General features: G+C 38.9%; 1 protein-coding gene and 2 pseudogenes across 1 annotated transcript; 1 reads left to right on the top strand and 2 right to left on the bottom strand.

Annotated features, from left to right (window-relative positions):
- The first annotated feature begins 35,433 nt into the window (after nucleotides 1-35,433).
- Nucleotides 35,434-35,930, top strand: LOC148010286 (peptidyl-prolyl cis-trans isomerase-like; annotated as a pseudogene).
- A 3,087-nt stretch (nucleotides 35,931-39,017) lies between these two features.
- On the bottom strand, nucleotides 39,018-41,320 carry LOC148010285 (non-specific phospholipase C1-like). The gene is made up of 3 exons (XM_087672666.1): nucleotides 39,837-41,320; nucleotides 39,550-39,726; nucleotides 39,018-39,465 (listed from the first exon to the last, which is right to left on the bottom strand). Exons 1-3 carry the CDS (start codon nucleotides 40,969-40,971, stop codon nucleotides 39,206-39,208), a joined length of 1,572 nt encoding a protein of 523 aa, XP_087528792.1. The 5' UTR covers nucleotides 40,972-41,320; the 3' UTR covers nucleotides 39,018-39,205.
- A 7,381-nt stretch (nucleotides 41,321-48,701) lies between these two features.
- Nucleotides 48,702-128,597, bottom strand: LOC148010284 (uncharacterized; annotated as a pseudogene).
- Nucleotides 128,598-144,179: the final 15,582 nt, after the last annotated feature.

The raw sequence follows: 144,179 nt of genomic DNA, 5'->3' as shown, positions 1-144,179 counted from the left end.
TGTGTGTGTGTGTGTGTGTGTGTGTGTGTGTGTGTGTGTGTGTGTGTGTGTGTGTGTGTGTGTGTGTGTGTGTGTGTGTGTGTGTGTGTGTGTGTGTGTAAATGACTCAATTGAGAGCACCTTTCATTGGAGTGGGCACTGATTTTCCATGTATCCTACCTATATTAATGGATTATCTCAAGAAGTAGATTAATGTTGGGAGGGTGAAATGTATCCATTGCACCTAGCTACTATTTGATTGGTTGTGCCACAATCAAGAATCACTAGAAGATAGAGGAAAAATGGTTGGGAAACCCTAAAGCAATTCCTAAAATGAGGATGACGTGCATAAGATCAGGAGTTCTTCTCCTTCCTATTTATGTAGATGACTCAATTGAGAACACCTTTCATCGGAGTAGGCACTGATATGGGGTTCCCAATTTGAAAGTGAAACTTGGGAGATTCCCAAATTCTCTAATATGGTATTTGTATCCTATCTATATTGATGGATTATCTCAAGAAGCAGATTAATGTTGGGAGGGAAACATGTCATTGGTGTAAGAAAATTGGCTTATCTACTAGTAACATTTGGTACTGTTATAATTGCACTATTTATACAGGTTGAAGGAGAGCATATATGTAGGACTATAGCATGTGCTTTACACGAGGGTCATTGGACAAGATCAAGCACTGAAATTGTTTGCACAGTAGAAGGATGTTATTGAGTATAGTGTATGTTTAAGATATCAAGCTTCTGAGAGATTTGGATAAGTAAAAGTTTCGTATTTCAAAATCCATATCACCAAGTCATCATGCCTACATTTGAAGTTGATATTGTATTTGGGATTGGTCAGTTTAAACTACTGGATGATGAAATGAACCTACTTGGCCTATTGGATGAATTTCTTCTTTAGGAATGCATACTGAATTTACTACAAAATAGAGCAAAAATTTATTGGTTATTGTTGGAGCTATCTAAGCTCTAAACTAGACAAGTTCAAGTGGTCAGATGTGTGTATGTCTCATACACATACTTGAGGACAAAGCACATGTATTGGCTGAGAATGCAATTGTTTATGTAGAGTTTATATTGTTGAAAATTTTAGGCTATTGTCTCTCAATAATGTTGTAGCATACCTACCTATTCTTTATGCAAAAAATGAGACCTACTTGGCAAGAAACTATATGTGGTTGCATATGTCTGGAGATATTTGTGGTGTTTTTGACGTGAGAAACCACTGGTTTTTGTAGTCAATTTACTATTATAGACTTTTTGGACTAAATTTTTCATGTATATATAGTGGCCAACAGACATTGGTCTATGCAAGGTGTATTTGGTTTGTAGGGAGTTAGGCACTGTCTATGTTAAGATTGCAATGTATACATAAAGTTGCAAAGATAGCAAATGTTGATAGGACTAATAACATCACTCAAATAGTGGGTAAGAAGTTGGATAACAACAATTATGCTATCTAGAAATTTCCCATGAAGAACTTTCTCATCTATTGGGAACTTGTGACAGATGATGAAGTTGAACCTAAGCTTCAAGATAGAAATCCAATTCCTGAACAACAGAAGGCATATTGTGCTTGGCTTGAACATGCTCATCATATAGTCTTGCACTAGCTCTCATTGTGCATTATGAATGCAATGATCATGTAGATAATGAACTGCAACTCTCCTAAAGACACTTGGAAAATCTTGATGAGATATTATGGTACTACCATTAATGCCAGAAAATTATAGTTGAAGCAGAAGTTTAACACGATAGAGAGGAAAGGACCGTCCATTTAGGACTATGTGACTAAGATAAAGACTATTGCAAATTAGCTAGTATCCATTGGGACTAAGGTAGATGATGAGGATTTGGTGGCTAAATATTCTAGGGCCTGAATATAAGCCTTTTGATACATCAATTTCAATTAGGTCTAAAATGATTAACTTTAATGAATTAATATCCTTGATTATCCATGAAGAAGTGAAATTAGGTTTGATTACAAGCTTGAGTAGCTCTAAGAATAGAGATGAAAATTTTTACTTTGATCAATAAGGCCATGGCCATCATGTGTTCTAGCCATGGTAGGGGAACCTAGCAACATGCATCTCAACATGGGTAGAGTTAGCGACAGGGATTTGTTGGTAGAGGTGGTGGATACTCTTGTGCAAGGGGGAGATCTCAGTCTAGGGATAGAGGATCATGGAACACTTAGACTACTCATGAAAATGCAAACAAGGATAAAGACTGCCATTATTGTGGCAAGCATGGCCACATTGCAAAAGAGTGCTAGAAAATGAAAGTTGATTGAAAGTGCGGATAGTAGGGTCACTATGCATCATCTAGTCATGCAAAGCCTAAGACTAGTGAGAGATTGTTTGCTACAACTTATGTGTAGAACAAGGGCAAGTAGCAAGAAAAGTTTGATTATATCTGGTATATAGATTTTGGTGCCTCAAACCACATGATGCCACATGGCGAGTGGTTTGATGAGCTTTAAAAAAGTGCTATGTGCTATGTACTCACTCAAGATGATCCTTAGCATGACATAGCACACACAATGATTTTTCCTTTGGTTATGCATGATGGCAAGAAAAAGAATTCACATGATGTCTTGCATGTTCTGTCAATCACCAAGAATATGTTATTTGTTGATCAAATGGTTGAGCAGAACCTGCAAGTATGATTTAATAGAGATGGCTGCTACTTCATAGAGGAGTATGACAAAGGATGTAAGTTGGTTGCTAAAGGCCAGAGACATGGTAGGATGTTTACAATGGATGCAAACATCCCTCAGTTGAATGTTGCTATATTTTCTCATGATAGGGGAAGTATCTGAGACGTTGATATTTGGCATAAACGGATTGGACATATTTTCAAAGAGTACACGGAATAACAATAGGTTGTTATAGCTTGTGTACTTAGATGTTCGAGGACCCGCTCATAATGTATCAATTGGTGGGTCTAGATACTATGTGACCTTTGTGGATGAGTATAGCAAGTATAGATGGGTATATATCCTAAATCATAAGGATGAACTTTTGGATAGCTTTATGGATTTTAAAACTCATGCAAAAAAATGAGCTTAACTGTTATGTCTCATGCTTACGGTCTGATAGTGGTGGAGAGTACATATCAAAGGAGTTTGAAATATACTTAGCAAAGCATGGGATCAAGAGGTAGTTGACTTGTAGCTATACTCCTTGAAAGAATGGAGTGACTAAAAGAAAGAATAGGGTGATTATGGAGGCATCTAGGGCCATGTTGAACGAGAAGGACATACATTTTCCTTATTGGGCTGAAAAGCAACACTTATGGCTATCAATGTCATGAATCGAATACCTATAGTAGGAATATATACAAAGACACCTTATGAGTAGCTCTATGGCTACAAGTGTGACATTTGACATTTGAAAGTATTTGGTGGTATGGCCTATGTTCATGTTCCAGATGACAAACAGAAGAAACTTGACCCTAAAGTAGTGAAGTGTGTTTTCATTGGGTACTCATAGGAAAGGATGGAATGCAAGTACTAAGTTCCGAATACACATGAGATATTGCTTAGTCATGATATAGTATTTGATGAGTTAGCATCTTGATATGCTGCTAAGAAGGTTACAATACATGATGACTCTTCACAGGGACCATATGATGAAAATGGGCAGCAAGACACTATTTCTACTAATGGACCTACTCAAGATACATCCAGCACTGTAAATCCTTGGATAGGAAGGCTATGGAGCCATGAGTCTCCATCCCACTGACATGGATATCTTAGTGAGGGGGAGAGATAAAGAGAAAGAGAAGGTTTTTGATGATGTTATAGGTTCATTGACTTCAGGATATGACTCGATTGAGAGTCTAGATAAAGAGTTTGGCATACCTACAGTGGTTATACCTGGAGTTAAGCAAAGATATATAATGCCTCATGAGAGAGAAAAATCTAGTTCACCTTTGTTGTGGAGATCACATAGAGAAAGAAAGCTTGTGGATAGAAAGGATTACCTGTAGTGGATACTCAGTGAGACATTATGCATACATGACAAAAGTACAGAAATACAAAGAGCCTACATCTTTTGTAGAAGCATCTAAGGATGATGATTGGTGCAAGGCTATGGATGATGAATATGAGGCTTTGCTGAAAAGTAAAACTTGGGATTTGGTTGAGTTTTTGGAGGGAAAAATACCTATTGGATGCAAGCTTAGTCTATAAGGTAAAATGTAAGTCTCATGGCTCACTAGAGAGATACAAAGCATTGGTAGTGAAAGGACATGCCTAGCAATATGGGATGGATTATGAGGAAACCTTTAGTCCATTTGCTAAGATGGCAACTAAACAAATTGTTATTGCATTGGACGCATCCAAAGGCTAGAATATTTATCAGATGTATGTTAAAAATGCACTCTCAAATGGTGATTTGGTGGAAGAGGTTTGTATGAATTAGCTAGAGGGCTATGTGCATCCCGACTATCCGTCATATGTATGTAGATTGAAGAAAGATTTGTATGGCTTGAAGAAAGGCCCATGGGCATGGAATGTAAGGATCAATTTCTACTTGGCAAAAACTTGGATTTTAGATGGGAAAAGTTGATCACAATTTATTTACCAAGAAAATAGAGATAGAATATGTGATTTTGGTGATCTATGTAGATGATTTGGTGATCGTAGGTGATGACATACAGAGCATTGATGACATATAAGCCATGTTGCAGAAAGAATTTTAGATTACAAACTTGGAGAGAGATAAAATTTTTCTTAGGGATTAAAGTGATGCATGCATCTCATGGGATTTGCATGCTACAAAAATAGTTTGCATAGAATATGTTGGAGAAGTATGACATGCTTGAATGCAAACCCATGGGCACACCACTAGAGCAAAAATGTAAACCTAGCTATTGATACAAGAAATGTGATAGAGAACGTAACTATGTATAGATAGATGGTTGACAGTCTGATCTTTCTTACTATCACTAGACCAGACTTGGCTTGATCAACTAGTTTATGCAATAGCCAAGGAAACCTCACCTGGATGTTGTGAGAAGGATCTTGAGATATGTGAAGGATAAATTGCCTTATGGGGTGTTCTATGAGCATGGTAAGCCTATTGAGCTTGCAAGTTATAGTGATGTAGATTGGGCTGGTTGTGTGTATGACAGAAGATTAACCAATGGATATGCATTTGATCTTGGAAGTAGCCTCAAAGTAGCATGGTCACAATCTACTATGGCTCTCTCAAGTACAGAAGCAGAATACAAGGGTGCAACATTAGTTGCATGTGAGGCTACTTGGTTTGACTTGGGGATTTATGTGGATAAACCAATCAAGATGTATTTTGATAATGTGAGTAGTGTGCTCTTGGCAAGCAATCTAGTTTATCATATCAGGACAAAGCACATAGAGGTATGCTATCATTTCATCATGAAAATGGTGCTTGGAGGTAGGATAGATCTCATTCATGTAAAGATAAGTTCACTCATTTTAGATCATTGCTTGGGATATAGGAAGTGACTTGAGCTTGAGGGGGAATGTTGACAACTATGCAAGCTCTGAGTTGGGTTACAGGCTAACTCTAGTTAGAACGCATAGTCACTCTAGACCTAGTTGGGTTGTACTTTGACTTTGTGTGTGTGTGTGTGATGAATAATGAAGATAAGGAAAGAATTCCATTAGGCCAAGAGGGCCATGTATCTATTTGGTGATGGCAGTTTTTTATTTTAATGCTACACTAGATAGGTTTGAAGGAGCACCTGGAGGGAGCCAATTGCTGTGTGGAAGCTTTTTGCAGAGCTAGTCTAGGTAATATCTTTCCTTTCCAAGTTTGTTTCTCCAAACTAAATGTGTTATGTATATTTTGGAAATTTCTCTTTCTTTTATTGGGGACCAACAATGAAGGAATGAAGTCATAGGATTAGGTTAGGTATGTTTGGGAAGGTTTGAGCCGTTGTCTACCTCTTGGGAAGACATTATTGGGCATATAAAGCTTTGTCTTGGAGGGAAGTCCTAGTAACCCTATCTTACTAGCCTACTAGAGAGATGGTTCTAGGAATCTCTATTAGTTGTGAGGCGGTTAGGGAAGACTGATAAATAAAAGAGAAAATGATAAATATGTCAAAAATATATACAATACGAAGATGTGTAAAAGAGGATTCTAACCCCCTAAAATAAGAAAATAAAGAGAATGAAAAAAATAAAAAGAGTGGATGTTCATCACCTTGCGAAGGCCTAGTAGTTTATCGGGGACGAGTCAAATGCTTTGCTCTTCTTTCTTGGGGATGCGTCAACCTGGGGCCAATGCCTTGATATTCTTGGGAGTGGTATTTAGCCAAAAGAAAATAAGGATGGTTGGAGAGAAAATAAACGTGAGTGGGAATAAAAAGAAAAATTTCGTGTTGCCTCGTGAGAGCTTTCAAGTTCTTGGGTACCAAAACTCAATCTAAGGCTGATGCCCTATTCTCCTTGGGTGATAATATGCTCACCTCCCTCATTTTTACAAATTGAAGTAGAAAATAATGAAGAATAGAGATTGAACCAAAATGAAAAATTATATGAATGAGATAGGCTATTGGAGTATTTGCCCAATAGGAGTCTAGTTGTACTAGGTTAGGTAGGCAAGTTAGACCACCACTTAGGATATCTTCTTTGATAGCTCTTACAGCTGGTCTATATTAGAGCAGTTGGTTAACAACTAGCTCTTAAATTCTTTGTCAGATTATGCTTGGCCTATCCCTCCTAGAACTCATCCCTTGATTTGTGAGAGATGTGTTTTGCTATGTTGTGTATTTTTATTTGAAGTAGCTTGATGCTTTTTATGGTTTATGTGTGTGTCGATCAATTAATGGGTTTGACGGGCTGAGTCGCCTTACCTTGTGGTCACCAATGAGAGTGGGATTTTGGGCTAAATAAAAAGTCAAAGTGTGCCAAATTTTATTATTTCGAAAAGTGAAAATGTGATCCCACTGAACGCAGCATATGAAAATCCACAAATATAGATCATACCATTTTAACTGGCCATGAAAGACGAGTTTCAAAAGCACTTTTGAAGATAGACCTTGTAGCACTTGTAGATTTTTGGAAAAAATTTTAAGTGCAAGAATTGACCAAAAAAAATGTTAGCTAGTGTAGGAGTCCTAGACAAACAGACAAAAATTTATGGCTTGCAAAATAGACATCGGATGCACGAAATATGGGTGCCTAAGTGGAGGAGAAAAAAAGAGTGTAAAGTGGCTTTGATTTGGGGGGCATGACCCTTGGGGCCTCCCTTGTCCCCCAAAAACTAATACAACTGGTGGCAAGGGGTCCTTTTTTCTAAGAGGGGGTGCAACAATGAACTTATGAAATGGAGGGGAGCGGGGCCACTTGGATCCTATATACATCCCATATCATGGATGACACAAAGAGATTCCTCAAATTTCTCACTTTCAATCACCACTCTCAGCTGTGGAAAAGGTGGCTAGCATGAAGAGCAAAAAAATCAATCTTTCTCTCTCCTCCTATAGAGTGTTCATATGGTGATTTGCAAGAGAGAAGTGGGATGGAAAGCAATTGTCTAGCTTGAAATGGATGGAGATGGGACAATGTCAAAGTTGTATGGCAATGACCAACATTGTTAGATTGTTTGTAGGCCCTCTACTACATACAATTTTAAAAACCCAAAACATAGAAAATCATTATAAGCTTCATTCTTTTTTATGTTTAATTATGTAACTGATGTTCATGTGTTATAAAAAATGGTATGAGGGTATAATATGATGTGCTTAAGAATTGTGATAAAGAAAATGCAAAATATACTTTTGTAATCATGAGATATAAATTAATAAAAATCCAAAGAATATGCAAAATAAGCCATTTTTGTAATAAATGAGAGAAATGATAGCAATAAATGTTGTTTGTGGATGGAATATTCTATGTTGCCATGATTGGTATTTGCTATTGTGTGATAAGAAAATGCAAAATAATTACTATTCATAATAGGAATAATTAAGAAAAATTAGAGAAAAATAGCAAAAAATCATGGAAATGTTTTTCTAGCTCCAAAAAGGGGGGGAAAAATAGTATAGAATGTTTGGATGTATTGTGGATTGTAGAGCATGAGGTTAGCCTCAGCCTACATCCATTTTTGTGTTAAAATATCTGGTTTAGGGGGCATTTATGTGGGGGGATTGCATATAGCATAGAGAACACTCCACATAATGAATAAGTGTCAAATGAGGATTGAAATGTCAAGTTTTTGCATAAAGAAGAATGAATGATTGTGCATAGAGGTGCATTGTATAAGTTTCATTGAATATATATAGAAATGGAGATACAAGATAGCCCAATTCCGTTTCCTAATCGTGGCATTGCATTAGAGAAAAGCATGAAAATAATGTCTTCACACAACACATGGCTAGTTGTTATTTGAAAATTTTGTGAGCATGCTAGGACATTGCACACTGCATGTGCATTAAATATGGTATTAATGATCAACTCCTAGGTGCATAGCACCTATCTTCTACATTTTAAACCATGATTATTAAGCTAAAGAGGTTTCCCTTGATGTAGAGTAAATTGGATATCTAGGGGACAATTGTGTGAGAAAATATCGTGCAATATCAAAAGGGTGGACTATGTTTCATTGTTTCTTATGTATGAGACAATGTCGTAATCCCTGGGGTGTAGGAGAGCCATAGGGGTTAGAGCATTTAGCTAGGAGGTGCTTTCTGTATGTGCGAATTGAGGCGAAGTAGTCACCTATGTATGGGAAACTCCTTGTGTTTGGAGTTGGGATGGGCAAATCATTGATACTCATATCTACAAATGCAATATTTACATAGATCAATTTGTATTATCTAGACTCTCCTAGCTGTGAGGCCGTGAGGGTTGTTTGGTGTGTGTAGGAGACCAACTAGAGCCTTAAAGCTAGTGTCAGGTCCATTTTTGGTCCCAATGTAAATTGATATTCAACATTGAATTTCAGAGTATCCCACTCCTCTTCAATGTTCTCTCAAACTCCGAAGGGAGTGGCACTCATATTTTTTTGCAATGAACATTCTTTCCTAACCATATGCAATGTTAAATATATTGATAAGTGCATATATCTACAATAGGCAAATACATGCATAATCCATAGTTTTAGTTCCAAAGAGTTGCAATCTAAGCCTACTTTGACTACCTCTATGTCAATCCAACCCAACACTTAAAACCACAATGGTCTTGACCTAGCTATTAAATGACACCTGATTCTTTAATTTTTCTAAGAAAGATAAAGTTGCATAATTTAAAATTTTTAAAATTACAAATAGCTCATTATAAATTCTTTTTTACTTGCAAATTGCATCCATAAAGGTATTGTTCCTTTCAACCACAACACAACCCATGCCAATTAGGGATGTATTAAGTGAAGACAAACTAGTTTTCTTTGCCCAATGGAGACAAGAGTTAAAATTGGAGATAGGCATGTGGGGAGTTGGCCACCTCAGTTTTCGAGCCCCCACCAACCTAGAGAATATGGTTGAAAAGTAGTAGGTGTTTGGGAAACTCATAGACAACTTTGGTGTGGAAGGCTACATCACAGCTACTTCCACTTCCATCCACTTCTTGACTTTATGACCCAACAACTAAATCTAGTGGATTGTCAATAGCATAAGGCAAGCAGCAACAAGGAAATGGTGCATTGCATTTCTTTGAGCCTATTTTCCATGGAAATGATCAAAGGATAAAGACAACATTCACAATCCTGCATACACCAACACTTCCATGCAAAGTAATGTTGGGGGAGTAAGTATTATAGGCTCTACAACAATGAATGGATAGGTCATCGAAAGAACAATCCTACAAAAGAAGAAACAGAGTTTAACTCAAGCTTAAGAGTGAAGGACTCACATCACCACCAAAAATAGTTGCCACCTCTAATTCAAAAAGAGCTACAACAACACCATAAATTTCTAAGGAAACCATTGCCAAAGACTAGGTATATCCTATCCTAGTTTAGCAACTAACTACAATTGACAAAGTCAAGGGTGGGTAAAGGTGACTCAAGAGGAGTTATAGATAGGGAAAATCAATGCGATCTTGAGCCTTCCAAGCATGTGCCATGCACCTCTATAAGAGAAGCCCTAACAACTTGATGAAATCACAATCGAGCCTCTAGTTGAATCACAACCCATAGAACAATAGCCTTTTCTTGTTCCTATGCAAGTAGGCCACATTATGTCTAGGAGACCATCAAACCAACCATTATTCTAGCTCCATCCACTAAAGCTACCATTCCTCTTGGAACTCTACTCAAAGGTAACTCTCTAATTTAGCAAGGATTAAAACATTGGGTTGAAGGAATGCAACCTACCAAGTGACACCATATGCTCTAAGGATTAATAGATTCTAGAAAGGAGATGAGGGATGCACTATTCTTCTTGCGGAAACCCTTGGAGATACTGTTTGCCATGGAATCATAGACAATTTAAGATGTACTCCAAGCCTATGAAAATTTGCTTGTTGAATTGGTACATTTTAATGTAGCTATTGTCAATGGATCTAAATTTAGACTGATGGGAGTTTTTAGAGATTGGCCAAGGTTACTTTTATTATTATGAAAAGCATGGACTATAATGTGTTGCTTGGTGAACCATGGACATAAAATGTACATCTCATCGAGGATTGGAGTGATAGTATAGTCTTTATAGGGAAAAGAAAGGAGGGCAATTTACATCAAGATGGAATCTTGGAGAAACTCACCAGTTAAATTGGATGTCATCTTAACACTCTTATGTGGATATTTTAATAGTCCTCCAATCTCATGAGCATTGGCTAAAGACATTCCCTCTCTTGTGGTTGAATGAGAAAGATTAGATTGCCACCTTGGAATTGTGATTCACACTCTTGAGTTAGAAAGAGGCATGAGATACTTTGATTCTAATGATAGATCCTCATGAAGAAAAAATAGCATCACCACTCTTTATGATGACCCTTGACTCAATAGAAAATAGCATCACCACTCTTTATGATGACCCTTGACTCAATAGCCATGAACTTGTAGGCACGAGATACTTTGATTCTCATGATAGGACCTAATGAAGAAAAAATCTCATCACCACTCTTCATGATGACTCTTGAATCAATAGACATGACATTCTAAGCTATCCTATCTTGATGGATAAGCTTGCATTGTGCAAGATCCTATCAGATACAATATAAAAACGAATGAGGACTATGATGAGTGATGGCCAACTTCAAACTCACCCTAAAGCTTGTGGAAGAGGCATTGGGTATTAGAAGAACATCAAGGATCGTTTGTGTATTCATATCACTAATGTGGTTGGTACCTACATTGGCATATCATTCTTGTGATACTTTATAGCTAGACATCAATTAGTCCACCTAGCTAAGTTACGAGATACCTATCTAGTCATCGTTCTATGTAGCATGTTCACACTATGACCACCTATGTACTATGTATATTATACTCTCTCTCATTATAGTAAAGAAGAAGGTGAAATACTAGGGTTTCAACTTTTTATCTTGTGTGCATTCTCTTTGTGCGTTTTATGTCTTGTAAGAGCTCAAGCTTCCTCTCTCTCACCCCATCTTTTGAAGGTATCAAAGTGTCTTTCAAGTAAGAGGCTATGAGTCATAAGTACAAGAGTCTACAAGGAAACCCTATTGTGGAGTACACCTGTGGAAATATCTCTCATACAATCTTTGATTGATGAGCCACCTTCATGAGCTTGAACTGCTCAAAGGAATGTTCTAGACCTCTAGGTTGATCGGAAACTATGTTGTCAGATTCCCATTCCACACACATTTTGGCTCTTGTTTGGGATTTTGAGGCTATTCATATGTGAATTTGGTAAGATTCACAAATACTACAAAGCTTGTCATTTCACAAAGAGATTGCATATATTGGGTATGGTAGATAGTATTTGGATACTATCAGACATTATAGGTGTTGCTCAGGATATGCTTATATACTAAGTTCAATAGGTGTGATAGTTTATCTGAACTAGCATTTTATTGATAAAAGTAGCTTTCTAGGTTTTCTTGCACAATGTCTAAGAGATTTAATCAAATTCAATGACAAGCTTGACAAGCACAACTTCCATGCTTGGAATTTTAGATTGACCAAATTCCTTATGGGTAAAGGTTATTGAGAATGTATTAAATGAGATAATTTTAAGGCTATAGAGTTCTCAAAGGAAAATGCCATGCTTGAGCAAGCTAGGAATGGAGATAGGGTGTTTAAAAAGTTATATATTAGATTTTCATCAATGTTTTAGATAATATGATTGTGTATATATAGGATGCAGATAGTCCTAAAAAATCATGGAATAACATGGGGTCAAACTCTTGGTACAAATACCAAAGCTAGAAAGTTGCAATTGAAGTTTACATTAAATAATGTGAAGTGTAGCAATCTGTCTATTAATGACTATGCATTCAAGATTAAGAGTATTGTTGAAGCTCTTGGATCTATTAAAGTGCAAGTTGATGATGAGGATATAGTGGTTACATGTTTGGATAATTTGGGTGAGTACAAGTAGTTCTGAACCTCCATCAACACAAGAGACACCATTCCTAATTTTGCAAGTCTAATATCTATGTTGATATTAAAAGAGAAAAATTTGGGTCTTTTGCTTATTCATCACAAAAAAAGAACAATACAGAATAGGTGCTCTACTCTAACAAAAGTAGAGGCAGAGATTGCAGTGGTAGAGGCTACGATGGTAGCCATTATGGGTAAAATCAAGGGCACTCTCATGACTCATGTGAGCAGTCACATATAGGTGGTAGAGACTAGTCTTGAGGTAGAGGTAGCCATAGAGGTCCTACCATAGAGAATGTAAGTTATGATAATAGAGAATGCTATAATTATGGTCAAAAAGTTCATATTCCAAATGAGTGTCCAGAAAAGAGAAGAGATGTAAATAACAGAAATGGGAGAAGATAGCATAACAATTATGCATCTACTAGTAATCAAGTTGATAATGAGGAGTTGTTTGCTATGCAATACATGACGAATATAGTATATGTAGAGGTATCAACAATAATGACTAATGATATATGGTGTGTAGACTCAGGTGCCTCTAACCATGTGATGTCTCATAGACAATGATTTAGAGAAATAAAAAATCTTGAAATGCTGCTTGATATGTTGCATGTGATTAACATCACAAAAAACTTTGTTTCTTCGGTGGTGCCATGTCATGAAGGGGTGAGGTGACGTGCGATTGTCATTTATGTTGATGATTTGATTATGACAGGTGACAGTGATGAAGATATCCTTCATGTGAAAATGCTATTGAAGCAGAAATTTGAGATGAAGGATTTGGGAGAGCTGCGTTATTTCTTGGGCATTGAGGTGATTAGATCACCAAGTGGGATACAGCTCTTGCAGAGGCAGTATGGATTGGACATGCTGTCCAAATATGGGATGACAGGCTGTAAGCCTATTTCAGTTCCTTTGGAGCAGAATGTGAAGCTGAGCGCAGATGCAGGTGAGCTTCTGGAAGACCCTACTATGTACAGACGCATAGTAGGAAGCTTGATTTATATGACTATTACCAGGCCAAATTTGAGCTATGCTGTTGGATTGGTAAGTCAGTTTATGCAGGCTCCAAGGAAATCGCATTTGGATGCGGCTAGACGTATACTCAGGTATGTGAAGTCCACATTGCAGTATGGACTATTTTATGAGACTGGGGTTCAGATATAGTTGCATGGATACACTGATGCTGATTGGGCTGGTAGCATTTCTGATAGACGATCTACCAGTGGATATGTGTTCTCTTTTGGGAGTACTGCAGTCACTTGGAGCAGCAAGAGACAGCCTACAGTTGCCTTGTCGAGCACAGAGGCTGAGTACAGGGGTGCAGCAATGGCTGCATGTGAGGTAGCTTGGTTGCATAAGCTACTTTATGATATGCATCAGTCTACAGATGGGCCAGTTGTCATTTATTGTGACAACATGAGTAGTATACGCTTGGCAAATAACCCAGTCTATCATGCTAGAACAAAGCACATTGAGGTGCATTATCACTATGTGCGGGAGAGGGTTTTACTAGGTCTTATTGATCTAGTTTATGTCAGCACAGAGGATCAGGTAGCTGACATATTCACGAAGGCATTGGGCGCAGAGAAGCTGCGCAAGTTCAGAGACCTGCTTGGTGTGTAGGAATTGGGATTGAGCTCGAGGGGGAGTGTTGAGATATCGAGCTCCACTCGCGATACGCCAGGGTGACCGTTGTGTATTTATGTCACCGACTTGTCAGTTGTAGATGCGGTTGGTACACCGCCCATGAATAATAGCTAGATGACAGCTATCCTTATCTACTCTAGTTCGTGGCTCAGTTAGTATGCCACCTTAGTTAGTTGAGTTTGGTTTGAGACCCATATTTAGGGTTCTTCTATCTCTTTGTACTTGAGTTCTTTTTGGCTTACACAACTAAGAAGAGGAAAACTGTTTTCAGCCTCCACCCTTGTGTGTATTCCCCCATTGTGCAAGCAAGAAAGCTACAAGTGAGACTCCTTCCTTCTCTCCCACAATCTTGACAGAATCCAATGAGGGGTCCATTAGAGAATATATCTACCAAGTGACTTTGAATGAGCCAATAGAGGCTCAAGAGAGGATGAGGGATGTAGATGTAATTAAGCTTGACCTTGGTACGATGAATGATTCACGGCTAATTAAATTAGGATCCATGCTCAGTTCAAAAGAAAGGAAGGTCTATGTGTCCTTAATTCAAGAATTGTGTGATATTTTTGCTTAGAGTTATGATGAGCTGAGAGGCATTCCTCTGATCCTGGCTATTCATACAATTCCTTTGAAGCAAGGTAGTTGCCTTATGTGATAGAAAGTAAGACATATACCTTTTGAATTAAGGGATGGGCTATTCGAAGAATTTAAAAGCTATAAAAGGTTGGCCTGATATTTTTGGTTCAACACACGGAATGGTGTTCATGGTTGTTATCAAGAAAAATAATAATAATCAAATTCAGCTTTGCGTAGATTTCAGAGAGCTTGATAAGCAAATGGTTAAGGATTACTACCCATTTCCATTCATTGATCAGATTTTGGATCAGTTAGTGGGTAGGGAAATCTACTCATTCATGGATTTCTTTGTCGGATATAACCAGATGGCCATTGTGGAGAAAGATAAATTGAAAATGGCATTTATGACTATCTTCGGTACCTTTGCGTATCATGTGATAGCCTTTGGTCTATGCAATGCACCTGGATCTTGGTAACGAATAGCTGATAAGACCGTTGGTGATATCTCCCTAGAGGAGTTAAAAGCCTTTATTGATGATCTAGGGCAGCTACCACAAGGAAGCAATAATTGATTATTCTTAGGAAATGTTTTGAGCATAGTAGATAGATTTGCATTGCTCTTAACCCTAGAAAGTGCGTATTTGGAGTGCCCTATGGGTTGTTACTCGGCCATGTGGTTAGTTCAGCTGGTATTGTGATTGAACCTGAAAAGATAAGGGTTATCGTCTCTATGAGCCCATTGAGTACTCCAAAAGAGGTGCATAACTTTCTGTCACATCAGTGGGATATTATCAAAGATTTATCAATGCATTGGCAGAAAGAGCGTTGCCATTGACAAACCTTCTATCTTTTAACTATCTCTTTGAGTGGAATGAGGCTTGTTAAGTATCCTTTGAGGATGTAAAGCAAGAATTAGCAAAAGCACCAATCTTAAAAGCACCCAGAAGAGGTGAAGCTTTCTATGTATTTTCAACAGCTACAATGCATAGTATCAGCTACTGTTTAGCTCAAATTTGGGAGGAGAAATGGTATCATCCAATTGCCTTTGCTAGTAGAAAATTGGGGATATCGAAAGTTAACTATACATACATGGAGAAATTGTGCCTTGGAATGGTCTTTGCAACAAATAAATTTAGGCATTATATTCTGTATGTGAAGGTGGTATTCTTTACGAAGGCGGAATGACTCAAATTGCTGTTGAACAAGTTGCAGCTACTTGATCATTTAGCAAAGTGGTTAATCACTTTGAAGGAGTTTGATTATGAGATTAGGAGCAAGCCGTCAAAGCTGTAGGGTATTGTAGAATGTCTTGTGGATTTCGGGGAGCCAAAGGGAATTTCAACTGAGGGAAGTGATATTGAAGATCTATTTAAAATCGATATAGCTTACATCCCTTCCTGGTATGCGGTGATAACACATTATTTATCTACAAGAGGATTTGGGGCTAAGTTATCGAAGTTTGAAAAGAGAAAAATCAAGCAGCAAGCATTACGCTTTTCAATTATATTGGGTGTCTTGTATCGAAGAGGAGTAGATGATATCTATCATCATTATGTAGTACCCAATGAGGTACCATTCGTTCTTGAGGAGTGCCATGATTCAATGTATGGGCGATATTTTTTTGGCCAGCTTACCGTCCAAGAAGCTCTTCACACTGGATATTGGTGGCCATCAGTTTTGTAAGATGCTTTTAGTTATGTTAAGCATTGTGATGTCTATCAAAGGCATGATGCAAGAGAAAATCGTAGGCGACCTCTAAATCCCTTTTTGGTTACCTTTTGAAAAATGGGATATCGATTTTGTGGGACCAATATACTCTTCATCAATTATCCGAAAGCGGTATATTATTGTAGCAACTAACTACTTTACAAAGTGGTATGAAGCTCGAGCAACGATGAAGGACAATGCTAAGGAGACATCCAATTTTTATTATGGAGCAAATTGTTTGCTGCTTTGGTCCACTGAAGGAGATTGTGTTGTCTGATCATCGAAGGGCACACTTCTTAAACAAGGTTATAGTGGCCCTAATTGAAGCTTTGAAGATTAAGCACAACAAGACTACCCTGTATAATCTTCAAGCGAATGGTCAGGTTAAGAGTACAAATAAACAACTAGTAGGAATCTTATCTAAGATCGTATCAGAAAACAAGCACGATTAAGATAAGAAATTATATGTGGTAGTGTGGGCTTACAACACGGCGTTCAAGAGAGCCACATGACACACCCCATTCAAGCTAGTGTATGGGGAGGAGTGTGTTTTGTAATTAGAAATAGAGCTCCCCACTGTGCGTTTTACCCTCCATCATTCATTGGGAGAGGAAGAAGCATTACAGAAATGCTATACTTCTTTGGCACATCTTGATGAGATTCGATTACAGGATTTATTACATTAAGAAGTAGGGAAAAGGAGAATGAAAGCCCTTCCTGATCTTGGAGCTAAGAAGTACAAATTTGCAAAAGGTCATCTAGTGCTGTAATATGATACTCGAAGGGAGCTCTTTCCAAGAAAATTAGAACCCAAATGGGATGGACCATACAAGATTATATGTTTAGAAAAGAATGGCTCTATGGCTCTTCTAGCATATTTGCAGGGGGTAGAGTTTAAAACTAAAGTTAACTTTAATAACTTGAAGGCTTACTATGTGTAAGGGTTGACGTTAGGCTTAGTGCCTATGTAGGTCATTTAGGATTCAACTTTAACATGTAGTAGGTACCAAGATGAGCGAATGGGACGCATCATCCCCTATCCGGAGCATCCGTACCTTGAGAAACATTACCATCAAGGTCGAATGATCTGGTGCAGCAAAGGATATTAGGTTACTGAGTGGCTAAATGGATCTTTTACATGGAAAATTAAGGTCTATTTCCACCATTGTCACCAAATTTTAACTAGCATTCCTATTGCGTTTAGCAAGGAAGGAGGGATTGTGCCTGTTATACATCCCCTCTCTCGGCTTGATTTTGATTATCATAAGTACGAGTGAGCTGATTGTTATGGCATGGCTTATCAATGAAGCTTGGGTTTATACTCTGCATTTTGATGGAGCTTCTAGGGGGACCCACTAAACACATGAGCATTGGTGTGGTTATTAAAAATATCCGATGTAGGGTTCTCATGAAGATGGGAGTCTATTTAGGACCCTCTTTTACTAATAATATGGCAAAATACAAGGCCTTGATCATGGAACTGAATATAGCCCGATGTGATGGTGTCTACCGATTATTGGTTAAAGGAAACTCATAGTTGGTAATCAATTAGCTAAATGGGACCTATTGTGTGTGGATCCCATTTTACCGATGTATTGTCATGCAGTCTTGGATATGTTGCATATCTTTGAGACGGTGACTTGTTAGTTAGTTCATCGACAATGGAATCACTTTGTGGATTCTTTGGCTAACTACACTTTTGTGAAAGATGTCTTTTTCAATTGTGGTCCAAGGGAGCCATTACAATTACCTCCTAAAATTAGCCCTGGACTACTTTGGGGTATTCTTGTTGACATGTCATATTTCGGCCGCCGATGGTTAGTTTGGGTTATGAGTCAGGTAGCAAGTGAGCACCTTCCTACTCCGTCATGGACGTACACGATTGTGTATCATCATATTCGTCAGACACCCCTTGCTATTTATGCAAGGGGGTTAGCTAATAACCTGATGCACTTAGTGTAGGGCTTAAGAGGCCTTATCCTTGGTTGGTTTTGTGCTTTATTAGAGTAACATTAGGACCAAGGAATTGTTTCAACAATACATGATGTTGAATTGGATTAAAAATTTTTATTTCATAAGGCCAAGAGGGTTTTTTTTGTCGAGTTTTAATGTTATATTTCATAAGGCCAAGAGGGCCATCTCTGTGGAGTTCTAGTGTTTTATTTCCTAAGGCCAAAAGGGTCGATTCTATTGGTTGTGTGAAATGTTATATTTCTTTAGGCCAAGAGGGCCATACGTCTATTTCGTGTAGGTACATTTAATGGTTTTCTGTTTTAGTGATTGCATCGCACAGGTTGGACGAAGTGCTTGGAGGGAGCCTTTGCTAGGAAGGAGCTTCTTATGACCATTCAAGGTGGTATCATCCCCTTTTTGAGTTTTTCCCTTAAGAAGATAATGTTATATGTGTATTTGTGGGTTATTTTCTTTTTGTTTGTGGGGACCAACAATCAAGGCATGAAGTCCTAGGGTTTGATTAGGTATATCTGAGGGAGATTTGAGTAGCAATCTGCCTCTTATTAGAACATTGTCAAGCATTAAAGACATGTGATAAAGGGTAGTCCTTGTGACCTTGTCTTTCCTGCTCGCTAGGTAGCTGTCCTAGGAGTCCTTGCTTGTGTGAGGCAATTAGAGAAGCGTGCCAAAATATCAAAGAAGAGCAAATTCTGAATATATTTAAACATAAAAATTATAGAGGTGTGTAAAAAGGGGTTCTACCTCCTGAATAAGGGGAAAAAAAGGAAAGAAAATTCATAGAAGTAGTGAATTATCCCTTTGCAGAGGTCTAGTAGGTTCCTGGGACTTGGGGCCAATGCCTTGTCTTCCTAGGGTAATAGCTAGTCGAAAAGAAAAGAAATGAAGGTTGGAGCAAAAAAAAAAGTGAGCAATAAAAAGGATTAAGTATCGCTTCACGAGTGCTTGGTAGGTTCTTGGGTACCAAGTCAAGACTTGAGACCAATGCCTTGTTCTCCTTGGGTCACTCTATGCTCAGCTCCCTCCTTTTTACACGCTCGAGTATAAAACCTTGAGAGAAAAATATACTATAACAAGAAAAATATGGTGACTAGGCTATAAGAGTCCTCACTTGGTAGGAGGTCCTAGTCCACAGTTGTCCTAAGTTAGGTAGGTAGTTCAGACCACCACTAGGATGACTTCTTTGATAGAGTTTTTATCCACTCCATGTTTGAGTAGTTGGTTAGCAACTTGCTCTCGATTTCTATCAGATTGTGTTAGGCCTATCCCTTGTGGATTTTCATGCCTTGATTCTATCATCAGGAGGTAGGGTGAGAGTTGTTCTTATGCTTTGATGAGTATATTTTTTGTATCAGCTTGATGCTCTTTATGGTTATGTTTATGTAGATCAGTTTGTGGTATTCGACGGGCTAAGTCGCCCTATCTCGTGGTTACCAATGAGAGCGATTTCAAAGACCCTTTTTGAAGCGGAAAAGAGCCTGGGAGGCCGTAAAAGACCAAATTTTATGCAAAATGAAACGGTTGTGGATCGATGAGCTGGAGTTTTCCTAGGTGGAGTTTGATGCCAGGAACCCAACGCAAGTCTCAGTTTGTCAATCGAAGTCCATTTGACCCCCCATTTAATCCCCGTAAGGTTTCGCATTAATGAAGCAGCTACATGATTCAAAAGTCAAAAAGTGCATGGCAGGTCCCACATTTATAGATTTTGACGTCACAAAGTTATTTGGCTAGTCGGATCACAATTTCGAGTTCAATTGCCCCTTTGAACGGGCCAAAACCACTTGGTTTGCAATGTGAACATGGAGGTCTTGAGCTAGATAATTTATAAATGAAATGAAACTCAAATGAAACTTTGAAAAAACATGCAAAATTCATGTCGAGTAGGTGGGGGGTGTTTTTTTATTTGCACCCCAAAATTTGGGGATTTTTGTGCCTTTTCATGCCTCAACAATCATGAGCGATGATGATGTATCTCTGATTTATAGAAGAAGGGCAAGATTTTGGTTGTAATCTTATGAAATATGATGAAGGTAATGAAATTCTAAAAATGTAGTCTTTCTTTCTCCTCTCTCCTCTCTCTCCTTGTTGTTCCTTCATATGGATCAATTCATGAGAGAAGGGGGTGGGGTGTGATGAAGGATGCTGATCAAATGACAATGTTAGAGCAATAGAGATCATAGATCGGGCTAAGAGAGTGCATCAGTGGCCAAGAAAGAGTTTTTGACCTGAGCTTGGGCTTTGCACTCTTGTGAGCATACACCTACTAGTGTTAGGTCTTGCCAGTGTTATGTATACTTTGCCCTACTGTCCAAGGGGTATGCCTACTCACACTGGAGGATGCTTTGGTGACCTTGGGTGTTTGCTCAGGGTCTTGATGGCTGTTTGGTGCTGATTTATGCCCGTTTATGGCTGGTCATGTCTTGGCTGTCATTTATTAACTTGGTGCAGTGATTTGGTCAGCAATTGACTCTCACAATACCCTGCTATCATTTATTACAGCAAGCATATAATTGCGGACTGACATGGATTTTTCATGCTGAAATATTCTGAAATGATGTACTTTCACTAGTACTTGGTGGGCAGCAGCTTTGGTTACACTTTTCTCGCTATTTTCTCTCGATTTTGGTGATTTGTTTGTCATTTTCTGCAGTAAACAGCAAGCAGTTTTGAACTGTTTGCAGTCTTTTAACGTGCATTATGGCGAGTTTGTCCACTGATCATGCTATTTTAAACATCACTAAGATTGATGGTATGAATTACTCGTATTGGAAGAGCCAGATTTGGCAGGTGTTGGTGCAGAAATCGCAAATCAAACCATTAAGGTTCAGTGGGCAGCCGCTTGCAACTATGCCAGATGAGGAATGGTTTGAGATTGATGAGTTATGCAAGTCCACTATTATATTATCTCTCATAGAACAGGTTCATTACAATGTATTTGAGGAAGAACAGACTGCACCACTGTTTCCACCAAAGTCTCGCTTCGCCATTAAGCTTAAGTTTGGCGAGCATGGCTTGGTTAGCAAGTACAGTTCCTGCTGCCTCAAAATAGTCCTCCATGGACTCAATCCAGATCTCGGCATCAGCTTGAACAGTCTTTCCCTTGCCATCAAACTCGGGTGGCTTAATTTATTTGAGAAGGAACTTCTTCTCTTGAACCACAACTGGACTTAGTGCAGGAGTTGGATTTGGAACCTACGCTTGGGGTTGCGTCTGAACAATAAGATTCTTTACGTTAACATCTTATCATATGTCCCCTATTACATTAATATGACTAGCATAGCTTTTTAGCTAGGTGATTTAATCAAGAAAAGTCCAGCGAGTCAGATGTATTGGCTGAACCAGCGTATGGATCTGCGCATGAAGGAGAATGTGACTATGTCTGCTCACTTGAGCTAGTCCCATGCTATACTCAAGAACTTGACTTTGCAGGACATCACTTTTGCAGAGGATGTCACTTCTCTTTTCTTGCTTGGTACTCTTAATGAGTCATGGGATGTATTCCGCACTGCTTTATGTACCTCTGCTGCTACCTTAAAATTATCTGATGTTGAGAGTGCTCTTCTGCAGGAAGAGGTTAACCGTAAGAATTTGGATGCCTCTCATATGTCGCATGCTATGACAGTTAGAGGCATGAATGATGGATATGGAAAGCATGGTAATGGCAATGGCCGTGGACGGGATTCTCAAAAATCTCAGTCCAAGTCTCGGGGGAAGTCACACAGCAAATCCCGTGGCAGGAATACAGATGTTACTTGTCACCATTGTGGAGAAAAGGGCCATATTAGGCCGCAATGCCATGAACTGCACAATGAAAGGCGCAAAGATAAGGGGAAAGACAAAGTGCAGGATAAGTCTTCTAATCGCAGCATAGTGCCTACAAAGTCCAGTGTTAAAATTGAAGAGATCAATATTATGCAGCCTGAGGATGTTGATGATGATTATATCCTTGCAGCTTCTTCTAGTGCTTCACAAATGACAGAGATACACTCTATGTATGCACAATGTTGGCTCTTGGACTTAGGTGCATCCTTTCATGTGACACCTTGTTGAGAGTGGTTTCATTCATACCATACTGTTTCGGGTTCTGTGCGCTTGGGTGATGACAACTCTCTTGATATTGTGGGCATTGGTGATGTTAGGCTATAGTTTCCTTCTGGCAGTAGTTTTATTACGCAAGATGTACGTCATGTACCTGCTTTGGCACACAGTCTCATGTCAGCTGGACAGCTTGATGACGCAGGTTATCATATATCTTTTGGAGACTCTGCATGGAAGATCACTCGTGGCAGAATTGTGATTGCGAATGGTGCCAAGGCTGGCAGCCTCTATCCCTTGATTGTATCCACTTCTTCCCTTGATCATGTTTTGTCTGTGGGTTCTATCCCACATGTATCTCTTTGGCATGCCCGTTTGGGCCATATGTCTTTGAAGGAAATGAAAATGCTTTCTGGTTTGCAGTACTTACCACCCCTTGATTATGCATGTTTTGATTCATGTGAGCATTGTCTTTATGGCTGGCAGACTAGGTCTACGCATAAGAAGTCTGGTAGGCCACGCATGAGTGAGCCCTTGGCATTGGTACATTCGGATGTCTGTGGGCCCATGCCTTCTCAGTCTATGGGTGGTGTAAAGTATTTTGTTATTTTCATAGATGATTTTTCATGGAAATTTTGGGCTTATCCCATTAAGCTGAAATGCGATATCTTGGTTGTCTTTCAGAGATGTCTTGTATTGGTTGAGAACCAATCTGGGTATAGGTTAAAATGCCTAAGGACAGATAATGGGGGTGAGTATGTCTCACGTGCTTTTGAGCAATTATGTGATGAGAGGGGTATTAAGCGTCAGTTGACCGCCCTCTATACCCCCCAGAATGGTTTGACTAAGCAGATGAATAGAACCATCCATGAGCGTGTACGCAGTATGCTTAGCCATGCAGGCCTACCACAGAGCTTTTGGGCTGAGATAGTTAGTATAGCTGTGAATATCATAAACAGATCTCCTTCTAGTGGTTTGGATTTCTAGGTTGCAAAGGAGGTATGGACTGGCAAACCTCCCTCTTATGCGCATCTCTGTGTCTTTGGATGTGAGGCATTTTTCCATGTGCCCAGGGACAAAAGAAGTAAGCTAGATCCTAAGAGTGTCAAATGCATTTTCCTTGGTTATGGGGATGCAGGCGAGATGGGTTATTGTCTCTGGGATCTGCAAGCAGGAAAAGTTATCCGCAGTCATGATGTAGTTTTTGCGCCTATGCAGTCTGAGATAGACTCCTTGCATAAGAATGAGACTTGGGATTTGGTTTCCTTGCGTGAGGGCAAGAAGGCTTTGCCATGCAAGTGGGTGCACAAGCTGAAAAGTACCCCTGGACACCCCAAGCCGTCATACAAGGCTAGATTGGTAGCAAAGGGTTTTAAGCAGGAGCATGGTGTGGACTTTGATGAGGTATTTTCTCCTGTCGTTAAGATGACCACCCTCTGCGTTGTCTTGGCTTTGGTTACTCAGCTTGAATTGGATTTATACCAGATGGATATCAAGACGGCTTTCTTACATGGGACTTGCATGATGAGATTTATATGGAGCAGCCTAAGGGCTTTGTAGAACCTGGTAGGGAACACCTAGTGTGAAAATTGAAGAAAAGTCTTTATGGCTTGAAGTAGGCACCTAGGGAGTGGTATCATAATTTTGATACCTTTATGCAGTCACAGGGCTACAGCAGGAGTGCTATGGATCCGTGTCTTTACATGAAGAAAGTCCGTGATGGTTCTTTATTGATTTTGGTACTCTATGTGGATGATATGCTGATAACAGGGAAAGCTCATGATGAGCTAGATGCTCTTAAGGCTCAGCTCAAGAAGAGCTTTGAGATGAAAGATCTGGGACAGGCCGCTCACATACTTGGCATGCGCATTAGACGTGACAGGCATCAGGGACTCCTCTACTTGTCACAAAGGGAGTACATTCATAAATTCCTTGAGCGCTTCCGTATGCAAGACGTAAAGCCTATTGGCTGCCCATTGCCTTCTTATGTGAAGGTATCATAGGCTGATTGTCCGCAGACAGATGGCCAAGATTCTCTATGCATCCGCAGTGGGCAGTCTTATGTATGCCATGATAGCCATTCGTCCAGATATTGCCTTTGCAGTTGGTGTTGTGGAATGCTATATGGCTACACGTGGCAAGAAGCATTGGGATACCGTGAAGGGTATCATGAGGTACCTGAAGGGCACTGCAGATATGTGCCTATTCTATGGCAGCTAGGATACAGGAGTCATGGGGTATACTAACTCTGATTATGCAGGACATGTAGATAGTAGGAAGTCCACTTCCGGCTATGTATTCACCTATGCTAGAGGTGTTGTTTCTTGGATGTCCATGGTGCAGAAATGCACGGCCCTTTCTACTATAGAGGACAAGTATGTTGCAGCCACTGAGGCTTGCAAGGAGGCTATTTGATGCTATCCCTACACTGCATTCGGATTCTATGAGTGCTATTCAGTTAGCCAAGAATCCGGTCTTCCATGCGAAGATGAAACACATTGAGGTGAGGTATCACTTCATACGTGGAATCATTGAGGACAAGTCTGTTGACCATGTCAAGATCTCGACTTACTAGAATCCTGCAGATCTGCTCACGAAAAGCCTCTCTATAGAGCGCTTTGCCTTCCTCAGGAGGTTGATAGGCATGGGATGAGATGACGTCTTTCCTCATCCTGTTGTACTGTCTTTTTTATTTTTTCTTTTCACTCCTCACTAGGGCAGATTTGCCTTTAAGTGGGAGGTTGTTGGAGGTAAAGGCTCCTCTGCCTAGCCGCTCGTGTATTACTACACTAATAGTCACCGCCACTGCACATTGCAGGTGTGGCAGGCGTCCGTCACCATCACTTTATTCTTTATTCTTTTAGTGACAGTTTGAATAAAGGAAGGCCCGGTCACACATTGTGACTATTGGAGTTCCCATTTCTTGTCTCTCTCTTTTTTGCTCTTGCTCTCTCGCCATAGCTCTCGAGTGCAAGCTTCGATCCTTCTCACCTTTCACTATGTCTCCTATTTCTTTCAACCCCTTCTCTTTTGTCTACTCCTCTCCGTGAATCTCCCTTCACCCTGATGTCTCTTGCCCCTGCAGTAGACTTTCAACCCCAAATGCCCCAACAACAGTATGAGGGAAGAGGGGATTTGATAATGATTAATTGCTAAAAACATTGGAAATTTTAATCTATTTATTTGTGCATACCATATAGCACGTTTATAAATTAAGTTAAAAGGGGTTTAAGCCACACAAGAAGGCTTGGGGTTGACCTTAGCAATGAAGCATGACGTGTAGATTGAAATCATGGAAAGACATGTTTGTTGCACCACACAATGTTGATTTATAAATCATAAATTGTTTGAGCACTATGGCATTCACAATTGCATTGCGCATATCACATGGTAACTCCTAGATGCATTGCAATTGGTTTTCAATATATATGGCCCATGCTAAGTTGTGAGGCACCTAAGCTATAAGTTTAGGCATTGGGTTCTTGGGAAAATTTTCAAGTGAGGAAATTTATATGTCCTAGATCGTTTAAAACAAAAGTGGAGCTTGCTATGTCTGTGTTATTTGTGTTAGCGGCGCACTGAGGGGCCAATCCTCTCGGTGTAAGAGAGCTGTAGTGGGTCCACAGCATTCAGCCCGAGGGTGCCTCCTTTCATTGTATCACGTTGGTGTACTACACCAAGATGTGTGGGATCTCCCTCTGAGGAGTAGGAAAGGGAAATCATTGGACTACGTTCCACTACAAATGCAATATCTACATAAGCAATTAGGGTAGTGTGTCCCTTGGATGCTCCTAGCTATGAGGCCGTGTAGGGTTGTCTTATGAGTGTTAGAGGCTCGACTAGTACCTATAGCCAGTGTGTCGGGCCCGTTTTAGCTCGTGACAGTAAGCCAATCTCAATACTATTTGACCAGAATTTCAAACTAAGTATTGATGTGGGTGAGATATTGGAGGATCCCATAATGTACATGAAGATGGTGGAATGTTTGACCTTCACTACTATAACCAGGCTAGATTGTAACCACACAGATGTCTTAGAGAGCCTGTTTATGAAGATGCCTCATAAGCCTCATTTGGACAATGTGAGACATACCTTACGATATCTTAAGGCCACATTGAATTATTGTATCTTTTATGAGGCTAAGTCATTGATGCAATTATTTTGTTATACTAATGCAGATTGGATAGGGAGTGTTTCTGACAAAAATTCCACCAATGGCTACATATTTTTCTTCAAGAGTGCTTCTATGACTTGGAGTGGTAAGAAATAACCCATTATTATATTATTGAGCATAGAGGTAGTGTACAAGGGTATTGCTATTACAACGTGTGAGGTAGCTTGGATGGATATCTACTTGATGATTTGGGGATACATATAGACATGAGACTTATTATTTATTATGACAACATGAGCCATATATAGTTGTCTAAGAACCAACTGTTTCGTGCATGCATGAAACACAATGAAGTTCATTATCATTTCATTAGAGAGAGGGTATTGGAAGATGATATTGATCTTATATATATGAGCATACAGGAGTAGATTACATATATTTTCACCAAGGCCCTAGGAGCAAAAAAGCTTCGCTGTTTTTGAAGCTTACTTGGAGTACATGTCATGGAGTTGATGATCTTGAGAGGGAATGTTGAGATATCAAGCTCAACATAAGTTGACATTCACTTATCTATATTATAGTTTTCATATTCATATCATTGATGTGGTTGGTACTTGCATTAACATATCATTATAGTGATACTTTATAGCTGGACATCAATTAATCTACCCACTTGAGTTATCAGATATTTATCTAGGTATCTTTCTACTTAGTGTGTTCACATTATACACGTTTTGTATATTATGTATGTTGTACTCTGTCTTATTCTTAGTAGACTCATATAGTGAAGAAGAGGAAGAAGAAGAAGAAGGAAGACTAGGGTTTCAGCTTTCAATCTTATGTGTATTCTCTTTGTGTGTTTTGTATCTTGCAAGAGCTCAAGCTCCCTTTCTCTCCCTCCATTTGATCACTAAGTACCTCTTAGAAGACATACTGATAGGAAATCCGATTAAGCAATAATCGAATGCTTTGTGACTCAAGCATGTCACATAATCCCTAGACAAGGGGCAAAGGGTGGATCCAAATAATCCGAAGGTAAAGCTTAACCATAGGGAGGCTATGTACATCATCATTAACCATGGTAGCTCGCTTACGCGCATCATCACTATTGCAGTGAGAGTACCCCTTCAAGAGATCTTGAGGTTATGTATAAAGCCACCACATTGTCCAAGGATTCATTTGAGGAAACCAGTGAAAGAGATAAGAGGCAAATAGATAAAGGAGGAAAACCCAACCACAGTAAGGACACAAGCAAGAAGAAGAAGAAGAAGAAGAATAGAGCTCATCTTTGGAAGACATTGACGAAGGGGACAAGAAGAAGAGATGATGATCATTTCTGCTACTAAAAGGAGATCAAGTAATAGAAAAATTTGGAAGGTAAAATGAGGCAATCACAAGAAGACTATGAAAGAGCTATTAGTGTTAATAGAAGAGTCCATGTGCAACAAGGACCAATCCATCCCATAGTAGATGGCCAACCTTATAGCATGGAAAGGAGAAACTAGTTCTAGTGAGGAAAATGAGAAGGTGACAAACCTGGTTCTATAACTCTACATAAGGTAATGGCTTAAGTTGGTACCATACAAGCACATATCAATGAGTTGGACCCTTAGTTAAAGTCACTACTACTAATCCAGAAGAGAGCTTTCACCTAATAAATACCACAAAGAACATACAAGACACTTCCAAAGGCACAACATGCAACAAGAAGGATAGGATCCCTAAGTGAATAATTAGAGACCTCAAAGAAAACAAGGCTAGTGCACTCAATGCCAATGAGGAGCTCTAGTAAAGATTGGAGAGTTCATCAAAAGAGTACTAGAGCTTCTTGATAGAGTCAAAAAATCAATTATCTTACCAAGGGATCCCAAGCAATCACCCATAAAGGCCAAGGCATCGGAACAAGGGTGCTCCTCTATTGTTCCAACACTAGCTCTACTACTAAAGGAGTGTGACTTGGTGATCACGGATCTCCAAAACCTACTAAAGGAGTGTGACACTACGCTCAAAGACCTCCAAGAGAAATAGGTATAAGAGCTTCAGAATTAGTTAAAAAAGCACAATACAGTGCTTAAAAAGCTTCATGATTAGCTTAAGGAATAAGAGAGCCCCATGAGTGAGCTTCAAGATAGACTTAAGGGATAAGCCCAACCACTCCCACACTACAAAATCAAAATGACTAATGTAAGCATAGAGATAATAGTAATCATCCACTAGCTTAGTAGTGTTAAGATCAAAGTAGTGCAAGAGAAAGAAAGGATAGGTCTATATGAGAGATGTTATCATGAGCATAAGCAAATAGAGGTTCAATAGAGTGCCTCATATACAAACTTATAGGAGACTACGTCTAGTACCTTGTTAAGGGCTATGAGCATGGTATACCATGACACACATAGTCTTTATGAGATCACCTTAATGAAGCTCACCAATGACTTAGAAGTAGCCCTATATATTGAAAGCTTGGGAAGTCCACCGTATAGAACATGTAAGATACCATGTGAGTTCAAATGAAATTGTATTTTATTTAGGAAAAAATTATAATATTATATTTACAAAAGGTGGTTTTTAATTATAATTTGAAAAAAACCCGTAAGTTTGGTGAAGAACCACATTACTTGAAGGTGAAAGTTTATCTAGATACTATATAAGCAATCCTCCCAAGTCTCACTCTCAAATATGGGGTTAAGATTTAGCCACTTAGTCAAATCTTTACTTCTTATTTGAAAGTGGAACTTGGGAGATTCCCAAATTCTCTAATATGGTATTGAAGTAAAAGATATCATTTTATGGCCTTATATTATCTAATGAAAATGTATTTGTTAGTACCCTTTGAATGTACATTATATAGATGATTTTTATAGATGCACCCCCTGGGAGTGAAAGCTAGCATAGAGCCTAGTTAAAATCCTACAAAATGGTCATGGTGAAGTAAAATGAGCTATTCAGGGGAGCTATAATAACAACCTATATGCCTCAATCTGAAAATCTAGAAGAATTCAAGGCCCATTTGATTTTATTCTCCAGCACCTTGGAAATCATGGAGAAATTTCAAGGAATCAATTTGATAATGTAAGGGCTAAAAAAGAAGACTTTATTTGACAAATAAAGCAAAAGCATTATAAATAGCACAAATTCAAAATAACAAGATTGATAAAAACTTAGCAGCCCTAGATGACCTTTCCCATTGTTGCAAGCCCATTGACAATCATGAAATCCCCCATGAATCTACCTAACTTATCAAAATTGACACAAGAAAGTTAGAGGATGAGTCATGAAGAGGAAGATCCAAAGTAAAAGGAGACCTATACGACCATGATCCAAACCCTATGAGTTTAGCCACAACGAGTGATTGTGTATCCCATCCCCCTTGAGCTCTTATCATAGTAGGAAGATGAAGAAGACCATGAGAAGACAATATATAAATATCACAAGAAGCAAGAGGCCAACCCTATTGTGAAATTTAACTTCACGGTAAATGAGGAGAGTAGATTCAGGAATAGGATTTAGGAAAGCATGGTGGAGGTACTTGAAATTGAAGCCCACAAAAGTATGACTAGGACTACCAAAATGGCAATACCACCTCCTAGAAAGCAATAAGATGGCTTGAGAAGCCTTCATTTATTTCCCAAAAGAAGGAGCAAGTAGATCCACTTTTCTATTGCTATCCAAGCAGGCATGGCCAAGATTATCAAGAAAAGGAACATGGTAGATACAATTTCCCAAAGATCTCTAATATTAGAGTGACCCATGTCAATAGAATTTACTTATTTTAGCCTATTGACCTAATCCCTCCTTTGCATATTTCATGAGAGGAATCACTAACTTCCCTAATCCCTCCTTTATGACCACCTACAACTATCTCCACCTCCTCTCATGAGGCTACTCCATAAACCATTAACCCATTATGAAGATGGGCTACCCCCACTCTTCTTTGATATCGATACTAGAATTGATCAAGTAGCAATAGTCCATGTCTGCACCTCTATACCCTATTATTGCAAATGTATTTAGTTTCATGTTACTTGAGGACATGCTAGATAGCAAGTTCACCATGTGTTCACACCTATTTTTTCTAAAGACATCATTGTAGATGAGGGCATGTCAAGGAGTATATTTTCAACAAGGGTTGTCTCAAGTGCACACTTAAATCCATACCTCAATGATCTATTCCTCTTTGGTACCTTGTCAATTGATTCTATATTTATTTATTAAAAAATATTTATAAAAAATTTGTGTGTGTGTGCGTGCATATTTACTATACTTAAGGCAAAAAACCCCTAGCCCCTTCCCCATGTCACAACCTCAAGGCACATCAAGGACCAGATATTCAAGGCTTGCTTGGATGAACTATCACCCTGAGAAAAACACCATACCACACTCTTCACCAATAGGATTCTCAAGTTTGGAATAACATTTCTAAGTTTATTTGGTATTCGAAGCAATTCCTAGTTTCACATACATGATCATGCACCCACTACATGAGTAGGTAGAAATACCCCCTAAGAAATCACAATTGACAAAGAGGTACTACAAAGCTCCTAAAAAACCAACAATATTGATGGCCTACACCAATCATGACACCTTTGTCATCGGCTATCATCTATTCCTTCTTCAAGCTAACTCCAATGTTCTCAATTCCTTTTACAACAACATCCACATCTCTTTTGCAATTCTCATTAGACGTTTTAGAATATCTCACCAATGATGATCACATCATCTAGTTGGCAAAAGTGACATGAGATTGGCACCCATCTAGGGGGAGGATAAATGTGAATAGAAATAGAGCAAGGAGAAACATAAGAGAATTGAACAAGACAAAGACAAAGAAAAAATGGGATGTATAAATTTTGATGTAAATTTTGAAAGATTTTGATGATTTTTCTATGAAATTTGAAATAATTCAATTAATTTTTTTGATACTTGCTGCCATTATTTTATTAGAGCCAGGCTCCCTCCCAATCTCCCTCACATGCAAATTGTAACTAATAGCTAATGTTCTATGTACAGCTTATTCTTTAAAAAATGTTAGACCTTACTTGCATATAAACAAGGCCACAAAAACACAAAAAGTAGTGAGCCACTTGACTTATTGCATAGCAATATGTATGGGACTAAGTCTACAAAATCTATGGGGGTATCCTATTTTATCATGTTTATTGAAGATGCAACTAGGACAATGTGGGCTTTCACTATGGATAGGAAAGAGGAGGCTTTTTCTTATTTTCAAAAGTTTCTTGCACTTGTAGAAAATCAATTTGGCAAGAGAGATAAGTTTCTTGCACTTGTAGAAAATCAATTTGGCAAGAGAGATAAGTTTCTCAAATTAAAATGGTGAAGAATATGCCTCTCATGAAATCAAAAACCATTGTAAAGCATATGGAATAAAAAGAGAACTCACTACACCTCTTAATACTACCCAAAGTTGTATTTCTAAGTATATGAATAGGTTGATAAAGGAAAGAATATTGTTTATGCTATCTAATATTGATCTTTATCAAGGATTTTGGATTGATGCTATGTAATTGCTATATATTTGATAAATAGGTAACCCAATGCTCCTTTACATAGTGGCATTTTTATGAAGAGGCATGGTCAGACAAGAAGTCCTCTTATGATCACTCAATAGTATTCAATTGTGTCTTATATGCATGTTTTAAATTAAAGGTGTAGCAAGTTAGAACCAAATTGCACTAGATCCATATACACATACACATCCATTCTTCTTTAGCTCCATCAAAGGAGGATGCATGACTTAAACATTGCAAGCTCTCTCTAAATTGTAAAATTTACATTTCATTTACAATTTTTTTTAAAAAGAAAGAGAGTAAAAAGCTCCAATTCGGTTAGGTACACATGCCATCAATTATACTTAATGGTCAATATAATTAGAGATACCTAGTGGCTTAATCAACTAGCTCCATCTCTAACCGCCTAAGCCTTCTTTAATATGGTTATTCCTTAATATTGGTAGCTATGTGTTCCTTTGATTTAAAGATGGAGCATGCTTATTCCTTAATATTGGTAGCTATGTGTTCCTTGTGAAAGAAACCATCCATTGCGTTTTCCTTTCATCCTTGAGGTTCCATACATTCTCTAGATTGAGACTTCATGAAGAACATCACCTCAAACCAAAGGAACATACCATGGGCCTGGCACTCTACTAGTAAGGGGGGTAAATGTTAATCCTCACAAGAGAAAGATTGCTGAATAGGATTTGTAAGAGAAGCAAGTATAAATGAGAAATATACAAGGATCCCAAAATCTGAATTTTTTTCATATCATGATTAAACTCGGGATATCTTAATGTGTTAATCTAGGTACCACACCTCCACAAGGTGCTCCTATAGTATTTGCAATCGTTACTTATGAATGAAAATATATTCTCAATCATACATATATAGTGAGATCCATACTCATTCCCTTGCAAATTGTAATATCCTAGTGCTGGATTTTGAATACCTATAAATGAATGAGAATGTTAGTTGAAATATCTATTCACTTTTACCTAAATTGTATCCACAAAATCCAAAGTGCATGTAAAGGAAAGAGGATAGGCTATAGCCTTACATTAAAAGAAGGTGAGGGCAAGCAACTTATGTGAGAAATTCAAAACCAAACCCCAATGTAATAATGTATAAATGTGAATATAGAGTTCATTCTTATGTGTGCAACTTGGGAACTTCCAATATCCTTCCTTTGTGTGTATCTTCTTGTGCATCATTACTTGAGAGTAAGATAGAGAAAGTATGTGAGTGGCGAGAGTGAGAGCTTGATTGATGAACTTGGGAGAGAGAAACTCGTATTCTTATCTTGCTTCCCTTCCCTTCTTCTTGTCTTTCTTCCATAGCTTGAAGCGTAAGAAGTAGAGTGAGAGGTTGAGAGTGATGAAGAGTGTGAGATAGAGAGTGAGGTACCATTTGGAGAAGTTCTTATCCATCCCTCTTTTTCCCTTTTTTTTTCTCTATCTTTTCTTTTAATCCTTGTGGCCATGTAGATTAGACTATATTAAAGGGGGCAAACGGATTGGATTGAAGCATATCACATGGATCATAAGGACCCGATCAAACCTTCAAATGCATTCAAGCCATAGCGTGGTGAGGGTAAGTAGGTGAGTCTACTACTATTTCTCAAGCTATATGCTTTTCTTGCTTGTATAGAAAAGTGTGGTAAAAGAGCTAAATAACTTGGAGCTAGAGTACAAGTCAACTAGGTGAGAAATAGTTAAATTGAGGAAGTGAGTTGAACCCTTGAAGAAATAAAAGCCCTCATCCAACATATGATTGTCAAGCTCTTGATGAGGCCAACATGAAGAGGAATTGAACTCTATAAAGTAATTAAATTAGTATTACTTACATGTTTATGCTCAATAGACACAAAATTCTGATTAGAAAAAAGAGTAGGGTTATCTTAGATGCTAACTTTAAGTAATATTAAGTAGAATTGCTAGCTATTTCCACTTTTTTAGAGTTGTCTCCAAACACTTTACCAAGTGTTAAGAGGAGTTTTGGCATTTCCCACTTGTCTCTCTTTCCTAAATGTACATATTTTGCAAATATTATCTCAATTCCACATGTACAAGAATATGAAACGTTATTCTAACTAAATATTAGGCATCAACTATTAAAGCTCATTCATAACTTTTCACATTAGATTATGTTTTATACCATTTACTTTGGCATAGCAAATAGAGACTTGCACCATAAGATAGATGTGTGTCTATACATGTACATATGCATGTGTGCTGGTGCATGTATGTTTGAGTATCCTAAATAGTAATAGTCCATTAGAAATATATGTACTCTTATTCAGATCTAAATTGTCGATATTTACATACATATTATATGTAATCAGACATATAAGCATTAAGAAGGAGAGACAACTATGTGCGTGTGCACATGCACGTGCCATATGGTTCACCATTGTTGAGAATAGCAAATGATGCTTGATATATGTGCCCAAAAGAGGTTGGAAGATAGGCACATGATGTATGCTCTAGGAAGAGATGATAAAATCCCATATGCACAGTGAGGACAGTGGTACTATTCAAAAGGCTATAAAGGCATGTACTTGACACTCATTTCAATGCAATGGAACTATCAATTTCAGTCACTCAAGACTGTTTTTATGAGCCCAAGCTAATCTATCTTGGAGCCTAATTCACTTGAGTTACAATCCCTCGTTTTGATAATGTATTGTGTGTTTGACTTGCATCCATCATAGCTAGCTAGGTCTAGATCCGTGTTTCTCAACATGGTATTAGAGCCATGGCTAAGCTAGACAGCTAGTGGGTATAATTTCCTAACATTTCCTTCTTTCTTGCATATTCTAAATCATCTCATTCTTCTCCTTGTACAAGCCTACTTCCCATCTCAATATCTCAAGCTTCAAAAATTCTTAGAGGCCTTCCCTTCAGCACTCTTCTTTGTCTCACCAGGGTGCGCCCCCACCTCAAGAAGAAGATTGGAATCAACCGCTATTGTTTGAGGTGGTTTTTTGGTATGTTTTTCCCAAAATGATGACTCTGGTCTGAGGTCTGAGGCTGAACTATAAGCTAACAGGAAGAGATAGAGAAGAAGTAATAAAGCTTGAAGCTCTAAAGCTTGGCGATGATTCGAGCCTTGCTTCTCTGAAAATAATTGAAGAAGTGCCTGAACATGGTAAGAGGGAGATCGGTGAGGCAAGAGGATGGAGTGTGGCTGGATCAGCAGAAACATGTGAGCTCATCAGGCAGAGGGGCGGTAGCCGAGCTGTCAACTAGGGGAGCACGGTCGAGAAGATGCCTGCAAGTAGAGTGGCCAACTGCTGTTGATGCTAGTTTGAGACATCAGATGCTTTTGTTGCCTTCTGCGCCATCGTCTACATCCACCTGCCTGACCTGCGTGTCTAGGATGAGTAACCCAAGGGTTTTCTTCGACATCAGTATTGGTAGGGAGCTTGAGGGCCATATTGAGATGGACCTCTTTACTAACATCACTCACAAGACGGCTGAGAATTTCTGTGCTCTCTACATAGGAGAGAAGGGGATGGGGAAGTCAGGCAATCTAAGTTTCATAGGGTGATCCCCAACTTCATGTGCCAGGGGGGTGATTTCACTAGGGGTGATGAGACAAGTGGAGAGTCAATCTATGGAACCAAGTTTGCTGATGAGAACTTCTCAAGAAAGCACATTGGCCCTGGTGTTCTGTCCATGGCCAATGCAGGCCCTAATACCAATGGGTCACAGTTCTTTTTGTGCACAATGCCAACTCCATGGCTTAATGGAAAGCATGTTGTCTTTGGCAAGGTGGTTCAAGGCATGGATGTTGTGCAGAAGATTGAAGGTGTCGGGTCCCTAAATGGAAGGACCAGCCGGCATGTGGTTGTTGAAGATTGTGGCCAGTTGTAGCTTGTCTTTTATGTCCATTGTTTAGCAATAAGGTCGGTATTGGGTATTGCCTGGTATTCTGAGCCCTATTTAGGACTTTACTCTTAGTAAACCGAGGCAGCTGCACAGAGGGAGCTGCACTCTTTACGGAAACTTAATGATTTGTCTGCACCATGTGCAAATATTCAATGCCCATAAAATCCTATGTATTACAAGATCTATGTAATGACAACCTATAGCAATATATCTATTTGTATCCATCTCAAACTCACTGAGAAAAAGAACCTCACAAAGAAGACTAGAACACAAGTTAAAGATGAAGAGCATGAAGAAAACAAGACCAAGAAGATTATGAAGAACAAGAAGATTGAAGACATCATCGAAGGGTGCCAAAGAAGCACAAAGAAGATGAAGAAGATACTTTCCACTGCTACAAACCAACAAAATGTTTTTGCAAAATTTTTTCTCAAATTCCATGAGTGGATTTGTTTCCCATAGTGGATGTAAAAACCCTACCAAGCTATAAAGTTGCAAGCCTTAACTTGACTAGGTTGCCAAAGAGCTAGTCTCCTGGTCCATGTTCACATGCAGGGGGGGCAAAAGCCAACAAGGGTAGAGACTCATCATTTGAGGGGGGGTGTTGAGAATAGAAAATGATGCTTGATATATGTACCCAAAAGAGGTTGGAACATAGACACATGATGTATGCTCTAGGAAGAGATGACAGAATCCCATATGCATAGTGAGGAGAGTGATACTATTCAAAAGGCTATAAAGACATGTACTTGATACTCATTTCAATGCAATGGAACTATCAGTTTGAGTCACTCAAGACTGTTCTTATGAGTCCAAGCTAATCTATCTTAGAACCTAATTCACTTGAGTTACAATCCCTCGTTCTGATAATGTATTGTGTGTTTGACTTGCGTCCACCATAGCTAGCTAGCTCTAGATCCGTGTTTCTCAATAACCATAAAATGCATAAATGTAGAATGTGAGTTCATTAAGGGGAATCTTTCAATCTAAAGATTAATGTATGAAATCTTATATTGAAAATACAATTTTAAAATTAAAATTTTGAAAAATCTAGGTTTATTATGAAAAAATATCATTTTACTTATGAAGGTCTTTAAATAGGACATTGAAATCCACTTTGAATGCACTTGATACAAATGATTTTGTACAGTGAATCCCTAGAGTTGCATGTATGTATACATGTGTGTATGTGTGTTACAAAATGAGTACAAAGATATTTAAAAATGCATATTATAAAATATTTATTGAGGTATTAAACGAGTTATAAAAGGTTTGTCTAGGTGAAAGCTCAAAATTGTACAAAGACATGACTCAAGTATTAAATTTAATCTAGTAATTGTTTAAATGAGAAGCAAATGTATGAATTGTAAGAATGATACAAGCTAAGCAAAAACAAAGCTCTTATGTAAAGTGAATTGTAAATTTTTTAGAAAACCCTTTAAGATTTAAAGAAGAAGGCTTAAAACCTTTAGCTTTACAAAATATTTAGCATAAGAGGGACAAATATATATAAGTTGATTGAAGAATTCCTCCCAAATTTAAAGTTGAAGATTTATCTACTCAATACCCAAAATGTTTTCCATTAACATTGGATCCATTACACTCATAGTTCAAATTGACCTACACAAGTGAACATAGTCTAGGTGGGCAATGTGAAGATGGGCGAACACTTCAATGGTACCAAAAATCAATGGGACTTGTATTGGCCTTCAACATGCTCTAAAAAATAAAGGTACTTTGCAAACTTCATTAAGTTCCTAAACATAGGAGCTTGACATATATTGATCTTCTACTTTTCAATTTAGTGTTTCCCCTCTACTCCTTGAGTATTGATGGCAATTGAATCCACCTCTTCTAGACTTGCATGTGGTTGGAAACCTCGAGCATTGATAGTTTGCCTGGATCTAGTCTCTAAGCTCACATGTGTCATCACTATAATGAGCATTTGTGAAAATACTAAAAATCGAGGATTGAGAGAGAAAGTGAGTATTAATAAGAAAACCACAAAGAGAACAATTTTACAAGGTTCTCATTATGTAACCTTCTCTCACATTTCTCAACGCTTCAAACCTAAAGAAACATTCTAATCAAGTTTTTTTGACTTTATGTTAAGAAAAATTCAGACACCAAAAAACAATCCATGGCCTTTGCCAATGCCATGCCAAATCATGTACATTTGAGATAAGTGTGCTCACATAAGAGGAAAATAAAAATGAGGAAAAAACTTCCAAAACATGTTTAGAGCAGTTGATAAACAAAAGGGGCGCATGCTAGCATCAAATGGAATCCAAGGTGAAAAGTGATTAATAAGACCTCTAGATACGTGTAAGAGGAGAAAACAAAGCTGAGGGTAAAGGTAAGGGCTTAGTAGGTATAACATGGTATTGCCTATAGATGCATCTATATAAGGAGTTGTAGTCACTCAAACTCTACTTTGTATGTGCTTCTACATGTGATTCCTTAAGCTCAGGTGAACCCTCACATGTGCGATGTTGTGAGGGTGTAGTCCTAAGATTTGCCTTAATGTTATATCTCTTTATCATGAATACAAAGGATATCTCATTGATATAACTTATGTATGTCTTTCTATGCCTCATGACAAACTATGACTCAAAATCCCATGAAGGTCCATAATGCGAGAGAGAGAGAGAGAGAGAGAGAGGGGGGAGGGGGGTGAGTGTAAGGGCTTTGTAGCTATACCATGCCGTTATCACCGGAAACACCTATATAGAGAGTAATAGTGACTCAAAGCCTTGCCTTGTTTCCACTCTACGTGTGATTCCTTATATCCAATTGTGAATCCTCTTATGTGTGGCATCACGAGGGTGTAATCCTGAGATGTGTCTATGTTGTCCCGATTCTTTGATTGAATAATGCAAAAGTATACATTGACCTCATATATCGTGTTACCTTTCTGTGCCGTGTTGAGTGCGTAACGAGTGCAAGTGCATCACAAGGGGGAAAGAAAAGGAAACTTGAAAAACCTATTGTATAATTGGATGGGATTAATATTAAATGAAGCCATATGCTACCTCCAGGTTGTAGTCGTGAGATTGATAATAAGGGAAAAAGAAAACTTGAAACTTATTATATAATTGGATTGGATTAATATTAAATAAAGCCATATGGTAGCTGTACATTGTACAGTGTAGGCTGACGTCCTGCCATTAAGAATAATGCCATATGGTACCTGTAGTCCTTCTACTAAGAGCGATGAATACAAGAGGAGTTAATGAGATGGATAGGACGCCGTGCGCACACTATACAGGGTTGATAATCGTTTCTTCATCGAGGCCGGCCTCGGCAGCGGCCTTTCCAGCGTCCATAAAGCGGGCGACCGCGTCTTCTACAAACTCATTGGCCTCTTTAACGTTCATAGGGGGCAGTTCATCCGCGTCCGTAGTGAAGCGGCCTCTAATGGCGGCAGCCAGCTGCACAAGCTCTTGCTGGAACTCGGAGGTGGTTCTAGACTCATCCGGCGGTGAGTGGCGGAGGGACCACGGCGGGTTGGGCAGCACCTCTGAACATTTTCAAATACGTACTAAGTTTATGCATTGCTTTGCTCGAGAATTCTTGATGCGGAAAGGAAGAAATAGTTATGTACCTGGGCAATCCGTCCTGGGTGTGCTGCGCTGATAAACGAGGCTTTCGAAGGTGCCAGCCCATGCATCTCTTCGCGTGAGGAAGGAGGAGGGCAGGTTGAAGAGCTTCTTGACTGTGGCGGGCAGGGAGGAATGCTCGAATTGGGAAGAGGAGGAGGGGCCATTGGGGCCATGAAGGACTGATCATTGCCAGGAAGTTAGATGCTCATGATCGATATACGGGAGGGACACTAAGGACTACTGATTGCCACTACGGTAGATGAAAATGAATGAATCGATGAGACGGTACCTGTTCCTTTGTTGATCCAGGGCGAGATGAGGAAGGCGGGCACCCTCACCCCGAGCCGGTCGAAGGTGAAATTGAACGGCGACGGGCCCACGATACCGTCCGGGCTGGGGACGCCACGGACAGGTGTCGGCACGTGGTCGTAGAAGCCCCCATGCTCGTCGTAGGTGACCACCAGCAGCGTCTGGTGCCACTGCGGGCTGGCACGCAGCGTCTCGTAGACCTCCTTCACCAGCTGCTGCCCCTGCGCCACGTCGTGCGAGGGGTGGTCGTCGTTGGCCGGGCGGCCGGCCACGTCGAAGTAGCGCGGCTCGATGACGACGTAGTTGGGGAGGGTGCCGGCGCGGGCGTGCTGCCGGAAGGAGGGGGCGTAAGGGATGAGCTGCGTGACGTATTTGAGCTGGCGGAGGCTGCGGTAGAAGAGGACGGTGGGGAGGTTCTGGTAGTAGACAGCGAAAGAGAGGCCGGCGTCGTGGATGGAGTCGAAAATGGTGCGCTGGGGGTAGCCGGCGGCGAGCTGGGAGGCGACGTTGCTTGTGGCGCCGTGCGAGGTCCCGGAGTGCACGAAGAGGCGGTTGGGCTGGGTCGACGACGGCACGGCCGCGAACCAGCGGTCGCATACCGCGAACTCCATGGCCAGAGCCGCATACACAGGCAGGACCTCCGGCCGGAACCCCGCCATCACCCGCGCCGACAGGTTCCTCTGGATGCTCTCCGCCTGGGCGGCGAACCCGTCCATCGGCGGGGGGTCCGCTCGCGTATCGACCGCCGGCCCGAACACCTGCTCCCTTATCGCCTGGAACGAGTGGCCCGGGTCCGGGTCCACGAACTCCGCCCTGTCCGTGAAATACACCAGCGGCGAATTAGGGTCGCTCGGGTTCACCCGATTGCTCTCCTTACCCGTCACCCCATCCAGGTCCGGCTGCAGCGTCTTCATCCACCCCAGAATGTGGTCGAATGATCGATTCTCCATCACCAGCACCACGATCGTCTTTATCGGCCCCTGTATCTGCATTGCCTTCCTGTGTGGCCGGCCCAACACCATCGCCGGCCCTCTCTCGTAAAGCAGTAGCAGCAGCAGGTACTGCCATGATAGCCTAATCATTAGTCGCAGCACACGAGACCGTCTTCTCTCCATTTTTGAATATCTCGCCCCTCTTCAGGCAGGCAGCGGCAGTTGTTTATGCGGTAATGATCAACTCCCCCTCTGACTTTTGTTAATCACACATATATACATCTAGCAGAAGGTGAGGTACTGAGCATGAGGAAATTAGGAGAATATCTGATGCCTTAGTGGAAATAATTAAGTAGGAGAAGAGATTCCTTATAAAAATAATCTAGATAGGTCTAAGAAAACGTCAGATTATTATCGCTCATATTGATAAAATGTATCTTCAGAGGCAGGCGCACAGCAGGTTTGGATTGTCAGTGCGTTCTGATTGTATCACGCAGATGGTATCCAATACATGGGCCTGAAGCTGATAGGTAGAGGCTCCGCATTCGTGTAAGCAGCTAAAAGATCTCCCTCATGAATATGGGCCCGAGCCTTTTTTGACTTGCTGTCAAAGGACAGTAGCGTCGTGTCCGAAACCAAACCCAACCAACTTGCCTTTCCGTACCCTTACAGGCGATTCACGAGACATGCAGTCCTCGCTTTCACACCTGCAACTAGCATGTGCAAAGTGCATGAACCTTGAGCATGCAACTTCAACTTGTTAGAGCCGGATCATATGAGCTGTCAGCAGTGGGCATGCACATATGGCAACTCTCACTCCATTGTCGCCATGTTTCATGGCATAAAAATGAGATAGTGGGGATTTCTTTACCTTTATCAACAACCCAGAGACTCTTATTGAAAAGGATGTGCTAGTGAAGAGCTAGGAGTGTCAGCAAACCCTCGATGCGACCCCAATGAATATTTCCCATCATTAGTTCCCTAGAGAACCTCCTAATGCTTGTGCAACAAGGGCTCTTGAAAGATTTAAGAGAAACGCAAACGCAAAGAACTTCAATTACTAATACGTAGAACCTTGGTTTTTGTGAACTATCCAAGTCTCCTTCAAATACATGGCTCTCACAAAAAATCAAAGGGACAAGGAAGTCCCACAATTGCTAATATGTAAGTCACAAAGCATTAATATTTGTCACACGGCTAACCAAGTTAACAAGTGCAAAAAGGAGAGACATACGTGCACATATGTAAGTCACAAAGCATTAATATTTGTCACACTGCTAACCAAGTGTAGGATACATTTATAACAAGTGCAAAAAGGAGAAACATACATGCACATATGTTGGAATACATAAATGGTCCAAGGGATCATTGAAAGATATGGGTTCAATAGAATGTGTCTTCCTCTTTTCACATGTACTTTACACACAAATGGGTTCCATTTAAATTGACCATTCATTAAATGAAAAATGAGTACTTTATTCATGAAAATCTAAACTCTAATGGTGTTTTCTAATAGATTCTTAAGGTAGATTATATAGATGGGTGATGGGTGACATAGCTTTACTTGATTGGTTAATTTGGATAGAGAGAGAAGTGCATGATGTTCAAAATGGGTCCAAAATTATAGCATGATGTCTTCACATAACTAATCCATAAGAAGCTAATAGCTACTCCTTGCAACAAGGTTGGGATGGAGGATTATGGGTCCTACTTCTAGTTGGAGAAGGCAAAAATCATTACTCCAAATGCAACAAACAATTTTCATAACAAGCCAAGATGTTGAAATATGCAAGTTCACACCATCCCTATTTGCATAGCGACAAACGTTGAATATAATGTAAGAAAGCAAAGTTTGCACACACATGGAGAGCTTCTTTCATTAGTCCTCATCTCTTTAATATGTGAATTCTAGGGTTAGGCTTTTCCTATCCCTCTTGGGCATCCAACCCCCTTTCTGTGACCTCATTATCAGGCTCAACTCCTATTTCATGCACCTAGACCTTAGTCTTGATAAAAAATTTGGCTAATATAAGTTGCCATGCCTCTTGAACCAATTGAATTTTACAACAATTCATTTTCCAAAAACTATGGGCTTTTTTCTCTTTACAATTAACATTTTCTAGTGCAAGTTTATGGCAATTCAATACCAAAATCTAGAAAGATAGTAACTAAATCCATCCATCATATATTCATTTATTTTCTAATCACATTTATTAGTTGTTTTGAATACCATTTACAACATTGTAATCTTAAGGGATACACCCATAAGTAACCCTTTATAACACATGCATTCAAGGGAATATTTAAAGACTCTCTTTACTTGAATATGCTATGAGGCAATACAATGACCTCATTAGATCTCTTTTCCATAAATTTTATTAAATTATATATCCCTCACAAAGAACTCACACAATACAGTTCCATTCATTTATGTTCATTGCAATAGACAAAATCATTGCACATTTTCACATGAACCCTATACAACCATAATAGCACTTTGTTTAACTTATTCAATTGCACTTTGTGCTAACCATACAAAAAATTGTCATCTAGATTTTTGCCCATTATAATTTTTGAATCAAATGGTACAATGAAGAAAGCTAGTACCCATAAAGTTATGTTTTAATTAGTTATTTAATAAACAATGTGAAGTATCACAAATGGACTCACAATTTCACCTAAACAATAACTAAGTTACATTGGTTAAAAATATCAAAAGTTGTACCTTTTCTTGTAGCCATCTCATTACCATAAAGTGAGTTTGTAGAGTGTGTGTTGAATAAAGATGAAAAAGAAATTGCATCATCCTTGCCTATTTCTTTTGCAATAACTTATAGCCATTTGTGGAAACTTATGCATTCACATTGTTATACAGAAGAAGAAAGCCTTGACATCAATATACATTCAACGTGGAAGATTTATAAATGTATAGCATGATTGTCAAGAAAAACATGGGCTATTTAGAGAAAGCCTAAGTTAAAGCATATCTCACAAAATAGATGAGCTTGCCACATGAAAAGCTGTGTGTGTAAGTATGTTGTCCAACTTGTGGATTCTTACATAGTGGATAGTGAAATCCTCACTCATTCACCAATCATATCTTAGGAGTTGAAAGAGGAATGAAGAAGCTGTAAGGAATGCTTTCTTTTTGTCACTTTTGAAAAGCTAGCGCAATAAAGTTTATGAAGTGACTTTGTGCTACTTACAGATCAAAAGATGTAGAGAGCCACCCTAAAGGCAAGCACCCATTAAGAACTCTAAACTTCTAAATCTACTAGAAACCATCCTCACACCTCAAAGTAAGATGACAACGAAACTAAGTGACTCCTCACAGGACATATATACACATAATCATAGCCTCTTGGAGCTCAAAATAGGGCACAACATTATAAAATTTAAGGCCTCATCTAGTAGAACATGGTGCGCAAGGATGTTGTCCACGACACAACTTAGTCTTCAATGAACTTGATGTCAACCACTTGGAAAGGAAAACTCCTTACCAAAGTCTTCTCTTTTAAAACAATGAATATAAAGCAACTTTTCACATTGGGCATAATAGTACCTTTGTACCCATAGTCTTTGTTGAAGAAGACTAAGCTCTTAATCCAAGGCTCACATACCAAGAGGGTCAACACCACAATCCTCTACAACTCCAAGCAAAGTGGGCAAGTAGAAATCCTTACACCACTTTTAGAGAGATCTCAACTTCAAGATACTTTCGACCATGATTACTTGCATCTTGAAGTATGAGCTCCTTCCTTTGAACCCCAATACTACATGATTACTTGCATGGCTTCAAACTATCTTCACTTCCACCACAATCCTCAACCCTTCACGAGTAGTTTCCATGTTTGTTATCTCCCACCACAAAGAAATAGAGTTTTAGGTCAACAACAAACAATGTATTTTGTGAACTAGAAAAAATGCTATGGGTGTACTTGCATTTATATTCTCATCAAGAGGCAAGTCTTATATAAATTTAAATGTGACTTTAGATGTAATTATAGACATAGTCTCATCTAAAATTTTCACATTATTGCATAATGTGTATTTAAAAATATTTATAGATGTAGTCTTTCTTGGCAAAATCTAGGCAGCTACTTGTTGTTGCCGAATTGATACTACAAGGGAGTGGAACTACAACACACACACACACACACACAAAAGAAAAGCACAAAGGGGAATGTTATATATAGAAGATCTTCAGGGTAGTGAATATTCATCTTCAAGCCTCAAGGAAGGCCTTTTCTCATTCTCTCCCTCTTTCATTTGCACATTGTTGTTTATGTGTGGAGAGAGAGAGAGAGAGAGAGAGAGAGAGAGAGAGAGGGAGGGAAGGATTTTTTTTTCACATTGTGGTTTATGTGGAGAGAGAGAGAGAGAGAGAGAGAGAGAGATGGCAAGAGGGAGGAGGGAGATTAAAATGTTATCAATCCCAATGTAGCATAAAGAACACAATATTAGAGAATTTGGGGATCTCCCAAATCCCACTTTCAAATAAGGGGTAAAGATTTGGCCACATGGCTAAATCTTAACCCATGCTTCAAAGTGGGACTTGGAAAAACAACCTATATAGTAATTAGGGTAAACTCCACTTTCAAGTAGGGGGACAAGATTTGATCATATGGCCAAATATTAACTACATTGGGAATTCCCAAATTATATGAGAATTGCCAAATTCCTTAATGGGGCAACAAAGGGTAGAAGCATAGTTAAGTGGTATTATTTCCACTATTTTAGCACTTTTAATCAAACCACTTTTTGAATATTCTTAGGATAGTATATGCTCCAAAGCATATGCTTAGAAGTGTCAGAATTGCTTGTAGTATTTGATATCATGGAAAAGTACTTTAGTTTACTTATAGCATTGAGTCAACTAGCCTATTTCATGAATAAATTTTCTAAGACCTAGAAAAGTACTATCAATGACACTACTTTTGGTACCACCTTACAATGCTTTTACCCTAAACCATGGTGGATAATGATAGGAGAGGATAAACACATTGTACCCTCAACATTGATAATTTATATTCCACACACACAATGCTAGCATACAAGGCTTCTTTAATAGATAGCATTTTTTCTTTCAATCATACAAGTGGCCAACTTAGGTGTCATTCTTTTCTTGCTTTCTCCATAGTCAATACTTATTTGCTCACCTCACAAGTGTCCCAAAAGGATATCTAGTGGTGGCTATGCAACTAGATACCCAACCTCAAATGATCAAATCAGCCTCCAACTAAGAAAATTGTACAGAAAAAGCTAGAATGATAGTATAGATAACTTTCCACAAAGAGCTCCATTCACAGCTCCCCAAACCATGTCAATATAGTATATGCATGGAAAAATAGTCAATATTCATTAGGCAACCACCATTTTCAACTGCAAAACCTATTGAACACTAAGGTTGTTGTCCTTGAGAACTCTAATATTTGTAGGTTTTGACCCTTCTTTAGCTGTGAATTAGAATAATAGTAAAAAAACCTACAATTCACTTATTTGTAATTCCCTTTGAGCACAAAAAAATTCAAGAACATTGATTGGTCATTTAAAATGCATAGTCGATTCCTACCTAACAAATAGTGGTACTACTTTTGTAAAATTTCAAAAAAAATTATGAATTACAAAGAAAGTCCCTAATCTAATCAATCTTTTCCAAAATTCTACTCTACTTAAAGAAACACAACTAGATTGATCCCCTCCAACCCATCTTCCTTCTCTATGACATGTGAGGTTTTCACATTGAGCTCGTCATTGCTAGAAAACCCATGTCACTCGAGCTTGGCATCTTCCACCCATGGTCTATGGTCTGAGAATTTACCAAAGAGATTATGTCAGGTCCCAATATTGGAGCCAAAATTTGGATCGGTATCTACAACTTACTCGACTTAGATAAAAATATACATATTAGTCATGCACTCTCCTTGATTGATTTTCTCATAGCCCCTCACACTATGGGATCTCCTTCCATAGATGATTCCCACTCACTCATGTTATTGCAAGAAAAGTCTGCAACTTTTCAAAGTAAGCAAAAAGATTCTAAATAGTAGACGAAGTAAGAGAAAACTCACCAAATTGTGGTCTAGAATTTATTGATGAGCTCTCAAGCTCTATTGATTCTACCAAGCTTGCAATCTCTACGCTTTTCCAATCTTGATCCCATGAGTTTGTGCAAGAGTGTACTACCTAGCTCAAACTTCTAGCCCATGCTAGCGCACTTCTCTCCCTCCCCCCCCCCCCTCTCTCTCTCTCTCTCTCTCTCTCTCTCTCTCTCTCTCTCTCCCCTTATCACTCAACCTCTTAGGTCCTATTTCTCTATTAAAAGAGTCTCAACCTCTCTAGCTCCTCTCAAACTTGAGCTATGCTCAAGAAGGTGAGGAGATGAGGAGAAATTGCTTGTGATAGAGAGAAGGAATTGTTGGGGATAAAGGTGCATGTGCCTAGCTGCCTATATATTAGTTACACTAACAATACTCACATATCCACACACTTGTACACTACATGTGGTGGGCACCCATCACTATCGCTTCACTCTTTATTCTTTTAGTGACATTTGAATAAAGGAAAGGTCTGTCACACATTATGAGCATTGGAGTTCTCACATTATGTGTCTCTCTCTCTCTAGCTCTTGGTCCTTCCACCATAGCTCTTGCTTCAGCTCCATGCTTTTGCTTCAAGGCGGCTCACCTTCCGTCAATTGTTATCAAATCCATCTTCCCTGAGAACTGGACTGATCCAAAATTGCTTCAGCTGGTCGAGAAAAGCTTGAGTTCATAGCTTCTATGGTAGCCATGGATTCTTCACCCAATGTATGATTTGGTGCTCTTCTTCTTCCCAGTGATAACAGATGTGTTGAGGCTTGCTTCAAGCCTTCCCCTATCCCTATTCATAATTTCTTTGAGCCCTAATGTGGGCACCAAAAGTAGCAACAATAGTAGCAACATGAGCGATTTGTGCTTGGTTGCTACTGCCTACTCCCTAATAGTTTCAGCTCCATTCTCCAGCTCCTAGTACTCCTCCTAGATCTTGGGGATCTTTGGAATATTTTCCAACATCCTTGGCATGAATTTGGAAATTTGTTGGTGTTGAAAACTGCGAGAAAGATGAGAGAAAAAAGAAAGAGAGAGAAGAGAGATATGAGACACCGGAAGTGAAACCCCTGAAGTGTGTCAACTGAGCACACATGATAAGAATATATAGAGGGGACCTGGGACGCTATATATAGACAGACTATATATAGCTAACACCCCCGCTCAAATAAAGGTCCCTTACTATGGATGAAAAAACCCTTGGGGGCTTAAGGGAAAAACCCACAGCTCTATATAGACCTATCGTTATATTAATATTCAAAATATAAAATTACAAAGTTGAACTTACAAGAGCCTATTCATAGGCATCAAAGGAGCTACATCACTCGTGTTGTAAATACATCATTCAGGAGCTACATCAATCCTGAATTACAACAGCCTATTCAAAGGCATCAAAAGAGCTTTATCACTCCTTAATATACAACATGTAAAATAAGGATAAGCGACATCACTGCAAAAGATAAAATCTCCAAGAAATTCCTTCAACTGAACTTGGGATGTAAGCAGTATATCTGTCACATCAAAACTTAAAGAAAAACGTGACATTAGAACAACACAAGGTCTATAGAGACGGTTTGCGACGCCGCTCTATAGACAACATAACACATGTGGGGCCCCATGAACAGAATATAAATAAAACAATTTGTCATCAATTGGAATATAAACGCTCATCAGCTAGAATAACGAACGAGGACGATCATCATGAAGCATGTCAATACATTAGCTGGAATATAGACGCTCATCAGCTGGAATAACGAACGAGGACAATCATCATGAAGCATGTCAATATCAACATCCAAAAGTAATGTTGATGTTGAAATGTAGAGAGAGAGAGAGAGAGAGAGAGAGAGGAAGCTTATCTGCTAAGTGGCTCTCGTAAGCTACCAGGTTTCTAAACAACCTCTTTGTATCATCTCCCACTCTTATTTTGGGCAAATACAGAATGGCCTTCTTAGCATCGAAACTGACTGAGTTCATGTAACCTGGTGCTACAGGTTGGAATTTGATACCACAATTGTGAAGATCAACTGCTGCAGATGGGAAGTGGGTTGGCTTCTCCACAAGCTTTTGAGTTTGGGAGCCTATGCAAAAAGTAAGCTCTGCACCATAGTATTAACTATGCAAGACCTTCAGATAATCAACTGTACCATAATAAGGGGCATGCTAACTCCTTTTAAACATCTAGTCCAAAGTCAGAATTTGTCTTATCACAGGAATTCTCCGTTTCCTTGATAGGACATCTTTCATTTGAATCAATTGAAACATAAGCTGAGATATCTTCTTGTCTTTTGCATGAAGCTCCTGCTCTAGAATGCAGTTTTGAGCTTGCAGACATTGCCACCCTCGCCCCAACATGAGAAGCCCTAACACTGCTGCAGCTACAGCAACTGACCAGAGAATCTTTGCATGACCGCCAATGTAAACCTTCCACCGGATCAATTGTTTGTGTAACCAGGCTAGAGAGAATATGGACTTGAATGACCCATCGTTCATGGAGGGCTGTCTAAATGATCATTCTCAGATATTGTGACCGCAGATGCCGAGTCCAGTGCAAGAAACTCTTGAAGGGCAAAGGTATGCTCTATGCCCTCACTACTCATAGCCACCTCCTCTTCTCGATCCCTACTGTCTCCAGACTGCACAACCGAGGAGGAGCTCTCTTCAAAACCAACCGATTGAACTTCCTCTGTGCCTCTGATGTCTTCTGCAATCCCCTGTGCATGTATAGCATCATACACAACTTCAGGGGTTACCACAGCATCTGCATGGGTTAAAACGACATGAGAAGAAGTCCCAGGGATGTTCTTGAGTGATTCAGCCTGATATGCCCGTTCTCCTTCTAAACCCTCCAACCTCATGATCCCTCCCACCTCCTGAAACAATAAAGAAATCGCATCAATCTCGTCCGGGGTTTTCACCGGTGCAACTCCAAAATCTGAGCCCTCAGAACCGATGAACTCATCCTCGAAACCATCACCATTTGAGTCAGAGTTCTGGTTCTACAGACTGGGGCTACCTGTGAGGCCGTAATCCTCATAGCTGGATTGAGGCAAACGTTTTTGTAGTGCTTTGGACCAGTCTGCCATATGACAACCTCTCAAGATGCTGGTTCAACATTTGAATAACCATTCCACTCACAGCTTCATTTATGCTTTGTGCCCCTGAAGATCCTCCCACAACCAAAACCACTTGGGGTACAATGAGTTTTTGAGTACTGGGATCCTTGAGGACTGGACCTTCACCATCACCATCGTTGTTATCACAGTGATAGTTCTTCCCATCACTTTTGTAATCAGGAAAAAAGTGCCTGAATGCTTCTGACTTGGGAACAGAATGCTGTAAAGATGATCTGACAGGGTTTCTAGAAAGCACGCATTTACGAATTGGAAAGTACGGAATGGCTGCTGCAAATGCAATAAAGACGGTGGTAGAGAATCGTGATAGCACTCTGTTGGTAATGCCAGGGTATGCATTCTGCTCCTGGATGATGAAAGGGCACCGAAACAGTGCCGCCGTAATGTAGAGCGGACCAGAGATGTAGCCACCTGTACCGACCACAAGGTGGGGGCAAAACTTGGCGATCAAGTACAGATAGACGCACAATGATATGATAAGCTTGAAGGGGAGGAGAACATTCACCAGCGAGAAGACCGACCGACGGCGATTGCCGCAGGGATGGGGTGCGTCTATCTGTACTTGGCGATTAAGTACAGACAGACGCACAATGATATGATAAGCTTGAAGGGGAGGAGAACATTCACCGGCGAGAAGACTGGCCGACGAAGGGCGACTGCTGCAGGGATGGGGTGAAACGGGTAGCCAACAAGCGGGACAACAGATGCCTCAATGCGATGCTTTGTGCCTGCAAACTGGATGATGGAGCCATGAAGATGGAGGGGCGCTCTAATACCATGTTGAAAACTGGGAGGAAGATGAGAGACAAAAGAAAGAGAGGAGAGAAGAGAGATATGAGACACCGGAAGTGGAACTCCCGAAGTGTGTCAATTGAGCACACATGATAGGAATATATAAAGGGGATCTGGGGCGCTATATACAGATAGACTATATGATAACAATGATGGTGATGGTGAAGGTCCAGTCCTCAAGGATCCCAGAAGCGTGTCAACTGAGCACACATGATAGGAATATATAGAGGGGACCTGGGGCGCTATATATAGACAGACTATATATAGCTAACAGTTGGAGCTGTTAGGATTAGCCATTGATTCATAATTTGTGATAGTTTACTGTCATATAGTTTAGGACATCACTTCATTCATTGTCCTTCTCGGGATGTCTATTGATGTTGAATAATCTAGGGATGTTATGCCAATGTATTGGAATGCTATGAGACTTATTTAAGCACTCTTTCACTCAATTTATAGAGGTTTTTTAATTTCTGTAATAACTAGGATTAAAGCACATTTAATCAATGAAATACATGCCTATTGCTCTCGGGTGCTTGCTGACTACTTAGATCGATGTACTTATGCTTATAGTTCATGTTACATGCTTGATTATGCTCTCAGATTTCTTTTGAGCTAAGATTGGAGCTTTGAATCTTGGCATTGGTTGTCGTTCACTATTTAGTATACCTATTTGATACTCTAGTATAAGCTTTGCAAGTTACTTAGATCAGATGCTCTCGGATATATATGCTACTTGGATCTTGGATGTATGGATGCCTTCCACATGATGTATTGAGATTTGTTTGCTCATCTGAGATTCAACTTTTGTTTCAGTGGGAGCCACTTCTTGACATTTTGGATATTACATTGAGGATTTGGTTATGTAGTTGAGCTTGAGGGTCTTGTAGTGAGACCATGGGACTTAGTGACGTGTACATGCTCTGTCATGCTTAATGTACATAGTTGATGCTTAGTGGGCTAAGTTGACATTACTTCTAGGCCACCATCTATCTCTATCATGATGTTGTTAGTGATGTATGCACCTTGGTTGGCTTTATACCGAACTTCTATTACATTGCTCAGTCTGTTGTGCCTCTAGTTGGTCTCTTCTGTTATCAATGAGACCCACTCTATGCATGATGGGTATGCCTATGGAACATAATATTAGTGAGTTTGGGAATCTCTCAATTCTCATTTTTTGAACATTAAAAATGTGGCACTTGGATAACATGCCCATAAGTTTCTCAAAACCATATGATGTGACCTATCATTAGACAACGCTTGAAAAATGGAATCTATTGAGCTATAGAGCGTTCAATTTGGAGTTATAGTGTTCAAGTTATGAAAAATCCAAAGATTTGACCATGTGTCCCAAACTTATGGGAAATTCCCATATTCCCCAATATGGTGTTATGGAATCTATCTCAGTCTGACACACTAATTCTTTGACAATTCTTTATGCCAGTCACATCTTCACTTATCACTGCTAGTTAGAGTTATTCCTTGGTAGTTAGAGTTTGTCTTATATAATTGATTGCTCCTCTTTGACATCAATTTTTTACTGATGTACTTCATCTTTAGTATGTTGTGATTGTATTTTTTTCCATTGTTTATGCAAGCAGTCACCTTCATTTGATAGTTCTTGGCATTGAGTTTGTGGATAGTTCATTACTTGGTTAGTACCCCTTATTTTTAGCCTGATTTAGCAGTGGTTTTAGGGTTGTTTGCAGTAATTATAATAGTCTGTCTTTGACAATTTGTGCACTTTTTTGCCTTCATTATGATTGGTGGCTCGAGTGATAGTGCTATCTTTAATATTCACAAATTGGATGGGACCAACTAGAGCTACTCCTATTGGAAGGTCCAAATTTGGAAGTTTCAGTACAAAAAATGTAGGTTAGGCCCTTGAAACATAAGGGTATCAAGCTTAACTTATTGATACAGATGATTGGGTTGAATTAGATTAGGTATGTAAGTCCACCATCATATTATCCCTCTCTGAGCATGTGTGCTATAATGTTGTCTTTGATAGGTAGTCCACATGGGAATTATGGGAAAAGATTTACAATGTCTATGACAAGCAAAGCCTTGCTTCTCAAATGTACTGGTGGCTAAAGAAACTCATGGACTTTTGCATGAAGGAGGGTACTTCTATGTCAGCTTACTTAAAGGAGTTTCATTCCATTATTAATCATTTATCTTCACAAGGAATTGAATTCAAGGACACTCTTCTTCTCTTATTTCTCTTAGTTACTCCACCTGAATCATGGGATACATTTTGTACTGCTATGTGTGCCAACATACCTACTAATGGGTTATAGTTTCATGATGTAGAGAGTGCACTCTTGATTAGAGATGTTAACAAAAAGAATATCGATGCTTCATGTACCTCTTATGCTTTGACAATTAGAGGCAATAATAGTAGGAGCAGTAATGACTGTCGCAAGAGAGACTCTCAACAATCTCACTCTCAGTCCCATGGACAGTTTCCCAATAACACCCTGACCATAAGTCCTCATTGACTTGTCATTATTGTGGGAAAGTAGGGCATATTCAGCCACAGTGCCATAAGATGGGTTAGGACAAGTGCAAAGAAAAGCGCAAGGATAAAGTATAGGACAAAAATAATTATTGTAGCATTGTCCCTAGCAAGTCGAGTGTTAAGATTGAAGAGATTAATGTTGTGCAGACTGATTCTAATGATGATCTCATACTTGAGCTTCTTCTCTTGATACTTCACAATTCATTGATGTTTTATTAGGGTATACTCAGTGTTGGCTGATAGATTTTAGGGGCTTCTTTTCATGTGAGCCCTCATAGAGAGTGATTTCACTCCTATTGCAATATGACTGAATTTGTCTGTTTGGGTAATAACTTGGCATTGGAGATAGTTGGCATTGTTTATGTCCAACTGTACTTTGGTTTAGGTTGCATGCTTACTCTTCATAATATACGTCATATACTAGCTCTCACACAAAGAGCCTTATCTCTACTAATACTTTGGATGATACATGTTATGTAGTTTCTTTTGGTGATTCCTCATGGAAGATTATGCATGGAAATCTTATCATTGCACATGGTGCTAAGTCCAACACTCTCTATCCCTTGCTTATATCCAGTTGAGTTGACCATATTTTGGTAGTGGATATTGTTCCATATGTACCTCTTTGGTATGGTCGCCTTGGGCATATGTCCTTGAAAGGAATGAAAATGCTTACTCGTTTGCAATATATTTTGCTTCTTGACTATAAGTGCTTTGGGTCTTGTAACCATTTTTTATATGGTAGACATACATGTAATATGCATAAAAAGTTTGGTATGACATGCATGGGTAAGCCATTGGCTCTTTTTCATTTGGATGTATGTGGTCCCATGCTTGGCAAGTCGTTAGGTAGAGTGAAGTATTTCGTTACTTTCATCGATGACTATACACATAAGATCTAGAAATTTCCTATTAGGTAGAAAGCGAAAGTCTTGGCTACATTTCAATGTTGGCTTGCTTTGGTTAAGAACCAGTCTGGATATAGGCTGAAATACCTAAGGTCAGATAATGGGGATGAGTATGTCTTTAAAGCCTTTGAGCAATTTTGTGATGGGAGGGGTGTTACACGTTAGTTGATTGCCTCGTATATCCCACCCTAGAATGGTATGGTCGAGTGTATGAATAGAATAATTTAGGAGCGAGTTAGCCGGTAGGCTTACCACAATATTTGTGGACTAAGGTAGTTACTACTGTCGTACACTTGATAAATCGGTTCCCATGTACTACTCTTGACTATTAGGTTGCAAGGATAAGGTATGGTCTAGAAAGCCTCCCTCATATGCTCATTCAAGAGGAAGCAAGACAACTATGCCAGACGTGTCTTTGGTTGTGAGGCTTTCTACCATGTATCCAAGGACAAGCGCAATAAGCTAGATCCTAACTCTAAGAAATGCATTTTTCTTGGTTATGGGGATGTAGATGAGATGGGCTATTGCCTATGGGATCTACAGGCTTGGAAGGTTATCCACAGTCATGATGCTATTTTCCATGAGGAGAAAATGCACAAGTAGCCTAAGCATGTTGTTGAGGTACATGGGGTGATATTTCAGGAGGTGCCTCTTGTTATTATGTAGCTAGTTAGACAGATTACATAATAGCAGACACTGATGCCCTAGTGCCCAAGATCCCTAATGCTCCACAAGATGTGTAGGCCCCTTAGCTAGTTTTGAGATGGTCTACTCGAGATAGACGGCAACCTATGTGATTTGAGACCTATATGGATTATGATATGGTGAAAAATGCATGCATGGAGAAGACACTCATCCATGCATCAGGGGAGATTGTGTTGGGGGTAAAGGCAATTGTGCCTAGCCGCCCGTGTATTCATTACATTGACAATACCCGCACACATGTACACTGTAATATCTTCAATTTTGATGCTGGACTTGCTAGGGACAATGCTGTGATCATCATTCTTTTCTTGCACTTTACCCTTTTCGTGTTTCTTGTGCTTGTCATTACACATTTTATGGCCTTAAGGCCAAATATGACCATGTTTTCCATAATAATGACAAGTCAATGTAGACTTATGGTCATGTGACTTATTGTATCAAGTCAAGATACAATGCCAAATTGGTTGCTAAGGACTTCAAGCAAGAACACAATATGGACTTTGATGAAGTCTTCTCTCCTATTGTGAAAATGACTATCCTACACTTGGTACTGGCTTTGGTTGCTCAACTTTACTTGGATCTTTATTAGATGGATGTCAAGATGGCTTTTTTTCATGGGGAGTTGCATGATGAGATTTACATTGAGTAGCCTAAGGACTTTGTAGAACATGGTACGGAACACGTAGTATGCAGATTGAGGAAGAGACTTTTTGGCCTTAAGGAGGTATCTAGGGAATGGTACCACAAGCTTGATGCTTTTATGCATTCATATGGATATTTGCATAGTGATATGGATTCGTCTTTATACATTAAGAAGGGTTGTGATGGTAGCCTTATGATTTTGATCCTCTATGTGGATGATGTGTTGATTGCTAAGAGTACTCTGGTGAGCTGGATGCCTTGAAAGGTTAGGTCAAGAAGAGTTTTGAGATGAAGGACATGGGATGGGCCTCACGTATTCTTGGTATGTGCATTATACATGATTGTTCTAAGGGGCTCCTCATTAGGGCCAAAAACGCTTCAAAAAGGGCACTTGTAAGAAAATGATTAAGTTGCTAATTAATTGAGATTTTGGAAGAATGAAAACGCAAAATTTGGTTGCTCAGATGTGATTAATGAGAGAATATTGAATTCATCAAAGAGCTGAGCCATTAATTGTCCCTCAAATTTAATTTATGTCAGTGTCACCTTTTCGACTGTTTTTTGTCTTGGAACTTGGGAGAATTTGTATTTTCGAGAAATGTCGACCTATAACGCGATTTGTCTACTCCCGCATCGTCTTTTCACACACTCTTTCTCCATTCTCTTTTGCCATTCTCTTCTTTGTGCTCACTTTCTTATCACTGCTATCCTTGAGCTACTAAAATGTTTAGCAACACCTCTGCAAGTGATACAAATGCGAGCACATGCAAATACAAACTTACCATCCAACTAGATCCAATTTATTCATCTTGGAGAAGTATACATCGTCGAGTACTAACAGATGAGATGGAGGCCAACAGATTGCGAACTCAAGGAAAGAAACATATAGATTTGTGGGTAGATGGAAATATTTATCCAAAGGATCCTTCAACAGGTAAACCTCCTAATTTTTTTAATATTCATGACTACGTGAGATATGTTGGGGAAGGTTATAATGGGATGCTTGGGTATTGTAAAAGCTTATACTCTGCATCTTACACATACATGGCTCAGATGAATGAAATGAGAAAAGCATTATTTATTGCACAGACAAGCATTTCGGAGCTTACAAATAAGATTGACGTTTTGGAAAATGCTAATAATTCATTACAAGATAAGTTAGCACATTTAAAGAAAACTCCAATAGGATTAAGAGAGAGAAAGAGACCATTAAAAATATAACTAACTTGTGTGAGAGAGCAAAGAAAAGAAGATTGAATCTTGCAAAAAATTATGTCTCCAACATGTCGGGTATAAATATTCGAGAGAGTGAGGAGAGAATCAATTTTTTAAAAGAGACCATGAATAATAATGATATTTTGAGGATTCTTAGGTCACCTCAAAATATGGATTTGAGAGGCCGAACTCTCAAATAATTAGTGAAGGACTTAAAGGACACAGTAAAACCAAATGAAATTGTAGAGACATGTGATACTGTGGGCATTAGTCGAAAAGGTTATTGGGCTATCTCAAGATTATGGTTTAAAAATCTAAAATGTAATAGAATAACTACATTTGGGTTACCTCGAGCCCTAGGAGTATCAGTTGCAAGGACTGCCATGAATTGTAAGATTCCACAAGTTTTCGGGGAATACATTCATATTGAAGAAGCTATGCCATATGAAAAGACAAAAAGAAAATCTAGTTTTGAATACAATGTATTTAACAATATATGGGTTGATCTAAGAAGAGTACAGATTGCAATGGTTCACATGTATAGACTCACGTTAGAGGAATGTCACGGTGTTTTAAAGTTTGTCTTGAAGTTAGATGAAGCACAGATTCAAAAAGGACAAAAGATGGAAAGAGTCAACATTTGCATCATGAACAGGGCATTGGAATACAGCAATGGTGGGGATCAAGCACCAGTGCATAAGTTCCAATCTGAGATGGAGATTTGGTGGGTTGGTGCAGCTCAGGTACCAATTGAGAATCATGAAACACTGAAATGGTTGTTTACTCATACAGGTATTCCAAACATTATTAAGTCTCAAAGTGAAGGAGAAATGTTGGTTGTTGATGGGATTGGTAATTTTAATGTGGAATGGCACATGAGTGCTAACTTGAAAACTATCAAATGTATGCTTGGAATATGTAATGGGACAAATGCAAAATATCCTTGTATTTATTGCATGGAAAGTGTTGGGTCTAAAAATTGGAGCAACTTGCGCCCTGTAAGAAGAGCCCCAACTAGAGACTCTATAGATCTAATTTTTTTTAAAAAAGGAAGATATATGGGATCCAATTCTTTCAATTTCTCTTACTAATGTTCATATATGTACTTTGCATGCAGAGATTAGAATTATTGATAAACTTCTCAGGTTGCATCTTGACTATGCATACTCAATTAAGCCTTTATCTTTATCGAATGAGTGTATTGACAAATGTGAGGCATTACTCTCCAAAATGGGTTTTCATGGAGGTTAAGTTCATTTAAGAAAAGATCCAACGCTTTTAGGGAAAACAAGAGATGTCTTGGCTGATGTCTCAACGGGAGGCTCAAAAGCTAGAAGTTTTTTAGGTAACCATGTAGGAAAATATGTGAGCATTACTTGGGAGCATTGGAGAGAGCTGTGTGGGATAACGACAAACGTTGCAACCACACCACGACTTGCATTTCTAAGGATGGAGGTTTCGAGACATGTTGATGTCTTCCTAAAGCTCCTCAAGCAATAAACGAAAATGTACACGTATCTAGAAGAGTTCAAATGTTTGATTACAAATCTTGTTCAGGAAATAAAGGAGGCATGGGGAGAAAAAGATATCACTTTTTATTTGGTAAGAGAGAATATTTAATCCAAGCTTTCTTCAATAAAATTTCCATTGGCAGAAACTGATTGTTACTCTTATGAATTTGCAGCATATCCTTCATATCCATGGGCCTTACTTTGTGGAGGAGCAAGGCCCCCTCGCAACTTATAGTGGCCAAGGCATGGAAAAATCTCACTATCAAGCATGTACAAGTTTTTTTTGAAGCACAAGACATGGAGGTGGAGTTACAAAAAGCAATGCTCTTGAGGAGCTATTCAATTGGTTTTTTCGACGACAGCTTCAAAGAATGAATACTTCAACTTAAGAATTCATAGTATTTTTTGACGACAACTTCAAAGAATAAATACTTCAACTTGAGAATTCAAGAAAGGAAAGTACAAAGCTAGCTCTCAGGAGCCTTTACATCATCCTCCCTTTTCGGGATATTTCCTCTATAATGCAGAAATTTTTTTCTCTTGTAGCCAACTATTGATTTTATATCAGTTCGATTTGCTGCCAAAGCATAAGATGAGAGGGCCAGAAAGTATCCTGCTCTAGAAGCAGAGAAACCAGGACCATAACCAAAAATCCTAATTGCCGCAGTCTTCTCCAAAAGCATCACCTTGTGTGCATTGTATTGTAACCTAGAGAAACCAAGTAGCCTTGTAAGTGCCTTAATACATAGTATAGGTCATGTTGCTTCCTCTGAGAAGATGTTATGAAAAACCAAGAAAACATGCGGATCAATCCTTGCTAAGTAATGGCCAAGTGCAACATCTTTATGTGAACTAATACCAACTCTTGTCCCTTTATCCTGTCCCAAGAAGTTATCAATTAAATCTTCAATCTCCAACTGTAAAAAAAGATAAATGTCAAATGAATGTTGAAATCAAACATATTAATGTATATACATCTTACAAAATTTGAGATAATAGTACCAATTGATTTTCATCATTTTCTAGCTTAGTTGGATTCCATATGTTAATTGATGATTGTGCCTCATTGGTATCTTCCAATTCTTTAACATATTGCGACTCTTCTCTTCCAAAATGGGAAATTCCAAGTCGGTCTTGAAGACTGTGGAATTCCTCTTCAGTAATCCCATACTCTTCCTCAGCATTCTTTGCCTTACGAAAACAAAGAGAAAGGGCATCCCCTACTTCAATAAACTTGCCGTCCGTAATTTCAGTGTCAAGTTTAAGTAACTCTTCCTTCAATTCATTTTCGACGTCAACAATGCCATTTGCAACATCAAAAGACTCTGCAATGATGGCTAAATAATAATCCTCCCTAAGATTGAAGAGCCTTTGAATGTCTGTTGCATTCTTTGTCCTTGATAGGGAAAGTTGGAAGTGAAGCAACAGTATAAAAAGAAGAGTCACAAACAAGATCTGCATTTGCATGGTTTTCTTCAATAATGGTCTTAGCTTTGAATTGGGCAACATCTAGTTTGCCAGCAATATTTGCTTCTTGCTCAAGGTCCAAACATTCCTCTGCATCCTTATCATTTGCTACCTCGTTCAAAAGGCGAAAGCTGGAACATTTTGGACCTTCTAATTGTTTCTCATCAAATTTCACAGGATATTTAACAAGAGAAAATGTAATGAATGCAGCTGTTTTGGACATAAGCCTACATTTCCTAGAATGAGCAGAACAAAATAAATCTGAGGTACAAAACCGGTGTCGTAGATTTCGTGTAAGGGCTGCTGAACACGGAGTTTAAGTTGCAACAAGGAAAGAGACTAACAAGAAGAAATTGAAATTTTGATGCCAAATTTCACTATATTCCTTGTCAAGTGAGTTACATGAGGTCCATGTTTAGAAAAAGCTGTAGTAACTCATATCCAACTTTACATTCAGATGTTCGAGTTCAGTTTTGCCATTGGCACATAGACTTGTTAAATTCTGCTGGGTAATAATTCCTGTGAACAAAATTTCAGGATTCCATACAAAGTCAAAACAAAGGAGTTCTGTAGGCAGCAACCCCTATGTACATAAAACAATAGAGTTCTGTGGGCAGCAAAAGATGTGGGCCTTGCCAAGCACAAATGAGGAACAATTTGTCAGCCAAGCACAAATGAGGAACAATTTGTCAGCCAAGCACAAATGAGGAACAATTTGTCAGCCAAGCACAAATGAGGAATAATTTGTTTGTATCGTGCAAGAGCCTGTTCAAACCCTTGACAAGGTTGCTGGTCTGGGTAAAAACTGGAAATGTTGCGATCATGTGTTGTCACATCTCCAAAGCCAAAGCAAGGTATTAAATTGTCTTCATCAAAAGGTGAGAGTGTTCTGCCAATAATAGATAACGCTTGCTCATAAGGATTCTGAATATTGGGAACCATAGCATGTAGGCTTCTTCCATTGAAAGACTTTTTTCCCGTCCATTCATTGCTTTTGGTAAAATCAACACCTACAATCAGATTTGATGATTCAAGGCCAGTTGCTCTCAGAGCATGTGTCACCTGTTCAAGACTGTTGTACTTATCATCAATGTGTGAAAACTGTCTATTAAAACTTTTTGTAACTTGTGGAGAGTCTCAATGAGTCCATTCCTGGGATGAAAATGAAACTGAGCGAGAAATTCTGGAGCCTTCAACAGAAAAATCTAAAAGGAGGTAGTCCACATGTCGGATGACCTGGAGCGATGTTCGGGAGGAGATTCACTTGTCATGTCTGAGAAGACTTGTGTTCTGGGTGCATCATGGCGATAAGGAAAATCTCAGAACCTTCTTGTACGGATAGAAGCATCAGGACATGGTGGAGATACCCGTCCTGAGGGCCATTACTTGAAGCCATGGAAGCAAACACATTAATGTCCAAGATATTAAAATACAGGAATTCAGAGCCTAATTCTTAGAGGCAAGTTGCTCCAAAGGTGTTGGCAGCAGGACATTCCATGGGCTCTCATAATGCCCGAGGTTTTGTTGCTCCATTAATAGAAAATCCTGCAATTTATGGGGTCTGATGGGCGTGAACCTGTTAACCTCTCAAGCAATCAGCCAAGTTGGCTATTTGGGAATCGCATCCGACATCATCGGCTCCTGGGCTGATGTTATGAGTCGTATCACATGGGACGGGTGAGAAAAACCTCGAGTCTTCTGACCATGGGCTTTCACTCTCTCAATCGGGAATCTTGTGGGAAGAAGAAGAATCCTTCAGTAAGCTTCGATGTAGTAAGGCCTCACACCGTTGTGTCAAGCAGGAAGGCTGCGACAGTTTGAAGCAGCGCTAACAAAAAGACTGCGTTTCTAGCTTCAAATTTGATGACAGGAACGACGCCACGATCTCCTCTTCTTCAATCTGGACTAATGAATTGTTGCACGTGCTTGAACTTGTTATGATCCTCCTAAGCTTCTTCTGCTGGTTCTTTTTCTTCTTTAGGTTCGATCTGCATCCCTTCCTTCTGCTTCATCTTTAGAGTTCCTCCTCCTAGTCCGCTATCATCCGTTACCCTCAGAGTCAGCAGCGTCTTTTGCCTCGGAGTTTTTCTGCCATCAATGTCCTTTACGATGATGAAAACACAATCTCTGAGCTCCATTCTCCAAAGTTGCAGTCATGTTCTCTAAGCTTTTATCAAACTTCGTTATCCTCCTCATCTCCTCTCTATCGCTATTAGGACGCCACAGAATAGTCCCTCTTGATAGACGTCCAGTCGGAATTAGTCTCCCCTTCTCCTCTTTTAGCTGAGCAAAAAAAAAACTCCTATTTGACAAGAATAACTCTAGTTTCTTTACACCAACAGGAGATCTATGCACAAACTTTGATTTTGGCCTTGAGGACTGGGTGGCAAAATGCTCTCTTGGTGCTTTACTAGTGCTGTCAATAGCCCCATTGAAGGATTCCTGAGAGTCCTTGAGAGATGGTTCAGAACTTGCTTATTGATGACTGAAGAAGCCGCTGAGCCTGAGTTTTCGCATCCTTTTAGAATGATATCACTAATATGTATCTTACTCGCTTAAGCAGCTTTTGAGAGACTTCCTTCAACTCTATTTCATGGGAACTATTGAATTTAGATGATCGGCTTCCACAAAGCTTCCTTTGATTCCACAATTCCCTGCACTTTTCTTAGAGATCATCATTGAAATTATCAGCTTGATAATGTCCTTTGGCATCAGTTTTTCATATTTTTCTAACACACACACATCATGTATACAAATAGAAACACACACACACACTAGCGGAATCTATACATTGGATGCGGGTACTGAAAGGATGGATTATCGTAATGCATCAATCACACACAATGAATCACACGCGGAAAAATAACACAAATGCACAACAAAAAAAATGGAGGTGTATACGGCTCTGATGCGCAGCAGCATGACATCCACCCCCTCTAAACCTGCGCATCCTCCAGATGAGCCAACTATCCAGGATCATTCAAGTCCACAAACAGGTTGAGTCCTTCATCAGTTTCTAGTAGACTTGTTTCTCCATCAGCTTCATCATCCATATTCTCTGCTTCTTCCGCTTGACTTTCTTCTACCTGCTCTTCTTCTGCCAATGCTTCAAGTGAATATTCTTCATCTTCTCTTCTCTTGAAAATCTTGACCCGTTTTCTAGCAATGGGCACCCTCAATACTATTCCATCTAATTCAGCCAACTCATAGGTACCATTGTCAAAAACCTGTTTCACCTCATACGGTCCAAACCATCTTTGAACCATTTTTCTCATGCTACTATGCTGATTCTCTAGACTACTGTCGTAGACTAGAACCCAATCTCCTTCTTTTATGGCTCTAGGCCTTAAGCGATGCCTCAAATCAAACTTGTCCTTATTTCTGAGTTGGGTTGCCTTCAAACGATCAACTGCTAGCTGCACATCTTCTGTTCTTGTCTCTAGTTGATGAATTCGAAGAGCTAGAAGCTCCTCCCTTGATAATTTCTCTTGCCATGGAAGAGCACTCCACGTGAAGCACAGATTTCTGTAGGCATGACAGGCTTTTGCCCATACATCAACTCTGCAGGCATATATCCAGTAGTCACGCTATGTGTAGAGCGGTCTGCCCACAATGCAAAAGGTAGTAATCTCGGCCAATCTCCAATCCGACCTCTACAAGCTTTTGCCAATGCTTTAACTATCGGCGGATGTCCTCTTTCGCTCTTGCCATTTTCCTCTGGATTATAGGCAGTAGTAAGAGTCAACTTAATCCCAAGCCGTGAGAAAAATTCTCTAGCTTCATCTGCATCTAGCTCTCCATGATCAGCTGTAATCTTGCCTATACATCCATACCTGCAAAATATTTCTTCCAACAAGAATTTACATACTGTAGTGGTGGTCTTTGTCCGCAAAGATCTGCCTTCAACATAGTTTGTAAGATCCTCCCTAGCCAAGACAAGATATCTCATCTGCCAAAGTCCCACTGGCAAAGTAACCAAGTCTACCACCCTTTTATAATGCATACATAGTGGATAGGTCGGATGCAACTCATCACGATACCACACTAAAGAGTAAAGCTGGCAGTCCTTGCAAGTCTCCACAAAGTGGGAAACATCTTTATACATCCCTTTCCACCAGTATCTTTCTTTGATTTTCTCATAGGTAGCCCACACACCTCTATGACCAGCCCATGAACTCTCATGAAATTCTCGCATAATCTGTATCTGCATCGCTACTTCACAAACTACTCTCAAGGGTAAGCCGCCTCTCTTCTTTGGATGCTTCCAAAGAAAACCATCTTTCAAGAAATACCCATAAGCCTTCCTTTTGATTTTCTTGAATTCATCATCTGTCCAATCAGCTCTTCGAGTCAATGAACTTAGATACTGTCCAATTTGCAGCCACTCATCAACATAGAATTCTTCAATAAAGGCTTCAACAGTAGATGCATGACAATCATGAACAAGGACAGAAGCTGCAAACTCTGTCTCATCATCTTTTGCAAGCATTGACTCCTCATCCTCATATCTCGCTCTAGATAGCATGTCAGCAACTGGATTATCTTTCCCTGCTATGTGTCGAAATTCTGGATTCAATGATTTGATGTAGGTAATCCACCGAAGCATCGCTATATCTGGAGTCGAACAGCTAGTAATCATGCCAAGAAAAGGCAAACAATCTGTTTCCACAACAACTGAAGCTCCAATAAAATACCCTTTATCACACTTCAGTGCAGTGACTACTCCCCACAATTCTCTTTTAATCTGCGGATATCTCCTCTGTTGCTCATTAAGAACTTTAGCTCCAAAGCGGATTGCATATCTATTTCCATCAACATCATCCTGTCCCACTGCCCAACCTATGCCAATAGGGCTAGTATCAACTGTCAACATGATTGGCCGTCCACATGCTGCCAACACCTTTGGAGCAACTTGCCTCTAAGAATTAGGCTCTGAATTCCTGTATTTTAATATCTTGGACATTAATGTGTTTGCTTCCATGGCTTCAAATAATGGCCCTCAGGATGGGTATCTCCACCATGTCCTGATGCTTCTATCTGTACAAGAAGGTTCTGAGATTTTACTTATCGCCACGATGCACCCAGAACACAAGCCTTCTCAGACATGACAAGTGAATCTCCTCCCGAACATCGCTCCAGGTCATCCAACATGTGGACTACCTCCTTTTAGATTTTTCTGTTGAAGGCTCCAGAATTTCTCGCTCAGGTTCATTTTCATCCCAAGAATGGACTCATTGAGACTCTCCACAAGTTACAAAAAGTTTTAATAGGCAGTTTTCACGCATTGATGATGAGTACAACAGTCTTGAACAGGTGACACATGCTCTGAGAGCAACTTGCCTTGAATCATCAAATCTAACACTCCATGGGCTCTCATAATGCCCGAGGTTTTGTTGCTCCATTAATAGAAAATCCTGCAATTTATGGGGTCTGATGGGCCTGAACCTGTTAACCTCTCAAGCAATCAGCCAAGTTGGCTATTTGGGAATCGCATTCGACATCATCGGCTCCTGGGCTGATGTTCTGAGTCGTATCACATGGGACGGGTGAGAAAAACCTCGAGTCTTCTGACCATGGGCTTTCACTCTCTCAATTGTGAAGCTTGTGGGAAGAAGAAGAATCCTTCAGTAAGCTTTGATGTAGTAAGGCCTCACACCGTTGTGTCAAGCAGGAAGGCTACGACAGTTTGAAGCAGCGCTAACAAAAAGACTGCGTTACTAGCTTCAAATTTGATGACAGGAATGATGCCACGATCTCCTCTTCTTCAATCTGGACTAATGAATTGTTGCCCGTGCTTGAACTTGTTATGATCCTCCTAAGCTTCTTCTGCTGGTTCTTTTTCTTCTTTAGGTTTGATCTGCATCCCTTCCTTCTGCTTCGTCTTTAGAGTTCCTCCTCCTAGTCCGCTATCATTCGTTACCCTCAGAGTCAGCAGCGTCTTTTGCCTCGGAGTTTTTCTGCCATCAATGTCCTTTACGATGACGAAAACACAATCTCTGAGCTCCATCCTCCGAAGTTGCAGTCATGTTCTCTGAGCTTTTATCAAACTTCGTTATCCTCCTCATCTCCTCTCTATCGCTATTAGGATGCCATAGAATAGTCCCTCTTGATAGACGTCCAGTCGGAATTAGTCTCCCCTTCTCCTCTTTTAGCTGAGCAAAAAAAAAAAACTCCTATTTGACAAGAATAACTCTAGTTTCTTTACACCAACAGGAGATCTACGCACAAACTTTGATTTTGGCCTTGAGGACTGGGTGGCAAAATGCTCTCTCGGTGCTTCACTAGTGCTGTCAATAGCCCCATTGAAGGATTCCTGAGAGTCCTTGAGAGATGGTTCAGACCTTGCTTATTGATGACTGAAGAAGCTGCTGAGCCTGAGTTTTCGCATCCTTTTAGAATGATATCACTAATATGTACCTTACTCGCTTAAGCAGCTTTTGAGAGACTTCCTTCAACTCTATTTCATGGGAACTATTGAACTTAGATGATCGGCTTCCACAAAGCTTCCTTTGATTCCACAATTCCCTACACTTTTCTTAGAGATCATCATTGAAATTATCAGCTTGATAATGTCCTTTGGCATTAGTTTTTCATATTTTTCTAACACACACACATCATGTATACAAATAGAAACACACACACACACTAGCGGAATATATACATTGGATGCGGGTACTGAAAGGACGGATTATCATAATGCATCAATCACACACAATGAATCACAGCGGAAAAATAACACAAATGCACAACAAAAAAAATGGAGGTGTATACGGCTCGGATGCGCAACAGCATGACACCGGTCAAGAGAATGAGATGTACACTTTCTTGAAAACGAAGCCTTCTCTGAAGGTGAGCTCTCAATAGGTATGTGAACATATTCCTTTGCATCCTTTTCAACCATTGGAAATGCAAGACTTTCAAACTCAGCAAACTCCTCCAAGAAAAACTTCTTACATGAGTTCAATACATCGTCAATATCCCAGTCAGGGTTGAAAATATCCTTTGCAGTTCCGTAATAAGATAACTCCATGTCATTCTGAAGAAGAAAGTCTAGGAGCCTTTCAGATGGAGAAACCTCTATGATCTAAGACAATCCAGAAACCCTCAATGGTGACTTGCCTTTGATTGGAGACTTCTTAGGCATTCCCACACTTGTTGCTGAACAAGGGAAGGAAGTTGTGGGAAATTCAAGGGAGAAGGCAGCACAACCAAAAGCTCTTGTTGACCCTGATGACAATCTTCTTCTTTTTTTAGAAGGGGTTACCTGCTCTTGGGAGCCTACAACATCCTTAGGCTCAGACATGAGTGAAAGTACGATACTGTGCAAAAGTGTGCAACCACTTCACGAGCGATGACTTCTTGCTTCGTATTTGCTAATTGACGATACGACGCGAATTTGGCCAAGCGACCTCAAGAACAATATCTCCTCGCTTCGTATTAAGGGGTAAACAAAATCGTGCAAATTCACATAAGAAACACTGAAAGTGGACCTCAACTCTAAACAAGCTTGTAAATTTGTAAAAAATTTCATAAATTCCTGACAACCGTGTTTATATAGAGTGAAAAATATTTGCCACGTGCGATGCCATGTAGACAGCCATGTGGATAGCCCGTGCAAAACCTAGCCAATTAAACATTGCCAAGTGTCATGGACCCCGCAGTTATAAAAGATCGATTGTAGCTTACATCGCTCACTTTTCAAATCCAGAGCGCGAATACACAGCCACATCGAGATCAACTTCGCCCTATATCGGTCACCGCAATTACGGCGCGAGGAGTTGTTTTTTAAACCTGCACTTAAACATAGTCACACCGTATCAGTCACCGCAAATACGGCATGAGTAGGTGCTTTTTAAACATGCGCTTCATTGTTTTCGCGCCGTATCGTTCACCACAAATATGGTGCGAGAGGTTTCTTTTTAAAACTTCGTTTTGATGCATTCGCGTCGTATTAGTTAAACCATGCTTTAGCCTATTGCAAATACGACGCGAAGATTAGAATTTTTGACCCACTGTTTATCGCTATCGCGCCGTATTGGTCATCCACAAATACGGCGCGAGGAGCTTCACTTCAAACCCGGGCTTTTTTGCCTATCGCACTGTATTTGTTATTTCTCTTTGGGTTACTTATGGTTTTTTAATATTCTAACTAGTCTCGTTTTTTACTCATAGTTTTTAAATGTTCTAACAAGTCTCATTTTTCTGTAGGTTCATGGCTAGGACAAAGCAGACTGCAAGGGAGGTGTATTTAGACAGCAAAGAGAGTGATGAGGAGACAAGACTTTCAGCTTCTCAATCTTTCCATCCTGAGATCCCACCTACCCCTGGTTTCCCTCAAATCTCACCTACTCCTGGTTGCCCTCAGTCTCTTGCCATGGAATCTAAACAATCTAGTGCAGAGACAATGTCTTCTCTTGCCCAAAGTAAGCTTCATCATGTAGAGTCCTACCCTACAACAACTGCTAAGTTTTCAACCTCCCTTGGAGCCCCTATTCAACAGACAGAGCAACCTGGACCCTCTTATTCCCATGGAGAAGAAGACCCTTCCAAGCCGAAGAGAAAGAGAAAGCCTAGATTTTTTTATGTTCAGAAATGTTTAAGTGAGATAAGGAAGGCATAAAGAGCTACATAGCATGTGATTCCAAAGACAACATTTATTAGGGTTGTCAAAGATATTTATTTTAGATTATCAAGGGTGTCCACTGAAGTTGGCATGCAAAAAAAATGGTAGCTTGCAGTCATTCTTTGCCTTCAGAAGGCTGCTGAAGACTTCGTTATTGATTTTATGAATGATGGTTACATTGCTGCTGCTCACACTCATAGAATGACTTTGATGAACAAAGACTTTAGTATGGTTAGCAGAATCAGGTATAGGTTCGACAAGGTATTGAGGCCCTTGCCCACTACTGATAAAAAAGCATTTGAGATCCTTAACGTTCCTCCAAAATTGTCTAGGAGAGCGAAATGACCAGTGATTGAGGACGTGACACATTTACACCATGCAAAGACCACCTCTGAACAAGTGTCTACCTATCAAGAACCTAAAGAAGTTGCCCATAAAAAACGACCACAAGAGACTATCGAGTCAGAGGATGAAGTTTGCAAGAGAAAAATTGATGTCCTTGGTCCTGTCAATCTGAAGAGAATGGATGAGGTATATAGGCAAATGGTATTGAATGTCTCTTGCACTTCTTCAGAAGACTATCTTAGTATTTCCCCTGAGGACAAAGGAATGTTTGTTCAGAAAGATATTCATTTGTCAGATTCAGTAGTCTTTTGTTGCATAAGGTAAGGATTTTTTGCTCAAATTTTTTTAATTGAATGATAGTGTTATTTTGTTCATTGCAATTGACATTCATTTGGTTTTGCTTTTGGTTTTAGGGTGTTGATTTCTTCTCTTAGCCAAGAAATCTCTAAAACTATATTTATCGTTGATCCACTGTTATCAGTGGAATTGTTTTCAAAATCTCCTTCAAACATAGAAATATTTTTCAGATCGTTTGATCCAATTACAAACTACCATTTTTTTTTTCCTTACGTTGAAAGGTATGCAATTTTGCAAAGGGTTTAATGTATACTTCTTTATGTATACTTCTTTATAGTATGCATTTCTTACTAACATTTTACTTTGCAGAGGACATTGGAGCTTAATATATATTGATATTTTCACTCGAGAAATTATCCTTATGAACTCTCTTAGGGGTATCCATGGTCAAGCAAAAATGTGCGTTGAATACAAATCCTCACTTTTTGGTTTATTGTTTATTTTATTTATTGTCCTTTTTTTATAACATGTTTCCATTGATAGTGCTGGGAGGTTGGTGGTAACCTTTTTGGATACTACATATGAGGATATTGCTGATCCTCAAAAACCATATAGTTTTCTCTTACAAGAAGTACCCTTACAAAATGATGCGTATTCTTGTGGATGGAGAGTAATTTCGAATGTTTGTAGGATAATAGATTCAAAGATTCTCAAGATAGATGGGGTTAATGTAAGCATCTTTCACATTCTGTTTTGAGCAACGTTATTAGATTTTAAGCAACAACATTATTATCAAATTTTATAATCATTCTATTTCTTTGTTTTTACTCCCTACAAGTACGAACTATCACTCACCTTACAACTTATTACAATTTTCCTTGCAATGCAAAGATTACCCCGATTCATACACATGGTGGATAAGAGAGAGATGTATTGAGGATAGGGCAATTATGCCAGTAGACCCCGACTCTCCTCCACATAAATCCTTAACTAAGAGTAAGGAAAAAGGCAAGTCATCTGGAAAGACAAGTAAGGCAAGCTCCACAAAGATAGAAATGCCAACACTTTCTCATCCATCTTCTCATCTACCCCCTTAAGAGAAGAGGGCCCCTGTCCAAGTTAAATTCTTCAACCAACAAAAAAAAAAAGCCACTGCAACTGCAAGATCTATCTTTTCAAAAAGTGACGAAGAAGTTACAATGATGAAAGAAGACAAATAGATACAAATGGCAAGATCTTTGTATATCTACAATTCTGTAACTCTTCATTCAATGAAAAGCTTTTTATCCAATGTAATGTTTTCAATTTTATGGCTCGAAGCTTACAATTGAAGGAGGCAAGCAACTCATACAAGAGAAAAAGCGTTCACTCTTTTTCCTACTACTTTGCCGTTTACTTTGAACTTATATTCTAGGGATGTATAGTTTAGCATCTCCAAGGTATCCCTTACATCTTTAAGATTTCAATTGGAAGTGATATTTATTTCCTTGTCTATAACTTGCACCTTAAGATTGAAGGGCATGCAATCTGTATATCTGAATCCAAGGGAATCCACGTGCCTAGTTTAAGTTTGCATCTCCTATAATCAAAACCTAAAGCAAGAGTTTGCCGTGCTATATTATAACATAGAGACAAGGATTGGGGGCATACAATACACCTCATGGTGTCGCCCTTATGGTCAACATCTCTAGATTTCGAAAGCTTCCCTATAATGTTATCTAGTTCTGTGCTTGCAAAATTTCTACTTAGCCAAGATACTTTTGTTCTCTGTAAGTTTGCTATTTTGAAGCAACCCACAAAGATATGTAAGGGGATAAACCATGACAGGTGTATTCTTCTGAGATCCTTCCAGCTGTCATGGACTTTTGAATATCTTGACATATTTTGAATTTAAAACTATGCATGGTTGCCTTATCAGGAACCTCCCAAATAAGAGAGGAGAGACTTGGCAATGGCAAATCCTCGATATGTCCATATGTACCCTCTTTAGATGGAACCACATATTGTGCATAATATATAAAAATTCTTCTCTCATTGAAAGAACCGACAGTCTCATCAGCATATATAATGTCTATAAACGCCTTATGAATCACATTCAAAGTTCCACTCAAACTCTCCACAGGTTTCCATGTAAACATGTTGCACTTTAACTAACCACCCTTCATGCGTAATTTTGAAAGCAATGATACGCCCTTTCCAGTGATGTTTTATATCCTCTCTTTTTCTTCTTTTGACCTTGTGCGAGCCTTTGAAAGAGGGCAACATGGTCACCCAATCGTTTATGCAAAAGGTTTTGGGCTCCCATTTTCCCTCTACTCCTTAGCCATAGACAGTGCAGGAGTTTACTAAACGAGACATGCGCCTTTTGGATGCCATACTTAGATTGAAATCGCAGAGAAAAGCGCTCATTGAGAAAGGCAAATGAGCAAAGAAAGAAGCTCACCGAGAAAGACGAATGAACAAAGAAGAAATAGTGAAAAGACTAATGAAAATATAGTCGAGGCGCCAAAAGCTCCCGACTTTCAAAAAAGTTAGTATTAACTTCACAACATCATTATCATAACCGATTTTGTCAGATTTTACAATTAAATAAGGACTTCGGGACCATCAAAACATGTCAGAGTTTGGAGATTTTGGCTAAAAGAGAGAAGAGAACCACGGAGTCAACTCTACTATCTCCAAAAAGGAGGAGACAAGAATACCATATTCTTGCACATGTGGCAAAATCTATTTGGCCCTTTCCTTAATCCTGTGATTAACAAAAGTGCATTTTTTGAAGTGCTTTTGGCCCTAATGTCTACTTGTCATCATAGAATGAGTACATCCAAAAGGTCTTTGGGCAGTTTCATTTGTAGAATATCAAGCCTATTGGATGCTCTTTATCTTCTCACATAAAGGTTAGTCAAGCCGATTGTTTGCAGTATGATGAGCAGAAGGCAAAGATTGCCAAGATCCCTTATGCATCTATGGTGGGAAATTTGATATATGCTCTAATAGCCACTTTTCCTGACATAGCATTTACAGTGGGAGATGCAGCACGCTATATGGCTACACCTGGTAGATGGCATTAGGATGCCATCAAGGTAATATGAGGTACTTGAAGGGAACAACAATTATGTGTATTTGTTATGGTGGCCAGGATACACGAGTCATGGGATACACTGACTCTAATTATGTAGGACATGTAGATAGTAGGAAGTTAAGCTTGTAGATTTGCTCAAAAAACACTATCTCCAATGGTGCATCCTGAGGAGCCAACTCGAAGTCAGTTGCACAAGTCTGCACAATGTCCCTCTCATAAAAAATGACATCCCTCCATATGATTACCTTGTTTGTCCAAGCATTTTTTTACAAATGCATAGGGCCTAATTTTTGAAAGTGCTAGTGACTTGGAACTCTATGCATGCAAGTCCTTAGGGGCCATTACACCTTCTCTTTAGAATTCTTGACTCACTCCTTTTGCCCGCTTTTAAGTGTGCATTAAATTGAATTACAATTTGTGCAAGAGTGAGTCTAGTGCTTAAATATATTTTAAACAGTTACAAAATTTTGACCACTTGTATTTACAATTCAACGTTTTTCTAGGATCTGTGCTATCTTTAACCTTCTTCAATGTTTTTTGGTAGCTCCCACATCTTTCCTTTCCTAGACTTTAAATTTTATGAAAAATTCCATCTTTGATCTTACTTTCTTGATTAGCTTCCTTAAATTTGTTTTTAATTTTTCTATAGGTCCTTGACCACCCATTACAATAAGAACTTCCCAAGGACAATGATTGTTTCCTCACAAGTTACAATAGAATAACTTGAGGAAAAACAAGAATCTATTTCTTTATTACAAAAGAATAAAGTATAACAATATATTTATTGATTCAAGATGAAAACTCAATATAAGACTAGATCAAAGACATGATAAGACAAGATAAGAACTAGAGATGCATGGCTTGAACTAGAAATAGAGAGGACTTACTTTTTGGCGAAGCCTCAAAACTGGTGTTGGCAAGACTAAAGGGCTTATGGCCCACCCCTATTTATACTAGAGGAGAGGAAGTTAAGGAGAAGATTCTAGATTATGACATCATCATTGGCATAATTTTTTTTGATATAAGTGATAATGTTGTAAGTACTAATGCAAGCAATCTTCTAGAACCTTATAAGAAATTCTAAGAAATCTTCTAGAACATTCTTAGAATCTTCTAGAACAGATCTTATAGAGGTGACTAGGTTTCTTAGTATCCATGAGATTACCCATTCCTTGAATAATGAGTCCCACGAGAAGCAGTGGGGTTTCTTGGTAATGCTCTTGGCTTTAATATGGATGTTGTTGATGAAACTCCTTTATTTTAGCAAGTGCTTGGGGGAGATGGGAGGTTGGTTTTGATGTTCACTCACTAGCATCATAACCCTTCCAATGACAAAGATATATCCACATAAATGAATACAAATATAATGAAAACCCATGCTTTCCTAGTTACAACTTCAACAAACATGATAAAATAGAATACCTTCCATTGACTTTGTAGACTTTGTTCCACACATATCACTCTACATAAAGTCAAGTGGATCACTACTTTTTGTGTTTTTGTGGCTTTCTTTAGTTGTAAGTGAGGTATAGCCTTGGTGAAAGAATAAACTGAAGTTAGAACTTTAGCCGCTAGTTATAATTTGCACGGGAGGGAGCTTGGACCTCATAAAATAATAGCACCAAGTGTTACAAAAAATAATTGACTTATTTCAAAATTTGTAGAAAAATAATCAAAGTCTTCCAATATTTATATCAAAATTTATCATGCCTATTTATTCTTTGATTTTTTTTTGTTCAATTCTCTTGACTTTCTCCTTGTATTTCTATTAACATTTACCCTCCCCTCCCTCCAGTCCCCCTCGATGGGTACCAATCCCATGACACTTTTGCTAACCAGATGATGTGGCTATTGGTGAGAGCCTCTAGAATGGCTGATGAGAAAAATGGTAGGGGTGGATAGAGTGATGTGGTAGAATACTTGTATATGGCACATTAAAAGGAATTGAGAGCACTAGAATTGGCTTGAAGGAGGAAGTGGTGATAGCCAGATGATGAAGGTGTCATGATTGGTGCGGGCCACTGATGTTGTTGGTTTTTAAGGAGCTTGGCAGTCCCCCTGTTTATCACTTGTGCTCTCCTTAAGGGGGTGTCTAACTACTCGTGTAGTGGGTGCATGCTTGTGCATGTGCAACTAAAAGCTGGGTCAAATTCCAAGTAAATTAGAATGTTGTCCCACACTTGAGAATACAATTGTGAAGGGTATGGTATGGTGCTTTCCTCAGGGTGAAAAGTTGTCCAAGAAAGCCTTGAATGTCTTCCCCTTGATATGCCCTAAGGTTGTGATGTGGGGATGGGGCTAGGGGGTTAACCTATGTGTGATGAATATGCATGTACTATTTTTTAAATAAATAAATACACAATCAATTGACAAGGTACCAAAAAGAAATACATCACTTAAATATGGATCTAAGTGTGTGCTCAATGCAATTCTTACTGAGAAGATACTTCTTAACATGCTCTCATCTGCAGTGATGTCTCTAGAAAAAATAGGTCAGAGCACATGGTGAACATGCTATCCAACATGTGCTCTAGTAATAACAACTAAATACAATAGGTTGACAATAATAGGGTGCAAAGGTGTAGAGATGGACCATTGCTACTCGATCAATTGAAGTATTAATATCAAAGAAGAGTGGGGGTAGCTCACCTTCATAAGGGGTTACTAGTTGATGGAGAAACCTGATGAGGAGGTGAAGGTAGTTGTAGGTGGTTATGAAGGAGGGATCAAGGCAGTTTTAGCAAACTCTCTCTTGAAATATACAAAGGAGGAGATTAGGTCATTAAGCTAGATTAGGTAAGTTCTATCGACATGGGTTGCTATAATATTGATAATCATTGAAAATTTATACCTACCATACTCATTTTCTTGATAATCTTGGCCATAGTTTCTTGGATAGTGACAAAAAAGTGAATCTACCAACTCCTTATTTTGAGAATAGATGAAGGCTTATCATGCCATCTTATTGCGTTTTTCAAGAGAGGATATAACCATTTAAGGAGTCATGGCCATACTTCACTAGGCTTCAATTTCATGTACCTTCCCCATTCTTCCTTGAATCTTGTAAGGATTTTTATAAGCTTTCACAAGTAGGGGGCCAAGCAACTTTGTAATAATATTTTTGGCTATTTGTATGAGCAGTCATACAATGTGTAAGGGGATTAGATTCTTGAATTTTCCGTCATAATTTACCTTCAAATTAAAATTAATAGTAGAGTTGGCCTCTTACTTCTCCAAAGATTTCTATATTGTCTTCTTAGGGTGTTCTTCCTCTTCATATGGTAAGAACTCAAGGGGAATGGGATACTTTATCACTCTTTGGCTGACCTTTCAAGGTTAGGGTCATGGTCATGTAAGTCTCCTACTTTGGGTCTTCCTCTTCAACTATTGATAGCTCCTCTAACCTCCCAGTGTCAAAATTTGGTAAGTCAAGTAGATCTACGAGGGGTGCCATGATTGTGGGTGGGCCTAGGGCAATGCGAGAGGTCAGCTAGGGTTGCTAAGGTTGTATCAATCTTGTTGTTTTGAATCCATACTCTTTATAACCATTTTTCTTTAAATGTTGATTAGGTCTTCTTGGTTTTGTCCTTCCATAATCAAATTGATTCCTTGAGTTTTCTCTCCATGTTTTCAAGATTTTGGAGAGAAAACCCAATCAAGCCTTGAGTTCTTCTAGATTTTTAGATTGAGGCATACAGACTGTCATTATTGCTTTCATGAATAGCTCCTTTTGCTTCACCTTGTGAAAATATGCGGGATCTCGAGCATGGCAGATGCGGAAGCTATGGAGGTTGGAAGAGAAAGAGTGAGTTTATGAAGACACTAACATGACTAACTGTTACACAAGTGAATTAGGTTCCAAGATTGAGACTTGGACTCATAAACACAATCTTCTGTATAAGACTAACAATGAAACATAGACTTTATTAAAGGACAAAAGTACTATGACATTGCATTAGAAAAGAGAGCACGTAGAATGCTTTATAGGAAACTAGATGGTAGCACTTCTCCTACTATGCATATGGGATTCTAGTCTTGATCCCTTACTACTCCTTACAAAGAGAATAAAGTAGGTGTGATTGCAAACATCTCAACACCCCTCCTCAATCACAACCAAAAGTACAAAGCATATAGAAGCTTTAGTGAAAGCAACACTTGCAAAGTGTGGGTACACCATAAGCATGGCAAAACACTAGAGGGTGTCGCAGCAAAGGCTAAGTGTGGGTACCACAAATGTGATGGTCATCCAGAGGCTGTAACAGGGGCTTCACAAAGTGTACAGTAGCTGTAGTACAAGGCTACATGAAGAGTTTACAAGTTTATGTCCGAAGCATTAGGGCTAGGCAATACAAGGCTAAAGAGTCTATTTGAATAGAAGGACTGATGAGGTTTGTCCTTCTCCTGGTGGTCTTCTTCTTCTTCTTCTTCTTCTTCTTCTTTTGCTCCATGTTCTTCTTCTTCTTTAACAACAACTAGATAGGCCTTTTGGGGCCTCTTTTTGGCATGGCAGAACTTCTTGGTGTGTTCGGTCCTTTTGTAAAAGTCACAGAAAAGCTTATCCTTCTTGCCTTTGTACCTATTGCCAACATATAATGCTTGTTCATCTCTATAGGTGCTTGGTTCTTCCTTAGTTTTTAGCTTCTTTTCCTCCTCTAACAATGATGCTTGTGTTGAAAAACATGGACCTAGAACTAGATTGGCTATGGTGGACACAAATCAAACACACGATACATTATCAGAATAAGGAATTGCAACTCAAGTGAATAAGGTTCCAGGATAGATTAGCTTGGACTCATAAACACAATCTTGAGTGACTCAAACTAAAAAGGTACCATATATTGAAATGAGTGTCAAGTACATGCTTATATAGCTTTATGGATAGTACCTCTTTTCTTCTCTGTGCTTAGGGGATTTTGGACATCTCTTCCTAGAGCTTCTAGAGCATACATCTTTGACATATCTCTCATACAAAGCCACTTATGGGCAATCATCATTTGCTATTCTCAACACCCCCCCTCAAATGATGAGTCTCTACCCTTGCTAGCTTTTTGCCCCCCCTGCATGCAAACATGGACTAGGAGACTAGCTCTTTGGCAGCCTAGTCAAGTTAAGGCTTGAAACTTTACATATTGGAAGGGTTTTACATCCACTATGGGAAGTAGATCCGCTTAGGGAATTCAAGATCCTCTATGGGAAATTTTTGCAAAAAAATTTGTTGGTTTGTAGCAACGGAAAATATTTTCTTCATATTTTTGTTGCTTCTTTGGCAACCTTTGATCTTTTGCTCCAATCTTTGATCTTCTTTGTCTTCTTGGACTTCTTTACCTTCATGCTTTTTGGATTTTGTTGTGCTCCTTATCCCTTTTGTCGATGGGTGGTATGTGATTTTTACTCCAGTCTTCTTGACACATTCTTTCTGCTTAAGAACTTGAGATGGATACACATGAATACATTGTTTTGGCTTAACACATTCTCTCTGGCATACATGGCTTGGTGATTCATTACATTGGCCTTGGGATACATGCATTTTGGGATTTTATGAATAGTGAAATGGTTTGGGCATACAAGATGGATACATATTTTTTTTGGATTTACATGCCCTTTATTGTTAAGGGAATCAAACCACGAGAGAAATATATGGCATAACCCTTCTTTTCAACAACACATTTTACTCTATTAGGATTCATAGCATCTTCTGGCTGTAACCCTTTTTTTAATAAAAATATTTTTGCATTCATAGAAACAACCAAAATGACAAAATAGACAAAATTGTTGCACAAATATGTACTGTCCCACAAAAAAAATTCCAACTGGAGTACACACATAGCACTCTCTTAGAGAGCCCCTTCTTTGCTAGATGTTGGAAGAATAGGGCTAGAGAATAGATGGGAGAGAGGAGTTATCACCAGAGGTAGTGGAGGATCTTCCATCAATTCTTCTGCCTTCCTTTTGCTCACAAATTTTGTAGGAAAGCTTACACATAGCTCTAATCATTTTGTAGTGCTCTGCATCATCAAAGTATGCTTGTGTATTGCTTTCAAACCATAGGTCTTTCCGTTCAGAGAGAGCTTCAAAATCTTTAATGACCTTAGTGAAATCTCCCATTGCCTTGGTCATAAACACAAAATTGCATTCTTGTTTGCATATGCAACACCGTTTGTCGCCAAGAATAAAGCGCAGCCTAGCAATACAAATAGAACACACATCCCGGTGCCCACATGATACATATCCAACCCATTCAAGTGGTTCAGCATAGACAATGTAGCAATCCTCCATCTTTGAGAGAGCAAAAGGACTGAGAGAGGACTGAGGTGTGTTGGAATCGTTCAGGGCCTGTAGATGAGGAGGAGAAGACAGTCACACTGTAAGGAAGAATGGCGAAGGGATGGAATGGGAAATCGATGACAATGCAAGGAATTTTCAATGTATTTTTGTGTTGCTTTCAATGACTTTGTCGGCATCAAACTTAACTTTCCATGCCTTGTCTCTGTAATCCGTAGCCAAGTCTTCATCCTCAGTCAACAATATGTTATCGAACAAAATACCACTCTGCATAGTCCAGATCTCAATGGCTAGTAGAAATAGGTTCCAGATTAGGTTTGTCCAAGTGGAAGTATTCAGAGTTGGGGATCTCACATGGCTTCCAGATGCCTTTGAAGATAGGGTAGTTGATCATAGGAGCGAAGAAAACACACCCTAGCTCAGTCATGGCTCTGATACCATGTTGAAAAACATGGACCAAGAACTAGATTGGCTATGGTGGACACAAATCAAACACACGATACATTATCAGAATAAGGAATTGTAATTCAAGTGAATTAGGTTCCAAGATAGATTAGCTTGGACTCATAAACACAATCTTGAGTGACTCAAACTAAAAAGGTACCATATATTGAAATGATTGTCAAGTACATGCTTATATAGCTTTATGGATAGTACCTCTTTTCTTCTCTGTGCTTATGGGATTTTGGACATCTCTTCCTAGAGCTTCTACAGCATACATCTTTGTCATATCTCTCATAAAAGTCACTTATGGGCAAGCATCATTTGCTATTCTCAACAGCTTGGATATCAACAAGCTCAAGGTTTGGCATATTGATTAGAGTTGTTGATACACTATTATATTCAGGAGGTAAACTTTTAAGTAGAACACCAATGTAAACGTCATTTTCCATTTTAATGTTGATTCCTGCAAGCTGGGTTAGAAGTCCTTCCATGTAATTTAGATGTGTGGCAAGTGATGTGCTAGAATTCATTTCAAGCTTGAAAATTTCAATCAAGATACCATACTTTGATGACTTAGACTGTGCACCAAACAAAGTGTTAAGTCTCTTCCATTTATCATGTGAAGTATCACAGTTATCCACATGGTGGATATAGCTGTCATCTAGCTCCAGTTTGATAATGGCCTAAGTCTTATCATCATTCTTTTTCCAAGTGATTGCAAGGTTTGCATCATGAGGCTTCTTTTCTTTTCTAGTGGTAATGGTCCAGAGGCCCTTCTTCATCAGGATGAGTTTGATGCAGGTTTGCCAGGTGTGAAACCTGGATCCTTTGAAGCAAGATATTGGAGAGCCTTTTCCCATGTTGGATTTGGAAGGAAAACAAAAAATCAACTCCATAATTCTTAGATTTTATCAGTGGAAAAGCATATTATAGTGTGTCAAGAGACACAAGTAATGACAGTGTGAAAACACACTATGTAAAGACTATGTTTGAGTTGATGTCAAACTTGAATCTTCTTAGTTCGGGTGTCGATCCTTCCTTCTTCAATCTTTCCAAGACCTTCCCCTTCTTGATTTGATGTTGGGACAGTAGATCAGATTGGCAATGGGTTGCTCTAGGTGGTAGGAGAGAGAAAATGATGAGATTTTTAAGCTTAGGTGAAAATGGCTATGGAGTCACAGCTTGATTTTTCTAACATTGCAGGAGCTATACTTAATCATTTTGAAAAAAAAATAAATGGAAATGAAGCTTGAATGATGGCCTATCAATGCCCTATGGTGGTCGTCAACATCGTGAACTATAGTGAGGCAGCAATACGAACGACAGCAGGCACATTTTGGGCACAATGACCACGAATTTTGGCAATGTTGAGCTTTGGAGTGGCCAATGTCAAGGTGTTATGTGATAGGAAGCTTTTCCCTGAGCAAAGGCACAAATCTCTAGAAGGAAGCTTCCAAAGATATGACCTCTATGATGAGATATGAAAGCTCCAAGTTTGACTGAAGATGAAGTTGAAAAAATGAAGTTCTGAGCTAAATGTGAGCTAGGTAGAGATGATCAGAGGCGAGAAGAGACTGGAGAGGCAGTGCCATGATCAGTTGAGCTCTGATACCATGTGAAAATACATGGGATCTAGAGCATGGTAGATGCGGAAGCTATGGAGGTTGGAAGAGAAAGAGTGAGTTCATGAAGACACTGACATGACTGACTATTACACAACTGAATTAGGTTCCAAGATTGAGACCTGGACTCATAAACACAATATTGTGTATAAGACTAACAATGACACAGAGACTTTACTGAAGGACAAAAGTACTATGACATCGCATTAGAAAAGAGAGCAAGTACAATGCTTTATAGGAAACCAGATGGTAGCACTTCTCCTACTATGTATATGGGATTCTAGTCCTCAGCCCTCAATGCTCCTTACAAATAGACTGAAGTAGGTGTGATTTCAAACATCTCACACACCATAATCATTTTGGAGACCTTCAACTAGGCTCTGTACCGTCTTTCACTACATAGGGCTACTTCTAAGTCATTGGTGAGCTACATCAGGGTGGTCTCATAGAGTTTGTATCTGTCATATTCTACCATGCATATGGCCGCTAATAAGCTAGTAGAGATGGTCTCCTGCAAGCTTGTATATGAGGCAATCCATTGTCCCTCTATTCGCTAATGCTCTTGATGTCCTCTCTCATGTAGTTCTATATTTTCTTTCTTTTGGGATACTTTGAACTTAGCATCAATAATTGGCACAATTGATTATCATTATCACGCTTAGCTCAATCATTTTGATTTTGTAGTCTGTGAGTGGTTATTCTTACCCCTTGAGCCTATCTTGAAGCTCACTCATGGGGCTCTCTTGTTCCTTAAGTTGATCCTAAAGATTTTTAAGAACTATGGTGTGCTTCTTTAGCTAATTTTGAAGCTCTTATACATATTCCTCTTGGAGGCCTTTGAGCGTAGTGTTACACTCCTTTAGCTAGTTTTGGAGATCCACAAGTATAAAGTGATGTTCCTTTAGTAGCCAATGTTGGAACTCTTGCTCTTGCTTTTCTTGAATCTCCTTCAATGACTTATAACAAACCTACAATTGAGCTTGGAGCTCCTCAATCAAGAAGCTCTTGTATTCTTCTCATGTCCTCTCCAATCTATCCTTGAGTTCCTTGTTGGCCTTGAGTGCATTGGCCTTATCTCTTTTGAGCTCTCCAATTATTTGCTCAAGGGATCCTATCCTTCCTACTACACTCTACCCCTTAGAAGTGTCTTGTATGTTCTACTAGGAGAGAGATCTCTTTTGGATTGGTTGTCATGACTTTAGGTAAGGATCATGCTTTTGATATCATTGAATTGAGCTTGCATGCTACCAACTTAGAAGTGTCTTGTATGTTTCACTAGGCGAGAGCTCTCTTCTAGATTGGCTACTGTGAATTTAGGTAAGGGTTGTTCCTTTGCTATCATTGATCCATGCTTGCATGCTACCAACTTAAGCCATTAGCTCACATAGAGTTGCAAAATCAACATCGGCTCTTTTGCTCCTTAGAAGTATCTTGTATGTTCTAGGCGCGATGAGAGTTCTCTTCTAGATTGGTTATCATGACTTTAGGTAAGGGTCATGCTTTTGTTATCATTGATCTATGCTTGCATGGTACCAACTTAAGCCATTAGCTCACATAGAGTTGCAAAATCAACATTAGCTCCTTTGTCACCTTCTCATTTCCCTTACTAGAGCTCATTTCTCCTTTTTGGCTCTAAGGTTTGCACCTTTTGTGTGGTGGATTGGTCTTTGTTGTACATGGACTCTTCTACTAATGCTCTACTAATACTCTTCTCTCTTTCATTAGTGTCCTTAGATAAATCCTTGGATAATATGGGTGGCTCTATATGTAACTACAAGATCTCCTAGAGAGGTATTCCCACTACAACAACCTTGTACTGGGTAAGCAAGCTGCCATAGTTAATGATTGTGTGCATGGCCTCCTTGTGGTTAAGCTATACCTTTGGATTATTTGGAGTGACCCTTTGAACCTTGCCTAGGGATTCTATATGTTGTGAGTCACAAGATTCCCTATCATTATGTCTTCTAGGAGGCACTTAGGTATCCTCATCAAGCTAGTCGAGTTTTTGTTGTGGGTGAAGAGGTGATGGAAGAGCCCTCAATTTTTCTTTTGGTATCACTCTTAAGAGGACCTTCATTGGTTACTACTTTCATTGCAGTTCCATCAAGTCTGACCACAAAACCTTCATCCCATCTTTGAGAGACTTAGGGGATCTTTTGTCTTTTAGCATACTTTCTTGATCCTCTTTTGATATCCAATGTCTCTTTCACTAGCTTTAGGGTGAGTTCAAAGTTGGCCACCCCCTCATCATAGTTCTCATTGGTTTTTACATTGTATTTGAGAGTATTTTATGCATCAGAGTAGGATAGCCCTAGAAGGTCATGGCTATCAATTTAAGGCTCATCATAAAGGGAGGTACTGAGATTGTTTCTTCATGAGGATATATCATGAGAATCAAAGTATCTTGTGCCTCTTTTTGAATCAAGAATGAATAGCCTAATTAATATTCTAGATCTTTTTGTGTACGACAGTTTGAATATGGCAAGAATGTGCATCCAATCCTGCCCATCAGACCACAAGAGAGAGGGAATGTATTTGACCAATGTTCAAAAGGTTGGATGGCTATTAGAGTATCCACATAAGAGTGCAGAGATAACATCCAAGTTGTCTAGTGAGGTTCTCCAAGATTCCATCTCAATGTAAGTTGCCTCCTTTCTTTTCCGTATGAAGACTAGACTATTGCCCTAGTCGTCCATGAGACATGTATTGCGCATCCATGGTTGGCCAAGAAACATATCTTACTCTATGCATTTAACAATAAAGTTAACCTTGAATTATATTCCAACAATCTTCATTGGCCAATCTCTTAAAAATCCCATAAGTATAACTTTAAAATCCATCAACAATAGCCAGATTAATGTATAACTCAACTTCTTTCCCTAATATGTTAATCCCTAAAGCATGGTGTAATTTGGCATGTTTCATTCTTTTGACCCAATATATTAATCCTTGCCAAATCAGTGGGATGCCTTTGAGAAAATTTCAAAGTAGAATGGTAGCTTTAGTGGATGAAGAGTTGAAATAATAGTTGATTCAATGGTCTTACAGACATAATGCAACCTGCTTGCATCAGGAATAAGAGAAGTATCTTATTCTATGGGTTGTGATTTAGACATGGGCTCAACTGTGATTTGGACAAGAACTCATTTGTGATTTGTCAAGTTATCAGGACTTCTCTTGTCAATTTTCCGTAAGGGGAGTTTAGAGGTCTCGAAAATTCCTTGTAAGCGATCCTAGAGAGTGAAAATATTTTAGAAAATAAAATTATTTTTTATATTTTTTAAGTAAATATATGAAAAATTGTTAATAAGTCATTATTGGTAATATTCTCGTGGTAGTCACATCAGGCCTAGACATCTAGGCCGCCATAAAGGTGGCAAAGATTGTGATAATGAAGATCTTACTCATCCTCATTAAAGTGAAAACTAATATTCAATTTGAATTTTGTTTGATATTTGATAACTTCCCTCCATTCTCACTCTCTTCTTTCTTTCCCATCCTTACTAGTTTCTTTTTCATTTTCCTTCTTGTTTCTAATTCTCCTAGTTTTTCAATCTAATCTTCTAATCACATTCTTAGCTATGGATCAGTCATCCAATGATCTCTGTAGCTTTAGTAAAAGACCTCTATATCATCTTCATCTTGAGTTGGATAGTGAGTATGAACCAATAAGAAAGAGAATAAAACTCATTACTATTACAAAGTCTACAAAACATATATTTAGGTTTGAAGGAAAGAAGAATCTTGATCTTTGGTTACATGGCAGGCTATATCCCAAAGATCCTAGCAAAAATAGCACTTTGTCTTTCTATAATATCTCTTCATTATTGACATTCATTGGTGATGGCTATAATGGGTTTCTAGGTTATACACTTAACTTGGTTGCAGAAAAGGATGTCCTCAAATTGGAGAACCATATTTTATCAAAACATAACAATGAGTTACTGCAAAATCTAGAGGGCTATCAATAGAGGATTCATTCCTTGGAGAAACACATCAAATATTTTCAACAAAAGCAAACTATTTTAGGCCTTCAAAATTGATAAAAGGCTCTTAGAAATATTGAGAGTCTCAGATGAGGAGGAGGTGGTTGTAATGAAAGAATCCAAGCAGCAATGTACTTTTTTTTCACTTTAAAAATATGAAATTATGACTTTCTTTATAATTAATTGTATTGATTTGTGATGTTGATTTTATTTATGTCTCTTCTTCAATTGAATGTAAGTGAAAAAGAATCTTTAAAAGCATCTCAATTTTACTATCATCTTCTTTCTTCAGTAGTTTCAAAAGATATTTTGGAGAAGAAGAAATTTAAAAAGGCAAAGAAACAATCCTTGGAGTCATTTATAAAGGATCATTCTTTGGATATTGAGTTAGTGCAGAAGACACTAGATAATATTGGTATTAGTCGAGATGCTTATATACAACTTTTTCAACTTTTATAGTCAAATATGAAGCAAGGACAAGTATGTAATTGCGTACTTCCAAGGCCATCTATGGTTAGAACAATTAGACAGAGAGAGAATAACAAAGTGATGGAGATTTTGGGTGAGCCTTTCCATATCAAGGCTAGCTTCAAGGACAAGAAAAAGGAAGTTGTATTCAATGAATTTAACAATATTTTCCTTGACTTGCCCACCCTACAATGTTTAATGATTAGATTCTATGACTTGTCACTAGAAGAGGCACAAGGAGTAGCTAGATTTATGCTTAAACTTGATGAAAGTGAGATTCTAAAATATACAAAGCTAGGGAGGGTCTCTATTACCTTGATGAATAGAGCACTTTCATCAAATCATTGCAATAACTCAATGTCATTTAGTGTTCAATTAGAAGACAACATTTGGTGGCTAGGAGCATTCAAAGTAGATACCGAGGATTTTGATGTATTGTATTGGATTTTTCATCGGATACCAATACTTGGTGTTATTAAGAGACAAGCAGCAGGAGAAGAGCTATTTGTTGAAGGATTTGGGAACTATAAGATTGAGTGGCACATAGTTGGTGAATTAAAGACACTTAAATGTATGTACAATGTATCAAAGGGAGCCAACTCTAGGTCTCCTCTTCTATATTGCATATCGCCAATCATAGAGTTGAATTCAAGCAAGTGGAATAGCGCTCCCTCTAGGCACAACAAGGATCCACAGTTTAAGTCAGTCCTAGATATTCCTTTAGTGAATGCCCATATCTATACACTTCATGCACTTTGTAGGAAAATTGAAAAGCTTGTTCATCTTTATATATGATTTTCATGGAAGCTAAAGCCATTATCAACTAGAACAAATGCTATAACAAAGATTGAAAAAGTCTTATCTACAATTGGTTTGCATGGTGGTAATGTTGTTATTGAACCATATCTTCAAAAGTTTAAGGATTGCAATTGTGTCCCCAAAAAGCCATCTATTGGTGGAGTGAAGGCTAGAAGGTTCCTAGACTTTCATGGGAGACTTGGTAAGATAAAATCTAGGAATGGTGACTCAACTATTAGATATAATAAGTGAAAGTGCCTACATAATGTAGTTAAAGATCATACTAATAATGGACAAGATTGGAATAGAAAAGCCAATGTTTGGGAAACAATAGACAAAGTATTATTTTATTGTGATAGAATTGAGTGGAATGATGATGACCTCAAAGATTTCAAAAACCAATTGAACCTTTTTAAAAAGGCAATGATAGAAGCTTGGGGTAATCAACACTTCACTCACTCTATGGTAAGAAGTTTGCATATGTATGTCTCTTTATTGTCTAACTCATATAGGGTTTTCTAATTGAATTTATTTATTTGTTAACTATGCAATATATTTTATACAACCATGCTCCATATTTTATCAATAAATATGGATCTCTATCTATCTAGTCAACCCAAGGTATGTAAAAATCATATTATCAAGCAAGAACAAAATACTTTAGACACACAAGACATGGAGGTGAACGATACAAACCAAACAATTTATTAGAGGTCTTTCAATGGTTCTACAGACAAATTTGGCACAAATTCAAGCTCAAAGACACAACCGCAACATGTAATACATAATCTTTGGCAAGGACTATATCCACTATTATCCAAAGAAGAAAACATAGAAATTTAAACTCTTGTGCAAAGCAAAGATATTCACAATGGTTACAAACTAGACAAAGAGATGGAAAAATATTGGTTTCAAGAAACCTTTAACATCTTTTAGTCTCACTATGTTTTGCAGAAGTGTCTTTAGTTTCAAGAAATTCACTAGGCCCTCTAAAGGAATATTTTGTTTCATTCCACTTGATGAGACCTCTACATAAAAAGAACTCTTGTTTCCTATATCTTGGAAGGAGCTTCAAATTCTTGGCATCTCCTACATGGGAGAGCAAATAAGAGCCAATAACTCCAAAGTATCCTACTCTAGATCCATTGTATCCAGGCATGAAGCCAAAAAATTTTGCAGCTTCTTCCTTCTCCACCAAAATTATCTTGTCTGAATCTCTATTGAAAGCTTGGGATCCAATCACCATGGAGATAATATTTTAGCAGCATTGGTAGCTTCCATTATATCACTACAATGGATAAACCCCTCAGTCTCGACATGCCTTTTGTCCCTAAAATCCTTCTGTTTATCTTCAAGATCCTTCAAGAGCCCTTGCAAATCAAAGGGAACATTGAGCATATCTTTGATGTAAACAAGTCTAGATGAATTTCTAGTTGCATAGAGAAAATCAAAGAGCTTTTCATCACAGGTATCCTCCAGATCCTCTTCCTCCATTCCCTCTAAATAAAACTTCATTTTAGTCATTCTGATTACTCACAAATCCAAATTCAAAAAATAACAAAGTAAAATTAGGGGCATAATATAACAATTCACATTTGCTCATATCCAAAAGACTAAAGAAAGATTGCTAGAAAACTTGAGTCAAACCCTTTATAGAATTTTTGACTATTTGATATTCTGTCAAGAACTCACTCTTGGCTCCAAAGTTTAGACTTATATATGACATGCTTACTAACAAATTCTGAGAAAAGTGTATTTTCTTCCTCCTCTCAAACCAACAAACATAGAACAATGTTATCTTCCTTCTCTAAAACCAACAAACATAGAAAAATGTGTAACAATGATAATTCACTTCATTCATCTTGCATGTCTAAATCTTTAACATAACAAACACATTAAATTTATTTTAATACAATAGCAGTGCCTTGTAAAAAGCAAATTTGCTATTTATGCAACAAAGAAATCATGAAATTTCGTGTCTCATTGATCAAATTTTATTCTACATTCACGACTCATGAAATGTTAAAAGATCCAAACCGCTTCACACTTCATAAAATCGTGTTTCACACGTTACTAAATCTAAAAAACTTGATGAAATCCTATTTTATACATCCAACAAATTTTCCCAAAATAATGCATCTAGATTATGAAAATCCCATCATTTAACATGTGTACAAGATTAAATCAATATTGATAGAAAACTAAGTAAAACCCTTTATAGAATTTCTAAGTTCCTGATGTATTAATTTCTAAGTTCCTGATGTATCTTTCTCCTCTTAAACCAACAAACACAGAACAATGTTCAACAATGATATCTTATTTCATTCATCTTGCATGTCGAAATCCCTAAGATATCACACATGGTAAATTCATCAAAATACAATGCCTTATAAAAAGCAAGTTGACTACTTGAGCAGTAGAGGAGGAATGCAATTTCTCATTTCATCGATTGGCTTTTATTTGATATTAAGGACTCATGAAATATGACAACAAACTTTCAAAACCCTTTGCAAATGGTAAAATCGTGTTTTATACGTTAGTGAATCGTTTCGCAGGAAAGATTAAAAATTTGATAATCTTCAATGCCTCAAAATTTAGGATTGCAGAGAAAAAATGACAATAAAAAGTTTGATACCTGAAATGTGTAGTCCCTGTTGCAAAGAATAAATGGTTTTTTGTTAGAATATTCCTGGTATGGCGTGCAATGCTTACGAGATAAATAGCTCATGGAAGACAAAACAAAATATATGGAACAAATATTAAAATAAACCCGACCATGAGTTATCATATATATATATATATCAGATGATTGGCTAAAAATTGGCTAATTTTTGAGCACTATGACAAAGAAGGAAGATTGGACTAATGAAGAGTTCAAGAGAATTAAGAGAAAAGCTTATGGTTTTTTTCTTAAAGATGGTTACCTTTGGAGGCATGCGAAAAAGAAAGGAAGGGAACTTGTTTGTGTCTTAGGAGACAAAAAGACACAAAGACAGGTCATGCAAGAATTTCATGAAAGCCTATTGGTTGGTCATAGAGGCATATGGGGCACTTTTACCAAAATAAAAGAGAAATTTTGGTGGCAAAACATGTATAAAGACATTGAGCATTTTGTTGAGTCTTGTCATGTTTGTCAAATGTACTCTATGGTAAAGCATAGAGATGGGCTTCAGCCTACCTATCCTTTATCCATTCACTATAGATGGGTTATTGATTTAGTAGCCATGCCTACAGGAATTTGGAACATGAGATATCTAGTACTTGCTAGAGAAGATCTCACAAATCAAGTGGAAGGAAAAGCCTTGACATCAAAGTCCACTCATGCTGTTTGTAGATTTTTACTTGAAGAAGTATTTTGTAGGTATGGATGTGTTGCTAAAGTAACTGTTGATAGAGGAGAATTGGATGCCGAGGAGGCTCGCCATTTCTTTGCTCAATTGGGAATTAAGCTATCTCTTACTTCAGCCTACAACCCTGAAGGCAATGGTAAGAGTGAAAGAGGTCATCAACCAATTCTTAAAGCTTTAGCAAAATCATGCAAAGGAAAGATGAGGGAATGGCCTAAAATGCTACCATTCGCATTATGGGCTGATAGAACTACCCATAGTGCAGTGACAGGATATATGCTAGCTGAACTTATATATGGACAGCCACCTATTATGCCTATTGAGGAATCCATTGTCACATGGAGTATCTTACCTTGGGATGAAGGCATGAATAGAGAAGAGTTGCTGTCTTTGCGCATAAGGCAACTTGAAAGAAGGCCAGAAGATGTCAAAACAGCCATTGAAAGGCTGAAAATAGCAAGATTAAAGAATAAGAAGAGGTTTGACAAGCATCATCGACTCCGTCCAAGAGCTATTCAAGAGAATGATTGGGTTCTTGTCTATGATAGCAGCCTGGACAATCAATATAGTGCTCATAGGAAGTTAGCCAAGCGATGGTTTGGACCATATGTTGTAAAAGTAGTACATAATAATGCTACTTACTCTTTGGCTGAAATGGATGGGACCATGATTAAGATTCCAATAGCCGGGAAACGAATCAAACTCTTCAAATGAAGAGAATCTTCAACTTATGAACTTGATGACTTAGATATGAGCCCTCTACTTGAAGACATGTAGGAAGAAAAAGACTTAGAGAATGAAGATGAAGTTATATAAGAAGAAGACCCTCCTTGACCAGTAATCTTATGAAATGGCATATGCCGGAGGATGTGCAGGTTAGGAGGGGGTGAATGTCAAAGAGTTTACTGTTCATAATATAAATCATGGGATTCTTATGAACACAGAAGAGCTTCACTGGGAGTTATATGAGGAATTTGCATACAAAATTCAGACATTGTTATCCAATAAACCAACTTAGTTACACAAGTTCTTTTGTATTTAGCATATAATTTTCAATTATACCATGTATATTGATGAAAAATAAGTCTATGGGAACCTATAACTTGGTCAATTGGAAGTAATTGACAGTCTGCAGGATAAATCACATTAATTCAAGTGCAAAAATATGGTCAGAACCCAAGAAAAATGCCAAAAGTTGCTAAAAGTCCACTAGGTTCACATGGGACCTGAAGTAATAGACTTAAGTGACCAGCAAGTGACCTGGGTAGGTCAAAAAGTGACCAGGGGTTGAGCAAGGAGCAGCCCGCATTTTTCGGCGCAAAATGCGGGCTGCACAGTCTGATGCGCAACTGGAGAGAGTTGGAGTTATGGTGCATGATTTGGAGCATGCAAACTGAAGATCAACAGGCCCATAAACTGAAGGAGTAAACATGGTGAGATCTCCACTTCTCTGCCCATTTGGTCTGACGAAAATGCATGTTGAAACAGTTTATAAATGAGGAAAATCTGAGAGAAAAGTATTCAGCCTGCTCTTATGCACGACTTCTCTCATTTTGTCTAAGACAAAACAGACACATCAGAACCAAATAGATACACCGTATAACGAATCAGCACATCATAGCTCAACCAAAAACTATTATGAGCTTCTCCAACCCACTCAACCCAATCTAGCATACTTCAAAGCACTTAAAAACCATCCAAAAACCAATCAATCAACCACAAAATCAAACATAAATCACCCAAAATCCAACAAAAACAAACTAAAAATACAATCATTTAAGCACTCATCATATCCCCACACTTAGCTACTAAGGGAGTGTCCTCGTGTGGCTGAAAGGTGAGAAGGATCAAAGTTTGCTTGGAAGTGAGCTATGGTGGAGAGCAAGAGTAAGAAGAGAGAGAGACACAAATGGAAACTCCAATAGTCACAATGTGTGATCGGGCCTTCCTTTATTCAAACTATCACTAAATGAATAAAGAATAAAGTGATGGTAATGGGCGCCCACCACCTGCAGTGTGCAGTGGTGGGTATTGTTAGTGTAGTAATACATGGGCAACTAGGTAGAGGCACCTTTACCCCCAACAACCTCTCACTTAAAGGTGAATCTATCCCAATGAGGAGTGAAAAGAAAAAGAAAAGATAGTACAATGTACACATGTACAATAGGACGAGGAAAAATGCCATCTCATCCAACACCCATCAATCTCCTGAGGAAGGAAAAGCGCTCAGTAGTGAGGATTTTCATGTGCAAATATGCAAGATTTTCATCAATGGAGATCTTGACAAGGTCAATAGACTTGTCCTCCACAACCCCACGTATGAAGTGATACCTCACCTCAATGTGTTTCGTCTTTGCATGGAAGACCGGATTCTTGGCTAGCTGAATAGCACTCATAGAATCCGAATGTAGCATAGGTATAGTATCAATCCCAAGGTCATGAACCAAATGGCCCAACCATATGGCCTTCTTGCAAGCCTCAGTGTGGCTGCAACATACTCAGCCTCAGTGGTAGAGAGAGTCGTACACTTCTAAACCCTAGACATCCAAGAAATAACACCTCAAGTATAGGTAAATAGATAGTTAGAAGTGGACTTCCTACTATCTGCATATCTTGCATAATCAGAGTCTGTGTAGCCCACAAAACCTGTATCCTGGCTGCATAGCAAATACATATATCTATTGTGCCTGATGAAGGAAATTCGGTATGGCAGCCTCTATACTATGCCAAACTCCCTTCTGCCACAAAGTGAACAAGGTAAGGGCACCACCTAGTCATGGAAGAGCAGACTAGGACGCTATACAAGAGAGAGAGGAGATTGTGAGGGACAAGAGAGGAAAACTAAGAGAGGGAGAGAGAGAGTGAGAGAGAGAGAGAGAACTACAAAAAAATAGATGAATCAATAAACTTAAGAGATGGAGAACCCTCGGGACATAACCGATATACACAATATGAACACCAATATCATGGGCTTATTACATTGTAGAGCATACATAAGCTATAGTAAGGGAAGGAATTGCATAAGCTCATGAGAGAGAATGGGGAAGGCTCAATAGGGCTAAAGAAGGCCTCTTGGCTCTCTCTCTTCTTGCAAATTACAAAGGAGAAGGCCTCTTTATATAGGCCTTGAGGGTGTTTAGGGAGGAGGTTAAGATATAAGAGGAATTATCACCACCAAAGCTGCATTAAGGCGGTTCTACCAATGTGGAAGCTCCATCTAGATGTTTTGTTGACCAATTTGTACTTAATCAAGCTCCATCATAGGTGAGTTGTCTCCATTCTCCCCCCCATAGCTTGAGTCCAAAAGCTCTCCTATAAAAAAATATAGAGAATCTTCATAACATAAGATCATATCTAGCAATAATGGAGAGAGAGAAATGAGAATTCATACATTACTATTACAATTAAGGATGGTTTGAGGGTGATTTAGGAGGGTAATTCTAATGGTTTATTAGCTTGAGAGAGAGGAGAAGAGAGGGGAAAGGGTTGGGAGTCTAATGAATGATATTTTATGGAAGTGTTAAGTGTGGGAAAGAAAGTGTGGGTGTGTATAAAATTGGGAGGTGGTCTCCACCGCAGTTGGAAAAAGTTGACATCCACCATTTTGGCCATATCTCCTGACTCGTAGCACCAAAAAATTATAAAAAACTACCAGCCAAAACTTCAGCTCATGCGCTACAACTTTCATGTTGAAAAGCTTTTTTGGATTGGAGTGAAAGTATTTTTTAAAAATATTACAAAATCATGTGTATGATTTTTCTTCCACTAATGCTTCCAAGAAGGGTCCCATTTGGTTGAATTATCATAAGGCTCCAAAGTCATGACATTATGAGCCTCACATGCCCTTTGGATGGCTCCAAATCCATTTCATATCTTTTCTTTTCACACTATATATTTTTCCTTCACCTTCCTCCATTGATCTTTACTCTTCACCCCCCTTGGTAAACCGATCCATGAAATATTTTCATCCAGTGATTTCTTGGATTTCCCAAGAGGTTGTTTCCACCCTCTTCTTTATTTCAAAGCTCCAAATGTAAAAAAAATCAACAAAGTGTTAGACAAATATTTTTTTGTGATTTTCTCGGATCAGTGCCCTTCAGGTATCTCATGATACCCTTTACGACATCCCAATGCTTTTTTCTAGGTGTAGCCATATAGCGTGCCACAACACCAACTACAAAGGCAATATCTGGATGAGTGGCTATCATGGCATAAATCAAACTACCCATGACTGATGCACTGAGGGACAATCGGCCTGTGAAACCTTCACATAAGAAGGTAATGGAGGGCAGCCAATAGGCTTTGCCTCCTGCATGTAGAAACGCTCAAGGACTTTATGAATGTACTCCCTCTGTGAGAGGTAGAGTACTCTGTCTTTCCCCTTCTCTTTGCGCTTCTCATTGTGCAACTCATGACACTGTGGGTGTATATGACCCTTCTTGTTGCAATGATGACATGTCACATTAGCATTTCTCCCACGAGACTTTCTGTGTAACTTACCATGTGACTTAGACCTAGACTTCTACGAGTCTCTGCCACGGCCATTTCCACGGTCATTCTTGCCATTACCATCTCTGCCTCTAACAGTCAAAGCATGCGACACACGAGAGGCATCCAAGTTCTTACAGTTGATCTCTTCCTACAAAGAGCACTCTCTACATCAGGCAAGTTCAATATAGTAGCAGGAGCACATAAGGTAGTGCGGAATACATCCCATGACTCACTTAGAGTCCCAAGAAAAAACAATGGAGTGACCTCATCATTAAAGGTAATACCCTGTGAAGTCAAGTTCTTGATAATAGCATGGAACTAGCTCAAATGAGTAGACATTTTCATATTCTCCTTCATGCGCAGGTCCATAACTTGCTTCAGTCAATACATTTGACTTGTTGGACTTTTCTTATCATAGAGATTCTTAATTTTATCCCAAAGCTGCCAAGCACTCCGTGTTTTCTCAACCACATTGTAATGCACCTGTTTAGTGAGAGACAAGATGAGGGTGGACTTGCATAACTCATCAAGCTTATCCCATTCATCATCAATCATAGTTTTAGGCTGCTCGCCATGCATTCTTAGTGGCTTTACTTGCAATTTCTGCACCAATACCTGCCAAACTTGGCTCTTCAAATAGGCATAATTCGTACCATTAAGCTTAATGATGTTGAAGAAAGCACTATCAGTGGAAGAAGAACCCATAATGTAGTCCAAAATAGTGCAGATAGTTCAAAACTACTTGTTGTTTTTTGTTGTAAATAGCCAAAATACCACCAAAACCAAGGCAAAATGACCGAGAACTGATAGCTAATGATGTTGCCCACCAAGTACCATCAAAAGTACATAAAATTAGGATAATTCAACATGAAAATTACACATCAATCCTCTATACATTACTGCTTGCTATAATAAATTATAGCTAGATACAATGAGAGCAAAGTGTAGGCAAAATCAATGCACCACTGCCTGTCAAAGCATAACCAGCATCAAGCAGGCATAAATCAGCATATGACAGTCATACAGACATTAAGCAAACACCCAAGCATGCCAAATGAATCTGTCAGTAAGCCGGCACATCCGTTGTGTAATATGGCAAAGTGTACACAACACTGGTAAGACCTGACACAAAGAGGTGTATGTTGAGGGAGTGCAAAGCCCAAATCAGCCCAAGTATATATATGCGCACCACGTCATATCAACCATGCAACATCCAAGTGAAGAAGATCCTAGTCTTAGAAGACTCAAAGCTCAATAGCATAAACCACCTACTCAATGTCTCTCAAACATCCAATGATGCTCCCACTGGCACAAAAGCTGTATGGATCAAGCCAAGTAGCTCAAGAAAGGCATATGAGAGCACCAGTGATGAAAGATCCAAGACCAGACATCAATAAGTCATCACGAGCATATAGGCTCTATAGCCTCCAATTAGAGCATCCATAGACATCAACTGTATCCCAAATACAGCTCTAGCAAGCCAAGAAATATCCCAAGTAAGTTTCAAGGAGCCAAATGCAAGCCAAGGCAAGGCACTAGTAGCAATCAGCTCCAAACAATGTAACTAGCATGTAGTAGTGGCATAGGTCAAGCATATCAAGACTGGTCAGACGACATAGGTAACATACATGCCATATGTACATCCAAGGCGATGTCACAACACGTAGGGTTGAAGGTCACCATAGGGGTTTTGTTGGGGGTAAAGGCGCCTCCGCCTAGCCGCTTGTGTGTTACTACACTGACAGTCACCACCACTGCATACTGCAGGTGGCATGCGCCCATTACCGTCATTTTATTCTTTATTCTTTTAGTGACAGTTTGAATAAAGGAAGGCCCAGTCACACATTATGACTGTTGGAGTTCCCATTTCTTGTCTCTCTCTTTCTTTCTCTTGCTCTCCTGCCATAGCTCTCGAGTGCAAGCTTTGATCCTTCTCACCTTTCAACTGGTATCAGAGCACGACTTCCCGACTCTTGAGCTTAGCTTGTGGCATTCTTAGCTTTCCATCGACTCCCCACTCGCATTGGGTCTCCTTCCCCGCAGCCATAACTCATTCTCTTGAGCTCCCGTCATTCCCCGGCTTCCCCAGCTTCTTCCCGGCCTATTGAGGCACCATCAGGGCATTGACATTGAGGTATTGCTTCATTATTTTAGAGATTTATCTCAGTCCACAGGTCTAGGTAAATAGGGTTTTCACAGGTTGTGGGCAGCCATAGCTCACACCTCTTGGAGCTTCCTTCACCTGGATCTTGCTTCCAGCCTATCAAGGCTTGCTGAGGCTTGGTGTAGGCCTTCTTTGGCCCCCATTTGTGCCCCCTTTGGGCCTCATTGTTGACACATAGGACAGCAAACCCCCCCAACTAGCTCACTTTTTTTTGCGCCTGTTTCAAAATCTGACCCAAAAATCACTCTTTTTGTCATATCTCGTACATTCGGAACCCGATTCAAGCAAGGTAAGAGTCTAAGTTGGGGTTTTGGCATGCTCTAGACGTGATGGTGATGTCGGATTTGCCAAATTCTGATGGAAAAATATTCTACAACAGATTTCAGGTTTGAGATAGCATGTATTTGTATGCCTATGGCTTATGTGATGCTTCTACTGATGTCTATTGATACCGGATCACTTGTGGATGTTCTGCCTCTTATGTGAGATGCATTTGGAGCTGATTTAGCTAAGCCATTGACTACTTTGAATAATCCTAGATCTATCCAAAACAGGGCAGCCACTTGTTACTTCAATTTTATGCTTACAGGTCTTGGCATTTGATGCCCCGGTTGGTGCCTATACATACGAGAATGTATGCCTATGGTTTTCCTATGGATTTGAGCTTGGATTGAGAAACGATTTGCTCAATTTATAGAGGTTATATGCTGCTGGAAACTTCAAGGCTGAAGCTATTTATGCTACAGTTGGGTTATGCCTATTGGTCATTGGGTGCTCCCGACTACTCGGTATGATGTCATGATATATTTGGACTATGCCTCATGTCTTGTTTATGCTCCGGAATGATTTTGAGCTGAGATTAGAGCTCAATTTGGGTTTGACTATCACTTCTTTGCAGCTCGCATTTCATCTATGACATGGTTTATGCCTAGGCTATCCAGTACGGGTTATGATGTCTTGGTGAATGCTTTATGCTTTGGCTGTGGATGGCAGTTGTTTGAGCTCATCTCGACATTCATTTGAGTATTCCCTTGAGCAGTTGAAAGTTGACTTGGATTTTTCCATTACAACTTGGCTTTTTCCATTACGACCTTGGATGCTATTAAGGCATTGTCTTGGTTACATGTATTTGGTACTTTGACTTAGTTTGCTTGAGTTGTTGAGCTCATTTATCCACCTTTTGTGCCAGTGGGAGCATCTTGTATGCTTGACCGGCATTGAGCAAGAGGTTTATGCTATTTGAGCATTTTACAGATACTTGAGACTTTGGGATCTCTTACACTTACATGTTGCATAGTTCGTGCACTGATATCTTGGAGTTGCTTTTGACATGAGCTTGGGCTTTGCACTCTTGTGAGCATATATCGACTGGTATCAGGTCTTGCCAGTGTTATGTATACTTTGCCTTATTGTCCAGGGGGTATGCCTACTCACTATCGGATGCTTTGGTGACATGTTTGGGTGTTTGCTTAGGGTCTTGATGATTGTTTGGTGCTGATTTATGCACGTTTATGGCTAGTCATGTCTTGGCTGTCATTTATTGACTTGGTGCAATGATTTGGTAAAAAATTGACTCTCACAGTACCCTTCTGTCATTTATTACAGCAAGCATATAACTCCATACTGACATGGATTTTTCATACTGAAATATTTTGAAATGTATTTTCACTAGTACTTGGTGGGTAGTAGCTTTGGTTACACTTCTCTCGCAATTTTCTCTCGATTTTGGTGATTTTTTGGTGATTTTTTTCAGTAAACAGCAAGCAGTTTTGAACTGTCTACAGTCTTCCAGCTTACGCTATGGTGAGTTCGTCCACTGATCATGCTATTTTCAATATCACTAAGCTTGATGGTACGAATTAATCTTACTGGAAGAGCCAAATTTGATAGGTGTTGGTGCAGAAATCGCAGATCAAACCATTGAGGTTGAGTAGGCATCCGCCTGCAACTATGCCAAAGTTATGCAAGTCCATTATTATATTATCTCTCACAAAACAGGTTCATTACAATGTATTTGAGGAAGAACAGAGTGCATGGCACTTGTGGGATAAAATCAAGAATCTCTATGACAAGAAAAGTCCAGCGAGTCAGATGTATTGGCTGAAACAGCTTATGGATCTGCGCATGAAGGAGAATGTGACTATGTCTGCTCACTTGAGCCAGTTCCATGCTATACTCAAGAACTTGACTTTGCAGGACATCACTTTTGTAGAGGATGCCACTCCTCTTTTCTTGCTTGGTACTCTTAATGAGTCACGGGATGTACTTCTCACTGCATTATGTGCCTCTATTGCTACCTTGACATTATCTGATGTTGAGAGTGCTCTTTTGCAGGAAGAGGTTAATCGTAAGAATTTAAATGTCTCTCGTGTATCGCATGCTATGATAGTTAGAGGAAGGAAGAATGATGGATATGGAAAGCATGGCAATGGCAGTGGCCGTGGACGGGATTCTCAAAAATCTCGGTCCAAGTCTCGTGGGAAGTCATGTAGCAAATCCCGTGGTAGGAATGTAGATGTTACTTGTCACCATTGTGGAAAAAAGGGCTATATTAGGCCACAATGCCATGAATTGCGCAATGAAAGGCGCAAAGATAAGGGGAAAAACAAAGTGCAGGATAATTCTTCTGATCAGAGCATAGTGCCTGCAAAGTCCAGTGTTAAAATTGAAGAGATCAATGTTATGCAGCCTGAGGATGTTGATGATGATGATATATCCTTGTAGCTTCTTCTAGTGCTTCGCAGATGACAGAGATACACTCTCTGTATGCATAGTGTTGGCTCTTGGACTCAGGTGCGTCCTTTCATGTGACACCTTGCCGAGAGTGGTTTCATTCATACCGTATTGTTTTGGGTTCTATGTGCTTGGGTGATGACAACTCTCTTGATATTGTGGGCATTGGTGATGTTAGGCTGCAGTTTCCTTCTGGCAACAATTTTGTTATGTAGGATGTACATCATGTGCCTGCTTTGACACGCAGTGTTATGTCAGCTGGATAACTTGATGATGCAGGTTATCATGTATCTTTTGGAGACTCTACATGGAAGATCACTCGTGGCAGATTTATGATTGCGAGAGGTGCCAAGGCTGGCAGCCTCTATCCCTTGATTGTATCCGCTTCCTCCCTTAATCATGTTTTGTCTATGGGTTCTATACCACATGTATCTCTTTGGCATGCCCATTTGGGCCATATGTCTTTGAAGGGAATGAAAATGCTTTCTGGTTTGTAGTACTTACCGCCCCTTGATTATGCATGTTTTGATTCATGCGAGCATTGTCTTTACGGCAGGCAGACTAGATCTACACATAAGAAGTCTGGTAGGCCACGCATGAGTGAGCCCTTGGCATTGGTACATTCGGATGTCTGTGGACCCATGCCTTGTCAGTCTATGGGTGGTGCAAAGTATTTTGTTATGTTCATAGATGATTTTTTACGAAAAGTTTGGGCTTATCCCATTAAGCTGAAATCTGATGTCTTGGCTGTGCTTCAAAGATGGCTTGCATTGGTTGAGAACCAGTCCAGGTATGTGCAAAGTTAGCAACTCTTCTCTACTAATGCCTCCCTCCCAAGGTAGAAGACTCCATGTGAGAATAGATTCTTCAATTGGCATAATTGGCTGTTGTCCATGCATAATTTTAGCTGGCATATAGCTAGTCACTATATTGTGAGTAGGCCGGTCAGCCCATAATGCAAAAGGTAGCATTTTAGTCCATTCTTTGGTCTTTCCTCTACAAGACTTTGCTAGAGCTTTGAGAATAGGTTGATGTTCTCTCTCACTCTTTCCATTGCCTTCAGGGTTGTAGGATAATGTCAAAGCCAACTTGATACCCAATTGAGCAAAGAACTTGCATGCCTCATCGACATCCAATTCTCCTCTATCTGCGATTACCTTGCCAACACAACCATATCTGCAAAATACTTCTTCAAGCAAAAAGTGACAAACAGCTTGAGTGGTCTTGGTTGTTAAAGCTTTACCTTCAACTTGATTGGTTAGATATTCTATTGTAAGCACTAAATACCGCATATTCCATATTCCTGTAGGTATGGTTACAAGATCAATAACCCATCTATAATGTATAGACAAGGGATAAGTCAGTTGTAACCCATATCGATGCTTAACCATAGAGTACATCTGACACAAATAACAAGTTTTAACAAAATGCTCTATGTCCCCGTACATGTTCTGCCACCAATATTTTTCTTTGACTTTAAGAAAGGTTCCCCATATGCCTTTATGGCCAACCCACAAGCTTTCATGAAATTCCTTCATTACCTGTAGTTGCAACCTTTTATTACCTAAAACTCGAACAACATGCACTCCTTTCTTCTTCTTTGCATGCTTCCATAGATTCCCATTTTTAAGAAAGAAGCCATAATCTTTTCTCTTAATATTCTTGAACTCTTCATCATTCCAAGTCTCTTTCTTCTTCATTGTGCTCAAATATTGGTCGATCTTCAGCCAATCTTCTTCATAATCTTCTTCAAGGAAATGGACTAGAACTTGAGCAATGCAATGAGCATGCTGGCTTCTAGTTGACCACCCTTCTTCCATAGATAAATCTTTGATCTTTAATGCTGTATGTTGATTTATAGCGTATCTTTTCCTGTTCTTACTGTACTTAATGCTATACCATTAAAAAGATCAGCTTCACCGACAAGATTTAGCTTTGGGTTTGTATATGCAGCAACTGAAAAGGTACTTTCAGCAACCATGGAATGAGATTCAGCAAGTATAGATTCTTCAGCTTCATCTTCTTCCACCAACTCTTCTTCATTGTCATATCTTGCACGTGAAAGCATGTCAACAACTGGATTTTCCTTTCCTGCAATATGCTTTAATTCGAGATTGAGAGATTTAATATATGAAATCCATCTTAGCATAGCAATATCGGGTGTAGAGTAGTTGGCAATCATGCCCAAGAGTGGAGACAATTAGTTTCCGCCACTACGGAAGCACCTATAAAGTATTCACAATCACACTTTAATGCTGCTATAACTCCCCACAATTCCCTTTTTACTTGTGCATACCTTCTTCGACGTTCATTGAGAACCTTTGCTCCAAAATGAATTGCATACCTATTACCTTCAAGGTCTTCTTGGCCAACAGCCCATCCTATCCCAATGGGACTTATATCCATAGTAAGGATGATGGGTTGACCATTTGAATAATCAGCCCTTTTGAGAGTGGGGGCTGAAATCAACAACTTCTTTAGTTTGTGTACAATGAGAGTATACTCTTTCCCCCAAGAGAATCTTTGGCCTTTTCTTAATAAGTGATAGAGATTTTCGACTACATGAGCAAAATGTGGTATCCATATGAGATAAAATAGACATGCACCAAGAAATCTTCTCACCTCTGAAATATTTGTGCATTTTTCTTGCATTCTGTCGATGGCATCTATCTTGATTAGTGAAGATTTACGTTCGTAGGGGCTACACAAATGTCCGACCACTAGGACTTCTTCTACCCCAAAAATCAACTTACCTCCAGAATGGGTAAGATGTACCTCTTCTAGCCTTGTCAAAATCCTATCACAATCATGAATATGGTTAACTACAAATGTCTTGCAGCCATCTTCGTCAAGCTCCTCATTATTTTCATTGACTTCACATCCCTTGATAGGTACATCATCAAGAAATGGAAGAGTGAGTTGTGGAATAAAGTCCCTTAAGACTTTGTGCATGGCATTCATCATATGGGCTATGGAGTTTGTTGCACCTTGTGGTAGAATGTACATGCAGACCAATCCAAGAGGTGTCTTCATTGTGGTAATGTCTCGGATTTCTAATGAAAGCTAAAATTGGTCATATCTTGAATATAGGTTGCCCATAGAATAAATTGCTCTACCTACAAAAGCTTCAGTAAACTTATCAACAATTGGATCCGAACCAACATTTTGGATTGTGATATGATTAACAGGATGTAGATCTTGAATGAATCGTAAGGATCCATTTTTCTTGGGCATGGTAAACCATCAATTTGAGTAAGGAGCTGAAGAAGGTTCTAAAATCTTCATTCTAATCTTCTCGTTTAGAAGTTCCAATAATTTGGGCAAATACACCCTTGGAATAGGAATGGGCTTGAGGTTGCAAGGTACATGTGGGACCATAAAAATGACCATAGGAGCCACAATATTTAGATCCACATAGCCTATTTCACTTGGCTAAAATGCAAAAGCTTTTCAATGTTTCATTAGTATTTGCATAAAAGAGAGCTTTTCAACCGGTGTCGTCGTGTTAAGGGTTGAAGCTCTACCACCGGGGCTTTAGTGCGAAATAGGAGTTTAGGATTCAAAGTTCAGGAAGGGGAAATAGATTGGGGATTAATAAGATTGGGGATTAATAAGATCCGGGATTTAGAAATGATTTAGGTACGGAAGAAGAATTCATGCTTTTTCTTCTATGTATTTAGTATACATGAATGGAAGAAATAACTCTATCTTGATAACATCAAATGCCTCTGGATACATACATCATATCATAAAGGACATTTTTAGATTCTCAGTTCAATTATGAATATCAAATGCAAGTTCTAATGGCTTTTATTTCAAGTACATAGATGGATTTCAACCCTTTGGAACAAGTATTATGTTGATAGACTCAAATCCATTCAAGATTTGGGCCAATGATACATGAAATGAATTGAAGAAGCATAATTTTAGCTTCAGCCCTGTTTTAAAACAGAAAATTCCAGCCCATAATCAAGCTCAAAATAAGTGCTTAAACTCATGAAGAAGCTCTCCTAATCATTAATGACCAAAGTCCTGATGAAAAGAGGTCATTTCCTTCCATTACAACCACATAAATCTCTTGTTTGCTCATAAAAATGGACCATAACAGTGGGCTCCCCTGTTTATGACTAGTTATTTCAGCCCATAACAGCCCATATACCTTCAAAATCCTTACCCTTTGCTTGCCCCAAAGTCACTCAAGTACTTGGGTACAAGTCGGGCTTCATTGGACCAAGAATAAGGTAGACAAAATGAGAGAAGTCGTGCATAAGAGCAGGCTGAATACTTTTCTCTCAGTTTTCCCTCTTTTATAGACTGTTTCAACATGCATTTTCGTTAGACCAAATGGGCAGAGAAGTGGAGCTCTCACCATGTTTACACCTTCAGTTTATGGGCCTGTTGATCTTCAGTTTGCATGCTCCAAATCATGCACCATAGCTCCAGCTCTCTCCAGTTGTGCTCAGACTGTGCATCCCGCTTTTTGCGCCGAAAAATGCGGGCTGCTCCCTGCTCAGACCTTGGTCTCTTTTTGACCTAGCTAGGTCACTTGCTGGTCACTTAAGTTTATTACTTTAGGTCCCATGTGAACCTAGTGGACTTTTGGCAACTTTTGACATTTTTCTTGAGATCTGACCATATTTTTGCACCTGAATTAATGTGATTTATCCTGCAGACTGTCAATTACTTCCAGTTGACTAAGTTGTAGGTTCCCATAGACTTATTTTTCATCAATATACATGGTATAACTGAAAATTATATGCTAAATACAAAAGAACTTGTGTAACTAAGTTGGTTATTGGATAACAATGTCTAAATTTTGTATGCAAATTCCTCATATAACTCCCAGTGAAGCTTTTTTGTTGTTCATAAGAATCCCATGTTTTATATTATGAAGAGTAAGCTCTTTGACACCGGTGAAAGGAAAGATTTTTCACCTATTTTGAGCTCTTTTATACTTTCAGATGTGAACTTGTAACCAATGTTGGAAGGATCATGAAGACTTGACTGATTTGCTGCCCTATCAGCTAGCCCTTCACTTTCAGGAGGTAGTGGGACTACCACATAATTTATTATCCACGGTTTTCTATTTTGTCTCCACTTGTGCTTTAGTTTTGTTGAGTAAACCAATGTCTTCCTGCTCAACAAATTCTTGAATTGTTTGATAAAAATTCAATGCACATACTTTTATGGACTGATTTGCAACCTGATTTTCTGTATGAGCAACTGCACATATTTCAACCAATGTATCAGTAGTAATCAGTCCAAAAAAAGTCCGAAATATCTTCATTTTCAGTCATCATGTCATAAGTTTTTAGCTCCCTTTTTACATGACATAAATAATTTCTTTTAGCTTTAGTCATGGCTGGAAGAGACTTATAATAGCGCATACTATTGGGTATACGTACATACAGATTTGCTAGAGACACATTTTTTGTAGCATAAGGAGGTTCAATCTTTTTACATGACGCACTGCCATAGCCTCCTTTTATAGTAGTGCAGCCCGAAAACCCTTGAATTCTCAGGCATTAGGAGGCACAAGATAATCACGCAGTAGTCAATCCCTGTTTCGATGATGGTTAACGCACACAATAAGAAATCGGATAGCTCATTCATTATCCTTACTTCAGATTTGAGCATAGGAAGAACCATCATCAAGAGCTTTTGTTTCCAAGTGGGCTTTAAAAATGTAAGGTTGCCCAAGAATGATAGGGTAACTACAAGAGTCTTGAACAAAAAAGTGAAAATTGTCTTTTATGTCTCCAATAGTTACTTGCATATTAGGACATGCAACATATAACTCTCCAGAAGAGTTGTTTGCAGCTCTCATTCGCCAACTCGGATCAACATCTATGGGCCATCCGCCACTTTCATAGAGACTCCTTGACATCACATTTATCTCAGAACCATGGTCTAAGAATGCGATACATGGTGTTTCTTTTTTTCCAATTTTGACGACTGTCTCCGTTGTTGCTCTTGCCCAATGTGTATGGGAGTAGTGACTCCTTGGAATAAATCAGGTTTCTTCCTCATCATGCATGTGCTGTAGATGACATTCTTTTTGAGAGATGGGCTGCCCAACTGGGTATGACCAGTTGACCATTAGATTTTCAACCTTCACTTCTTTAATTTTTGCATCCATGCTTTCTTTATCTTTAGCTTCAATTGCTGCAATTAACTCTTTAACTGCTTCAAGCTGAATTAACTCAATTGCTGCACAAAGACTTTGCCGCGTTCCATTTGAACTAATGCCTGCATCCATATTTTAGATTTGATCTAATGCAGGAAAAGTAGGCAAAGCTGAATTAACTCAATTGTTGCACAAAGACTCGAAGATCTTGCAAAAAATCATGCACTATTTCTTCAGCATCATCACCAACATATTGTCTTTTTCTTTTAACTATATTAATAATTACAACATGGAATTCACGTTTGGAAATGCCAAGAATTTTACCTAAGGTGAATTCAATTTTACTTCCTAGAATTTGTTCTTCTAGAACTCATTTGAGATGATCGGTTGCAGATTCTATGTCGGACTATTGCAACTTGTTTGCCTTTGTTCTTTCATTTGGTCTTCTTTGTTGTGCAAGCTTTGGTTGTTCAGGTGTTCTTCTAGTTACCGGTTTTGGAGGGCAAGAAGAGGAAGGCCTTGGTTCATCTTCTCTTCTTCTCTTTTCTTCAATCAAGACTTTTATGATTGACATCAGCCAAATGCGCAAAGGTAAAAAAAGAATCTATCAGTTCTTTCCAACCAGTTATTCCTCAAATGCACTAACTGGCATTAATTAGATCATCTTTGGCTACTTTACCACATTTCATTTGATCTAATGCCTGCATCCATACTTTAGATTGCACATTAGCTTTATATTCTTTCAAACTTGATTTAGTTGGCTCAATTTGTAGCCCATAGTAGCTATATCAATTGTTGCGTAGGCATTCTTTACAACTAAATCTTCTAATCTTTTCTTCATTCCACCATTGCAAAAATTTGGCTCTAGTGGAAGACCGGTTTCAGCTGCATTAATTTTTCCTCCAAAAGACGAGCTTCTGTGCTTCAGCCTCACAAAAGGAAAAACACTCCCTCTTGTCATGTTGTTGGCTATTGCACCAAATACAACGCCTCTTAAAGCCTTCTCTCATGGGTCTTTGAGTTGATGATCATCCTCATTCCTCAACTTTAACATCTAGCTTCTCCACCTTGGAACTAATTTCTGTAAGATTCAGATGAAGGTCACACATGCTTTTAATGAGTTGATCCATGACATCATTTTTAGAAGGAACAAAAGAAGAAAGATTTGGTTGATTAGTCAAAGGAATAGGGGATTTCGAAGGTGGAACAAGCTCCATCAATGGAGTTGTTGAAGTTGAAGTAGAGCCTAATCTTAGTCGCATCTACTCTCTTCGAGCAATCATGTTAACTACATCAGTAACATCTGTCCATGCAATCTTGACTCTTGATTCGGAGGTAGCATATTCTAGGCGATTAGCAAGCTTCTCTGGCAGAATGGGATTTGCAGCCTTAAGGAATAATTCAATCTTCTGACCTTCCATACTTTGTTGGTCTTCAGCATCAAGTTGTCCAAATTTACTTTCAAACTCATGGTATAAAGTTGTTGCAACTAAACCTTTGTTTGGTTTCTAAACACAATCAGTGAAACTTTTCTTCGTCATTAGGCTAGAGTCTTCTAAGAAGAATTCTTCACGTAGGGCTTTTTTGAATGCAGTCCAATCCGCATCTCGCTGAAAAAGACCATGGATTCTTTCTTGAAGACCATGCTTGGCCAATCTGGCAAAATAGTGACTCCATGCATGTTGCGGTACATCAAAGAAGAGCATTTTCTCAACATACAAGTGAATGAAAACAGAGACATTTGGACCATTAAATTGTTTTAATTCCCGCCCAACTTCCTCTAGGGCCTTGATAGTTGTGGAATCAATATTCTCTTCGTCTTGCCTTTGTTGTTATTGTTGTAACATTTGGATTTGTTGTTGCTGAGTTTGCTGTAGTATGTGCACCAACTGTTGTAGAGTATCTCCTAAAGAATCCCCTATCTTGGAGTTCTCTTACACCAACCTTCACGTTGGGTTCACCAATGTCGCAACGTGTAGGGTTGAAGGTCACCACAAGGGTTTGGCAAGAAAACTGGACAAGATAGATGGAGATGTGTCTTTAAGGGATAAGTAGATTATAGTGAATATTCAAAGATTCAAGAGGTACTTCACGGTCAATCACAGGGGTTTGAGAGAGAAGAATGTATGGGGGTTCAAGAGCTTAGACTCTGGAGATGGTAGAGATAAGAGAAGGGTTGAAGGTTTCAAGCCAAGTTCTTGAATATGTTGATAGAGTTTCCAACTACATGTTCTTAGCAAAGATCACAAGAGTAATATCTCATAATTTCTAACCCAAATCAAGCTTGTTTTCTTGAATATAAGAGCAATCACCAATTATAAAATCAAGTATAATATGTTGTCATGTATCATAAACTACTCTGCATCCCATCATTCATACATGATGCCATAGCATAAATCAACTTTGCATGATTACATTCAATGTAGACTGTTAGGAACAAAAGCTTATGAGTCAATTACAAGGCTTGTAGGGCAAAGATACTCACTTCAAGAGAGCTTCAAATTGAGTTTGTTAACCCCAACATGAAGAAAGCAAAAGGAAATAAAAAAGACGCAGGGCAAAGGTGGAAAAAAGGTAGCCCGATTGAAGAAAGAATAGGAGAAAAGGCCAAAAGCGCAAGGGCAACCTTAAAAGTCCAAGGCAAATGCAAAAGGGGAAATGTGCATTTTAAAATAAAAAGGCGCACCCTAAAATCTTGTAAAAGAGCACTAGGCTCTCACCCATGCAATTTGTAAATGTAGACGGGCGATGGAAAGGAAGCTAGGAAGATAGAAGGACAATGGGAAAAAGGGCCGAGGCTATGGTCGGCCATGTAAAAAAGGGGATGACCGCCCAAAAGGGATTTAGGGTTTTGTATATAAAGTTGAAAAGTGAATGAAAAGCTAATTCTTGTGTGTGGCCAAAAGTAGCTCTCCTCTTCTTCTTCTTCTTCTTCTTGTTCTTGCTTGCTTGAGCTTGTGCTTGAGAGAGGGAGTGTGAGAGTGTGAGGGAGTGAGTGAGTGAGGGTGAGGGACCGAGGAGGAGAAACTCTCCATCTTCTCCTCTCTTCTTCTCTTCTCTTCTCTTCTCTTGTCTTGCTCGCGGCAATGGGGCTTGGAGCTTGGAGCGGGAGGATGGAGCTTGCTTGAAGCTTGCACTTGGATCGTGGAGCTACCGGAGTGCGTGGGAGAGGAGGTAACTCGAACGGCACAGAGGTAAGCTCACTACACCCATAGGTATGGATGGCGCGTCGGCTATGTGAGAGGTAGCCATTAGTGCTCGGCTTGGAACGCTTGAAACAATAAGCGGTCCATGGGTCTTGGCGGTTGAGCGAAAGCTCCCATAGAGTTCGTGATAAGGATAAGTTACCACAACCAAGAAATAAGAGAAATAGCTCCTTTTAATTCAACTCAAAGTATCTATGAATGATCTACAAACATTGTCGTGCCATAGGGACACATAATACTTGCATATTTTGACAAGATGTCTTTTGTAGAGTAAGAAATAGCTAATTCTCTGAATATGGCTGAAGATATCAGCCCCAAATCAGCCCACGTAAGAGAAGGGGTTCGAAGAAATAGAAGATGTAGAAGAATACTCACATAAAGAAATAGAGAATGTATAAGAATACTAACAGAGATGAAGCCTGTTAGTTTATACTTGCATTATGAGAAGATAAAAATCTTGTAGAAAAAAACGTGTATAAAATAATACCTTTCTCTATGCTGCTCAGATCACCCATCTGATGCTTCCATTGGCTCCAAAAGGGGGGTAAAATACTAGGACACCTGGCCAAAATTCTACCAGATCACTCATTCTTCATCTTCCACTTCGAAGTGCTATTCAGTGCCTGAAAACAGCGATCGCGCATCACACGATTTTGTCAATCTCTCTTTTTACATAAAATCCTCTCAAATTGGCTGAAAGCTACATGATTTCTTTTATGTGTCATCCTAATCTAGAATTTGTCTATAGTTTTATGGATTTTTACAATAGATAATATCTAAAATATCAAAAATGGGCTAAAACTTGTTCAAAAATCTAATATTTTTGAACCATGGACACTAACACTAATGCCTAAAGTGGCATTGGCTCTCTAAATCTATAAGAAAGCCACATCTAGATTTTTTTACATGGTGTGCACGTAGTTGCATGACAATGGAGCATCAAATGCATTCCAAAGCCGAGCTCAAGCTCAAATGAAGATCCGGAACCAAAGACAAGCTCTATGTCGTACCCCGAAGGTCAATACTTTATTGCATATCCCAAAGATAGCCCCGAAACCTGTCAACCAAGGTAGCATAAATCCCAACCAACAACAAAGTGTCCACATCCAAATCAAGAGTGATAAAACCTTGCTGCTATCCAAACAATGTACATCAGTAAATCCCTACATAAATTGAGCTATGAAAGCTCAAACCAAGTCATAAAGCATCTCAAAACATTGGGCAAACATCCCCAAAGCATCTGGGCATCAAATATCAAGCCTCGGGATCATCACATAAGCTAAGAGCATGACATTTTCTTATTGTAAATAAACTCATATCTGTTGTAGAAAATGCTGTGATTAGAATTTGGCAGATTTGACATCCCCATCGCATCTAGAGTGTGCCAAAACCCCAAGTTGAACTCTTACCTTGCCTAAATCGGGTTTTGAATGCTCGAGATGTGAGAAAGAATGGGATTTTTGACCCAAATTTTGAAATAAGCGCAAAAAAATGTGAGTTGCTACTGTGGGGCCTGGTGGTTATGTTGAGGATAAGGGGGCTAATAGGGGCATACAAGGTGTCCAATGAAGCCAAGGAACATTTGCAAAGAGCCTATGGGGGGCGAGAGATGAAATCTTATCTTAGGGGAAAGAAGCCATGGCTGGCAATGAAGCTCCAAGCTCTAGGTCTTCAATCTAGGTTGAAGTAATGTCGAGCCAAGCTCCATGATCAAGCTCTGATACTAGTTGAAAGGTGAGAAGAATCGAAGCTTACTTGGAAGTGAGCTATGGTAGAGAGCAAGAGCAAGAAGAGAGAGAGACACAAATGGGAACTCCAACAGTCACAATGTGTGACCAAGCCTTCCTTTATTCAAACTGTCACTAAAAGAATAAAGAATAAAGTGATGGTGACAGGCGCCCGCCACCTGCAGTGTGGAGTGGCGGGTACTGTCAGTGTAGTAATACACGGGTGGCTAGGCAGAGGCGCCTTTACCCCCATTAGTGACCTTGGAAAAAGATAATAAAATTTCTAAAATAACCATCTTCAAGTATCAACTCTAGCTCGAATAAATCCACAATCCCAATCATTAACTTGCATCTAGCAAACAAACTTGACGAAAGGAAAACACCTTGTATCCATTAATTCATCCTAAAAAGATAAAACCATAACAAATTTGTAAAGGATATAATAGGTTTTTTTATCGATCCATTGCAATTTATCAAAACTAGGCAAATACCAAAGAACCACCATCTCAATGAGCTTCAGCTAACCATGACCCCTTCATACACAACTCACACATCACATATACAAACTAGACATAAAGCAATCACCTCAATGGCACCTCTAGAAAACATTATATCATTATGGCTCAACAAAGATATATCAAGAATCCATGGAGCATATAACACTTAAAATCTTGATAGTTTCGAAATCTCTCTACGGAGAGGGATTCATCTACAAATATCTTGGGAGGATTTTAAAAGAACTGCAAATAACACATTCTGTCCACCATCCAGTACAACATATGTGCTTTGGAAGATAGAGAATGGAAATATAATATGTCAAACTAATAGGGATCAATCTCTACATTAGCATTAAGGTACAATTTATATATTAGCTTGTGATCATTATGAGAATGATGATACATAAATGCTAAGTACCAAGCAAAATGAGCAGCCAATCTAACAACTAAAGGATTAGTAGATTGATGATATATCTGAAAAACTACAAATAACTCTGATAAGCTTGAATAGAAGTCTTCCAGTCCCCTAAAATGATATGCCAATTAATTTGGGGACATGTTAATGAATCTGTCTGTCTCCATCCCATGGGGATTCACTAGTAGTAATAAGGAGACGTCACCTGCATGCAAGAAATATATGAAAATATCCCTTATCTACCCCCTATTTGTAGGACCTTACCTTATAAAATGTACCTTCCTTCCCATAAATAACCCCCCTCCCTTACACTCACGTGGTACCATATGGTAAACCCTAGTGGACCCCCCGGGTTCCATCCTCTGTGTCTAGATAATTTGCAAATCAAAATCTGAGTGGCTCCTAACCAACTGAGATGGATCCGAAATAAAAGATGTAGAAGAAGGAAGAGGAACACACAATAAACATAAAGCAATAAATATGCAAAATCATAAAAAGAAGGCTTCAAGATGGAGATTCATGCAATTTAATAAAATCTAATAAGAAAGATGTTAGGAAATATGTTGAAGAATTGGATAGGAATCTAGTATTGTAAAGGACAAGGAGAAGGGGGTAAAAAAACACTATTTATGATGAACAAAAAATGAATAAAAATAGGAATTTGTGGATTTGATTGAGGTTAAAAAAGGAGAGGAGAAATTATATGTGGAATTGATTGAAGTATGAATAAATAAGAAGCAAATATGTGGGCTATCTATTGATAATAAACAAGTGAAGGTACTAATGGACCTAAAACAATTCGACAATTGTAAGCTTCAAAGAAGGATGTGTCGAAAGGAGATTGTGTAGAAATATGGGCTAAAATAGCTCTCTTAGTTAATTAGCATTTTGTAGACGTGTAGAGACTTATACTTGTTGAGGATTCAAGGTAACAAATCTATCGTTGGATACTAAGAAACTTTAAGGTAGTGAGCCACTTTGGATGAATAAGCTTCAAAAATCTAATCTATCTTTATCTCTAGATGTCAAACATAAAGGATAACTTGAAAAATAATATCCCCCATATACCAAGACAAATCTTCATCTTGCAGAATCATAAGATTACCTTGAATATATATGTAAGTCATCTGGGGAATTCACTATATGTATACCCTCTATATCACATGCGTTCAAGACCTATTTATAAATATTCTTATCTATGTTTTTCCTTAATAAAACATAAATCTTTTCTATTTAAAATGTAAGTAATTTCTTATATATGGGACCTTTTTGTATGTAAAAAATGTATAAAAATGGCATTTTAAAAATCCCTTATATTGAACCCACGTGATACATATATATATTTATGACTAAACTCCGTGGGGCAAGCCATCAGCATAATGACAGGTGTAATAGAGGCTTCAAATACCATTCTAACCACTTCCATAAGGAAATCAAAGGAGCAAGAACCACTCCATCCTTTTTATCCTTTGAAGGATAAAAATCTATAGTAACATTCGTCATAGTACCTCTAGTAACCTTGATAAAATGTTGACTCATTTTTACATATAAAGATACAAAATCTAGTCAATGACCACTTCTTTAAGAACCTTTCTAGAGGTAGTGAACAAATTCTTAGACAAATAATTGAATGGAATCTTGGTAGGCATGAACTTGTCCTGAAGAAATTGATACAACAACTTCCAAAATGGGTCTAAGCTCATTGCCACCTAAATACCTAAAATGGTGATAAGTTTCTTAGGATTTAAGATGGTACAAGTTTGTTTGTACAACACTTTGATAATGCCCTCATTAGTTAAGAGTTAACAAACTACTAGAAAAACCTCGCCATGGTAAGGAAAAGACAAAGCCTTTCTGCAAGCATCTGAGTGTCATCATAATAGTGATACTTCGGACATAACCACCCCACTTGTTGTCAGAGGATAAGAACTCAGCACACAAAGTAGGATCGTTTGAAATCAGGGCAATGAAATAGCCACAAAATTGGAAAGGTCTGACTTAATAATAAGGTCTAATTTCAACAGTGGAGAATAATATCGATAAACCAAAGGAACATATTGAATGGATTAAGGTGCCATTCAAATAATAACAAGACATATACCACACCATATAGATAAAAAGAATGCAAGCAAAATAATAGGAAAAAATTAGATAAAAGATTAATAAAAGTATTAGCTCATACACAGGACCATTGACCATCCCAAACAAATCACATCCTACAAAAATTTTGACATGACCTAACTACATGTGCAATTACGAGCTTCATGAGATGCAACATATAGACACCCTAATCCCCATATTAGGTAGTTTTAAAATATATATATATATATACATATTATATCATTGACTGCAATATCGTGACCAATAGAATATCAAGAACCAGATAAACCACAACTCATGGATACTATTGAACCAAGATTAAATTGATCATCTCGACATTGACAAACTAGGAGATTGTGTCATCTACACTCCCATGTAGTGCATTCATTGAATTAGTGATCACTGAAAAGTGAGTAGATTCAGCTTTAATTTGTGATAGATTTTACAAAATTTATTACTAATGGATGAAATTTTTATTAGATGATAAACCTTTTTAAAAAGCAATGTTTCATTACTTATCAATTACAACCTTTATTACATTGATCGGTGCATTAAGTGCAATCCATGACTACGATCCCGACTCATAAAGTCTCTAAATGAAAAACTCTTTAATTGAAACTTATTGTAAATGTAGCACTTTCAGGCTAGCATGTGCATGAGTGACGATTGGTTCCTTTTATTACAAATTACAATGTGTGCATTTGGTGCATGACGCACATACAATGTGAATGGTGGGTTTATTTAATTTTAATTTAATGGTGTGTTGGATGGGAATGTGCATGGAAGATATGATTAGTGGGGTTCATTTTAAGAACTAAATATGATTTGTCGTGCACGGAAATAGAAAAATTGATACCTACAAGATGTGTGCATGTATCCTAATTTCAATGCACACAATAAAAAGGAACGACCACGTCTATGAAGGAAAACAAAATGCAATCTAGCTAGTCCAAAAGTTATTAGCATTAGAAAAAAGAGAAAGACACAATGCGTATACTTTTTTGTAATTATTTTTGTATTTTTACGAATTTTTAAAATTCTATATATTTTTTCTATTTTCTTACGTTAAAATGACCAATTTGGAAAGAAAATTAACAATAAAAAGTAAAGAATTGTAAATGGGATCTTTGAGGATTTATCGTAGATTTTTTCATATTTTTCAATCATTTCTCTATCTTTTTGAAGATTTTTAATGGAATTTATAAGTTTGTAGTGGATTTTTTAGTTTTCTTTTTTCAATTTCCAAATGAATTTTCTACCCAAAAATTTATGGTTATGGTTTTTTAAAATTTGTAATTTAGTTTTTTGTGTGTTTTTTATTTTTATTTTTACTTTGCAATGAATTTTTTATTTATATTTGTGTCTAATGGTTTTTTGCAAATTTAAATTAGCAAGAAGATCGGTACCACAATTCACCACATTGCATGTGAACATCAACAATAAGCCTTGCAGCACAAATAGAACCTCACACACATCCTCACTCATGTAAACGGTGGCAAAGAACTATGGACACGCATGCATGAACCACGAACTCATGCACAAACCGCAAACTCATACAAAACAAAGTAGAAGCTTGCGTGGGATCACCGTTTAAAAAAAAAGGCACCATGAAGAGAAGAGAGCATGTTGGGGGTGTCGGTGAGAGTGGCGTGAATGAGAGTTTGGGGGTCTCAAGGGTATTGGTACATTGGACAGATGGGAATGAGGAACTAGAGAGGGAGGTAGGAATGGGGTTTATGGGAAAAACTGAGGAAAAAAGAGAGAAGTTGGGATGGTGGGATGGGAATGGGATTTATGGGGGGATGAGGGGGTTGAAGGGTGGAAGAGGAGGAGGTGGAGGTGGTAGTGGCGAGGAGAAGGGACGATGGGATGGGAATGGGATTTATGGGGGGATGAAGGGGTTGAAGGGTGGAAGAGGAGGAGGTGGAGGTGGTGGTGGCGAGGAGAAGGGAGGAATGAGAGAAAGAAAAGGGAGGAGGAGAGGAAGAAGGGGGAAGGGGAGGAGGAGGAGGAAATGAAGCAAGCAATCGAGTAGTAGAAAGGGTAGTGATTGCGGCGATGACTGAAAAGGGAGAGAGGAGGAGGAAGAGGAGAAGGAGGGGAGAAGGAGGAGGAGGAGGAGGAGGAGGAGAAAGAAAGAGGTCAAGACAAGAAGAAGAAAAAGAAGAAGAAGAAGAAGAAGAAGAAGAAGAAAAAAGAAAAATGAGAAAGAGAAGGAACAAACCGTTAGGGGTGGGGGGGAGCAAGGTTAGGTACTTTTGAGTTTTTTGGGTATTTTTTTAAAATGATAAACGACGAGCAACACATGGTGTTATGCGAGCGGTGATCGAGAGCAAGCCTCACTCACAACCCGATAATGAGACGTTAAGGAGTGCTAGTTGGGATACTTGACTTTGTTGGATGCACAATACAACTTGAAAAATTCAAATATTCAATAATACGCCACAAGCCACACACAAAAACAAGACAAAAAATAACGCCTCTTATAGCTCAAAAATTTAAAACCCATATGTGGGTAGAGCATCACATAACCACACAATGGAAATACCAATAATTCGAAAAGAAACCAAGAGAAATATATTCTCATACCTTAACAACCTTGAGCCAATGCTCGGCAACACAAAGTCCAGATTCTTCAACTTCGAAATTAACATGTCAAGAGTATCCTCTCACATGCGACCCTTCACTCTCCTCTCTCACATAATACAATTGTAAGCAAGGGGGAAGGTCCCTAACTCTTCAATCTCCTCTCCTTATATAGTTTTCTATCCACACTCACATACATTAGGCTTTTTGATTTCAGCTTTTGGCTTTTGCTTTTCTATTGCTTTTCACTATTTTTGTTTTTTTTTCTCTATGCCTGTTTACAACTTGTTTGGATCATAACTTCGTCATTTGAACTCTGAATATAGTCCTTTGGATACTCAACATGATCAGAACACGTCTGGTGAACAAGCTAGCATGGGCAGAATTACGAAATCCATCAAAAATGTGAAAAAAATATTGATTTTTGTAAATCGCATCATTTTTCTCCATCTTTTATCTTGGACGACTTATTCCCTTGGCCTATTGTTCTCGTAATTGCACACACTTTCAGCACACATGTCCTCTTTTTCTTCAAGAAATACTCACTAACGATGTAAAACGTACAATCGTTTCCTTTGATCCTTGAGTCTTCAAACTATTCTCTGGATATGAACCTACTTTTTTTATGTAGTGTGCCCTAACAGGAATATGCTATGAAAGAGACCTTCGTGCACAACCATACATGATTTCAGAAAACATGCGATTGATCGAATCCATGACATACTACCATTCAAACAATGCCTCACACAAAAAAAATATGGATGCACTGAAGATATTGTGCCTAGTCTATCTACATATGCTCGTGCATCATGCAAAGTGCAAACAAAAGTTCCTTGATTAATTAAATCATTATCCTCACCTCTCAACTCTCATCAATAATTTCAAGGAGAGGGACTGTGAGAGAGAAAGAAGAGAGAGAAGACTGTAGAGAAGAAGAAGAAGAAGAAGAGTAGAAGAGAGAGAAAGACAGATACGAGGAGAAAGAAAGACTAGAAATGGAGAAAGAAAGACAAAAAGAGAGAGAGAGAAGACATGGAAGCTTGGAGAGCAAGGTGAAGGAGAAAGAAGACTTGTATTAATTATCTGATAATGAAAAATTAAGTCTCTCTCACCTTATATACCAGTCAGTGTAGCTATTATTTCCCTGTTATTAAGTCCCCCTCTCTTACATTCCATCCCCACTCGAAGGTTTTTGCCCTAAAAAACAATTTGGGCACGTGTGGTAATTGGGAGGGGCCGATCAAAGTACTACTCTACTGCATTATTACAAAGGTATACTGATGAATGAAGAGGTATTATTGTGTATGATAGGTCATGGGGTATGTACGATATATGGGCCTTATTGGGGAGTTATAAATATGAGTTTTGACCCAAATATCCGGGGTAAATGCGAGCTGCAGACAGTGGACAGTAAGTTGTTTACTACAGGACCTACTATAGTGAATCTGTCATAACTTTCTGTAAGAGTTTCCGAACGGGGTGCGCTATACATCAAAACGGAGCTCTTGAGAAGTACTTTCAGCCCATGTATGGTGTGCATTTCTGTCCATAGTATAGAATAAAATTTGCTTTAAAACAAAGTGCTGTCTGTAGTTAGTCTGGGAGAAAACAGGGCCATAGTTAGCTAGATTTCAGCCAAATATGCTTCTAAAAGGTATGGGAACTCTTTCGAAACTGAAGCTGGCCTCCAAGAAGCTTCCTTGAGTGGTAAACCTTGCCACTTAATCAAGTATTCCATGATCGAGCGAGAGCGAAGCCTCTTTTCCCTTTGTCCTATGACTTTTTCAGGTATGTATTGAATGATGCCTTCTTCATCTATCGGTGGGAGTTCCTCAGCATAGGAGCCAATGAAGGGCTTCAATTGACTCACATGGAAGACATTATGGATCTTCGTAGATGGAGGTTATGCCAATCAATATGCTAAGTCTCCCACTCTCTTGATAATCCGGTATGGTCCATAGAACATGTGTGCCAACTTATTGTTGGACCCGTCTTTAAGGGATGCATATCTAGACTTAGGCACTTTCAAGAGCACCAAATCCCCTTCTTGGAACTCCACATCCCATCTTTTGTCATTAGCATAAAGCTTCTGATGCCAGGAGGCATATTCCACGATGGATTCCGTGCCACGGTGGATTCCGTGAGGTTTTACGATGGATTCCGTAAACTTAGATGACCGGGGCTCATACACAAAGTGGATTCTTTGTGTGAGAAGTTGATGGGGACGCCTGTCCTTCTCGGGTGTTTCATTAATTTAGTGTGTACATGGGTGATTCCATAGAGGGTGATTCCGCAAAATACATATTAAATTAATAAACGTTTATGAGTTTAGAGTGCGCACTCGTAATAAATTAAGGTTAGGATTTATTTCTAACCAGTTGATTTATTTATGTAGCTGAAGACTACTAGGCATTCACTTTTGTCGGTTTAATTGTATTATTTTACTAACGATTGTGAATGCTTCAGTTGATGTGTAGAGATAACAGCAGTGGCAGAGGAAAGCATTGGAGTCTAGCAAGTATTCGACCTGTGGATTATATTTTGATAGGCGCCACGCCTATATTTTGTTATGTCTATTGAGGCATTGATTATTGATTATTATTTTGTATGCGCCTATGCGCACGGATATGTTATTTCTATTTGGGACATTGAGATTGGGCGTGCCAGACTCCATGGGCACCGTCCATTAGCTTTATTTCCTATTTTTGTATAAAGCAAACTCAAAAGCTAAAAGCTTGTCATATTTTTTGTAAATTGGGCTATTATTGAGCATGAAGATGGAAATATACAAAAAAATACATGCTTTGTGAAGCGCTCACACAAGGCATGGGGGGAGATTGAACCCAATTGGTCTCTTGCTTCTTGTCGTTCATGCTTTTGCATTGTTTTTTGTGCAAAAAGGTAGAGTTCATTGTTCTTGGGGACCTTCCGGGATTCACTACGTGAGCATACATCGACCAATCTGCGCACCAGTGGTATCAGAGCGGAGCTGAGATCAAGAGCTTCCAATCGCTACCCATCTCGTGCGAAGGCGGAGCTCCTGGAACGATCGGGCTCTACAATCAATCTCATCGCGAACTGTCGATACAGGTAGACTTCTGGCGATCAAGAACCCTTGTTTCTACTTTCAGATCGCGAAGGACCAGGCTGGACAGGCGGAGGACCACGCATCCATCTCCTTCATCAAGTCGTTAAAAAAAAACTAGAGATAAGCTTATATCTTTCATAGCTAAATAAGCTTCACCTTTAAAAATTTCAAAAGCTTTATAAAGCTCATTGATTAAAGCTTCATAAAAAACGAATCAATCATTGAGGACGGTGGGCTGTTTTGAAGGCCACGAATACCGCCGTGGACATCCTCTTGTCCTAAAAATCCACGACGGATTAAGAAGCTAAAAGCTTCTTAATCCATTAAGTCAATCAAAGCTTTTAAGCTTCCTGCAAGTCACACAAGACAATCAAGTTCATAAACTTCAGATTCTGCACTTCTAAAGTTAAGTTTTGCAAGTCGACTGGAATCAAGTTCTGCAAGTTCCCTAAGTTCTGCAAGTCTGCAACTCTGCAAGTCGGCTAAGTCTGCAACTCTGCAAGTCAGACTAGTCAATTGGAGTCAGAACTGACTAGTGCTCAAAACTCCTAGAAGGGCTGTTCCTGTGCAAAAACTCTGAACTGCAAAGTTGTTCGTGGCAAAGTATTCTACCTATCCACAGGTCCGCTGAAGTATTTTCAGCATACGAAGAAGGAAATATTGCAGATTTTCTGAAAATTGAGAAAGAAATACCCAAAAATACATAGCCTTGTAACCCCGAATTTGAGCTACGCTCATCCGCTAACCTAATTTTGAGTGAGAAAGGTCTTTTGAGTTTTACAGGATGACGGAACCACATATGGATGATCCTATGGCTGAAGACGACCTACCTGAGCCTACTATGGAACAAAAGCTGGATCTAATCATGCTGCAATTGGAAGAAGAACGAAGGGCTAGGCAAGCATTGCAAGCGCAATTGACAAAATTACAAAGAGTGTCTACCGATAAAGAAGAACCTCAAGCTGAAGATTTGATTTGACGTACCATCGACGCCACCCTTGAAGCTCAAACCATTCACAAGGAATCAAAGATAAGTAAACGAAGTTTCAAATTCTGCACTTTCAATGGCATACGAGAAGGAAAGACTGTTTTATCATTCATTAGCCAGTTTGATGACTATTTCCATGAGGAAACCTATCCGGAAAAAGATAAAATCAAGTGTGTTACTAATCATTTGGTAGACAGAGCATCACTTTGGTGGACTGTAGTACGCAAGAGCATAGAATGTCCTGCTACTTGGGAAGATTTCAAGAAGAAGTTCATGCAGAATTTCCTTCCACCGCAATTTCATGAGAAGGCTATCAAGCAATGGGATCTACTTCAACAACGGGATCGTGAGCCTATACCACAGTATACAGAGCGTTTTTGGAATGCACTCCTACAGCTACGCATGCTTGAAGACGTACCAGAGACGACACATAAGCGGAAGTATATGTCTGGACTTCTTGGACATTACTACGCTGAAGTGAACATGTTCAAGCCTGCACGACATTGAAGATAAGTTACGCGGTAGAGATAGACGACCACAACAATTCCAAGCCAATGGTAATTATGGATCTAAACAATTCAATTCCAATTTTAGAAGGTTTAATCCAGGTCATTTCTCTTCACCATCTTTCCGCAAGAATTGGGTTAAACCACATGTATTACCATCCAATGTCAATCCAAATCCTAAGCCTATTCCACAAGCAAATCCAAATGTACCCAGTCTTCCAGCCATTGCAAATAATGTAACTAAAGCCAAGCCAATAGTATGCTATAAATGTCACCAGCCAGGACATCTCGCAGCAAATTGTCATTCAAAGAAGCTACCAGCTCATATCAACTATCTTGGAGCCATGGACGAAGACGAGCATGAGGATATGCCTGATTTCACTGAAGATGATGACGACACTACTACTATTTCCGACACTTTACCAGGTATGCCTACTCCACATTCATTATTGACTATGAAATGTTTGGTGCATGGAAAGGAAAGGACTATCTTGCATGATGACGGTAGTACTCATGACTTTATTTCAGCAAAATTGGTAAAGGAATTGAAATTACAGACTGTACCTACGCATTATCGCATAAAAGCTGCATTTTTAGGCACTAGGTATAATGGTACACAAGAAGTTCAAGATTTAGAGATTCAAATTGGTTCATACACTGAAAGAAGAAATTTCTTAGTTGTTCCATTACAGTCGAGTGACATTATTTTAGGAATGCCTTGGCGACACCAGCATAACCCAAATATAGATTATTCCACACACACAATGAATATTAATTTTCAAGGAAAATCTACTATATTATATGGTATGCATGCATCTAATGTCTTTCCACTGCTTTCGCATACTCAAGCAAAACGTGTATTACGCAAGAGTACTAAATCATATCTCATTTGGGTGAATGAATTGCAAGTAAAGGAAAATCATATGCACCCTACGCATAAGGAATTTCTTGCATATTTTAAGGACTGTTTTGCAGAAGACCTACCACCAGGTTTATCTCCTTCACGTCCAGAAGACCATAAGATTGATTTGATACCTGGCACACAACCACCTTGCAAAGCACCATATATGCACAATCCGATAGACCAAAAAGAAATCCAGAGTCAAGTTGAAGAATTACTAAATAGAGGTTTAATTCGACCTAGCAGTTCTCCATTCGGTGCACCTGTACTCTTAGTCAAGAAAAAGAATAATACCTATCGTATGTGTATTGACTACCGAGCTTTAAATAAGATCACTGTAAAGAATAGGTATCCTATACCTAGAGTTGATGACCTTATGGACAAACTGCAAGGATCTTCTATATTTAGTAAAATTGACCTTAAGTTTGGATATCATCAGGTGAGGCTAGATAAATCTGACATATTTAAGACTGCATTTAGAACACAGTTTGGCCATTACGAATTCTTAGTCATGCCATTTGGATTGACTAATGCACCTGCCACTTTCAGTAGAATGATGAACCGTATCTTTTTGAAATATCAGTACTGTGTGATTGTTTTCTTTGATGATATTTTGGTGTTTAGTCAAAATGAGAAAGAGCATTATGAGCATTTGTCATTAGTTTTTCAATTACTGAAAGAAAATCAATTGTTTGCAAATCCTGACAAGAGTGAATTCTTTAAGACAGAAATTGAGTATTTAGGTCATATTGTATCATCTGAAGGAATTAAAGTTGATCCTAAGAAAATTGATGCAATATTGCATTGGCCTGTTCCTAAAAACGTGCATGAGTTACGCTCATTCCTTGGTCTTGCTAGTTTCTATAGGAAGTTTGTACGTAATTTTTCATTACTTGCTTTACCATTAACAAAACTTCTTAAGAAAGGAGTTGTTTATCAATGGACCGAAAACCAGCAGAAATCCTTTGACTTACTGAAACGTGCATTAACCAATGCCCCTGTTCTACAGTTGCCTGACTTTAATAGACCATTCTTTCTAGTTGTGACTGATGCTAGCGGATCAGGAATAGGAGCCGTACTAATGCAAGACAATCATCATATAGCATATTCTAGTTCTAAGCTGAAACCCTCTGAGCTGAAATATTCCACCTATGACAAAGAACTATTAGTAGTTGTACAAGCATTAAGACAGTGAAAACACTACTTAATGGGTTCAGAATTCATGATAAAGACCGACCAGCAAAGCATTAGACATTTACTTAGCCAACCCCAAATTTCTGACCGTCATATTAAATGGGCTTCCTTCATTCAAAGTTTTCATCCTATCATTCAATACCAACCTGAAAAAGAAAATGTAGTTGCTGATGCATTGAGTAGAAGACCTGCAATTCATAATATTTCTGTCATATCTTTTGATTCTTTGATTGCTATGAAAGATACATATCACCAGGATATTACTTTTCATTCTGATTGGAATAAATTAGTTCAAAATAATTTCATTCCTATTGATTCATTGTCATATAATGATGGATTTATGTTTTATGAAAAGAGACTATGTGTTACTATTCCATTCCGATCTTTTGTTTTGAATGAAATTCATTGTCCCCCATATCAAGGTCATAGAGGTATCATATCTACATTACGTATGTTAACTGAAGATTTTTATTGGCCGCATATGGATGCAGATGTATCTAATTTCATTTCTGAATGTTTGATTTGTCAAAGAGTTAAGAGACATCATGGTAAACAGTATGGATTACTAATGCCTTTGTCTATTCCATCTAAACCTTGGGAACATATTTCTATGGATTTCATTACTAGTTTACCAAATACTAAATCTAACCATGATATGATTTGGACAGTTGTAGATAGATTTAGTAAGCAAGCATATTTCATTCCATGTAAGAAAACTTTAACAGCATCACAAGCAGCACAGTTATTTTTGAAAACTGTTTTTACTAACCATGGATTGCCAAAAGTGATTATTTCAGATCGTGATTCTAGATTTTGTAACAATTTTTGGATTACCCTGTTTGCTAATCTAGGCACAAAGATTGATTTCTCATCTGCATTTCATCCAGAAACAAATGGACAAACAGAAGCCACAAACAGCACCATTCTAGATCTTTTATATGCATATATTATCTCTAAACCTCAGACATGGGATACTCATTTGCATTTATTACAGTTTGCATATAACAATACACCGCACACATCTACAAAGAAAGCACCTTTTGAAGTCATTTATGGATATAGATTATCTACACCTGTTGCATCTTTGTCTAATAGAGTTCAGAGTGCTGATGATATTGCTAGTATGCATAACAGTATTTTTGATGAGGTTAAGGATATGATTGCTAAAGCCTAGCAATCATATACCAAACAAGCCAACAAGAAAAGACAAGCCATGAATTTCAAAGTTGATGATTATGTTTGGCCGAGAATAGAAAAACGTAGACTGCAAAGTGTAGAAAGACATCCAGTTGTCAAACTAGCTCCTAGATTTTATGGACCATTTAGAATCATTCATAAAATTAATGATAATGCATTCAAGTTAGAATTACCATCTCTTTGGAAAATTCACAATACATTTCACATTAGTTTATTGAGACCATTTAGAGGCCAATTACCTATCCACCCTGTTTATGAAAACCCACCTTTATTAGAGGAAGAGACTGAAATACTTGAACCAGAAGCTATCATAGACACTGATTTTATGACCACTAGAACTGGCCGAAGGTATTCTAGATATCTAGTAAAATTTAAGAACCATCCTGTAGGGGAAGCACAATGGATGCACGCTAGAGACTTAAATGCTTTCCCCACTCTGTTAGCTCCACATTGAGCTAATAGCAATTAAGGTCAATTGCTATCCCACCCCGGGGGTATGATGCCAGGAGGCATATTCCACTGTGGATTCCGTGCCATGGTGGATTCCGTGAGGTTTTACGGTGGATTCCGTAAACTTAGATGACCGGGGCTCATACACAAAGTGGATTCTTTGTGCGAGAAGTTGATGGGGACGCCTGTCCTTCTCGGGTGTTTCATTAATTTAGTGTGTACATGGGTGATTCCATAGCGGGTGATTCCGCAAAATACATATTAAATTAATAAACGTTTATGAGTTTAGAGTGCGCACTCGTAATAAATTAAGGTTAGGATTTATTTCTAACCAGTTGATTTATTTATGTAGTTGAAGACTGCTAGGTATTCACTTTTGTCGGTTTAATTGTATTATTTTACTAACGATTGTGAATGCTTCAGTTGATGTGTAGAGATAGCAGCAGTGGCGGAGGAAAGCATTGGAGTCTAGCAAGTATTCGACCTATGGATTATATTTTGATAGGCGCCACGCCTATATTTTGTTATGTCTATTGAGGCATTGATTATTGATTATTATTTTGTATGCGCCTATGCGCACGGATATGTTATTTCTATTTGGGACATTGAGATTGGACGTGCCAGACTCCATGGGCACCGTCCATTAGCTTTATTTCCTATTTTTGTATAAAGCAAACTCAAAAGCTAAAAGCTTGTCATATTTTTTGTAAATTGGGCTATTATTGAGCATGAAGATGGAAATATACAAAAAAATACATGCTTTGTGAAGCGCTCACACAAGGCATGGGGGGAGATTGAACCCAATTGGTCTCTTGCTTCTTGTCGTTCATGCTTTTACATTGTTTTTTGTGCAAAAAGGTAGAGTTCATTGTTCTTGGGGACCTTCCGGGATTCACTACGTGAGCATACAACAAACGATCTGCGCACCAGCTTCATTTGATCTTGAGCTCTCTTCAAGTTAGCTTTACACTGCTGAAGTAAGGCTTGCATTCTATCCAATTCTTCCTTGCTTTGTGGATTTATTTTATCATCGATTATAACCACAGGAAGGGGCACCTTGTAGCCATATAGGGACTCAAAAGGTGAAACTCCAATGCTAGCATGTGTGGAGTTATTATAGGAAAACTCAGCCACATGCAACAATGAGTCCCAAGCATACTGCACATCATGACAGAAATGCCTCAAGTAAGTTTCCAGCCATTTGTTAACCCTTTCTATCTGACCATCTATCTATGGATGGTAAGCAATGGAAGGGGCTAACTGAATGCCCATAGAGTTGAAAACTGCCCGCTAAAAGTTACTCATAAACTTAGCATCTCGGTCATGCACGATGACCTATGGTAAGCCATGTAATTTGAAAACATATTCCATGAATTGGCTGGCTACTTGAAGCATTATACTGAGTCTTTGTGGGAATGAAATGGGCTGCCTTTGTGAGTCTATCCACAACTACATAGATGCTGTCCCAACCTTTCTTGGTCACCGTTAGAATGGTAATGAAGTCCATAGTGATGTGTGTCCACTTGCCTTCAGGAATAGGCAATGGTTGAAGTAAACCAACTAGTTTTAAGGTGTTGTCCTTGTTTTGCTGACAAGGCATGCAGCCCAAGACAAAGTCTTTCACATCTCTCCAAAGGCCCTTCTAGTAAAAGCTTTTAGCAATTTTGTCGTAGGTCTTAAAGACTCCCAAATGACCGGCTATAGGGGCTGAATGCATCTCCTGCATGATTTCTGCTTGAATGGGGAAGCATGAGGGATGGCAATTCGGCCATTATACCATAAAAGCCCATTTTTCAGCTGATACGAAGAGTTTTCCACACATTGTCCTTGCTGTAATTTCTGAAATACATTGCTGAAATTAGCGTCTAATAGGTAAGCCTCCTGAAGCTCATGTATCCAATCACTGTGTAACTCCATGATAGCAGAGACTTTACATGCCCACATCCTAGACAGGGAATCAGCCACTGCATTGTCCTTCCCATGAGTGTGGGTGATGTCAAAGTCATAGTTCTATAAGGTGGATACCCATCTCCTTTGCTTCGGAGTCAGATTTGACTGAGACAAGAAGTACTTGAGTACTCTATGGTCACTTTTCACTCTAAACCGGCTGCCATACAAATAATGATGCCATTTCTTGATGGCATGAAGGATGGCCAGCATTTCCTGATCACATACATTCATAACCCTCTCATTTTCAACCACCTTTCGGCTCTCAAAAGCTATGACCCCATGTTCTTGCAGCAAGACTGCACCAATTCCTCTCCCACTGGCATTACACTAAATGGTGAATTCCCTAGAAAAATCAAGGCATACCAAGATATGGGTTGAAGTAAGCAAATCTTTCAGCTGATTAAAGCTTCTATATGCCAATGCATCCCAGAAAAATACTTCTTTCTTCAGCCTATCAGTGAGAGGGGCTGCAATAGTGGCATAGTGCCGAATGAATCTGCTGTAAAATGAGGAGAGACGCAAAAATCCTCTCAAAGAGGTAGTATTTGCAGGTGTGGACCAATCTTTGACACACTGCACTTTCTTTGGGTCAGCTGTAGTGCCTACCTCACTGACAATGTGTCCCAAGTACTATACCTTAGTTTGCATGAACGAACACTTTGTCTCCTTAGCAAAGAGTCTATGCTGTCTAAGTATATCAAATTTGAATAAGTAAGGCTGAAGTATTTTATTCATGAGACTCTGAAATGTGCTTGGTGCATTAGTCAAGCCAAAGGGCATGACCAAGAAGTGATAGAGCCCACGATCAGTCCTGAATGCAGTCTTTATCTCATCCCCTTCACGCATGCATATCTGATGGTAGCTAGATCTCAATTCAATCTTTGTGAAATACTTAGCTCCCTTCAACTCACCTAACAGGTCATCCACCCTAGGAATAGGGTATCTATTCTTGATAGTAATCGTATTCAAATCTCTGTAATCTATGCACATCCTGAAAGTGCCGTCTTTCTTTTTGACCAGCAAGACATGTGTTGCAAGAGGGGATGAGCTAGGCTCAATGAATCCCATATCTACTAAATCCTTGACCTACTTGGCCACTTCTTCTCTTTCATATTTGGACAACCTGTAAGGGGATTTATTGATTGGCTTGGAGTGGGGCTCCAAATCAATGGGATGATCAACCGCTCTCTTGGGAGGTAATGTTGTAGGTAACTGAAACAAGTCACCATACTCTGCAAGTAGAGCCTTAAGGGCTGAATTATCATGCATTTTTCGGGATTGATATGCATTTTCCTTGTTTAATTGCAGCACCAAAATTTGGGAGCATTTCTTGAACTCTTTCTTGAGCTGTTTGGCTGTAATAAGCTGAAATTCACTGTTGTTTTTAATTCCCTGCAAGTGAACAAGCTGTCCAGCCTTGAAAAACTACATGTACAATAATGAAAAATCCATGGAAATAGTGCCCAAAGTTTTCAGCCAATCGCAGCCCAACACAATGTCTATTGGTCCCATATTGAGTGCAATCAAATCCACTTTCTGCTCATAATTTTCAGCAAACTTAATAGGTACAGCTGGGCATACATAAGTACTAATTTCCTCACTCCCATTGGCCACTTGCACCCTCATTGGTTGCTATAAATCAGAGACAAAATATTTTAGCTTGTCCATGACTGCTCTATTTATGAAACTGTGTGTGCTACCACTATCTACCAAGACAAATATATCTTTCCCGTGAATCTTGCCTTGAAGACGAAGAGTGTTGGGCTCTTAGATCCTATCCAAGCATCTAGGGAGATAGTACAAACAGTGGCAACAGCATGTGAACCATTCTTATCACCCATATTTACATCTACATGACCGCCGCGGTCAAATGGAAAGGTGTCAGCCGGGTCAAAGAATTCTTGTTGCCCACATTCCTCTTCAACCTCATCATTTTCGGTAGTGATTGCAAAGGCACTTGCATCCTCATGATCCTCATCAGATTCATCAAAGACTAACATGCTATGTACCCTTGCTTTTGCATTCCTATAAGCACATTTAGATGCATGCTCGGCTGTATACTTTTTCCCCCATTTAAAGCAAAGTCCTTTTTCTTTCCTCTCCTTGTAGAGGCCCATCGGGATAGAGCGTTGACCACCAAAAACTGGAGCATTTTTACCCCTGCTGTTCCCTTGTCTATTTTCAGCTCTTCCTTGATTTGCAGTCCTGAAATTATTGTTTTGCCTAGAGGCATTAAAGGTGGGGTATGTGGGGATCTTCGGGGTGCTGAATGGCATATTTCCACCACCATAATCTGTCCCAAACTGCCCGGGCCTTACAACACTTCTTTGCTGCCCAAAATGTGACTGTATAGGTCCTCTTTGTTGCCCATGCTGAAATGAAGCATCTCGGCGGTACTTACGAGAGTACCTCTCAGCCAACTCAATAGCTTTGAACAAATCTGATGGACTTTGGGCTCTTCAACCTCACAACTTTCTTCACACTTTTTACCCTTAGCATTAGATCTCTCTTCTCTCAACTTTTCAATCCTTTCTAAAGCCTTATTCAAATTTCCTCTCACATCCTCTTTAATGTCACTCTCAAGGTCATCAACTCCCCAATCAAAATCATCAAAAACTTCTAGAGAATTCAAAGAAACTACAAGACTATCAAATGAAGTTTTCCCTTTGATATTATTGCCTAAAAAAACCAAACAATCATCTTCACAACTATCAAGAAGTAAGAGATTAGGTCTACTCAAAACCACATCATCAACACCACAAACAAAAGCCTCTCCAGGGCTACTCAAAACATCACCAAATAACTCACAAGACTCAATCGAGTCAACAACACCAACACCAAAATCACAACATGAGTCAGAACCTAAAACGTCCATACTCTCTCGATCAACAAACTCATAACCAGATTCACAAGAAATCTTCACAAACTCATTAGGCAACAAATTCAAACCCTTAACTTCATCTTGAAAACTTACAGTTTCTAAGCCCTTCCCCTCATGGTCTTCTAACAAACTCAAAAATTCATCCTCAATTCTCTCTTCCTCTCTCTCAAAACTCACTAACTCAACTGCAATAGATGACACCTCCCCATCAGAATCACTCTCTGAACTCTCATCCTCACTATCATCTTCCTCAAAAGAGCTATCACTCTCTTCCTCATTTTCTTCTTCAGAATCTTCTTCATTCAAAAGTTCCTTTCTCAAAGACATGTCAAACTTCTTCGGTACTCCCCTTCGATCATAAATTGTTATTATCCCTTTTCCCCATTCTTGAATTGCTCTTGCTTTCCTAAGCCAAAGTCTACCCAATATGAGCGGAAAAGCTCCCAACCCTACTAGCATAACATGACAATCAATTTTCATAGAGACTCCATAAACCTTCACTTCCAAATTCTGAATCATACCTAAGCACCTCACTTTAGCATGATTAGAAAGCCTGATTCGAAATTTAGACCCTTCAATTATTCAAAGTCCAAACTGCTCAACACAAGCCTGAGTAATCACACTAATTTGCGCTCCTCCATCAATATATACTTCTCCTATGTTCTGATTCTTATACCAAGCATCAACAACAGGACAAATATTAGGCAATTCCTCTACACTCAAAACTCTCACTACTCCTTTCTTTTTTTCCTTATACTTCGGATTCACTAATTTCTTATACTTCGGATTCACTAATTTATTCCACTGTCCTCTCATCTTAGGGCACAACTCCATCAATTGGGCAAAAGATATATCAACCTTCTTACCCATCATATCTTTTTTTAGGTCATAATCACTCTCTCCTTCTCCCAAAGGAATATCAGTAGCATGATAATGTTTCCTAGGCGCTCTCGATTTATTTATTTTTTTCTTCTCTTTCTTCTCTCCTCTCTTTGTTTTTCTTCCTCTCTCCTCACCAGCCTTACTGGTTTTAGGTTCATCTCTCTCAGCATCTCTTCTTCATTTAATTGCAGGCATAACATCAACAGTTTTACTTTCCTTTTTTTTATTTTCTAAAAGAATACAATTTATAGCATTTTCTCCTTTCTCTTCTTCATTCAACTTAGGTTCTTGCGAAGTAGAATCATTTTTAATTTCTATCCCAAAATCATTTTGCCTGTTAGGAAAATTTTGAGGTAAAGGATACATATCCCCACCTGCTCTAGGCGGATAAGGACAATTTGTACTCACATAACCTAACTCTCCACAAGAAAAACAAGTCACCATCGGTCTACGAAAATATCCTCTACCATTTATTCCTCTCTCACTTTCTAAATTTTCTTGATTGGTCTGTCCTACAGGTCCTCCACTTCCTCTTCCCCAAGGTCTTCCTCTCATAGCTCCTAATCTCATATTTTGTAATTGGCCAGACAATTGATCCTCAATCTTTGGTGCTAATTGGGCATTTTGTCTTGTTAACATTTGAAAGTTTTGTCCTTGCCAATTTTGGTCTCTATTTTCAACAGGTGTTCTAAATGGCTCTCTTTTTTTAATTTTCTCAATTTTTCTCTCCTTTTCTACGGCAATTGTCACAGCTTTTTCAAAAGTACTAGGTTCTTTAACTTCCAATTTTGTCCTCACCTCTGCGTGCAATTTTTCAATGAAATGTTTGATTTTCAACATTTCCGAGGCTCTCTCTTGGGCCTAAAGATACATTCCAACGATCCCAAAGTCTAGCGTACTCCATGGCAAAAAATTCTATGGTCTGGTCTTCTTTCTTTTGGCAAGTTTCTATTTCTCTCCAAAGGTCATGGGAAGTCTCGGTTTCCTTAAAACGGTCAAGGAACGCCTGCTTAGTTGCTTCATATTCCATAGGAACATGAGGGTTTCTCAATCTAAGGGTCTTTTCATAATCCTCAAACCAATTACGACCTTCATCCAACAATTGAAATTTCAGAATTTGGAGTTTCAGGGTTGAGTCATTTATTCGCTAGATAATACATCCAAGCTCCACTTTTTCGAGGAATCACCGAGGATCCTCTCCCTTCTTACCATAAAATTTAGGAAAAGAACTAGCCATTGGAAAAACAATTACAAACAAGAAATCAATCCACAAATCACGCACAAAGTCAAATTTTTTCCGCAATCCTTAGTGGGGGCACCAAAAAAGAGATGTTATGCGAGCGGTGATCGAGAGCAAGGCGCCTCACTCACAACCCGATGACGAGACGTTAAGGAGTGCCGATTGGGATACTTGACTTTGTCGGATGCACAACACAACTTGAAAAATTCAAATATTCAATAATACGCCACAAGCCACACACGAAAACAAGACAAAAAACAACATCTCTTATAGCTCAAAAAATTTAAACCCGTATGCGGGTAGAGCATCACACAACCAATGGAAATACCAATAATTCGAAAACAAACCAAGAGAAATATATTCTCGTACCTTAACAACCTTGAGCCGATGCTCGACACCACAAAGTCCAGATTCTTCAACTTCGAAATTAACATGTCAAGAGTACCCTCTTGCATGCGACCCTCTACTCTCCTCTCTCACATAATATAATTGTAAGCAAGGGGGAAGGTCCCTAACTCTTCCATCTCCTCTCCTTATATAGTTTTCTATCCACACTCACATACATTAGGCTTTTTGCTTTCAACTTTTGGCTTTTTCTTTTCTATTGCTTTTCACTATTTTTGATTTTTTTGCTCTATGCCTGTTTGCAACTTGTTTGGATCACAACTTCGTCATTTGAACTCCGAATATAGTTGTTCGGGTACTCAAAACGATCGGAATGTATCTGATCGATAAGTTTGCATAGGCAGAATTACAAAAATCCATTAAAAATGGGCAAAAATATTGATTTTCGTAAATCGCATCATTTTTCTTCATCTTTTATCTTGGACAACTTATTCCCTTTCTTGGCCTATTGTTCTTGTAATTGCACACACTTTCAGCACACATGTCCTCTCTTTCTTCAAGAAATACTCGCTGACAATGTAAAACGTACGACCTTTTCCTTTGATCCTCGAGTCTTCAAAATATTCTCTGGATATGAATCTATTTTTTTAATGCAGTGTGCCCTAACAGGAATATGCTATGAAAGAGAACTCCGTGCACAACCATACATGATTTGAGAAAACATGCAATTGATCGAATCCATGACATGCTACCATTCAAACAATGCCTCACATTAAAAAAATATGGATGCACTGAAGATATTATGCCTAGTCTATCTACATATGCTCATGCATCATGCAAAGTGCAAACGAAAGTTCCTTGATTAATTAAATCCTTATCCTCACCTCTCAACTCTCATCAATAAAATATCAATCTCCACTCCATCCATCGATAATCTCACAATCTCTGGAAATGATGGTCCTCAAGATGTTGACTAGATAAGAACAACCCATCTCACAATTGGCGGCGTCCTTCACGACCCTCTAACTCACCTAACCACCTTACACTCTCAACCAGAGGTTCCTAACTTTGTGATGAATATCCCAAATAGTGTGTGCAAGAAATGTGCGTGCTCAATGACAAATACTCTCTAAAGTGCGCGTGCAGCTAAAAGTTACTGCATATAGCTGCAGCGGACCTCATGCCGTGCTAGTACTAAATGTTGGTGCAAAGAGTGCATAATCCCAATCCATGGCATGGAAGTATTTGATAAGAACAGGAGACAACCTCCGAGTATAGTGCATCAACAAGTGCAACGTGAAGTGCTCGTGAACCCATAAACACTGGATGTGCAAGAGTCTTGACAAGAAAACATACCTTGTTCCTCAATGTTCGGTAGCTAATAACAAACTCCTACTTCAACCTGTCCAAAAAAAATACCAAGCTCGACCAAGGCTATCAAGTTTCACACAAACCAAACAAAATGACAGAAACAAATCCTAAGCTAGATAAACATAAGAAATCAAATTATGAAATAACAAAACAAATTGTCACACAAACAACTAAGCTAGCAAAAATCAATCCTAACTACCATTTGACTAGGGGTTTTTAGTTTTTTTTTAAAAACACTTGACAATGGTAAAAAAATTTGGAATACCAGGTCGGATGTGACATGATGGTGCATGTCGTGAGATGAAAACCAAGTGTTCACGCAGAACGCACGGATGCTAATAAGTGTGAAAACACAAAAAAATCAATTAAGGCCAAATTGGAGATCTGATGAAGAAACAAAAAGAAAAAAGAAAAAATGGGTAGGATGACTAAGGGAATGAGATGGGCAGTTGAACCGATGCTTTTGATGAAAAAAGAAGTGTTCACATTAAAAAAACCAAAAAACACACATGAAAATACAATAAATTTTTAATAACAAAAAATTCGTCTATCGAAGCAGAATGTCACAAGAAGAAAAATGTCCGATTTGATGAGCCGCACATGGCTATCAAGGTAGAACACAGTTCCAATGAGAAACGAGGCTGTTCATATGGAAAAATGATAAAGATACCAAAGAAAAATACATGAAAATATGTAAAAAGTAATAACTAACAATCTGTTTGTCGAAATGATAGGTTATGAAAAGGAAAAATGTCCAAGGAAAGGGAAGAATTTGGACTATAAGGTCAAATCGTGGTTCCAAAGCAAAAACAATACATTCACATGGAAGCACATCTAATTTGCATAAAATCCTTGAAAAATTAAGAGCTTACAACAACGGCTCAAAATGGAGGGCAGTAAAAGAAAAAAGCATCCAATTCAAAGGAACAAATAGGGATGTAAGTTCAGATTGTAGTTTCGGGATGATAGGGGACGTGTCCATGGAAATACATCCAAATAGCATAAAAATGATAAAAAATAGATAACGACTGAATAGTAAGTTGAAAATAGAGACTATAAAAGGAAAAAATGTCTACTTCAAAGTTGAACAACTATGTAACATTAAAGTACAATTTGGGTGATGAAGAGTGCATTCACGTGCAAAAATTGAGAAAAAGGGAAAATTTGCCAAAGGGGAAAGGGAAGACTCCAAGTACGAGATAGAATAGGACGATGGATGGGTGGGGACGGGACACCAACATGGCATAGAAAAGACATTACATTATTTAAAGATAAGATAGGGAAGAATTTAAATAAATGTACATAGAATAGACCCTCAAGGACATGTTCCCACACTTAAAACCTTAATGGATTGATATTGTGAATCAGTAGGGACTTAAAACTTGTCAATCAACCAAACCCTTGCATCTCCACACTTAAGACATGACATATACATATCAACAAAAGGGGTAGGGTTAGAAACACTTACCCCATTTATTTGGGGGTCGATGTGAGCAGTCATTGATGTGCTAGGTGGTCAAAGTCGAGTGCAGAAGGTACCACTACTCACCACTACATACTTCAATAAAGGCAAGAATCATGTAGTAGCACCCAAGGGGGTAGCATTGTTGATGAAGATTTGTTGAGTTATGAGGACAAATAATATATCACTTAGCTCTATAGTCAATCATGTGCGAATGATAGAGTAGTCTCTCATCCCATAGCTCAAGTCACTCGAAAAGGAATGAGGGGAACCCTTATCCCACACCTAGTTCAGAAATCGACAAGAGAAATGGCTCAAAAGGAGTATGCTAATGTGTACAATTGATGGTGCATCAATGCCTCCCATCCCATTTGGCATAGGTGCAAAAAGAAAGGCGATGGAGCTTGATAATGCAGTGTACAAAATAGAGCAATGTGTCCTAATATGGTAATAAAGACCCATCCCGTGTGTAGAGGAAAACATGAATGTACTTGATCACTAGTTATCGAAACGTCCAGCAATCCTCACCTCTCAATTGATTGAAGGAAATATTACTCACACTCGATCCCCCCTTTTGTCTCACACTTTGTTGGTCGATGTAGAAGGCCAATCCAATTCCTCACATCCATTGATATAATCCTTATTGTCACTTGCGTAAAGGTTTCTATGTCTACATAATTGATGGTGCAATCATACATCCCGCTCTATGACGACATATAATGTGAGAAGGAAGGTGAGGAAGCATTATATTACCGTAAGCAAGGAGTAGATTATACTTTGGTCATTGAGAGGCCCAACCCATATGTGCAATGATCCATTCACACATCTTGCCTCTCATTGGGATTTGAAAGGCAAGGACTAGTCACTCACCCAACCCTATGTCTCACGCTCTGTTGATGAATATAGAGGGTCTCCTATACTCACATTCCTATCTGATTAGGATGAAAGCTCATGTCACTCAAGGTGTTATTGATGAAGATCAGCTTGGGCTTACTGATGACGATAAACATCTACTAAAGAAGAGGTGTACCTAGGGAGATAGCCAATAAATTAGGAACATGGATTGTATGAAGATCTTCTGTCTACTATAGGAGTTAAATGTTTTGCAAAGTGATAGGACACAACACATTGTCTACTGTAGGAGTTAAATGTTTTGCAAAGTGATAGGACACAACACATTGTCATGACGCTACGCGTCCACCACTACAAATCTGAGGGCGGAGTTTTTCGATAAGAATTTGATCACATTAGTCAGCGTCATTAGGATATTATTTTCTGTTGTGTGTATCTATTGTGTTTGCATTTGCATGACACATGATCACTTGTAGTTAGGCTAGGCACAATTTCTTCAATGCATTCATACTTTTTTGTGTGGGAGCATCGTTTGATTGCTTCCATCGCATAGATCCGACATTGTATAATTCTCAAATCATGAATGATTGGGCACAAAGTTCTCTTCCAAAACATATTCTTGCTAGGACACATTGCATGAAAAATAGGTTCATATGAAGAGAATGTATGTTTTGAAGATGCTTTATTTGGATCGCTATGAGTTGCAACGTCAGCATAAGTCAGGTGTGGTTGAATGATTCTTTCAATTCAAGAAAAGAATGGATAAGTATTGGATCATAAAGAATAGATTAAGTGTATGGAGATGACTTTGAGTTTCTACTTCAAGTGTAGAGGTAGTAGCCATGCATCTTCACAAACACACAAGCTACATCAACATAGTGGTATGGATGGGAATGAAGTTATAAAATATGTTTTGGCTGCCAAAGTAAAGGCTATAGTGTCATTGCAAAATCAAATGATTCTAGTATCAATTTCAAGTGTGATTAACGTAGTGAGAAGTGAAAAATAGTTGTACACAAAGTTAGAAGAATTGCAAATTGCAAAGGAGAAAGGAAAATAACCAAATACAAGCCGAAACAAAGGAGGAGATGGAATCAGAAATCAAGGAGATGTCCATCGACAAGCATTCCAAGGAGAGGTAGGTGTTGCAGGAAACTGTCCGTCTTGGAGGATTATGCATCATGCCTTACGTCCTTGTGGATTCTAGATACGATGATTGTAGGCGCTTCATCACACCATTTAAAGGGTCCCAATCTCTAGCTACTAGTGGTGACTGAAAGCACCCATTCACAAGCAGATTTGAAGACAATTGTTGTCAACTTTGGAGTGTGAGAGGAAAAGATCAAAGACGAGAATCACACTATGTCGAAGAACTCCTATTGATGAATAGTTTTTGAAAGAATTAATGGCTATAACATGACGTGCTTGTAGCCAATCGAACTATTTGAACACCAATCTATCATCTCGTTTTGTTGAGTCCTCCTTTTCCACAGAGGCATTACAATTCTGATATTTTTGTAAGACACGACATCATGATTCTTGACGTAATCACTGTCGTTAAGATATCGACAAAAATAAAAGCTTTGAGTTTTTTTAATAGTTGGGAAAAGCCACGACTTTTCTGCGTGACCATGAGCAGAAATATGCTATTGAAGGAGGTGGAGTATGAACAATAAAAGGACGTGAAGGGGGGGCGAGCTTGGTAGGAGCGAGAAGAGTACTGGAAACATCAGCGAGCTCTGCGGAAGGCGCAGATGAAGGTGGCGTCAGCTGAAGGCAGCAGAAGAAGGATCAGCTGACAATGAAGGACAAGTTGACGTGGATCGACAAGCCTGAAGAAGACAATGCTATAGTCTGTGCTTTGCAAACGAAGGTGGAGGAGTCTGAAGATGGACGAGGAAGAGAGCTGAAGGTGACGTAGTGCGAGAGAGCTGAAGGTGACGATAAGGAGGAACGCCAACCTGCAGTCAACGAGAAGCATTGTATACATCTTCTACCTCGTGGAAGTATGACTAAAGTAGAGGACGAAAAAGGAGAAGTCGAAGACGACGAACAGTAGACTGGGGAACATCAGCTCTGCAGAAGGGTGGTTGCTCCGTGCCATATCTATATCTTATGAGATCGACTACAAAAATCTGCTTTTCGGCATCAATTCGTTGAGCAGATCAGAGGATTTGTTTAATTGGATCGCCTAGTGTCGAATAGTTAAGGATAAGTTCATCTATTTGATTTTCGTGTTCTTCACCGATTTCTCCTAGTTGTACGACCCGAAATCACACTTAAGGAAAAACTTCGCCTACTACTGATGAAGCGTAATTATCATGATTAAGAGCCTGATCATCTCTACCATATCGGAGTTGCCCAAGGGAAAAGGGAAGACTGTGAGGGCTAGTTGTTGTTTGTACATCTTTTCTTGCTGCCGGACAAACCACTTATTGTTGAGTTTATTTTATGGAATGCAGTTTGTGTAGACGATTCTGAATTCTGTTTTATTTCAGACCTTAAGGAGTTACCTCCACAACAACTACAAACACAACAACTACAAACGTGGAATATAAGCTCTTCAAGAAATTTGATAGCTCGAAAGAAGGGAAGGTGTTGTTTAATTTCTCTACCTTCACTTTGCTTTCCAATCATCATCTACAATACTCAAAATATCTTCTTCATCTACATATACAACAATTATGCTTCATTCATGAATATCCATGAAAATTTACTTACTATTGTGTCTAAACTTTGAAGATCTCCTGAGAATAGAAACATTGAGCTCCTTCTTAACTATCCTTTGAGTACTCTTCTTATCTTTTGCTCCCATCTCAAAGGGTCCCTACGACGAGCGACATTCACGAATCCCCACGCGCATTATTCAATGCGACAACGCCAAGGGAGGCAGCTTCGGGATTCCATCCTAGATAATTCGACTGGTAAGTGAGCTAATCTAGACTATGGAGTGTTACCACCTTTGCTATAGCCATCAATTTCTACCCAAAGATGTTACTATCTTTTCTTGGAGTGAGGCATGTTATGACATCAATTTCTTCATTTTCTCCCATAACACTTTATGAGTCTTTTCTTCTTTTCTTTTCTTTTCTTACTACTCTCAAGGGTGGTGCCACATTTTCCTAAAGAGTAGGTCAACATGGCAGGGATCAAAGTCCTTTTCTCCCATAATCTTTTTTTATCTTTTTCTTTTTCAATAACAAAGATCCTAGTTCAATTATCCACCGTAGATGCTGTACCATTAGAAAAATCAGTCACTTGCACCTCAAACCCTAAAAAACACCATAGCCACTTACATTACAAGCTTATTTCTCATCCCATTCTTTCATTGTTTATAGTACACTGAGGTCACTACCACTCAGATTTACTTCTCCATCAAAAACTTTAGCAAGCGAAAGGTTTGAGAAGCCTAAGCATCAACATTCAAGACATAGTATCTATCGATACTCAAATAGTGCTTCTTGGCACTTGAATCTTCAGTTTACTCGAGAGTAACTCACCTTCTGATTCATGCTTCAAAGATTATTCTCAGTTTGTGTGATGATTTAAAGTCACATTGATAAAATCCCGTGTAAATCTCAATCTTCTTGTAAAAGGATAGATATTGCCGGAGAGTTCTCGTAGTAAGACCTTCTACTAAGATGACTGAAGTGGAGCAGATAGCAAAATTTATTGGTAAAGGCTTTCATGCCTGGAAGGAGAAGACCATATACCACCTTTTGTAGAAAGACTTATGGGACTTGTTTGAAGATGAGGAAGAAGATGCAGATGACAAGAAAGAAGATGCTGCAAAAGACCAGCCTAAAACAAAGGCATGGAAGAAGATGAACAACAAAGCTCTAGGTATATCTTTGGTACACAAGCAAAGAACTCAAAGGTAAAATTACTTATGCAATTTTATGAGTTGGATGTAAAAGACAATTCATCTATGACTGTACATATCAATAAGTTCAAGAGCCTTAAAACTTAGCTAGCAACTCTTAAAATGAACATTGATGAGGACGAGGCAATAGCAATGCTACTTGCCAGTGTTAATCATGAACCATATGAGAACCTTGTTTCAACACTAAGTAATGTTCCCAATCTCTCACTCAAAGACATTGAGCACTCACTACTTGATGGAGAAAGAAAATTTAAAAGCAAAGATGTAAAAGAGACCAACTCAAAGGAAAATCTCTTATACACCAAAGGAGCTACTGAACCCAAGGGAAGAGGTCGAGGATTCAACACTGACAACAAAAGTCAGATGATATGTCATTATTGTGGTAAGATTGGCCATATTGCCAGTGAATGTTTCCACAAGAAAAGAGCACATCAGATGTGGAATGACCATCACCAAAACCAATTCATGAATGAAGAAGAAGAAGAAGAAGATGCTTTTGCTACCATCAACAACTCTGACAGATTGTTATAAGGAATTTGTTCCCATAGTGGATTTACTTTGTAAAAATCCTTTCCAAAGATATAAAGTCTCAAGCTTTAACTTGACTAGGCTACCTATGAGCTAGTCTCTCGGGCCATGTTATCTGTAGGGGGAGCAAAAGCCAGCAAGTGTAGGGACTCATCATTTGAGGGGAGGTGTTGAGAAATGAAAAATGATATATGCTCCAGGAAGAGTTGTCCTAAATCCCATATGCACAGTGAGGAGAATGGAACAACCCAACTTCTATAAAGCATTGTATTAACTATCACTTTTATATGAAATGAATACAATATCATGATGCTTGGTACCTTCATGTAGTAACTTTGTCATTGTTAGTGTCCTACACAAGATTGTGTTTATGAGTCCAAGCTAATCTATCTTGGAACCTAATTCACTTGTGTAATAGTTAGTCTCTCTTTGTCTATGTCAACATGAGTCTTGTCTTCATCTCCCATCCTCCATAACTCCTGCCATGCTCTAGATCCACATTTTAACACATTCAATGGCTAAATATTCCACATGATGGCACTTTCCACACCATGTTTTTAATCCCATCACATCTCTTCCTACTTCTATAGTAATCACATCCATCAACTCTTTCTTGATGCTTACAACTAAATTGGACAAATAGTGCTTTAAATTTTCTCATCTTGGAGTATTGAAGAAGTATTTTGGGGAGCCTATGTAATCATCGCATGTACTATTTGAGAGTTGGTGGTCCAGATGGTCCTCTATTCTGATTCTAGTTCAAAGCCCCTATTGAGACTATTGGTTACTAGTTCCGGTTGGTAGGGTTCAACCATTGTTGAGTTGCCATTGGGGACATTGTTTGAGACCATTGTTGTTATGGTTAAATCATCATTTGAGGCACTACTTTCTATTGCAGTCCTCACTTGGATTCAATACACTATACTGGGGCACTTTTTGCATCTAGAGGTAGGTTTTAGGGAACAGTCCCTTGGAGTGAATTTAGTAGGTATACCATTCCTAGCATTGGAGGATGTAGGAATTGTTGGGATGGCAAGCTCAACACATGCAGACATTGATGATGGACCGCTTGGTTAGATGGGTCCGCACATCTACACTTAGCACATTGGTGGTCATTATGATACTCACATGGTTACTGACTTATCATTTATTATATTTAGTTTGTTACACCTATCTACAGTTGGCAAAGATATAGCGGTAGTCGATTAGTGTAGTCGATTATACACTGTTTGACTTAGAAGGCCACTTTCCTTTATGTTGTATCTTATCTATACTTTGTGTACATTGTATAATGTGTGGAAGAATAAAAAAAATCAGCAAGAAAACGTTTTGGCATCCATCTCTCTTCTTGTGTTCTTGAGTGAGCTTCCTCTTGTGTATACAGTGTATGTTTGGTGCAGCAGCTCAAGCAAATCCCCCATCACGCGATTCTTGACATGGTATCAGAGCCACGCTACTAAGAGAGGCTGAAGGAGAAGAAGCAAGGTTTGATCAGCAAGCAAGCAATGGGTAAGAAGCTCTCCCATTCTTCCACTCTCTCTCTTGGACATTGCTTGTGGAGGCACTAGAAGCAGGGTAGAGTAAAAATCTCAGATTGCTATGAGATTTGGTGTGTGAGCATAGCACTATATACTCTACAAATAATACCTTTAGGGCTTTCTCGCAGTTATTTTGGGCGTCTGAGGCTGTTTTAGGTCCCGTTTTAGAGCTGCAAGGTTGCAGACAACAATTTCAGGGTACACTATGATTTCGGTTGTATTGATCACATGTTACAAATTTCAAATCTGTAATTTTTGAGGTGTTTGCAAGAAGCGAATATAAGGTTTATATGCAAACAGGTTCCAGATTACATGTACTATTGAGTGATAAATGAAAAAGGTTGCTTGGTGTATTGCTGTGCACGTGTTGTGAAAGATTGCAAAAGAATAGCTTGTTGTGTTGTATCCTTGTTTGTGATAATGACAGAGAACAGTGGAAATCCCATTATTGAGAAGCTTAACAAGAAGAACTACTCTTCATGAAAGTTCCATGTGATAAACTTCCTCATTGGAAAGGGCCTTTATGAGTTTGTTTTAGGTGAAGAAAAGGAGCCAGAGCTGGGTATCCCTCCGACTGCACATAAATTAAAAGCATGGAAAGAATGGAATGCAAAAGACAAAAAGGTGATGTGCTGGCTATCTGTAGTCATTGATAATACAATGTTGGGAGACATATTGGAAATGTAGAAACTTCACATGCAGCTTGGACAATTTTTGAGAACATATTTTCAGTAAATACAAAGGCACAAAAGATTTAACTCAAGCAAGAGTTGAATGCCTTGAAGAAAGGGAAAATGTCTGTCAATGAGTATGTGTTGAAGGTGAGGAGCATTGCAGATGCTTTAGCAACGATTGATGCAATGCCTGATGATGATGATTTGGTTTCATCCACTTCGAGTGGCCTTAACAATGAGAAGACATGGAAATCATTTGTTACTTCAGTATATGTACGGAAGCCATGCCCAAATTTTGATGAGCTGATCTCTCTTCGAGAGGCCATGGTATGGGATGTGTTGGAGATAACCAATAAAACAAGTTCAATCAGAAATTTGGTGAAATGCAAGTTTCAGGAGGCCGAGGAAACTTTAGAGGCAGGGGAGCTCTAGAGGAAGAGGTGGATGGCAAAATAGAGGTTGTGGAAATTCTACTATTGTTTGCCATTATTATGGCAAAATATGTCATATTGCAGCCAATTGTTATGCTAAGAAGGATGATATTCGCAGTGGCAAATTGCAGCAAGGAAACTATGCATCGTCTTCACAACAGAATGAAGACAAAAATGAGAGTCTGTTTGTTATGCAACATATGATGAATGCAGTTACAGGAAAGGGGACACATGATGATGTATGGTATGTCGATTCAGGTGCATCTAATCATATGACCAGTCATGTTGAATTTTTTGGAGAGATATAGGACTTACAAAATCCAGGTTATGTGCAGACAGGTGATGATTCATGCCACCCAATTTCACACATTGGAAAGGTTCCCTTGTCCTTGTATGATGGCCAAACAAAGAGTCTGACAGATGTATTACATGTGCCATCAATCACAAAGAATCTAGTGTTTATTGGCCAAATGGTAGAGTAGGAGTTGTAGGTTCGATTCAATACAAAAGGTTGTTTTGTAGAAGACTTTAATGATAAGTACAGGTTGGTCGCAAAAGGAAGTAGAATTGGTTGCATGTTCACTTTTGATGATAGAATTCCTGCAATGGATGCTACTTTGTATGCCAAAGGAAAAGGAGCAGTTGCAGATATTGAAATATGGCATAAACGTATTAGACATGCAAATGTGCAAAGTCTAAAATTAATGCAATCCAGAGGATTGGTTATAAGGTTGCCTTCTTTTAGAGTTACAGAATTACATAAAGTCTGTGAAGCATGCCAGTTTGGTAAGTAGGCAAGACAACCCTTCTCGCATGACAGAGAAGTGAGTAGAAAAATACTTGATGTAGTGCATACAGATGTTTGGGGGCCTACACAGAATGTATCTCTTGGTGGCAGCAAATACTTTGTCACATTTATTGATGACCGTTTAAGGAAGTTATGGGTATACTTCATGAAAGAAAAGAGTGATGTGTTTGAGCACTTCAAATCTTTTAAGGTAGCTGTTGAAATAGAAACATGGTTAAAAGTAAAGTGCTTGAAATCATATGGAGGGGGAGAGTACCTCTCTAATGAGTTTAGTGGCTTCTTGAGGACCCATGGGATAAAGAGGCAATTTACTTGCAGGTATACCCCACAGCAAAATGGGATTGCAAAAAGAATAAATAGGCATATTGCAGAAGTCACACGGGTATTAATGGCTGAAAAGAATATGCCCAAACATTTTTGGTCTCAGGCTATCCATATTGCTATCTACATTATGAATAGGACTCTCATAGTTGCAGTTCATGGGATGATTCCTAAAGAATGCTTTACAAGCAAGAAGCCTGATGTATCGCACTTGAAGGTATTTGGATGTGTTGCATATGTTCATGTGCCAGATTAGCTACAGAAGAAGCTTGATCCAAAGGTAAAAAAATGTATTTTTTTAAATACTCTTTAGAGCAGAAAGGGTATCTCTGTTATAACTCTATTATGTGAGTTCAGAGTGAGTAGGGATGTTATCTTTGATGAGATGGGCAGCTGGTATGCACCTGATGGTAATGTATTGGATGATGATAATGATCAGGATAGCTATGTGCAAAAGGAAAAACAAGAATCACAGAGTCTTAGTGGACCAAAAACATCATCCGGTACTATACCTACAGTGAGCCCTTGGTATGGGAGACTAAGGAGTAGCCCCATATCTTCAAGTGGATCTATAAGTATTGCAGGGAAGAACAAAGAAAAGAAGAAAGTGCTGGATGGTAATGATGCATCTACCAGTCATTTGGGATTTGATGGAGATTCTAGTGATTCAGAGAGTTTGGATGATGAGCTTGGTATTCCTTCAGTCAGGACACCAGGTGTACAGAGAGCTCATAGTAATGTGAAGGCTCCATTGAGTGATCTAGTGGTACATAGATCTATCAAGATCAGATACCTTGTTAAAAGATTTGGTTTTGAAGGTTATGCAACTCACCATTATACTTATATGGTGAAAGTAGTTGAGGATGTTGAGCCCACTTGTTTTGAGGATGATGTTGGTCATGCTCATTGGGATGTAGCAAAGGATGAGGAGATGGCTGCATTAGAATCCATCTCCTCATTAGGATGTAATAAAGGATAAGGAGATGGCTGTATTAGAAGCCATAAGACTTGGGATTTGGTACCCTTACCTAAGGGTAAGAAAGCTATGGGCTGTAAGTGGGTTTATAAAGTCAAGCATAATGCAGATGGTTCAGTTAGCAAGTATAAAGCTAGGCTAGTTGCAAAAGGCTATGCCCAAACATATGGCATAGATTATGAAGAGACATTCAGTCTAGTTACTAGGATGGCAACTGTTAGATGTGTGATTGCCTTGGCAGTAGCCAAAGGTTGGAGTTTGCAGCAAATGGATATTAAGAATGTCTTCTTGTATGGTGAATTGCAAGAAGAAGTGTATATGGAGCAGCCAGTAGGTTATGGGGATTTAGAGTATCTCACATATGTGTGTAGGTTAAAGAAGGCGCTCTACGGGCTGAAGCAAGCACCTAGAGCATGGGCTGACAAGATTGGAGAGTATCTTGTCAATATTGGATTTTGTATTTCTGATGGTGATCACTCACTTTATGTGAGAAAGGGAGATGCAGGTTTGGTCATCATAGTCATCTATGTGGATGACTTGATTATTACAGGTGGCAGTGACAATGGGATTGCTAAAGTTAAGGACTTCTTGAAGAAGA

The sequence above is a fragment of the Lygodium microphyllum genome, chromosome 30 (assembly GCF_053477565.2).
Source record: "Lygodium microphyllum isolate KBCC chromosome 30, Lygodium_microphyllum_v1.1.10, whole genome shotgun sequence".
Classification (NCBI taxonomy): Eukaryota; Viridiplantae; Streptophyta; class Polypodiopsida; order Schizaeales; family Lygodiaceae; genus Lygodium; species Lygodium microphyllum.
This window is presented reverse-complemented; position numbering and strand designations above follow the sequence as displayed.

Coding starts and splice junctions, on each gene's coding strand:
- LOC148010285 (XM_087672666.1), bottom strand. CDS start 40,971: ATGGAGAGAAGACGGTCTCGTGTGCTGCGACTAATGATTAGGCTATCA. Junction 39,727..39,836: donor CTGGATCAACAAAGGAACAG/GTACCGTCTCAT, acceptor GGCAATGATCAG/TCCTTCATGGCCCCAATGGC. Junction 39,466..39,549: donor ACCCAGGACGGATTGCCCAG/GTACATAACTAT, acceptor GAAAATGTTCAG/AGGTGCTGCCCAACCCGCCG.